The 144,179-nt window shown below is 42.4% G+C and overlaps 1 protein-coding gene and 1 long non-coding RNA gene across 3 annotated transcripts; one reads left to right on the top strand and one right to left on the bottom strand.

The window, feature by feature from the left end:
• The first annotated feature begins 31,892 nt into the window (after window positions 1-31,892).
• On the top strand, window positions 31,893-82,275 carry LOC125294655 (C-type lectin domain family 4 member G-like). 2 transcript variants are annotated; one of them, XM_048243551.1, is made up of 7 exons: window positions 31,893-32,056; window positions 45,770-45,922; window positions 51,867-51,983; window positions 52,927-53,184; window positions 72,676-72,839; window positions 73,393-73,526; window positions 81,730-82,275. In XM_048243551.1, the coding sequence occupies exons 2-7, from the start codon at window positions 45,835-45,837 to the stop codon at window positions 81,881-81,883; spliced, it is 915 nt and encodes a 304-aa protein (XP_048099508.1). In that variant the 5' UTR covers window positions 31,893-32,056; window positions 45,770-45,834; the 3' UTR covers window positions 81,884-82,275. The 2 variants fall into 2 exon arrangements, with proteins under 2 accessions (XP_048099508.1, XP_048099507.1); XM_048243550.1 differs by having other exon boundaries at window positions 31,893-32,106.
• On the bottom strand, window positions 42,745-43,483 carry LOC125294656. The gene is made up of 3 exons (XR_007193545.1): window positions 43,443-43,483; window positions 42,814-42,852; window positions 42,745-42,766 (listed from the first exon to the last, which is right to left on the bottom strand). It is a non-coding gene; the product is annotated as an uncharacterized LOC125294656 (long non-coding RNA).
• Window positions 82,276-144,179: the final 61,904 nt, after the last annotated feature.

Here is a 144,179-nt window from a genome sequence, read left to right as displayed (position 1 = left end):
CGAATTCAGCATAATTACCCCTGCTACACGAATTCAGCATAATTACCCCTGCTACACAAATTCAGCATAATTACCCTTATTAGCTACAGTCGAGAGTCATATGATGTAGATATAGGAGTCGAGAGTGATGATGTAGATATAGGAGTCGAGAGTGATATGATGTAGATATAGGAGTCGAGAGTGATGATGTAGATATAGGAGTCGAGAGTGATGATGTAGATATAGGAGTCGAGAGTGATATGATGTAGATATAGGAGCTCTAGAGTCGAGTGATATGATGTAGATATAGGAGCTCTAGAGTGATATGATGATGTAGATATAGGAGTCGAGTGATGATGTAGATATAGGAGTCGAGTGATATGATGTAGATATAGGAGTCGAGAGTCATATGATGTAGATATAGGAGTCGAGAGTGATGATGTAGATATAGGAGTCGAGAGTCATATGATGTAGATATAGGAGTCGAGAGTGATGATGTAGATATAGGAGTCGAGAGTGATATGATGTAGATATAGGAGTCGAGAGTGATATGATGTAGATATAGGAGTCGAGAGTCGAGAGTGATGATGTAGATATAGGATTAGAGTGATATGATGCAGATACAGAGCCCGAGAGTGATGATGATATATATAGAGTAAAGCGATGATGTAGATATAGTGAGTCATATGATGTAGATATAGGAGTCGAGAGTGATGATGTAGATATAGGAGTCGAGAGTGATGATGTAGATATAGGAGTCGAGAGTGATGATGTAGATATAGGAGTCGAGAGTGATATGATGATGTGTATGATGATAAATGCATAAGGAGCGTAGATATAGGAGTCGAGAGTGATATGATGTGTATGATGATACATGCAGAAACATGAGCAGTGGATAATAATCTCGTCGTGAATAAACCTGTTATCACAAGCACAAAAATTACAATTACGTTCACTGGTCACGTGGCCGCTCACCGGCACTGTCTTCTGCTCGCTCTCGCTTCGGAAGTTTCAGCACTCTCGTTGTAAAATTTCCAACCGGAAACACATCATGGACCAGTTTTGTCCACCAGATATCAGCATTCCAAACGTTACTTCAGTATGGAGCCAGAGCGAGAAAACGTGAGTTGAAAAATATTTTACTACATTAGTTCATGTTGATGTATGTTACACAAGGATGAATACATGACATTTGGTTCAGGTTCCAATGGCTAAAAGTATAGCTTCAATTTTAAGAGCCATTTTTCTAAATGAACGTTAATGTCAAGTTAATGCTAACGTCAGACAGAAACCAGCCATTTTAGCTAGTTTAACGAACCAACTATTTCAGTGTTTATTTGGGTGAACGGTGTAAAACATACCTTAAAACACTATGCGGGAAATTCTGATAACGGCTCAAAACTTAATCTGAGTTATTCAGAACTTCCGCTGGACTGGGAAATGAGGTTTGTTTTATTCATTGTGTTGAAATGATGTAGATGGGCTTGCCAAGCGTCAGCAGTTTCGGGCTGTGAGAATCATGCAATTTTCCATTAATGTTAGTTAAATTGTCAGGCTAGTATTTCATAGCCATGGTCTTCTGAGGAGATGAGTGACAATTGACCATACACCACGCCTACGCTTATCCCATAGAGCCTCGGGTCTGAGCGAAAAGAGAACATCAGGCTATTTTACGTTCTCTGAGGAGATGAGAGACACAGACCCGTGACTTTTTTTATCGATAAGGCTAGGCATAAAGTCACAGTCTGTGTCAAACGAATCGACCCAAAGAGAACTGTTACTTCTATACTCTTTGCTGTTAATCCTCAGTGTTCCCTTGTGCGGACGGTACATCCCCTCCCATAACATTCCTAAATCCAATTGGCGTACCATATTGCTGGTGTAACATGTAAGGATAATGCCCACGGCGAGGTGTCCATTATCAGAAATACTTACGAAATAAATAAATAAATATGAAATCAATTATTAATACTAAATGTGTATTAATACTAAATGAATTATATTACTATATGAATTGAACTATATAATACTAAATTAATTATAATATTAAATCAATTATTAACACTAAATGAGTTTGACTCTTAGGAATCCAAAAATGACAATTTTTTCATGTACAATCATATAGTGGTTTACATTCTCAGATTAATTTTACTATGTCTCAATTGAATTTGATTCAAAATATAGTATATTATTAGACAGACAATTAGAATGTCTTCTGTTGAAACTTGTCAGCCCTGTTGAATGTTAAGACAAAATATGCTATTCTATGCATATTCACGTGTATGTATTCTTGTTTGTATCATTTTGACAATACAGTGGACAGACTCAACCCATTGCACCCCAGCCCCCACGCCAGCCCTCTGTTCAACAAGAAATGATGAGGTTGTGTTCTGATGGATGAAATCTTGTCTTGTCAATTTTTATCATTCTTTATCTTACACTATATCAAGCAAATTTGTTGTTTTTATGTTTTTAGATCATTTCCAGGGGTGTTCCAAAAGGGCAGTAGAGGGAAGTCCAGGTTTCTGCCCATGAAGAGGAAGGCACCAAAAGAACTACTAATAACATTTTACCTCCGGTTGAAGCGGTTGCGTCAACAACAACCTGACTCATGCTGAAGTATGTGCTAGAAGCAGTTTAACACACACACACACACATATATTGGTACAGTATCACATTGTTGACATTGTTAACACCTTTTGTTCATAATCAGTTGTCCGAGATGCTGTGCCTTGAACACCCCAAATTAAGATGCCTGGACGGAGGTTGGCTCCTCTATAAAGCAATGGGTATTATTTTAAGAATTGTGGTTTAAAAGATTTATTTCTTCTACTTACTTTTATGTTTCTGTATTGATGACATTTTTGCGGTCTACTTTCATTCTCATTGATTTAAAGGATGTAACACCCAAAACACACCCATGACTGATTAAGAAACCTAAGAAAACCATTTTACACCCAGCATTTGATCACACAGTCACGCCATTATATTAGCGAATGAGGACTAGACACACCTTAAATGTCTTTTAACTTCTTGCCTCTGATCAGACGTTTCAGATCGCCAAGATATGTCTCTCATCAAACACACTGATCAATGAATGGCTGCCTTACACAGAATTGTATGTAAAAAATAAAATATCCATGTATCCTTGTAGGAGGAAGTGGACAGAGGCCCCTGCATGTCATCGCTCCTGATTCAGAGGGCTACAATGGGGCTTTGGTCCAAACGGCGAGCAGTGGTGGCAAATCCATTCTGTATTCTGAAAAGAAATGGGCTACAAAGATGGGGCTTTGGTGCAGCCCTGCAATGAGAAGATGCCCGGCTGCAGCTGAGAGAAGATGCTGGTGCTTTCGTAATGAGAAGATCCATTCTGTATATATGCAGCCAGTTCAGTGAGAAGAAGATAAGACTTCAGGAGAAGAAATAATGAGAAGATGCTCAATGCGCAGCCGCCATATGAGAAGATAAGATGTCTATATGCTGCAGCCGCTGCATGAGAAGATAAGACCTGTTAGCCGCTGAGAAGATTACGCAAAGGCAGTCACGGCAACGAAAAGAGAAAGCTACGCCGCAGCCCGCTGCAATGAGAAGATAAGATGCAAGGCTGCCGGCTGCAGCCTGCCGCAGCAGCCGCAGTGAAGAAGGCTAAGATGCCCAAGGCGTGCTGCAGCCGCTGCAATGAAAAGAGAAGATGCCCAAGGCTGCAGTGAGGAAAGATAAGATGCCCTGCAGCGCTGCAATGAAGATAACGAAAAAGAGAAAGATGCGCCGAGAAGGCGTGCTGCAGCGGAGAAGATTAAGATTGCCCCATGCCGCAGCCGCTGCAGTGAGAAGATAAGATGCCCAAGGCTGCAGCCGGGGCTGCAGCCGCTGATAAGATGCTGAGAAGATGAGTGCCGCAGCGCTGCAATGAAAAGAGAAGATGCACGCGCCGCACGCTGCAATGAGAAGGCTGGCTGCAGCCGCCGCTGCAATGAAAAGAGAAGATGCCCAAGGCGTGCTGCAGCCGCTGCAGTGAGAAGATAAGATGCCCAAGGCGTGCTGCAGCCGCTGCAATGAGAAGAGAAGATGCCCAAGGCGTGCTGCAGCCGCTGCAAGAGAAGATGCCCAAGGCGGGCTGCAGCCGCTGCAAGATGCCCAAGGCTGCTGCAGCAATAAGATGCCCAAGCTGTGCAGCCGCTGCGGTGGAGAAGATGCCCAAAGGCGTGCGTACGCTGCAATGAGAAGATGCTCCATGTTAAAGAATGTGAAAGTCCTGACACCGATGAAGACAGAACCACAGTAAGTCACTGTGTTTTAACAATTTCCATGTATTTGCATAAGGCCAGTGTCTTGTGGTTGCTCATATAATGCATTGATTGTTTTCAAATCAGTCAGTCAACATTGATTCCGATGTGGAACATGTAGATGAAGAGCCATCAAAAAGGGTAATTCTACAGTATAATCTATTTTCTCCCTGTAATTGATAGAATTTGTCATATGCCCAACTTAGGTTGCTTCATATGCATTTCCCATATTTGTAGACTGATTGTCCGATTTGCCAGGCACGATTCCTCCTCGATGCCCTAGAAGTGCATGCAAGCACACGTGGTGAAAGGTAAGAATGGAAACTGTTTCTCCTTCTGCAATTGTTATTGCTGAAAGAAATGTAAAGTGACATTATTTGAACGACATTCTGAACATGGTGAATTAATGTTTTTGTGTTGAATAAAAAAAAAAACGGAAGCTTTCCTGTGGTACAATTTATCTATGATATTGTATATTTGTCAGACCTGAAGAAAACAAACCTTTCGTTGGAGAAGCCAAACCTCAAAGGTCAGAACTGATTTTTGTAAATATACGTTTGAATTGTAAAATTAATAAATAAATGATTAACATTTCAGCCTAGATGACATCTTACAAACCATAGCCACACAGGTAGACGACTCGCGGACTTTCTCAGTGTGTGTGTCAAGGTCCAATTTCTTTCATCGAGCCATACAGCAATGGAAAAGACAAAAGAAGACCCTTAGAGTTTGTTTCGTGGGAGAGGCAGGTGTGGACACAGGAGCAATAAAAAATTATTTTTTTACTGGTAATTGTCAATTCACGCTTCTAGTACAGTACCGTTCACAGTTTCCATTCCACTCCATTTTAGACAGTGCACATAATGTAATCTGAAAACTGCTGCCCTGATTACAAAAAGCAATGAAATTGATGGTCAGCTGGTATTCTGTCTATAATCGTGTGGAATGAAAATTTCTAAGTGACCCCAAACTTGACCTGTAGTGTACATTTTTAGTAATAATTTTTGTTGGTACTTTTGTACTTGGGCTCTTTAACTCTAGTGCCCTTTTTTTTTTTGCAGACTTGATGTCAAGAAAACCAGCCATATTTCATTTAATTTAGCCCTCAAAAGTAGAATGGTGTTTTGTTTCATTATCATGGACAATCAGTTTAACAGCAAGAATTCTCCATTTCAACCAAATGTAGCCTACAAAGGGGCGATTAACAACAGGTGAACCAGAAGCATGCATTGTGTAACCGGTTAGATCAAGCTCATTATCCTTATCTCAAATATAGGCTACTACCCAGATAGCAAGCAGATATCGGACCACCGGTAGATAGGCTACTTGTCGGCAACCCGCGATGGTAATGTTAGACCACCACCAGTCCGCCGTATAAATGAATAAAGAAAATGTTGTCAAAGCTGCGGCTCGTTAGCCCAGCGGACCGCGGTAGAACCGATATGCAAAAACTCAGCGGTCCAGCGGTGGCAGCGAAACCGGTGGCTAGTTCTTATCTGACGAACGAGCAGATCTAGTGTGACAACGGCGTTCTTATGGAAATGTTGCTGTTGCGAGTTGTTGCACTGGTTTAAATTGACAGTTTACGTGTTGAATTACACAATAGAACATGTTTTGCAGTAAATTGCTGGTTTGTAAAATGTAGCAGCTCGCTCAGTCTTGTTGTGAGTCCTGGCTCTCTCTTGCTGACTGCCTCCCTCTTGCCGCCAGCAATTTTAAACTGCGTGACGTAATACAAAAAACATGGCTGAATTGGATGTGGGCTGGGCTTAATGTCAAGCCCCGCCTTCCCGCAGGCTGCAGTGAGATGCTCCTCGAAGCATAAAAGAAGGTCTCATGGGGGAAAGACTACAACCGTAAATAGACCCCCTTTCCATTTCCGGTAGCGCAGTGATATCAAGGAGCAATGAGTGATTTTACAAAATGGCAAATAAAACATGACAGAAACTGTATTTCGCTACGCTACTTGTTTTGGAACATCAACGAACACCACTAACCACTCGGTGAGTTGCAAAAAAAAAGCCTGTTAAAGTCCTGGCAGGAAGCGATTACATCAACGTTTTTTGGAATATCCAGTTTTTAATATTTTTTTTTCGAAGTGTTTACAACTTAGTGTTAACTAATAATTGTTGCAAACTGGTACTACGAACAAAATATTAGTGCATTCCTGGATCTACATCCTTATGCATGCTTCCTGCCAGGACTTTTACGGCCTTTTCCCAAATCACGGAAGTAACGTTGACGCAGTGGTATAGTAGCAGATAGTAGCATCCATCAGGCAAGTCTTATTTAAATAAACTCCTGGTGTATTTACAAACTTTTCAATGCCTCGTTTTATGATTAAACAACATACTGTAGAAGTTTCATACCATTCAGGGCATTATTAGTGGGGTAATTTACGAGATAAAAGTTGGTACCATTAGACTGCAGAAACTCATTCGTTTCTGACAGCACTACTCGACCAGTGTACAAAATGTTCTGCATTCCTCTGGGGGAGGGGTGTAGCTAGGTTGAGGTTAGATACCTCAAAACTGCTGTTTACTAAAAGCAAGAATCACACCTTCAAGTGGGGGGAGGGACACACATACACACTATCTGGGCCTCTAGAGTGGGGGAGGGACACACATACACACTATCTGGGCCTCTAGAGTGGGGGAGGGACACACATACATACTATCTGGGCCTCTAGAGATTGGAGTGAGATCAGTAGATTAAAGAGAGAAACATTTATGGCTGCAGATTTGAAATCACAATTCCTTTGCATTCACTATTATTATGGTAAGTGTCACTAATCTACACTGACTGTGGAATGTGTGATGCAAAACATGTCTTTATTAGGCTACTTGATCAAACTGGTTTTGTTGGGTCATGACTTATGCCATAATATTGCTTGTTGTTCATTGTTTTCTAGAGTGACCGTCCAGTGATAGCCTGACGAGCCAGACCCACATGTAGGGTCTGGGCACTCACCGTTCGCAGCGCTCAGTCCAAGGGGCGGGATAATCGGTTGTCTTTCAAATTCCCTCTGCACGCAATAGGAAAGCGCTATGAGTCCTATGCGTTTTCCCACCAGCGGAGCTAGTTGGCTAGTTCAAACTTTTGCCAACTTAATTAAAGCTTAACTCGTGTCACACTGTTCGCCAACAGCAATATTATCTTATTTGTTTTCAAGTAGCAGGGAATTCAAGCCAAACCGTTGCAACACTGCCATCAATCATTATGTTAAGCCCGCCTAACGACTCTATACACGATTTGATTGGCCTGATAGAAGTTTAATTTTTCGAGCTCACAAGCAAATGTAATTTGCTGCCGCTAGGGTGCGTCTAGATTTCTAGGCTAGTCCAGTGACATACTGCAGGTTGAATGTCAATGTGCCCATCCTACGCCTGTGGTTTATTGTGGAGTTGGAGACCACGGCTTGGGCAATGAATTGGAAGTCCTGATATACATGTATGTCTATTGGCTTGCCCATGGACTTTCCTACAGTGTGGTGTTGCGAATTTTCAGTGTGCCCAAATCCACCGTTCACAGGATCATACACAAGGTGGCACAGTTCATTTGGGACAATCTCCATAGAGCCATTGCCTTTCCGAAGCCCGCCGACCTGGATGCTGTGGCTGATGGATTTGCCCAGCTTTCTAAGACACCCGTCCTCAACAAAGCTGTTGGTGCTATTGATGGTTGTCACATACGAATAAAGCCCCCATCAATTAAAAAACAGTTCCTTTTATCTGGCCAGAAAGTATCCACCCAATGGATATTTCATCCTTGGAGATGGTGGATACTCTTGTTTGGAGACACCAATCTGCCTCATCACTCTGTATAGGGAACCTGTGAATGGTCGGGTGCAAAGAAAATTTAATCACCATCAGTCAAAGGCACGTTCCATTGTGGATATAGCTTTTGGCATTATGAAGACTCGTTGGAGGCCCACACTGTTCAGGGCTGTGGAGGTCAGTCCTACATTTGCACCCCAGGTCATAGCATCCTGTGCCTTCATGCACAATGTTTGTATTGACAGTGGAGATCACCTGGAACCAGACAATGATGTGACACGGGACGTGATGGGACCAGAACCTCCCCTACAAGAAGTTCCGGAGGCACACGAAACACCAGGGAATGCCACAAGGGACAGCCTTGCTGCCTTGATCGACGCACAAGCCCCTCGCAAATGTTCTTTTGTGCTGTTCTATTGTGGACATATGGTTAGTTTTTTATAATGTTATTTATATATCTATTAAAGGGACACCAGGCAACGTTTTCGTGTTAATTACTCATCTTCGTAAGTCGGTATATGGTTAAATGACCCATTACAGGGCAAATGAAGACTCTCTCGCCCGCCCCTACTGCCTGTAGGCAGAATATCCCGCTTGCAAGTTCAGTGTATAGTACCCGCCGACCGAAGCAGGATCAGTTTACGGCTAACGAAACGCTAGCGATTGTTGCAAACGTGTGTCTAATGGCAGAGCCGGCGAAGAAGCAGCTAAAAACCCTTGACGGAAGATGCAAAGAAAAGGAAAAGAGCTTCAGACCGAGCGAGGGGGAGTTTCGTAGAGAAAAAGCATCAGGCTTGCCTGGTGTCCCTTTAAACCTAATTCTATTTTGACAACATGTTGGTTATGGTTCCCTTTATAATGATCTAGATATGCAATTAGTGTATATGTTTGATGATTAGTCAAGAACCTTTAACACTCGCAGGGGTTGGTGTAGTGGGGGGGTGGGGCGAGTGGGGGTTGGTGTAGTGGGGGGGTGGGACGAGCAGGGGTTGGTGTAGTGGGGTGGGGCGAGCAGGGGTTGGTGTAGTGGGGGGGGTTGGTGTAGTGGGGGGGTGGGACGAGCAGGGGTTGGTGTAGTGGGGGGTGGGGACGAGCAGGGGTTGGTGTAGTGAGGGGGTGGGACGAGCAGGGGTTGGTGTAGTGGGGGGGTGGGAGGAAGAGTATCAGAGATGTCTTCCAAGGGGCGGTTCATGTTCAGGCGTGACAATCGCCTGGGGATAGAGGGGGGTATTGCACCAGTTATAGGCTATTTATGAAACTGTGTTAGTTCCTACTCCTATCAACGTACCATTAACAATGATGTAGGGTCCTCTGCCGGCTTGAAAGACGCCACAATCACGGGAGGATCTATTGCTGGCCCCCCCGGCCTCATAGTACCGCCAATTGGATGTCGTTGTTTCGCCACTGTCTGTACCTGAGCCCGTCTTTGGTTGCTTCAGGTCCTACAATAACAACCACACACACGCACGCCAGACATACAGAGACACGCACACACACGAGAGAGAGGGAGCAAAATTGAATCATGTAAAGATGTCGGTGATGAAGAAACAGATCTCTATCCAGAGACTTTGAACCTTCAAATTCTCCCACTTCTTAGCTGCCTTATTTCCTTCCAGGCCCAGTGAGTATCAGTGGGTACAGTGGGTATCAGTGAGTATCAGTGGGTACAGTGGGTATCAGTGAGTGGGTATCAGTGAGTGGGTACAGTGGGTATCAGTGGGCCCAGTGGGTATCAGTGGGTATCAGTGGGTACAGTGGGTATCAATGGGCCCAGTGGGTACAGTGGGTATCAGTGAGTGGGTATCAGTGGGTACAGTGGGTATCAGTGGGCCCAGTGGGTATCAGTGGGTATCAGTGGCTACAGTGGGCCCAGTGGGTATCAGTGGGGCCCAGTGGGTACCAGTGGGTACAGTGGGCCCAGTGGGTATCAGTGGGTATCAGGTCTTTCACTGCTTTCCTATAAACATACAAATACAGTGGGTATCAGTTAAGTTTGGACGGTTTCCTGCATGAATCGCGCACCATATTCTCGGCAGAAATGGCAGTATAAGTATAAGTATATATACGTTTTTGATCCTGTGAGGGAAATTTGGTCTCTGCATTTAACCCAATTGGTGAATTAGTGAAACACAAACAGCACACAGTGAACACACAGTGAGGTGAAGCACACACTAATCCCGGCGCAGTGAGCTGCCTGCTTTAACGGCGGCGCTCGGTTAGGTGCCTTGCTCAAGGGCACTTCAGCCGCGGCCCACTGGTCGGGGCTCGAACCGGCAACCCTCCGGTTACAAGTCCAGAGTGCTAACCAGTGGGCCACGGCTGCCCCCCACAAACTGCAGTTGACACAAACAACCACAAGGTGGCACTTGGGAGTTCCACCACTACTATTTTTGATGTGACTTGAATTGCTGCTTCCATGACGCAGTTTCCAAGTCAGTAGAACAATCAGAGACAGTTGAGCCATTACCAAACATATATGATAATACAATAGCGTGAGTTTATATATGTGACCAGGCATGGCAAAACCAGGCACGTGTCTCCCCAGAGACATTTTGAGTTATTCAGATTCTGAAAGTGTAGTTTCAAAGCTATCCAATGTCTCACTCATGGAGATCTGATAATATTTGAATAAGTTGTAGCCATTTTAAAGTATATACATCTCAAAGCTACAAGCTGAGAAATCAGGCTTTTCAATTTGACTACTTTCTCCCTCAATCCATGGGAGGGGAACACAATGGTCCTCATTTACATGACATTAAGATCAACCCTCCCCCCTGTCACGGTCACTGATCTGTCAGCCTGCAGTGCTAATGACCCATTGAAACTATCTGTAATGGGTTAGAGAACCAGCTAGTAGCAATGGATAAAGTAATCTAAAACAAACATGAGATCACTTTAGAAAAGTTGTAGAATACCAAGGCACTCATCTTCTTTGTAGTTAAAATGCCTTTATTTTAATGGGCACAACATAATTAAAACACTTCGACGCGTTTCGGCATGAAGCCTTCGTCAGGAAGTTGGAAGAAAGTTGGTGGCACTCCAACAGGACTTGATTCTCAAACATGAGATCACGTTTGCAAACCTTGTTATTTTGAATAAACACCCAGTGCAAGCACCAGGTTGGCAATGGATTTAGCAGGTTTAGCAACGGATAAAATAGTCTAAAAAGCGAACTATACAAACATGAGATCACGTTTGCAAACCCTGTTAATTTGAATGCACACACGATGCAAGGCACCCTGCCATCAGTCAAAACAAGACATTCTCGCATTATTCAAATTAATTGCCCACCGAAACTATCTGTACTGGGTTTTGGCTAGTAACACATGGTGCCAATAGCTAACGACAGTAGGCCTACGTTAGCTAGTAGCAATGGATAAAGTTTCTAACACACAAACTTTATCCTCGTCAAATGTAACTGTGGAAATAGCATCTGATATCTTACGATCTAGCTCCTCTGCTGCCAGACCGAGAGATTCTTCCTCGTTGTAATTATCTTCGGCTAAGGTCAGCTCTAGATTAGGGATGTTCTCCAATGTAATGAAGTCGCCTTCATCATCAGATTCAGGTCATCTGCAATCCACTGTGCTTTGTCCATCTCCATTCCAATTGTAAACAAACAGCATGCTGGTTCAGTAAGTAGCCATGAGGTTACTTCTAGCATACAGCTGATTGGCCGACAAAACAAAAGAGCACTAATAGTCACGCCCAATTCAAATGCTGGTTTACTTCCTGAAACGTAACCATTTTCAAAGACAAAATATACACTTTTAAAGCAACCAATGCTGTTATCTGAAACATGGAATTGCTTCTTTATGACTTCAACTTGTACATTCTGCAAAAAAACGAAAAATAATTAATTAAAAAAAAAAAAAAAAATTCAAAGTCGTTTTTCACGACTTGCATCTCTGCGACTTGAGCCTGGTTTTGCCATGCCTGGTCACATATCTTATAGCCTATTTGTCATGGTTACTTATAGGTTTGATAGTGTAACAATTAACCCCTTGCAGACACGTGACTTAAGTCACGTGACGGCTCCATGCTGGACGGCAAAAAGATAGGAGACGGACGGCAAATTACATTATGTCATAACGATTATGATGAACTGAACACCATTACTATAACATCTTTGTAGTTCAATGTATTGCTGTTTGGGGTCTGATAGTCAAGGAAAGATGCCAGTGGTGTTGTTAGATGAAATGGGTCATGATCGCAAATGTAAAGTTATTAAAACTGGTGGTAACAGCAAGTGGAGATAACGTTAGGTCTAACGTTAGGCTACTGTCATTAACATTATGGTAAATGAACACCCATAAGTATTTCTAGACTAAAATATTGCAAAGCGATTTGGTTACTTTATTTGTCTTGCTTTTATCAGTTGTAACATAGTCAAAACGTTAAGAATGTCATAACAGAACATGAAATAATAACTTAGCTGCCACACTTAGAAGCTAGCTATTCTAGCTAACGTTTATCGTAGCTCATAGTGCTAGGGCTAATGTAACTCGTCAGTTTGTACGTTGCCCAGTGAATAAACTTACTTCTTAGGCCTACATGTCTTAAGTTAAAGAATTGAAAGAAATAGGAAATAAAAAAACTTGAACGGTATTATCTGTTTACATTCAGATCTTGCCAAAGACTTTGCCTAAGTGCTATCTGCCGTCCTGTGCAGAGTCCTGTGCTGCTGTGCTTCATACACTGAGGAGATAAGCATGCAATTGTGGTTGAAATACTCCCGAAACACAAAGAAAACAAACCAAAATATATCTATGCAAGAACATGGGATGTTGTTGTATTCCAAACAATAAGCCAACAGTCGTGGAAGGGCATTACTACGGTTAAATCTCACTATAATCTCCTAGCTGTGCGATATGTCCCATTACAACCCATTGATTTGATTCGTGTTCTTGCCGTCCACTAGGCTATTTTGCTGTGGCGCGAACAAAACGTGACGTCACTTGCAAGGGGTCAATAGCGCATGAGACACTTGGAGACTGGACACCAGAGACGGATGCGTAAAGACATAGGCTACCCTATTTTCCGCTATAATCAATGGAACTGGTGCAGTGAAGATTCTGAAAAAAATGCCTTTTTATTTTGTTTAACCCAAGTCAGTAGAACAGTCAGAGACAGTTCAGCCCAGAGTTTCCGCTAGAAAAAAATGGTGACGGTTGTTTCGTTTTCCGGACATTTTGATGATATGCTGGTCAAATATCCTATTATCGCTTCTTAAGTAGTCAAGTTGAGGAAAACTGGAGACAGGCTATAGCTTAAAGAATGACATATTCAGGCCGTATAGAATGCAACATGTTCATTAGCCTAACTTAAACATGCTTAACTAGTGTCAATTTAAAAGATCTAGCCAGTCTCTATGCTGTTTTCATGGACAGCAAGAATCCGCTTCGGTCGTTGTTTTAAATAGACATTGTTTGTTACCTCCAGTGGTTCAACCCTTTCACTAGATTGCGCACACACATTGAATGAGCGGTTACACCACTACCACCTAATGGTATGCCTCTTTATTTGATAACACTAAATTAAGAAATATTTCCTATTCTGGAAAATATTTGGTTTATTTTTCTTTCGGTCCGCGGTTCAATGATACCATTCGATTGTGCCGCAAATTATCCGCGGACCAGCAATCTCCTTGTCGAGGAGGCCCTAACCGTGCAGATAATAGACAGAGAATGCATGCTCTGGGAAGAGAACACAGTTGCATGTCCATTGTAGCCATGGGTCTGTCTACACGGAAAATGACAAGTGTGCTGGTGCGACACCCCCACACCTCCTCTTCCAACGCCAATGATTCCGACAGATACGCCCGACACTTTGGCTTTTTCTCTGGTGGTGGTGGAGCTGACCGGACACCATCATCCATCACGTCTGGCCTCTGAAAAAAGCTTTTAAGGCTAGTTTGCCTGGGCCTGGCCATGTTTGAACCGTCTCACTCATTCGTTCGTTGTTTAACTGACGTTTAAGCTTGTGCTTCCTGTTTGAAATGCAGCATATGCGTGTTGTTTAATAACTTTAAAACGGTAGAGCTTGTTCCTTTAAAACAGTGGTCCCCAAACTACGGCCCACCAACTCATTTTGGGTGGCCCCCCAAAACATGTCCGTGGTATATAGCATCTGGCCCGCACGGGAGTACGACATCGTCAAACTATAACCTCCGTAATTTCCCCATTCATTCTCTATGGCGAGTCTTAACAGTACACATATAATACTCTTTTTGTCCACTGGTGGTTGTTTTGGCGCTGTTTCGCGTTTGCCATCGAAAACGGAATGAAATGTAGGCCTACCTGCAAACAATGTAAGAGGCCTATGCTGACTGCATCAGTGCTCAAAGTATTCTAAAAGTTTATCAATTATTTGTTAATAACTAACTAACTTCTATTCAAGTCATATTTCTGGGACTTTCTGGGATAATTATTTCTATTTTTTTATTCACACGTTCAAATGTTCATACAGAGTTCAAAGTTCCCATCAGGTGAGTGAAAGTTAGAATGGTGGTCATTTCAGATGTGTTTGCCAGCACTTCATAAAACTCTCATAGTTTGATAACTTTAAATTATTTGTAGGATATTGCTTGTTCACAACTTGAGCTATGTATGCAAAGAAACAGAGTCTTTTTATTAGTATTATTTCATTTGAGCTACATTTTACACTGATATGGCATGGTGGCCACATAAACACAGCTAGCAATGGTATTAAATTGCAGTAGCCTATGATTAAATGTAATGGAATATTCAACTAAGGTAGACTGCTGTTCACAGCACTAAGCTATGACCAGTGGGCCATGGCTGAAGTGCCCTTGAGCAAGGCACCTACCCCCTCACTGCTTTGTTCACATGGAGTTGACAGACTAATAAGAATGCACAGGACTGCGACGAAGGTGTGCAGGGTTCGATTCCTGATCGATGCATAATGGACGAAATTTGCCAGGGCAGATAAGCATAGTTGTAAAGGGCATGAATAAAAAAGGCAAAAAAAAACGTCCTTTGCCGAACCCAAATTTTAAATAATAATTTTATCTTAACGAAACCACTCTAAAATATCAGAGTGGGATAGGTTGGGATATTGTATAAATTTAACTTAAATTCCAACCGCAACATGCCTGCTTGCTGATGTTCAAACGACAATGAAAAAGTTATCAAAGCACTTTTTGCATTTGAATGTAGCACAAATTTGTTTTTAAACAGCTGGACAAATGATTTAGCTAATTGATTATAGCCTGTACACCAGCAATTGTTGAACATTTACCTGTACAAGGACATTGACAGTAGCCCAGCCTAACAAGCAGATGTTGCAAAAGACATCAAAAGACGAAATTAATCAGAAATAAGTAATGTAATCTGCAGCGCTTTATTTAACAAACTGCAAGCAACAGGAGGGTTGAGTCTGAATGACACTGAGTTTTTGAAGTTTTAGAAATATTTTCTTAATAAAAATTATCATTTAACCAATTAAGGCTGAAAACATGTAGGCTACATGCAACCCAGAAGAAGACTATTATATTGGCAAATCGTTAAACACCATGGTTGGTTTGTGTGTTTTCTTCCTACACCTCACGGTAAGCTATTTTGTTGCTCTGATTGGTTAGGTCTATCCAATTGAGTGCAGAGGCCCCCTGTATCGGTTGAAACACGCCCCATAATTACGTCCCAATGGAGCAGTATCAGACTCATATTCTGACTAGAATTTGAGTATGACAACGTCAGGCTAGAGAAAACGTGTTTATTGAAATAATGAACATTCTACATTGTACTGTCTACATTTAAAGCACGTTGAATCCCTGGGAAGATCTGTGTGTTGTGCGGAGGAATTCGTTGATCTTGTTGATGCAGTCCTTCATGTCACTCCTCCCCATAGCAGGACACTTTTTGTTGCCAGGGTTATCCAGGGTTTGTGCAAGTATCCTAAATATACAAATAAATTAAGGACATCCTTAACGTGAAAAAGCTTAACGTAGCCTAGCTTAATGACGTGAACGGTAATGTGTTTCTTTTTAATAAACTGCCTGTACACTTACAAAGTTCTCAATGCTTCAGTTTACATGTAAAGACCCTCATTATGCTTCTGTGTAAGTGTGGTGCTATTTTGAGCCTTGTTAGTGGTATAGAAATAGCGATTTCTTTTTACTGTACGTGTGCCCCGAAGGCTAGCGTTAAATGCTAATAAGCGGTTTGCAATAAAACTGGTCACATTCGACTAGCATGAAAACAAATCCCAGCTAACGGTCGAAGTCAGTACACATGTGTTATTAACCCCTAGGTTCATTTTGCGCCGGAATTGTCCTTTAAGGACATGTTTATGCATGCCCATAGCCAGCCAGTCAAAGGTGATTCAAAACGAGTCAGAAAGTCGAAACAGGACCCATTGTCAAAATTTCGGTGTCCACCACTCTAGTTCATCCAAAACAAAAGGGGCTCAAAGTGCTAAGTATCGGAATTATCCTTTAAAAGAGAGAGGGTTGATTGTCAAAATGATGGCTTCATCACGCATGGCTGCCTCATTGTGTTTTTTTTTTTTGTCAAGCACCTCCCCCTTCTTCATGTCTAGGGCCTGCAGCCTCTTATTTAGCCGAGCCTTCTTGGGCTGCTCTGTTGCACAGGGCATGACCTGGGGGCAGTTGTTGCATTTCTTGGGCTGCTCTGTTGCACAGGGCATGACCTGGGGGCAGTTGGGGCATTTCTTGGGCTGCTCTGTTGCACAGGGCATGACCTGGGGGCAGTTGGGGCATTTCTTGTTATTAGTCAAAGTCAAAGTCAGCTTTATTGTCAATTTCTTCACATGTTCCAGACATACAAAGAGATCGAAATTACGTTTCTCACTATCCCACGGTGAAGACAAGACATATTTTACCAATTTTAAGTCCACAGACAAACATAACATTCAAGTAAACAAAAAGTAAGTAAATAAGTAAATAAGAGGGCACATATAATAATGAAAAAATAAGAGCAGCAAAATTTGGTTGAAATTGTGCATAGACAGTCAATAAAATACTAGTGCAAAGTCAGGCCAATAAAAGGCTTGGGTAGTTCTGTTTGACCTAAGTAAGAAAGAAAGTGGCATAGTGGTGCAAGTTATGTAAGAGCAGCAGAAGTGTTGTGTTTTCAGGACAACAACAACAAGTTGTAAAGTGTACAAGTGTGCAAGTGGGTGATGCATGGTGACCATTGTGAGTCCAATGTCCAGGATGTTATGTAGCTGAGGGGGAGAGGAGGGAGAGAGTTCAGCATCCTTACAGCTTGGTGTATGAAGCTGTTGGTGAGTCTGGTAGTCGGGGGGCGCAGGCTTCTGTACCTCTTCCCAGAGGGCAGTAGATCAAACAGATTGTGAGCGGGGTGACTTGCATCACTCACAATTTTGGTAGCCTTGGGTGGTGTAAATGTCCTTCAGGGAGGGAGTGAAGCACCAATAATCCTTCCAGCTGTGTTCACTATGCTGCAGAGCTTTCCTGTTGTATTCAGTGCAGCTTCCGCCCCACACAGCGATACAGCTGGAGAGGATGCTCTCAATGGTGCCTCGGTAGAATGTGGTCATGATGGCTGGTGGAGCACTTGCTCGCCTGAGTTTCCTTGAGGAAGTACAGGCGGCGCTGAGCTCTCTTCGCCAGTGATGCAGTGTTGGTGGTCCAGGAGAGGTCTTCACTGATGTGCACCCCCAGGAATTTGGTGCTGCTCGCTCTCTCCACCACAGCACCGTCGATGGTCAGTGGCAGGTGCTGGGTGTGACCTCTCCGGAAGTCAACAACAATCTCTTTGGTCTTGCTGGCGTTCAGCAGGAGGTTGTTGTCCCTGCACCACGTGGTCAGATGGTCGACCTCCAACCTGTATTGAGTCTCGTAAGCCCTTGGTGATGAGACCCACCAGAAGTTGTGTCGTCAGCAAATTTCACTATGTGATTGTTGCTGTAGGTTGCAGTGCAGTCATGCGTCAGCAGGGTGAAGAGCAGCGGACTGAGCACGCAGCCTTGGGGGGCCCCTGTGCTCAGTGTGATGCTGCTTGAGGTATTGTTGCCAACCGCATTACTACTTGAGGCCTCTGACAGAGGAAGTCCAGTAGCCAGTTGCAGAGGTAGGTGCTGAGTCCCAGTTTGTCAAGTTTGCAGATGAGTTGTTGTGGTATTATGGTGTTGAATGCAGAACTGAAGTCTATAAACAGCAATCTCACATATGAGTCTCTTTTTTCCAGGTGGGTGAGGGCTGAGTGGAGGGCAGAGCAGATTGCATCCTCTGTAGACCGCTTGGCTCGGTATGCAAACTGGAAGGGGTCCAGGGTGGGGAGAATGGATTTGATATGTGACATGACAAGCCGCTCAAAGCACTTCATGATGATGGGTGTCAGTGCCACAGGGCGGTAGTCATTGAAGCAGGATGGAGCAGTTTTCTTCGGCACAGGTATGATGGTGGCAGCTTTGAAACATGATGGGACGATGGCTTGCTTCAGGGAAGTGTTAAAGATGTCTGTGAAGACATCCTTAAGCTCCCCTGCGCAGTCCTTCAGCGCACGACCTGGGATGTTGTCTGGACCTGTTGCCTTACGGGTGTTGATAGCAGCAAAGTGTCCTCTTCACGCTGTCGGCAGAGAGGCACAGGGGCTGCTCATGTAGGGGGATGGGTCTTCTGTGGGCAGGTGCTGTTTTGTGCTTCAAAGCGAGCAAAGAAGCGGTTCAGGTTGTTGAGCAGAGGGATGTTGCTCTCACAGCTCTGTGGGCGGGCTTGTAGTCCGTGAGGGCCTGAATGCCCTGCCATAGGCTTTGTGCGTTCCTGCTGTCTTTGAAGTGGGTGGTTATCTTGTGAGTGTATTCCTTTTTGCTTCCTTGATGCCACGGGACAGGTTGGCTCGCTGTTCTCATGCCAGCTTCATCCCCAGCTCTGTAGGCTTTGTCTCTGGCCCTCAGCAGCCTGAGGACATCCCCTGTCAGCCATGGCTTCCAGTTAGCCAGTGATGATGTCTTTTGTGTGGGTCACATCATCGATGCACTTGGTGATGTAAGAGGTTACAGTGTCTGTATACTCCTCTATGTCTGTCGGTTGTTGTAAGTGGCTGCCTGCTTAAACATTTCCCAGTCTGTTGTGTCAAAGCAGTCTTGAAGAGCATCGGAGGCTCCCTCAGGCCACACTTTTACCTGCTTACGAACCCGGTTTGTTCGCTTTTACCCTTTGTCTGTATCGCGGGCATTAGCATAACAGTGATATGGTCTGAAAGTCCAATGTGGGGAGGGGGTGGCTTTGTATGCTCCTTTGTGTGTAGTGTAGACCAGGTCCAGGATGTTATCTCCTCTTGTTGGAAAATCAACATGCTGGTGTAGCTTTGGAAGTACAGTTTTAAGATCAGCATGGTTAAAATCTCCAGTGAAGATGGTGAAACTGTCTGGGTGTGCCGTCTGTTGTTCACTGACAGCCTGGTACAGTTCACTAAGAGCCGCGTTCTTATCGCTGTTGTTGTTGGTAGGCGGGATGTATACTGCGACTAGCAGAATCGCAGTAATTTCCCTTGGCAGGTAAAAGGGCGGCACTTTATGATCATAAACTCTGCCAGTGGTGAGCAGTGTTTGCATACTACTACAGTGTCCCGGCACCATTCGTCACGGATGTAAACACAGATTCCTCCTCCTCGTGATTTACCTCCCTTTACAATGGCACTGTCTGCTCGATAGCATGCTAGCTGCTCCAGTTGTACAGCAGAGTCCGGAATGTTGTCATTTAACCAAGTCTCAGTGAAGACGAGCACACAGCAGTTACTTACTGTCCGGTTCGTTGATCTCAGCAGTCGTATGTAATCCATTTTGTTGTCCAGTGATCGTACATTTGCCAGGAGAATGGACGGTATGGCTGGGCGAGTTGGGCTGGCCGCTAGCCTGGCCCGGACGCCTCCGCGCTTGCCCCTCTTCTGCTTCCTCGCACACCGCTTCCGACGCTTTCTTTCCGGGGGAGGAGTAGCAGGCGAGTCCGGTGTTGTTGCAGGCCGGAGTAGTCCGAGTTCCTTTAGTTCCCACAGTTAGAACACAAATAGCTAGCCAAAATGGTCACCAAGCTTTTCCCTTGCTTCATTTTCAGTCTTACTTTGGAATGTTCTGGTAACACATAGTTTAGCATTAATGCATTTTAACTATGACTCCTTTGAACATGCCTCTGAAATGTATGGTAACGACTAGGCTAAGCAGGTAAGTAAATGCTGTTCTTGTTCATTCCTACAATCATAATATTATAAAATAATAAGTGACACATTAAAAAGAAGTCATTGTGTGAGCAAGGGTTCTATCATGATATTACACATAATGTTGTTCTGGCTTAATTGAAATTGATAAACGAACAGGAATAACATAATCAGAATACTTGTATAAACTTTGCCTGGCCAGACTTAAAACTGTTTAACTTCAGTACATGAACATACCGGATGGCAAATTTAGCTAAAGCCCATGCCTAGTTGTCCAGTTGGCAACCACTTCAAAAAGTTAATGTTGAGCCCTGACCAAGACATTTAGCTGGTGCAGAAATGAGGTGCAAACGTGTTACACACATATCATGTAACTTGTCACAAATATCTGCCAATGCCAAAAGTACGTCCAAATCAATATAATCCAGCACCAAGAGCTCAGAGTTAGCTAATCTAGCTAGCTGGCTAGCTACTTTGCATTTCATTTTGATGCAACAAACAGTTGTATTATGTAAACATGTCTTTCTAATACAGCTCTTACAGTGAGGTTCGAAATCAAATACCACAACATGTTTTTTTTTTTGGCCATAACTTCATCATTTTGGACATGTAAATGCTTATTAATTACTCTGGCTTATTTGACTGTTGCACTTATGGTGGAATCGCGCTGAGCAATGGTTTCTGAGATCGTCGCACATAGTGACGTGTTGCACAAAATTGCGCCAAAATATCATAATGGAAAAAGTACAGTTTTAATATTTTATATTCTTGCGGTTGCAGCTACTTTTAGTTGCAGTTACAAAACACAACTACACAAAAATATTATATAAGTTTGGACCAGACAGAATTCTAGGACAGACCCCCTAAAGTCTACAATTCTCTCTACTTCCCAGTTGCTCAAGAACGCTAACCTGACTCTCGCCAGATGAATTTCGTTCCGCCTAGCTCCACTCACATCCATCTGGGATCGCTTCCGTTGAGAGTGATTTCGGCACCAGATTTTATGGTAGAGCCAATGAGGACGCAGGGCGGGAGTTTCATAGATGTGACGTAGCGTAGAAGTGACTGTGAGACTGTTCTCAATGTCACGGGTTGGCTTCGATGTGAGTGGTTGAAGTAGCACGTCAATAGATGACGGACAAGTGGCGCTAGGCGGAACGAAATACATCTGGCGAGAGTCAGGTTACATGAACGCACCAAGAGTCCTGGTTTTGTTTACCCATAGCAACGGTTGCTATGCCTGGTTGGTTGAAATGAATGAGAATGTTAAGAGACACAGCCAAGTAAAAAAAGGCAAAATAGGCCATTGTAAATTGAAATACCATCGACAATTATAAAATATCCCACCTAAATGGTCCAATCTGGTCCACTCTAAAGTCAGATGTGGAAGAATGGGTAAAATCGATATGATAATTTGGTCATGGCTTGCAAACTAATTAAACAGGCAAAGCTTAATCACACCCATCCATGTATTTCGGGTGCAGGATCAAAAATGTTACAGTTCAATGAAAAGTGAAGATCCTCACACCAGAGTGCTCCCATTAAAGTTTTTTGCTTTCATACATCAGGTGCGATGTTGTCGGCAATGCCAATTAAACGATCCCATTAAGACAGTTCCAGGGGTCCTCCACCCAATAAAGGTAGGGTTTGCCTCGCTCTACAATTATCTAATACAGTTATTGCATATCCACAGGTGAAAGAGCCATGGGATGTGGTGGGCATGGACCTGATTGGTCCTCTCAGAGAGACTCCGAGAGAGCACCAGTACATTTGAACCGTCACTGATCTGTTCACGAAATGGGTCATTGCAGAGCCCCTAAAGAACGGTTCGGCCAGTGAGACATCAGCAGCCCTGATCTCTAAACTACATGTTTAGTATGGTCCTGATCTCTAAACTACATGTTTAGTCCGGAAAACAATTTCGGACAGAGGCAGGTAGTTTGTGAATGAGATCTTATGCAAAATTCCCAATATTATACAACAATTGGGTTCTATGGAACTATTTATTTGTTTCTGATTGGCCGAGAGACGTTCCATGAGTTGGAATATCCCTGGACATTTCAACTCAGACTTTGCACAGCTAATAATAAATCACTCCGCGATACAATGCGAAGATTTGACACAATGTTCTCATCCCAGCTCTCCACTATTTTAAGCAATGGGTTACTCCTTACTTACAACAATAAATAGATGCAGACCAAATTGGGGAATAGTTTTAAGTTTGGGTGGGACAATGCGGGACATGTTTTCAATGCTTATAACCTATGTTTTGGATTGGCAGCTAAACAAACATATCTTTGAGGCACTGAATATTCAACATGCAGTGTCCAGTGCCTACCATCCACAAACAAATGGACAAGTACGTACTGTGAGTGTGCTGGCACAAAATGCTAGTTCAATGATATTCAGTCCATGAATGTTTTGTTTGCTTAAGATGTGTATGTATGTAATAAAAGCATTTTGATGGTAAAGGATGAACGGACCAACCAAAATGTGAAGCGTGCCCTCAGACGCTATGTGAATGAGGCGCACAATGATTGGGACATTCATCTGCCAACCATTGTGTATGGAATCAACACAGCAAAACAGGTTGGTCTGATTTTACAGGGATGTTTTTGTTAGTGTTACTTTTGTTGTGGAAAGTATGTCCATGCATACTAAAATGCTTTTTTTAAATTAGAGATCGACACAGTACAGCCCATATTATCTACTCTTCCATCGTCACCCCCGTCTCCCAGAGGCTTTGAATACTTGTCCAATGGAGCTTGACAGTACCTTGGCCAAAGTCAAAGCTTTAAACGAGAAGGTTGGGTGTGATGTAACTTATGTACAAGATGATTGCCTGCCTTGAAGTATACTAAATTCTATTTACTGACCTTTTAGGTCATCAGCAACATCGAGAAGGCCCAGAACAGATACAAGAAAAGCCTTGAATCCAGAACAAAACGAGCGGGTGAGGCAGGTCTGTTTAGAGGCCGGAGATGAGGTCCTCATCGCAGAGAAACACCACCCCCCCTCACTCCAGACCCGACACCAGGGGCCATTTACCCTCACCTCGGTCACCTCAAAAGGTGTGGCAACTGTGAGGATGGAGGGTAAAGTGACGACGATGAATGTCTCACGTGTGCGGCCCTATTTCCGTTTGAAAGGTTGGATTTGGATGAGTTACGGATGTCTCACGTGTGCGGCCCTATTTCCGTTTGAAAGGTTGGATTTGGATGAGTTACGGATGTCTCACGTGTGCGGCCCTATTTCTGTTGGATTTGGATGAGTTACGGATGTTCGATATGCGGCCCTATTTCCGTTTGAAGGTTTGATTTGGATGAGTTACGGATGTCTCACGTGTGCGGCCCTATTTCCGTTTGACAGGTTGGATGAGTTACGGATGTCTCACGTGTGCGGCCCTATTTCCGTTTGACAGGTTGGATGAGTTACGGATGTCTCACGTGTGCGGCCCTATTTCCGTTGGATTTGGATGAGTTACGGATGTCTCACGTGTGCGGCCCTATTTCCGTTTGATTTGGATGAGTTACGGATGTCTCACGTGTGCGGCCCTATTTCCGTTTGATTTGGATGAGTTACGGATGTCTACATTTGTATTCTCTATGTATCTGTTGTATGTCAGAGTGACACCAACAACCAAGCAAGGGGACCATGTTTATGCAGCAGGTGGTTGGCTGGTGGATCACCAGTATGCAAGCCGTGGTCCACTGTGGTCCAATGACCTGGGGCCTCTCCAGGATGAACTGGTGAACTGGCCAATTACAAGAGTCTTCTTTCATGTTATACAGCACCTTTGTGAATCTGCCTAAGAGTTTCCGTAGGACCTTCTTAAGAACACAGTTCTTAGGAAGACACTGGTGAATGAGGCCCATTGACCTTGGCACCAATAATGGTCAAACATCGAAACGTTGACTGAGTAACGAAAATATGAACACCTTACAAGGGCTAATGGAAAACAGGGATAATGTCGTCGTCCCCCCCCCCATTCTTAGTAGAACTATGTGCTGGACAAAGCCCGTCCAGCAGCAGAACTTATTGTGCTGGACGGTCCCGCCTGCCTACGGAGGGAGGACTTCTGGAGCTTGGGGTTAGAGGAAAAGCTCGAGAGTAAGGAGATAATGCTCAGGAGATACTGTATTGCTCAGGAGATACTGTATTGCTCAGGGTTTGGATCATTTCAGTGGCTTTATTGGAGTTTTGTAATCCAATGCATTCTGTTTTCTTAGATTGGGAATGCTTGCTTTAAACTCATAGGAGAGGCAGCCAAAAGACATGTACAGTAAGTATTCATTTTTAGATTTTATATAATTTTGGTGCCGTTATTAAATACTGACTTAAAATAACCTACAGGGAATGGATGTCCATATAATGGATTTATATGTGGTTTCCACCCTGAAAACGGGTGAAGTACGATTGCCGGTGAGTTCATTGATGTCACATAGATGCCTTATTACAAATGTAAAGTAGTGTTAATTTCGTCAGACGAGACTAGAGATTGCATTATTGTTGACGAAAAAAGACGAGACTAAAATGTTTTGCATGAAATAAAAACTAAGATAAAATCTCTCTTCATTTTCGTCTACAAAATGAGAAGACAGAATAGCTGTTACGTTTTCAAAATATTCCGAATGAGTTCATGGTTCATGCGCAGCAGCTTTCCTGTAGGCTAGTCTACGTGCTGTTGCTGCAACTAGACATTCTCTGCTGCAACACTGTATGAAACTACATGGAACAAGAACACCGGAGATTTCTGCCGGAGTTAGCAAGCTAACTACCTAGGCTTTATGCCACAATGCTACATACCCAGAAGTTGAAGCTTCTCTCATACATATACAAATTAACATCCCCCAGAATGTCCATACGAAAATTTTCAGCAAGTAATGTCAACTATTTAACTAGTTACACTGATGATGCAAAGTTTGCTAGCAAGTAAGCTAATATGGAAAGTTTGCTAGTAAGTTAGCTAAGATAGAGAGTTTGTGTTGCGTTTGGGCGCATATCGCCATCTAGCGTGGCGGAGTAAACAATCATACTTGAGTCTAAGACAGAGTTTCTCAAACTTTTTCAGATGAAGGACCACTTAACTAATCAATAAAAAAGAAACGCACGGACTACCTAGCTAAAAAACAATTAAAAATAGTCAGAGGATTCATATGATTTAAACTGGCATATCTGATATAGACAGTGTTGTAGAACTGTTTGAATTTACATACAAGTTGGTTCAATATTGCAAACAACTCATCTATATTATATTTGACCACGTCTGCTCGTGGACCACTTGGGATAGCTTGCGGACCACCAGTGGTCCCCGGACCACACTTTGTGAAACACTGGTCTACGAAGATCATGACAGTGATCCAGTCAAATCTTTTACTGTCTATGGTCAAATCCTAGCCGAGCTATAACTGTAGCTCGACTTACCTGTGCACCTCTACAGAGCTGATGGACACTGCTCATATACTTCAGGTTTGAGTTAAAGCCTTGTTCTATGGCTTCAATCTTTAACAAAAAGGCTTGTTCTATGGATTCAGTGTTTATGTTTAACAGCTTGCATAATTTTTCTTTTCAGACAACTTGCAGGAACAGTGGCTGCTGGACCATGGGTGGAGCAGACCGGAAAAGACTTTGATGTAACTGTACTTACTATGTAATATCTTGGCTTTTTTTGCACAATGGACACAGTATACTGCAATGGTTGTCAACACCATATCTGAGTAACTGAGAATTACTTTCTAGCCATTTCCAGTTCAATCGGATGGACAGAGTTGTGGAATCTTCATGATTATGGTAAACTTGTACAATTTCCATACAATTTCTCCTGTTTGTCCTACATCTCTGAAATCATTATCTTTCTCTCTCTTTAACAGTACGCCCTCAGCATCTGCACTGATGCCCAATTTGACTTTGTGGATGTAAGTTGTAATTCATATTATATGTAAGCAAGAATGTTAAAAAATAAACAGCGCAAATCTCCAATATTATATGTGTATTACAGACGGACATACCATCCATTCGCAAGTGGTGGTGTCTGCAGATTCTGGAGAAATTTTCGATCACTAGGTAGGACTGACACATTTCAAGCAGTAAAACATTGGTCTGTTTTACAATTATGCTATATTAAAAGTACCATACTCTGACTTTTGAAAAGGCATGGGCAGGACTTTGGACAGCGCTTTGCCTTTTGGACCGAGGAGGCAAAACAGCTTATGGCAGGCACCCTACAACCTATATATAGGATTCTTCGGTCCCACAAAGTTAAGGTATGGCCAAACTAACCAGACAACCATTTGTTTTCATCCTATATGTTCTTTGTGCATGAAATTATATGATTTAGCAGATGCTGTTGTCCAAAGTAACTCACAAATGAAACCAAAAAAATGAATTAAAATGATTAACTATTTTTAAAATGTGGGTACGACTACTGTAAAGATAAACATGTAGTCTTAACTCAAGGTATTTTACTCTATCAAAGGAGGAGCAGGTAGAAATGGAGGACCTTCCCTTGATACTGAGGGACATGCATTCAGCTGCATATGTGCTGAGACCTTCCCTTCATACTGAGGGACATGCACTCAGCAGCATATGTGCTGAGGAGCAGCCCTGGGCTGTTCACGTTCACTGGGTGGGTGCATGAACCATCCTACATGTCGATGGATCACGAAGACCAAATGAATGCTTGGAGGGTGTCGCAGGACACAACTAAGTGGGATGCAAAGGAGCCATTCACATTCACATTTGAGACTTTCCAGGACATGGAAAAATTCCTCACTATCTGTAGAGACGCCCTCGAACTCAGAGTAAATGCTAGGTGTGTCTGAAGATGACAGATGTTTTTCTGAGTCTGACACCTGAGTCTGAGGATGTCCTAAAATGAACACCGTACCGGTGTGGAAGAGTGATGTTTGTCTTTGTGACATTAATGACATTATTTAATACTACTTTTATTCACTAATATGTCTCATGTCGTGACTTCAATCATGTTCACACAATGCATTCTTTCAAGTCATTTCCTTGGTCAGTTTTGTAGACTATCTTGTTCGATTCAGATTCATGTAGATATTTCTGCCAGCTGGACTATGTTCCTTATTATCTTCTTTAAACAAAGCTGGCGGCATTATTTTCCTCATTTAGGTTAGATATAGTCCTACTAATGCGAAAAGACAAAACCAGCGAGATTTAGAACCCACGTAGTTCGACTATAAGCACAATAAATTGAATTGAAATTGACTCTTTGACAACACAGCTGCTCTACTGCGACCTCAGATTAAAACAAGGTAAATTAGATAGGCCTAGGCCTAGTATCAATATAGCAATAAATCGCAATGGGGGGGTTGTAGCCTACAGAAGACTGAAGGTTTGCAGTGACAGCAAGACAACGACTCTATTCCACATGTAATCAAAATGTTGTATGTTCATGTACTCAACTCCTTCATTGTTTTGGATTTTGCACCAAGCAAACACCTCGTAATATTATAGCATGGCATAGCGTAAGCTAGGCCTACTTTTAAAAACATCACAACATTGCCACACTAGGCCTACATGTTACAAAAAAAAACACACACACAATGTCGCCAAGGTGTAGGATAGTGGCCTACACAGACGTCGATATGCGGTTTTGGATTGGTGCCAATATCATACTTAATTTAAATATCCTTAGAAAACAGATCGGTGAGCTGAATAATGCCTTGGGCTACATGAAATGAGAAAGAGCTGAGATGACAGGCCAGGCGTTCCCTTCCTCAGGCTCCAACGAGTCTCAATCAGGTGTGCAGCCAAGCACGCACGCACATACACACACATAGAGACACAACACCATCTGTCCCCTTGTGGCACACATACTTTAAGACACACACACACACACACATTGTTCACCCCTGCTGAGAGAGAACCGCTATGTTCTCAAGAGCAATCTGATGTGACTGAGTGTGCAGCTGCAAGGCAAGTTGTGGAATTAGACGTACTTGAGCTGGGCAGTGGCTGAGTTTAATGGAGTCGTGGAATTAGACAGAGTTGAGCTGGGCAGTGGCTGAGGTTGACATGGGGAGTAGAGTGGATTGGGAAAGAAGTGCTCATCGTGTGAGGGCTGCTCCTTCATTAGTGTGTGTGTGTAGTGTGTATAATGTGTGTAATCTTTGTGTGTGTGTGTGTAGTGCTCATCAAGTGTGTTCTGCTCCTTTAGTAGTGTCTGAGTTGTCGCTTTGGGGCAGCCGTGGCCTACTGGTTATGGTTACTGGTTTTAACTTGGACACGCTCTACACAATCAGTGAGCGAGCACAAGTCAGTCCTGCTCTATGGCTGCACAGTGAGGGAGCACAAGTCAGTCCTGCTCTATGGCTGCACAGTGAGGGAGGACAAAGGGCTGTGTGTGTGTGTGTCAGGATGTAAATACAGGGTGGGTGTGTGAGAGAGAAAGTGTGTGTGTGTGTGTGAGAGAGGGGTGTATGGGTGTGTCTGCATATGGCAGTGTGTGTGTGTGAGAGAGAAAGTGTGTGTGTGTGTGTGTGTGAGAGAGAAAGTGTGCGTGTGTGTGTGTGTTCAGTGTGTGTGTGTGTCTGCATGGTCCTGGTTGTCATCTTCACACACATCAGTTGACTTAAATGTTAATTGGCTGCCCTGAGTGGAGGCTCTCAATAGCAGCTTAGCTTTCAAGCATTCATCATTAACCCCACACACACTTCCTCTCTAGTCGCCCGCATTCATTATTAACCCCACACACACACTTCCTCTCTAGTCGCCCGTATTCATTATTAACCCCACACACACACTTCCTCTCTAGTCGCCCGCATTCATCATTAACCCCACACACACTTCCTCTCTAGTCGCCCGCATTCATCATTAACCCCACACACACTTCCTCTCTAGTCGCCCGTATTCATCATTAACCCCACACACACTTCCTCTCTAGTCGCCCGTATTCATTATGAACCCCACACACACACTTCCTCTCTAGTCGCCCGCATTCATCATTAACCCCACACACACTTCCTCTCTAGTCGCCCGCATTCATCATTAACCCCACACACACTTCCTCTCTAGTCGCCCGCATTCATCATTAACCCCACACACACTTCCTCTCTAGTCGCCCGTATTCATTATTAACCCCACACACACACACTTCCTCTCTAGTCGCCCGTATTCATTATTAACCCCACACACACTTCCCCCTCTTCATTGATTCATTATTAACCCCACACACACACTTCCTTTCTAGTCGCCCGTATTCATTATTAACCCCACACACACACTTCCTCTCTAGTCGCCCGCATTCATTATGAACATGACACACACACTTCCTCTCTAGTCGCCCGTATTCATTATGAACACGTCCTAGCAGGAAGCGATTTATAAATGTTTTTTGGTATATCCAGTTTTTAAGAGTTTACAACTTAGTGTTAACCAATAATTGTTACAAACTGGTACTACAAACAAAATATTAGTGCATTCCTGGATCTATATCCTTATGCATCGCTTCCTGCTAGGACTTTTTACGGGCTTTTCCCAAATCGATAGATAGATAGATAGATACTTTATTGATCCTCAAGGGGAAATTCAAGGAAATTTCGAAAATCACGAAAGTAATGTCCACGCAGCGGTAGATAGCAGCAGAGAGTAGAAGCATCAGGCAGAAAACTCCTGGTGTAGTATAGTAAGTATAAGTATATATAAGTATAGTATACTTACAAACTTCCCAATGCCTCGTACAGAACATATTTGTACTACTGTAGAAGTTTCATACCATTCAGGGCATTATTAGTGGGGTAATTTACGAGATACTCTATTGGTTCCATAAGCGCCTGCACAAGGTTTTGTTTCTGTATTCTTCTGATAGCGCTACTCGACCAATGTTCAAGGGAAAACAGCTTCTGGGAGGGTGTTTGGCTCGAGGTCATGGTGCAAAGGACCCTAGAGTGAAATTAATCACTTTAACCATCACTTTAAGTTCTTAAGGATAAAAATAAATACAGCTGATAAATGTGCAGAGATGAGGTCATACTAAACGTCCCTTATAAAAACAAAATGGTCGACTTGCAGCAAAATAAATTAGTTTGCCAAAAGTGTCAAATTCCTGCAGCATTCTGACGATAATGTCTGCCCATGTTTGACCACCACAGTTTGTATAAAAGTGATAGTTTGGGTATTTTCCAGCAGTAGGATGCATGTGTTATTGTATTCTAGTGACTGAAGGTGCTGATACAGAAGACCTGGGTAAATTGCAGTACTTGTATTGGCCAGTAGAGAGCAGACATGCTCAATAGGTTCACATTTTCACTCTGTATTAAAGGTGCACTTTCTCCAAACAACCAGCAGAGGGCAACTGTCAGCAGTGCAAATGCCCATGAAACAGCAAAGGAAATGCTCCTGCTGGCTGATTCCCTCACTGTCTGCACAGCACAAGAAGGCGAGTGCAAACTCACTTCAAACAACCATAGCTATTTAGCAGTCATTTACATACCGATTGTCTTGTCAGTTTTCTTTATGGGAAAATGTTAAAGTTGTCACTTCCCATCCACAAAAGGCTCGGGTAGATGACACGTCGGATAGATTGCGGCTGCCCCATAGAAATAGAACAGAATTCCCAATCAGTTGCATATCCACCGGCAATGCTAAAATGATCCATGACTCTGATATTTGCTGTAATTTAACATGATGAAAACCACTGTCTCAGTCATCAAGTGCCGCACCAGCAGTTATGTTCTCAGTACTGTCACACTCACACACACACACACATCTAGTGCCGCACCAGCAGTTATGTTCTCAGTACTGCCACACACACACACACAAACAAACACAAACACACACACACACATCAAGTATCGCACCAGCAGTTATGTTCTCAGCATTGTCACACACACACACACACACATCAAGTATAGCACCAGCACTTATGTCCTCAGCACTGTCACACACACACATAAAGTATCGCAACTGTTATGTTCTCAGCACTGTCACACACACATGTGAATGTGTGTGTTTATGAATGTGTGTGCGTGTGTGTGTGAGTAATCCATGCACTGAGGATGGGGTGATTTATTTGATTGCTCATGCTCTAAATAGAACCCCCCCCCCCACACACACACACACATACAAAGTATCGCAGCAGTTATGTTCTCAGCACCGTCACACACACACACACATCAAGTATCGCACCACTTATGTTCTCAGCACTGTCACACACACAAAGTATCGCAGCAGTTATGTTCTCTTCAGGTTGTATTTTCAGCATCTACTTTAGATGAACTGGTAATGGTGGTGTGTGTGTGAGAGAGAGTGTGTGTGTGTGTTTGTGAATGTGTTTATGAGTGTGTGTGTTTGTGAATGTGTGTGTGTGTTTGTGAGTGTGTTTATATATGTGTGAGTAATCCATGCACAGTGGATGGGGTGATTTATTTGATTGATCATGCTCTACATGGATCTAAAGGACAGATACCCCACACACACACACACATACACACAACATAAAATGTGTCTACAGTATCTGTGCCAATAAATGAAACAGTATATTAGAATCAGACGAAGTTACCTCTTTAACAGTTAATCTCTCAGTGATTTGACATGTCACTGTGTGATATGATGGTATTCCTCCCACACTGATCACGTGGGCTTGGGTACACTGTCTGAATCAACTGTCCTGTTTGAGCTGCTATCGATTGGGGAGCAAGGGGCATTTGTATCCATAGCGATTGGGGAGCAAGGGGCGTTTGTGTCCACACACTGACGGGAAGAAGTGTATACAACCAGAGGACTGGTCAGAACAGCTGGAGATTCTGGAACACTGGACTGGTCAGAACATCTGGGGGTTCTGGAACACTGGACTGGTCAGAGCATCTGCGGGTTCTGGAACACTGAACTGGTCAGAACATCTGGGGGTTCTGGAAACTCTGGGTTTTTCGAATACAACTGGTATTTACAGATATGCTATCACCTATTCTTCAATAATTACACACACACATACTACATACACACACATTACAACAACAAATGGCAAGCAGTATACTGAGTAAGTACTAACCCTAACCCCAGGCGAGTTCTAAAAAACTGGCAATTTTTCACATATTTCTTAAATAAACGGAATCTTTGTCGATTTAATTTGGCCTTTTTTACAATAATTTACAAACATCCCTTCTTAATGTCAAGGTGAAAGCAAACTTCTACAAAGTAATGTTAATAAATTAAAAACATTAGAAAATGTAATTTCGAGGAAATTACCAGTGCATGAAAATATAAACATACTGTATATTAACATAAAATAGTCATAGTTGATAACAACTGACAGTTGAAATGGCTGAACAGTTAAATAGTTGAGTAGTTTAAATAGTTAAATTATTTAATAGTGAATTATTGTAGTGTGGACATTTATTTTGAAACAGTTGTGGGAAGAGGAAATAGTAGTCTTAAGAGAACCAGATTGTATGCTTAAAGCATTTTATGTTAATATACAGTATGTTTATATTTTAATGCACTGGTAATTTCCTCGAAATTACATTTTCTAGTCTCATTATGAGTTAAATAGAGATCGCCTGAGTTCATTAGCAATCGGTGCTAATAGTCTCATAATGAGTTAAATAGAGATCGCCTGAGTTCAGTGAATCTGTATAGTATACTAATATAAAGGAATATATATAATGGAAAGTCCAGTCCCTGACCAATAATAATAAAAATATTAATAATACATTTTATTTAAAGTGTATTTCATGTTACCTAATGATACAATAAGTACAATAAGACAAACATTGACAACCAAAATAAAACAACAATAGATAGACAGGCAGTCATGAGTAGGAAGGAAAAGCAAGAGTGAAAAGGTGGACACGTTAAACGCCCTGTCACCCATGATGCAGTGGGGCATCAGTGGAGCATTAAACGCCCTGTCACCCATGGAACGGAGATGTGCAGTGGGAGTGGATAGTAGGTGGGCATCAGTGGAGCGTAAGGTGCGGGTTGGTTGGTAACTGGTCAGGAGGCTTGAAAAGATAGGAAGGTGCGAGATTATGTTGGGCTTTAAATTGAATATGGTATTGCACAGGGAGCCAGTGCAGTTGATGGAGGATGGGAGTGATATGTTGCCAAGGCCTGATATGAGTGAGAACTCTTGCAGCGGAATTTTGTATGTATTGTGGTCTGTTTAATCTCTTTGCTGAGACACCAAAGAGCAGGGCATTGCAGTGGTCAAGTCTGTAGGTTATGAAAGCATAAATGAGAGTCTCAGCAGTGGTGGGGTTAAGTGAGGGGAGGAGTTTGGAAATGCTTTTGAGGTGGAAGAACCCTGTTTAGAGATGTATTTAATATGTGTATGTAACGGAGGCGAACTGAGCTAGCATGCTAGTTGCGCGTGTAAATCCTCACACCCCTAACCTTAAGAACGCTTCTAACTGCTGAGTTGGGAGCCTGGGCTTTTAGCTCAGTGGTTAGAGCGTTCGACTCCAATGCCGGTGTGTGTCGAGGTGGCGGGTTCGAGGGCTGTGAGCGGTGGACGAATTACGACCTCTGTGACGTGTGTGTGTCTTGCCTGATGTTTTTGAGGTGGAAGAAGGCTGTTTTTGTGATGTGTGTGTGTCATCTAGGGGTGGGCGATATGGACAAAAAATAATATCTCGACATTTTTTGTGATTTTGACGATAATGATAATTAGTCAATATCCTTTAAAAAATTGTTTTTGTTAAAGTCTGAGTTACATTACAGCTCATTATTTATGAATAGCATCATTACAATAATAACCAATAACCTAACCTGTGACTTTTTAACCAAATCAACCAATGCATTGTCACTCTATGACACATTTCCAATTTTGCCCCCACTTGTGTGTGTGTGGCAATGACATGGTCTAGCCAGCTACATTAAAGAAGATGAATAGGCCTAACAGTTTCCTAAGAGAAAGTCTGAAGCTGAAGTTCCTTTCAAACCTTTACATAGGATTCACTATAAAACTAAGCAGACCACCAGAGTACATCTCAGTTATTACAGTGGATGAAAATGCACTGTACTGTTCTTCCTAGGCAACAACAACTTTTACTTCTTATTATTATTCCGCTTACCACTTTTTCCGTACGCAATTTCTCTTGAACAGTTTAACTAAGAAACTTTATTCAAACTTTGTAACGTAGGTCTTCAAACTGAGCAGGTTGCTATGTCTTTTCAACTTTGAAACTTTTATACTTTAAACTATTAAAGAAAAACTTTTTAAAATTCCCCATAGACTTAACATTGCCGATTATGACATCATAATACGGCCATTAAGCAATTAGAATCCTATGGCAGGTGTTCAGGCCATACAATCTGGGTCAATTAAGACTACACATCCTATTCAACTGTTTCCTCTGCCCAAAGCTGTTTCAAAATAAAAGTCCTCACTACAATAATCCACTGTTAAACAATGTAACCCATTAAACTACTGAACTTTTTACATTCAACTTTTAAACGGTCTACTTTTAAACTATCATTAAACTATCTATCTTATAAACTAGCTGTCTATCAACAACTTTTAAACTATATACATTCAACTTTTAAACAGTCTACTTTTAAACTATTATTAAACTATCTATTAAACTAGCTGTCTATCAACAACTTTTAACTTGTCATCAACTATGACTCCTACCCACTGTAACTAGTTAACATTGTTAACATTTTTAGCAAAACTGCTAGTTTTTGCATAGTTAGCATAACAAATAAAAATGATTAGCTAGGTTAGCTAAGTCACAAGGTTAGCATAGTTAGCATGTTAACATGCTAGTTAGCATTACTACTGAAAATGATTAGCTAGGTTAGCTAAGTCACATGGTTAGCATAACTACTAAAAATAATTAGCTACGTTAACTAAGTCACATGCTTAGCATAGTTAGCATAACTACTAAATATGAATAGCTAAGTCACATGGTTAGCATGTTAGCATTCTTAATTTATAGCAGTTGTGCTAAAATACTATTAGCTAAGTCACATAGTTAGCAGCATTAACATTATTAGCATTTTTTTAAAAACTGCTAGAAAACATTAGCTAAATTAACTAAGTAACTTGGTTAGCATTATTAACTTTGTTAACATAACTGCTAGCAAACATTAGAGCCATTCCAACTGTCAGTTATCGTCAACTATCTACCTAAATAATTGAACCATTTAAACTATCCACCTATTTAACTGTTCAGTCATTCCAACTATATTAAACCTCATCTACCTAGCAACCAATATAGTTTGTTTTTACTCTGTATGATATTTTACCTCATATTATTGCATTTTCATGCACTGTATTTCCTTCAGGAAATGCTTTTCTAGTTTCCTTTGATGTTTTGTTTAAGAGCAACCATGTAGGCTAGCATTCCAAGTTACAGAATCGAAACTAATGCGTTAGCTTATGGCTAATGTATATGAGAAACCCCATAAGTAATTTAAATACTCGATAATGTCAATTTGCACATCGTTAAAACAACAATCACGATATTATCGCAGACGATATATATCGCTCACCCCTATGTGTGTCTTGTCTTATGTTTTTGAGGTGGAAGAAGGCTGTTTTAGTGATGTATTTGATGTGAGAGATTAATGAGGGGGTAGAGTCCATTATGACACCAAGGTTTTTGACTTCAGAGGTAGTGGTGGTGAAATCAGTATTTCTGGCTATAATTCCACCATAGAGACAAAAAAACACTCCAAACAACTCAAAGAAAAGGTTTTTGACAAGCATAAGAGAGGGGATGGATGGAGTCCAGTGAAATCCATCATTAAGGAATGTAAGGAACATGGCAAATGTGAAAATCTGTCTAGAGCAGGCCATCACCACAAACTGAGTGACCGTTGAAGAAGGATAAGGTGGGGGAGGCCACCAAGGAAAGAAGGGCAAAACAAAGACTGAACTATTTGGCCACAATTAGAGGTGGATTTTGTCGTTCGTTTTCATGACACAGTTCGCGTAGTTCAATTCGCCAAGATGATTCGTTCTGAATCGTTCGTTCTTTCGTTCAGTCGCATTTCCGGTAGCCTACAACGTAGTTCAGCGGTGAATCATGGAATGCAGGTTCTCAGCTCCTCGTTTATGAAAACGGTCAACACAACACTGTAATTGTAGTGGCAAATATAGCTGCAACTTCATGATTATGTGTATGACAACAGCAGTAGCTAATGTGTTCATTCACCTTGACATTACATTGACATATTGAAGGTAAATAGAGTAGTTCTAGACTACAGCTAGATCAGCTAATTTCTTTTTAAAAAATGTGTTCATTCATAAAGGAACAAAGACCCAGTATGCTATGCTGACAAACATGTTTAAAGGCTTGGCAGAAAGATTATATTGATGAAAAGGTTTCAAGTCCCCATTTTGCCTAGGCTACAGAGCCATAATCACTCTGCTTCTTCTGCTTCTGCCAAGAATGAGTGACTGACTTAACGAGAACGACAGACCGAAGTGAAACAGGTGGGGGGTCTTGGCGTGAGAACGAACGAATAGCCCAGGCTACTGGCTCGCATGCCAGCAGCACTCTTGAGGCGTCGGGGAGTGAGGTTTACCAACGTTCCACAAGCACAGCTAAGCTAGCTGGCATCTGTTACACTAGCCACAGCAGTAATGTATTATTTAGCGTAAGGCATCACATTTTCACGGCATGATCTCTAATGTCAGTTCTAGATTAGAGGCTGAAGTAGCCTGCTAGCGAGAGACTTCTGTAATATCAATAAAAATTGACCTACATAACAAAGTGCTCAGTGCTGGCAAGTAAGTAAGCAATCAAGCACAACAAAGGCTGTCACTTGAATGGCGTTTGCTAACGTTAGCAATCAAACAATCTTAGATAGCTAAAACGTTTTTGAAACAGAAAAGTGAATTATTTTATGGATTTCAGTCGGATCCCTTGGCGTTATTGGGGTCATCCCTATGTTCCCCACTACCGGGGAACATAGGACCCTTTTTTGAAAAAAGGGTCCTATGTTCCCCGCTGCTTCCAAGTAGACTGCAGCCCAGACGGCAAGTTGGGTTGTTGTTGCTCCGTGCCCACACTTTGTGATGAGGGAAGGAGAGGGGGCGCCGCGAACTGAAGTTCTTTGCACAGAGGCGCAGTGCTAGCCTGGGCGTTCCCATGCTGCCTTGCGCGCGATTTGATTCACGCTGCTAGGGCAGCCTGGAGACCATGGAGCAAATTTTCGCCTGAGATAGGGAACCAATCACAGAACAGGGGGGAAAGCAAGACGATGATGAGCTATGCACAGACGCATTTGATAGACATCCGTGGCACCCAATAAACGGATCTGGGCATTTTTTTCAAATACGAGAAAATGAACGTTTGGTTCCCAGACCACGTCTCATTGAGAAGTGGTGGCGCTAGCCAGGCTAGCGCAGTGCGGAGCCCAGTGTGATATAGTCACGTTTAATTGATTTAATTGTAACAGTAGCTGCTTGAAATAGCTGCTTGACGTTTAATGCGCATCGATAATTTCAGAAGATGAAAAGAAGGTTCAACAGAAGCTAAGAGAGACGAGTTTAAGTTAATAATGCTAGGCTATGTTAGCATAAACTCAACTTAGGCTACCTATAAAGCATGCTTATGACATCAATAAATAAGGAAAATATTCACATATACACACACTACATATATCCGTTTTATTTAACCAGAAACACACAATCCCTTCAGTCAACACAGTTACAACAGACGTTCAGACCGGTGACAGCTTTTGGTGGAAAACACTTTGTGATGAGGGAAGGAGGGAAGGAAGAGGGGGCGCCACGAACTGAAGTTCTTTGCACAGAGGCGCAGTGCGGAGCCCAGTGTGATGTAGTCACGTTTAATTGATTTAATTGAGACACTTAAGTCTTGTATGTAACAGTAGCTGGTGTCAGTGGCAATCCGCCTAATGACACAGCCCCACCTGTTTTCCTATGATATTAGGATTGGCTCACTGTCTTGCTGCAACGGCCTGCTGTGTTTAAATCTAGCCGAGTCTGCATGGCTTCAGTCCAAGGCTTGTCATTGTTGATTCTTACTGTACAAGAGGTGAAGGAGGTGATCTAAAATAGCCTTTGGTTGAGCTGTCTGAAGAATGGGATTAATTTTAATGGAACAAAGAGATATCAAACTATACTGGGCTGTAGACCCAAAGGGACATTTTGGATTATTGACGGAGTCAGACCAAAGGGGCTTCGAACAGCGCAGTCCCCCCTGCAGCGTGCCAGCGAACGGAAAAATGAACAAAACAAACCAATTAAATATCAACTTAAAAAGGCATGTAGTTGTAGTGCGTTTCTTCTGTGAGAGGTGCAGTCTGTGTGTGTTGCTGTCCTCAATTTAGTGCTGAAGCGGACAATGCGAAGTTATCTAGAATGTTAGCTTTGAACTCGTTATATTCAGTAAAGAAGCACTACACAAGTAAAACCATTGTAGGCCTATGTTATAAAAAATGTTCTTCATCTATTCTTTTACTCCACTATACTCAACGTGGAAGTTAGGAAAATAAACCCCTCTGGCTTGTGTCAATATTGCACCGTCTTGGCGTATGTGTAGGTCTACCTGGTGTGCTACGGCAAGCAACATTGACAGAAAAATACACTTTGCTACCGTTTGTGCACGAAATGTGCACTCGCAAGCATATCCCATGCAATTTCCGTGGTCAGATACCATCAACTGTGAGACCTTATATAAAGAGATGTGTGCCTCTGCTAATAATATCCAGTGAATTCATTTAGGCACAGGTGGATTCCAATCAAGTTGTAGAAGCATCTCAAGGACCATTGATAGAAGTAGGATACGCTCAGTGGCAAGTGTCATATCAAAAGGTGTTAATACTTATTATGTAAATGGAATATTTCAGTCTTTATTTTTTTTATACAATTACAAAACACTCCAAACACTTCTGAGAGAACTTGAGTGGTTTTGCAAAGAAAATGGAGTAAAATTGCAGTATCAAGATGTGCAAGCCTAATCCAACCTGACCTATCCAGGCTCCACGCTTTCAGTGCAGCCAAAGGTGTACCTACTTATGCTGACTTGAAGGGGGTGAATATTTATACAATCATTTATTTTGCATTATATATTTAACTAATTAACATTACTTTGTATAAATCTGCTTTCACTTTGACAATATATATATTTGACAAATATTGTAAAAGGCCAAATGACATTGATCAAGATTCTATTTATGAAAGCGGAAATACCTGTTTATAGGTAAATAGAAATACCTGGGGGGATAAACACTGTTTATAGGTAAATACCTGGGGGATAAACACTGTTTATAGGTACTGTACCTGGGGGGATAAACACTGTTTATAGGTAAATACCTGGGGGGATAAACACTGTTTATAGGTAAATAGAAATACCTGGGGGATAAACACTGTTTATAGGTAAATACCTGGGGGGATAAACACTGTTTATAGGTACTGTACCTGTGGGGATAAACACTGTTTATAGGTAAATAGAAATACCTGGGGGGATAAACACTGTTTATAGGTACTGTACCTGGGGGGATAAACACTGTTTATAGGTAAATACCTGGGGGGATAAACACTGTTTATAGGTACTGTACCTGTGGAGATAAACACTGTTTATAGGTAAATACCTGGGGGGATAAACACTGTTTATAGGTAAATAGAAATACCTGTGGGGATAAACACTGTTTATAGGCACTGTACCTGGGGGGATAAACACTGTTTATAGGTACTGTACCTGTGGGGATAAACACTGTTTATAGGTAAATAGAAATACCTTGGGGGATAAACACTGTTTATAGGTAAATACCTGGGGGGATAAACACTGTTTATAGGTACTGTACCTGTGGGGATAAACACTGTTTATAGGTAAATACCTGGGGGGATAAACACTGTTTATAGGTAAATAGAAATACCTGGGGGGATAAACACTGTTTATAGGTACTGTACCTGGGGGGATAAACACTGTTTATAGGTACTGTACCTGTGGGGATAAACACTGTTTATATAAATGCCTGTGGGGATAAACACTGTTTATAGGTAAATACCTGGGGGGATAAACACTGTTTATAGGTACTGTACCTGGGGGGATAAACACTGTTTATAGGTACTGTACCTGTGGGGATAAACACTGTTTATATAAATACCTGTGGGGATAAACACTGTTTATAGGTACTGTACCTGGGGGGATAAACACTGTTTATAGGTAAATACCTGGGGGGATAAACACTGTTTATAGGTACTGTACCTGGGGGATAAACACTGTTTATAGGTAAATACCTGGGGGATAAACACTGTTTATAGGTACTGTACCTGGGGGGATAAACACTGTTTATAGGTACTGTACCTGTGGGGATAAACACTGTTTATATAAATACCTGTGGGGATAAACACTGTTTATAGGTAAATACCTGGGGGGATAAACACTGTTTATAGGTACTGTACCTGGGGGGATAAACACTGTTTATAGGTAAATACCTGGGGGGATAAACACTGTTTATAGGTACTGTACCTGGGGGGATAAACACTGTTTATAGGTACTGTACCTGGGGGATAAACACTGTTTATAGGTAAATACCTGGGGGGATAAACACTGTTTATAGGTAAATACCTGGGGGGATAAACACTGTTTATAGGTAAATAGAAATACCTGGGGGGATAATACCTGTGGGGATAAACACTGTTTATAGGTAAATACCTGGGGGATAAACACTGTTTATAGGTACTGTACCTGTGGGGATAAACACTGTTTATAGGTAAATACCTGGGGGGATAAACACTGTTTATAGGTAAATAGAAATACCTGTGGGGATAAACACTGTTTATAGGTAAATAGAAATACCTGGGGGGATAAACACTGTTTATAGGTAAATACCTGGGGGGATAAACACTGTTTATAGGTACTGTACCTGTGGGGATAAACACTGTTTATAGGTAAATACCTGGGGGATAAACACTGTTTATAGGTACTGTACCTGGGGATAAACACTGTTTTTATAGGTAAATACCTGGGGGGATAAACACTGTTTATAGGTACTGTACCTGGGGGGATAAACACTGTTTATAGGTAAATACCTGGGGGGATAAACACTGTTTATAGGTACTGTACCTGGGGGGATAAACACTGTTTATAGGTACTGTACCTGTGGGGATAAAAAACACTGTTTATATAAATAGAAAAACACTAGGTACTGTGGGGATAAACACTGTTTATAGGTAAATACCTGGGGGATAAACACTGTTTATAGGTACTGTACCTGGGGGATAAACACCTGGGGGGATAAACACTGTTTATAGGTAAATACCTGGGGGATAAACACTGTTTATAGGTACTGTACCTGGGGGATAAACACTGTTTATAGGTAAATAGAATACCTGGGGGGATAAACACTGTTTATGGGTACTGTACCTGTACCTGGGGATAAACACTGTTTATAGGTAACCTGTGGGGATAAACACTGAAATACCTTGGGGATAAAACACTGTTTATAGGTAAATACCTGGGGGATAAACACTGTTTATAGGTACTGTACCTGGGGGATAAACACTGTACCTTAAACACTGTTTATAGGTACTGTACCTGTGGGGATAAACACTGTGTTTATAGGTACTGTACCTGGGGGGATAAACACTGTTTATAGGTACTGTACCTGGGGGGATAAACACTGTTTATAGGTAAATACCTGGGGGGATAAACACTGTTTATAGGTACTGTACCTGGGGGGATAAACACTGTTTATAGGTAAATAGAAATACCTGGGGGGATAAACACTGTTTATAGGTGTACCTGGGGGATAAACACTGTTTATAGGTACTGTACCTGTGGGGATAAACACTGTTTATATAAATGCCTGTGGGGATAAACACTGTTTATAGGTAAATACCTGGGGGGATAAACACTGTTTATAGGTAAATACCTGGGGGGATAAACACTGTTTATAGGTACTGTACCTGTGGGGATAAACACTGTTTATATAAATACCTGTGGGGATAAACACTGTTTATAGGTACTGTACCTGGGGGGATAAACACTGTTTATAGGTAAATACCTGGGGGGATAAACACTGTTTATAGGTACTGTACCTGGGGGGATAAACACTGTTTATAGGTACTGTACCTGGGGGGATAAACACTGTTTATAGGTACCCGTGGGGGATGTACCTGGGGGATAAACACTGTTTATAGGTACTGTACCTGGGGGATAAACACTGTTTATAGGTTTATACCTGGGGGATAAACACTGTTTATAGGTAAATACCTGGGGGATAAACACTGTTTATAGGTACTGTACCTGGGGATAAAACTGTTTATAGGTAAATAGGGATAATGGGGGATAAACACTGTTTATAGGGTACTGTACCTGGGGGGATAAACACTGTTTATAGGTACTGTACCTGGGGGATAAACCTGGGTAAATGGGGATAAACACTGTTTATAGGTAACTGTACCTGGGGGATAAACACTGTTTATAAGGTAAATAGGTAAATACCTGGGGGGATAAACACTGTTTATAGGTACTGTACCTGGGGGGATAAACACTGTTTATAGGTAAATACCTGGGGGGATAAACACTGTTTATAGGTAACTGTACCTGGGGGGATAAACACTGTTTATAGGTAAATAGAAATACCTGGGGGATAAACACTGTTTATAGGTAAATACCTGGGGGATAAACACCACTGTACCTGTGGGGTTTTATAGGTAAATACCTGGGGGGATAAACACTGTTTATAGGTAAATAGAAATACCTGTGGGGATAAACACTGTTTATAGGTAAATAGAAATACCTGTGGGGATAAACACTGTTTATAGGCACTGTACCTGGGGGGATAAACACTGTTTATAGGTACTGTACCTGTGGGGATAAACACTGTTTATAGGTAAATAGAAATACCTTGGGGGATAAACACTGTTTATAGGTAAATACCTGGGGGGATAAACACTGTTTATAGGTACTGTACCTGTGGGGATAAACACTGTTTATAGGTAAATACCTGGGGGGATAAACACTGTTTATAGGTAAATAGAAATACCTGGGGGATAAACACTGTTTATAGGTACTGTACCTGGGGGGATAAACACTGTTTATAGGTACTGTACCTGTGGGGATAAACACTGTTTATATAAATGCCTGTGGGGATAAACACTGTTTATAGGTAAATACCTGGGGGGATAAACACTGTTTACCTGGGGGGTTTATAATACCTGGGGGATAAACACTGTTTATAGGTACTGTACCTGGGGGGATAAACACTGTTTATAGGTAAATACCTGGGGGGATAAACACTGTTTATAGGTACTGTACCTGGGGGGATAAACACTGTTTATAGGTAAATACCTGGGGGGATAAACACTGTTTATAGGTACTGTACCTGGGGGGATAAACACTGTTTATAGGTAAAACCTGTGGGGATAAACACTGTTTTATAAATACCTGTGGGGGGGGATAAACACTGTTTATAGGTACTGTACCTGGGGGATAAACACTGTTTATAGGTAAATACCTGAGGGGATAAACACTGTTTATAGGTACTGTACCTGGGGGGATAAACACTGTTTATAGGTAAATAGAAATACCTGGGGGGATAAACACTGTTTATAGGTAAATACCTGGGGGATAAACACTGTTTATAGGCAACTGAACCTACCTGGGGATAAACACTGTTTATAGGTAAATACCTGGGGGGATAAACACTGTTTATGTTTATGGGGGTAAAAATAGGAAATAAACCTGTTTATAGGTAAATAGAAATACCTGTGGGGATAAACACTGTTTATAGGTAAATAGAAATACCTGGGGGGATAAACACTGTTTATAGGTACTGTACCTGTGGGGATAAACACTGTTTATAGGTAAATAGAAATACCTTGGTGGATAAACACTGTTTATAGGTACTGTACCTGGGGGGATAAACACTGTTTATAGGTACTGTACCTGTGGGGATAAACACTGTTTATAGGTAAATACCTGGGGGGATAAACACTGTTTATAGGTAAATACCTGGGGGGATAAACACTGTTTATAGGTAAATAGAAATACCTGGGGGGATAAACACTGTTTATAGGTACTGTACCTGGGGGATAAACACTGTTTATAGTAACAGAACTGTACCTGTGGGGATAAACACTGTTTATAGGTAAAATACCTGGGGGGATAAACACTGTTTATAGGATAAAAATAGAAATACCTGGGGGGATAAACACTGTTTATAGGTACGGGGATAAACACTTATAGGTAAATAGAAATACCTGGGGGATAAACACTGTTTATAGGTACTGTACCTGGGGGGATAAACACTGTTTATAGGTACTGTACCTGTGGGGATAAACACTGTTTATAGGTAAATACCTGGGGGGATAAACACTGTTTATAGGTAAATAGAAATACCTGGGGGGATAAACACTGTTTATAGGTACTGTACCTGTGGGGATAAACACTGTTTATAGGTAAATACCTGGGGGGATAAACACTGTTTATAGGTACTGTACCTGTGGGGATAAACACTGTTTATAGGTTTATGGGGGGATAAACACTGTTTATAATAAATACCTGGGGGATAAACACTGTTTATATAAATACCTGGGGGGATAAACACTGTTTATAGGTACTGTACCTGTGGGGATAAACACTGTTTATAGGTACTGTACCTGGGGGGATAAACACTGTTTATAGGTAAATAGAAATACCTGGGGGGATAAACACTGTTTATAGGTACTGTACCTGTGGGGATAAACACTGTTTATAGGTAAATAGAAATACCTGTGGGGATAAACACTGTTTATAGGTACTGTACCTGTGGGGATAAACACTGTTTATAGGTAAATAGAAATACCTGGGGGGATAAACACTGTTTATAGGTACTGTACCTGTGGGGATAAACACAGTTTATAGGTAAATACCTGTGGGGATAAACACTGTTTATAGGTACTGTACCTGTGGGGATAAACACTGTTTATAGGTACTGTACTGTCGCTCCAGCGGAAATACCTGTGGGGATAAACACTGTTTATAGGTACTGTACTGTCGCTCCAGGTTAATGGCTGTATCTGTGGGACAAGTTAGCATAGCTCCAGGTTCAGTGATCTGTGTCAGTTGGCATAGCTCCAGGTTAATGGCTTCTCCGTTCAGTGATCTGTGTCAGTTGGCATAGCTCCAGGTTAATGGCTTCTCGGTTCAGTGATCTGTGTCAGTTGGCATAGCTTCAGGTTAATGGCTTCTCCGTTCAGTGATCTGCGTCAGTTGGCATAGCTCCAGGTTAATGGCTTCTCCGTTCAGTGATCTGCGTCAGTTGGCATAGCTTCAGGTTAATGGCTTCTCCGTTCTGTGATCTGCGTCAGTTGGCATAGCTCCAGGTTAATGGCTTCTCGGTTCAGTGATCTGCGTCAGTTGGCATAGTTTCAGGTTAATGGCTTCTCCGTTCAAGTGACCTGTGTCAATTGGCATAGCTCCAGGTTAATGTCCGTATACAATGAGGTGGCTTTGGCGGTCCATACAGTTTTTGTTCTAAAATTATAAGTCCAGTCCAAATAAAATGGCATAAGTTGTAATGTAGTTGTTTTTTGAACATCATGTAGAAACATATTTTCATTACTACTGCTGAGGAAATGATCCAATGATTCCTCTATGTCAGTTTGTTGTTTATGCTTATGGATATGTGACCACAGATGGGATGAGATCCTGAATTGAGACGAGAGACAGACAGACACACAGAGAGACAGACATTGTCCCAATGGTGAACACAGGACAGTCCCGCCTGGACAGCGACCAGTATGACGACTTCAATGCTGAACATGAAAGCATGGACAACCTGCAGAAAGGCAAGTATACGAAAGTCTGTAATATCCATATAACGATATAGTATATTGCAGCAACACATAAATAGCGATATGCTAATAAATAGGCCAATACATGGTAGAAAAGAAAATTAAGTATTTTAAAGGCAGCTATACTAAGAAGTACACTGAAGAAAGTCAAGCATGCCACCAGGACCAGACGTAGAGGCCATTCTGACCAGTGCACTGTGTAAAGAAAACATGCTAACAATATACAGTAGGCTAGGCTACACTATTCTCTTCTCATCCTAACAATGGATTATTCCTACCGCTGAAATCAAGAAGTAGCCTATGTAGTCACAAAGCTAGAACTGAGAGACTCAGGAGAAGTTTTAGCCTAGAAATCTAGACGCGCCCCTAGCGGTAGCAAATGCTTGCAATAGTAAGACCCTTCACCATACTTGCAGTACACTGCCCCCCCCCCTCCCCTACATACACAGCACATTATTTCATCAGGAAGCTTTTCCAACACACATCCCCAACATACTTACAGCACACTGCCCCCCCCCCCCCCCCCATCCCATACACATCACTTTGTCTCATGAGGAAGCTTCTCCAACACACATATTGCACACTGCCCTCTCCCCACATACACAGCACACTATCCCATCTCCCTTGTCATCCCCCCAACACACACACCAAGACCCCTGGCAGTTGGGTTAGCCCCTTGAGCCATGGATCTGCCCAAGGTTTCTTCTACAAGGGAGTTTTTCCTTGCCCCAGTTGCTCTTGGGTGCTCCTTGTTGGTGCCCCCCCCCAATCCTCCCCCACCTTTCTTAAACTTCCTTGTATCCTTGTACTACTCTGTCTAGTGTCCATTCTAATATGTTAACAAGTATACAGTAGGCTACATTATTCTGTCTAGCTTCCATTCTGATATGCTAACAAGTATGCATTCTTCTGGCTAGCTTCTGCTAACAAGTATATATTATTCTGGCTAGCTTCAATTAAACTTGCAGTTTAAAGGGATACCAGGCAAGCCTGATGCTTTTTCTCTACAAAACTCCCCCTAGCGTCTGTAGGTGTGCGAGCCCTCGCTCGGTCTGAAGCTCTTTTCCTTGTCTTTGCATCTTCCGTCAAGGGTTTTCGCTGCTTCTTCGCCGGCTCTGCCATTAGACACACATTTGCAACAATCGCTAGCGTTTCGTTAGCCTACCTCTGTGCTGTGGATGCAGGATGTAAACCGATCCTGCTTCTTGTGATGTCTGAGACTTTGTGAGACTGAAGGTCGGCGGGTACGATACACTGAACTTGCAAGCGGGATATTCTTCCTACAGGCAGTAGGGGCGGGCGAGAGAGTCTTCATTTGCCCTGTAATGAGTCATTTAACCATATACCGACTTATGAAGATGATTAATTAACACGAAAACGTTGCCTGGTGTCCCTTTAAGGGGGGAATTCTCCCATTCACACATAGATCGCACGTAAGCTTTTTTTTACGTGCTTCAGTTACTCACTTTTCAGTTATGCATATTCTCCCATCCCACTTCTGTCACACCCACAGCGGGCAAGTTCGAAATCAAGGCGGCCAAAGAGGCGTAATCTATTTAAAGGGACACCAGGCCAATCTTAGCGGTTTTAAAGGGACACCAGGCCAATCTTAGCGGTTTTAAAGGGACACCAGGCCAATCTTAGCGGTTTTAAAGGGACAGCAGGCCAATCTTAGCGGTTTTAAAGGGACACCAGGCAAGCCTGATGCTTTTTCTCTACGAAACTCCACCTCGCTCGGTCTGAAGCTTTTTTCCTTTTCTTTGCATCTTCCGTCAAGGGTTTTCGCTGCTTCTTCCCTGGCTCTGCCATTATACACATGTTTGCAACAATCGCTAGAGTTTCGTTAGCCTGCCTCTGTGCTGTATGCAGGATGTAAACTGATCCTGCTTCGGGATCATTTGGTAGGGTACACCCGAACTTGCAAGTGGGATATTCTTCTTACAGGCAGTAGGGACGGGCGAGAGAGTCTTCATTCGCCCTGTAATGAGTCATTTAACCATATACCAACTTACGAAGATGATTAATTAACACGAAAACGTTGCCTGGTGTCCCTTTAAAATTACATTACATTACATTTGGCTGACGCTTTTTTAACCAAAGCGACTAACAACATGGTAAACAGTAAGTTTTAGAACAATTCTCACAATTTTAGGACAGTTTAAAAAAACACATTAGAGTACAGTAAGAATAAGTGCGTCGGTGAGTGCTGTTCTCCAAAATAGAACCAGACTGACCCACCACCTTGTTAATTTAGGTTGATATGAAAATGTGGAACGTGGACGTTCTCAATGACCTTCTGGATGTCATTTAAATCCAAGAACACAAACCAGTCTTTGATTTTGAAAATGTGAACATGGTGAACGGCCTACAGTAAAATGGTGTCATCACATAGCCTAACAAAGAATTGACTTCACAAAATTTCACTTTTGCTTTGAGGTTTGTTTATAAAGAGTCAAGATGTGCTTGAGGTGTGTAGATTAATAATTTAGAGAAAGAACGTTGGGGCTACTGAAAGCAACTGAATCCATAAATTTCCACTGAATTATGTTTGGAATCTGATCCCTTATCATACATGTTCGTTCGTACTCGTCGCTCGACTTATCGTGACATGATGGCGTCGAATGGTAAAATTCCTTACGGTACTGTCTGTATAAACCGTCTTGTAAATGAACTACTTTTTCAAAGTTCTCCATGTCTCGTTTTAAATTTCAAGGCCCTCGGAAGTCTACCAATGAAGTATGGAGCTACTTTGAGCCTCGTAAATGGTGTAAAACAGTGATTTATTTGCATGGCTAGGCCGATGCCCGAGGCACCACAACGAAACACTGTTGGTAGCATTGGCTAACTAGCGCCAGATTTCTGAGTGCAGGGGACAAGCCGAGGTGAGCTATGAGACATACGTTCATACTCGCTATCATGTTTCAACACACTTTAGGTCAAAATCACACCGGAATTATCCTTTAAAACTGAAGATCGCAGTCGGAAAGCAGTCGGTAAACTCCAATATCCAAAGTGGGTGATTATAATGGGGTTATCCCTATCTAACAATGTAGCCCAATGCAGGGGTCCCCAACCTTTTATGTACCATGGACCGGTTTGATTGCTATTTTTTTTTTTTCACGGACCCGGTGGGGTTCGGGGTTCATGTTCCATATGTGTTGTGCATGCATTACTTGAAAAGAACTAGCTCCAGTTATGTATGAACAGTGAAGGTAACGATCTCTTGTGAAAAACGTGAACTTGAAGAAGTGAAAATTGAACAATATGAACTATGAATATTGAACAACTTGAAGCTACATCAATAAGTGTGAACATGCTTAACAAAATATGGGAACAAAACATGGAAACTAAACGTGCATTACGAATATAATCAGTGGGAGCCCTGTGCTTGTTTCCCTGCAACAAGAAGCTTCCATCTGGTGATGGAAGACAGTGACACCCTCAGTGTGTTTGAGATGTCCAGTCGATTGCGCAATTTGGTCTAGTTGCAGTCATTGCGAAAACCCGCCTCGCATAGATGCGTGGTGGGGAACGCGTTTACAAGCCTTTTTACGGCTATCTCGGGATAATCTGCTTTGGTTTTGATCCAAAACCCGCCAGAGAGGTTTCTTTATACACACTCTTAAGACCACCGTCATTTGCAATTTCGATCAACTGCTCTTCCTCCTGCGCTGACAAGTTAGGACTATTCGGGATTTTGACAAATGGGTTGCGGACCCACTCATTGGTTTGCCGTGGATCTTTGGAGGATGGGAAGTAGCAGCTCAAACTCATTTGAAAGTGCAACAAGGTGATCAAGCACCAGCTGCGAGAGAAAGGGCCCTGCCTCAGTCTCTCCCAAAACCCCACTACTGTTTGGAACATATCAAATACACCCGGTCCACTCGTCGTCCCCACAAATCAAGCTTGGCTTTAAATGCAGCGACTTTATCTGCCAGTTTAAAGACAGTCGTCATTCTCCCTGGAGTGACAGGTTGAGGTCATTAAGCAACCCGAAATATGTCACACAGGTAAGCGAAGTTTTGACACCCAGCCCTCATCACTAAAAAATATGCAGCTAACGGTGACTTTTTTTCTGTAAGAAATCTCTGCAGCGGCTCTCGCAACTCAAACACTCTGGCCAGTGACCTGCTAAAGATGCTTGTTTTTGTTGCTCATTCTAGCAGTTTAGCTAACTTCGTGTGACACTACTAGGGTTGCAAAGGGGCAGAAAATTTCCGGTAAATTTCCGGAAACTTACCATGGGAAGTTAAGTTGGGGAATTTTGGAAATATTCCAAATTGGAAACTTTCATGGTATTAAAGGAAATTATGGGAATTAATGGGAATTTACAGGAATTAACTGGGAATTTTGGGTAATTCATACAAACTGTTTCGTATACAAACATTAACATTTTGTTTCGTAATAAGCAATATGAATTGTATGTTGGTATTTTCGCTTAGCATACAAAGCTAGCTAGCATGCTAGCGGGAATCCCATTCTTTGCGTATGGTTTACTAGCGTGCTAGCAATACTGAACTGCCCAAGATACACCACACCACTCAACAACAAAATCCGATTGGTTGGAACATTTTTTCCCCATGCATATGAACGCACCATAGGTTTCCTTTATGTCTAGCAGCCTCTGCCCACGGGCCTCGAACCCGCCACCTTGACACACACACCGGCATGGGAGACGAACGCTCTAACCACTGAGCTAAAAGCCCAGGCTTCCAACTCAGCGGTTATAAGCGTTCTTAAGGTTAGGGCTGTGAGGATTTACACGGGCAACTAGCATGCTAGCTCAGTCTGCCTCCGTTACACTCACCTCCCTAAATCCTCACTCCCATCCGGGTCACGATACCAATGTCAGAAGGTCGGTTCGTTCGCCGCTCACGGGCCTCGAACCCGCCACCTTGACACACACACCGGCATGGGAGATGAATGCTCTAACCACTGAGCTAAAAGCCCAGGCTTCCAACTCAGCGGTTAGAAGCGTTCTTAAGGTTAGGGCTGTGAGGATTTACACGGGCAACTAGCATGCTAGCTCAGTCTGCCTCCATTACACGTGCACCTTCATTTAGTGAATGTCAGGAAATATGCCACTGTGTGACACTGTAATAGGGAAAAACATAAAGCCGTATCAGCATATTGTCGTGTGTTTACTTTTGTCTAATCGTTAAGTGTCCGCTGGATATACTAGTTAGCTGGCAGGCTAGCTCAGGACTCCCGTCTGACATCAATCAATTGATATATCGTACTCACAGTCTCCGAGGCAAGATTAATGACACAACATGAATCCCAAGGTAAAGTTGAGTTGTTTACTGAAGTATTTGGCATTACAACAGGGCTGCAAAAGTCACCTAGCTCCGACGAGGGAGAGTTATCTCGCCAGGGCCATATGGTGGGTAATATGCAGCTATCCAAGCTGAATCACTTACGTGTACACACACTATAAGAACATTACAGTCAGACCCTACCGGCCAGATAAGATACTGCACTAACATTGTCGTTAACTGAACTAAAAGCAGGCATACATTAAAATATTAAGCACCCAATTTGACACTGTAATGTTAATTTGTAACGTTCTGTGTAACCTACATGTATTTAGAACTAGGCCTACAGCCGACATCAAGCAATAGGCTGTTTCACCTTGTAGTGTCGCTCGACCATAATACAGCCTTTTTTTTTAGCTACTTTCTACAAATTCTCACGAGCATGAACTCGGCTGTTATGATGTTATGTTGTATTTATGCTCTGTTCTGATGTTGTGTTTTGTTATGTTTTGATGTTGTGTTGCTGTGTTTTTAGACACTGACTGTCAGTTGCTCTCCTCTGCAGTGTCTCTGTTTACAGTGCTGTGTTTTCAGACACGGACTGTCAGTTGCTCTCCTCTGCAGTGTCTCTGTTTACAGTGCTGTGTTTTTAGACACTGACTGTCAGTTGCTCTCCTCTGCAGTGTCTCTGTTTACAGTGCGAGGCTACGGATCCTCCAAGCGGTATCAGCTGGCTACAGGAGTTCTGGGTCTGATCAGTGCTGCTCTCCTAATGGCTGTGATCGGCATGGCTATACAGAGTGAGTATGATAGACATGGGTGTACTCAGTGCTGTACTCAGTGAGTATGATAGACATGTCTGTACTCAGTGAGTATGAGATGGATGTACTCAGTGAGTACGATATGGCTGTACTCAGTGAGTATGATATGACTTTACTCAGTGAGTATGATAGACATGTCTGTACTCAGTGAGTATGATAGACATGTCTGTACTCAGTGAGTATGACATGGCTGTACTCAGTGAGTATGATATGGCTGTCCTCAGAGCTGTACTCAGTGAGTATGACATGGCTGTACTCAGTGAGTATGATATGGCTGAAAGTCAGTAGAAATCTAAAACAGTTTTTTTTTTTTAAATAACACAACAATTTACAACTTAATCATCTTCTGACAATAAGCTACCAAGCTTTGCCGTTTACAAGGCAGATCTGTTGACATTCCGGTCATTACTGTGTGTCAGAACAGCATAGCCCACGTGATCACTTTTTAGGGATGAGTGTGATATGGTTGAGTTTTTGATTATGTTGTTATTTGATGTTTTGTTTTGCTGTTCTAGAAAGGATCACCAGTTACAAGTATCTAAATATTTTGATTGATGGAAAGCTTTGTTTTTTAAAAGCAGGTTAACCACTTTGTGACAAACTTTATAAGTAACAAAATGGTGTAAATGCTTAAATTCAGTGTTTCCCAAAGCCCAAGACAGTGGGTTCAAATGCCTTGTTTAGTCCACACCCTATTCAGTACATATCACTATTGAGGAGTTAGGAAAATATTAAAATGTAAGAAACTAGATCAGAATCATAAGCATCAATTCTTAAGAAAATTAAAACTCACCAATCAATTACTCAAATTGTTGATGATTAATTTAATACTTGACAACTAATTGATTGCTCATCAATTGTTTCAGATAAACAGTATTGCCAAATACAGTAATGCTGTCTTCAACTGTCTCTGTGTGTCCAGTCAAAGGCATGGGTGTGAGCCAGTCGTCCCTGAACTTCACAGCAGTGCGAAGCGAGCTGAAGCTGTTGAGAGACGATCGCGTCCGCCTGAAGGCTGTGATGGACTCCCTCCAGCATGACTATGACAAAGCCCGCAGTGACAGAAGCCTTCTGCAGGCGCAGTTGGACAGAGAGAGCGCCATGAGTGACCGTCTCCTGTCTCAAATCAAAACCCTGGAAGAGCAGAAAAAGCGAGAAGATGTCCGTGTTTTGCAACTTGGTAAGCTGTTTGTTTTTCAATTTGATGAATCTAGCCTGCTGGTGGAAAAATCAATACCAAACACGTGTATTAAAGCATACACAGGTCCATAATAAAAATGTAATGTTAATGTTGTCTACCTCCGCAAGACAAGCATGTAATGTTAAAGTTGTCTACCTCTGCAAGACTAGCCTGTAAGAATAGGTGCATTTGAATTCATGCTTCAGCTTACAGCACCCTATGGCACTTCATGCTGGGCTTCTACAGTGGACTTAGCCATTGCTTTAAGCCAGAGCTGTAAGCGGCAACCTGAAGATGAACGCACCCAATGTTAATGTCGTCTAGCTACGTAACACTATCTTGTAATGTTAATAGGCTTATTCGACTTGATGCAGTCTAGCTACGTAACACTATCTTGTAATGTTAACGCACCCAATGTTAATGTCGTCTAGCTACGTAACACCAGTGTTTCCCCTACAATGTATTCATCAGCGGCGCAGCGCCGCTCCTGGAATTCAAGCGCCACTGCAAAAAAAGTTGCCTAATTAAAAAAAAAAAATAGACGCAAGTGAACTTCAGGAACAGCTGCCGTTCGTTCAGGTTTCATGTCAACAAATAATAGTAGGCTAACGTTGAAGGCGCAGTCAGGGATTCCACAGGAGATCACGCTTGTTTGTGTTTATGTTTAAGTTTATTAGCAGACGCAATTTTGTGCAAAAAAAACGTAGCCTACATTATGTTAACCAAGGAACCAAATTACACACGCCAGCGAGATAGCTCGCCCCTACCTTCAGTAGCCTATTCCGAGATAAATCCACGCATTGTTTCGTTTTTGTTTGTGATACAGGCAATGCTTTCAAGCCCTGTGTTGCTAACATACCTAGGCTGTGAAACTAAGGTCTAGCTAGCCTATTGGTGAATTTGAGTAATAGGATACGCAAGCATTTACATCTGAGATAGTTTGTAATTCCTGTAGAGCTCATCAAAATTATAGATATGATACAAGACACTTATCTGCTATAATCCAAGGGAATTTTCTTCGAATTTTTGACCATTTATTTTACCAAATGACATGGGAAACATAATTAATTTCATCCACATATTCTTATGCACCATGCACAACAACGCTACTAAGTTAGTTTAAAACCGTGAGAATCAAGCCAGCGTCACGGGCCGTCATGGCATTAAAGTGACAGGCACTCAATTCGATTTGCACAGCACCAATACAGTGTAATGGCATGAAAGAGAAGTCTATATAGTTTATACAGTGCTGTGCAAAAGTTAATACACCCATGCTGAAATTGACTAAAGGGAGGAATAAAAACATATTTTGCCTTTTGTCTTAATGCCTTAATTAAAAAAAAATAGGACATCAATTATTTTTAATGCATCATGTATCGTAAATAAATACATTATATATAAATGTCTCCTGTGCTGTAGACTTACCCCACACTTTCCATCTGTCTCTTCTCCTGTGCTGTAGACTTACCCCACACTTTCCATCTGTCTCTTCTCCTGTGCTGTAGACTTACCCCACGCTTTCCAACTGGTACCAAGACCAAACTCTTTTCTTCTTTTCTGCTCCTGCCCAACAACATTGTACCACCTGCCTAAACTCGTCATGTTTTCCACAATAGACGGAATCACCAACAACATTGTACCACCTGCCTAAACTCGTCATGTTTTCCACAATAGACGGGATCACCATCAATATACAGCTCTTCTTGCACTAGTTTCCCTCTCCTAAAGGTAAACTATGCACTATTGGCAATGTCCTTACTGTTTTCTCGTTTTTTGCTTCTTTTTCGCTGGCTCTGTCATGACGAATGTCTGAGAAACTCCATCGCTACCTTTTTCTAGCCGGTGCCTGGCGTGTATGTGTATTTGAATACAGTAAAGCAATTCGTTACACTCGTTATACTTCCTGACAATGAGGCCGTCGGCCCGCCGGCCCACAGTTGCAAGGGTGTTTTTTCCGCTCACAGACGCTAGGGGGAAGCGAGACGGCCACAATTCAACCCGAAAAAAGTCATATAACCATTCCAATGACTCTGAAGCTGTTAAATGAAGGTAAATTAAGCTAAAAAACTTGCATATTAAGCTAAAGAACCTGCATAGTGTGCCTTTAATAGATACACCTCTACATTTGCTAGGCTATATCCTTGTTATCCGTTTTGTCATTCAACTTGGCCTATGGGTACATGGAGCCGACAGATACATGGCCAACGGGTACATTGAGCATGGTCATGTCACCCACATAGGCTCAGATGGGAGGTAACTGAGTGCCATCCTGCAGCCGTTTCCCTCTAACAAACCATTTGACAACCCATTATGATGCCCTCATAATTACCTCCATTGCCATGGTGAAAACCAATGGTAGTTGAAATAAATAAAAAGAAACCATAACATTACTGATTGACAAGAGCATGAACACGTAGCCAGTACAGAGCAGCCATGAAATAGAGCATCACAGTCCCGCCCCTCCTCCGAGAGAGCTTAGTTTGCGGAAGTAAATTTCCCATTCATTTCTCCCATTGACGTTTTGGAAAAATCTGTATCTAAAGAGTTTTAGAGCATGTCTTAATCAGCTACGGCGTAAGTCACAAAACATTTCGAGTGAAAAAACGAAGAGAAAGTCCAAAAAACGTCAAAGGTACAAGACTGTGTACATATTTTCATTTCCGGGTGAAGGAACTAATCCCATAAACCACCGCGCCTCACTGAATAATATATAAGCAATGCACAACTCACGCGTGAAATCATTTCCAACAGGTGACAGGACGCGAACCCTTTCCTCCAAACAGTGATTTTTATATAGTGAATGTGCAGTTAATAGCAGTTATTTCAGGAGTAATCGTGTAAATAATAGTTTTTTGGTATTGAATGTTACCATCGTGTATTTTATATCGTGTGTGTGTGTGTGTGAAAGCGGTTAACGTTAATTTTAGCAACATTGTGCAGTGCTTCGTATCTGACTGCCATCCTGATGCATGGACCGGTGCATGATCGGCTCTTGGACCACCATATTCAGTTTATTAACTTGCTGTGAATTATTACACAAAATGTTCATTAAATGTACGAAGAAGTATTTCTAGGTTAATGACTGATGATATACAGTATGAAGGCTACAGTAGCCTAGCTAATGTTAACTAGCATTACCAACCTCCCTGCAAAAATCACCACACAAATTTGTAGGTCTTTTCCCTCATGCTGGCCCTTACAAAACCCACAAGCTAACCCTCAGACACAACAGTCAATAATGTGACCCGATTTAAAGTGGTTTTCACCCCTTTGGACACTCTTGATTTCGTCCTTGAAACAGTGAAATATTCACGGGGGCATGGACGGTTTGCTAACCATTTTACTGCAGTGTCTAGCTGGTGGTAGCTATCAGCTAGCTAGCTAGTTCAAAACTTTAAGTACTTAATGAGGATATACAGGGCTTTTTGTGCCTTGACTAAGTTGATGTTTCCTATAAACAACAATTCATGTTCATAGAAACAACAAAGTCACTAAAACATATATTTCATACTTGTGTTGCAGCATGTAGGCTAATGTTAGCAGCATTATAATGACATTCTAATGTCTGAAAGGCTAATGATTACCCGACAAACACGGGACGTCCCCCGGACCTTATGCCGACATTCACAACGTCCCCGATTGGTCCTGAACGTCATGTTCTCTAGTGGACGTTCCGGTGACCTTATTGACGTCTGGAGCAAGTTATCGTTTGGTTATTGCGTGACGTCCGGTGCAGGACTTTCTGGGGACGTCACCGCCACGTCCCTCGGATGACATTTGCATTTGGTCATTTCAAATACCTCCTAAGGACCCGACAATAACGTTATACCGGGGACATGGGGGGGACGTTTGTTTATTCACACATGGCAGCGGAGTTGAGAGCGCTCTGGCTACTGTCTGCAGGACGAAGACATCACATCCATGCACGACTTCACGTTACACGTCTGGTGATGACTAAAGTATCTATCTATCTAGTCTCTAGCAGTAGCTGCATTAGCCTACCGTAGTCTAAGGCAACATATCATACAGTTTATGAAGTTGTGCGTCTATGAGCAAAGTAGAACCATATGTCTACTTTGCTCATAGACCAACTTCATACTGGAAAAAAAGGGTTGTTAACGTTAAACTCAAAATGTATGTGCTACATAATTCAGCATGTCTGCGAATTATGTAGCACATACATTTTGAGTTTAATGTTAATGTATAACGTTACAAACTAGGGAAGGGATTTTATCAAATTCATGTTCGCTGATGTGATGCTTGGTGTAACGTTAGCAAAGTCGCTGTTCTTAGCTTCTAGCTTAGCCTACAATGCGCATTTCTTCAGATAACTGTCATTACGTGATGCATGTAACATGCTCTAAATAGGCAGTGGTTTATTTAACGTAGTCACGTACTTATTATCTGTTTTATTTTCAGAAACACACACACGGCCGAATTGGGACTGAACCGACTTTTTGAGCTGAATACGATGCATTAACACTAGAGAAATGTTAAAAACAGACCACATAGCATTTGTTTAGGGTTGTCTAGCAACAGAAGTGACTACTTAATTTGTAAAGCAAAACAATCTAGCCCTACATTGCAGAAGAATTAAGGATACTGCTTCTTCATGACTTGTTTAAATGTCATTGTAATTTATTTGACGCATGCTCGCGTTTAAAAGTGTCACGCATAGCTGTCCCCGATGTTACAGCAGCTCCTTGTGGAAACAGCAAAGAGTGCACATATCCGATGAGATTTCTGACGAGGAGCAAGCTCTCTGCCTCACCAGAGCCTTACTGTTTATTAATAAAACAATGATATAGGATAGAAACATCTGGAATCTATTTATTTCATCTTAAAGTTGGCTACAAAGAGCATTCAGAGAAAACGATACATTTTTCTTTATCTGCAATGTTCCAGGAAGATAGGCTTACATTTATAGGCTGTCCCTGTTTGATCACAGGTCCAAGAAAACGAGTGGATATAATGTCAATGCATTCTAGTTATGTTTCATGTACTTTATTTCATGTTGAGTTTTGCTTCCCAGCATGCATTGCGATTCATTTAGTATTTTTGGCTATTATTAGTTTTTAATATTTTGAAACAATATGGTTTGAACAATTTATCTTAGGCTAGCCTAGGCCTACTCTGATGATGTTTTGAACAATATGCTACGGGATATGCCCATTAAAATGTCGTATTAGTTTATTAAGAAAATGACACCATAGATGTAAAAGCAGCACATCCTAGCCCGGTATAAATGTCCATGTCTACTCATCATTAGTGTAATGCATTCGGAGGACGTGATTTCATACATGCGTGAAAATATGAGGTGAGTGAAGTTGATTGTGTAGTTGTAGAAGTCGTTAATGCGTGTTCATGTTCCTTCTCTCCTAGCAACGCTGAGACTTACAGGATGTAATAGCCTACCATACTAAATCGCGCTTCATGTTTTTACCATCGCGGAAATATAAACGTTGCGCACATAACGTCGCGGTGACCATTACAGGACGTCCTCTCAAAGTCTCGTGGACGTCTTTTAGACCTCCCGAACAGAGGTCCGCGAGACGTAAAGGGAACCCTACACAATGTCGAGGAGGTGACGTTCGCCAGGGGACCTTTAGGGGACGTCGCCAGGACTTTATTTTGTTTACTGGGTAGCCTATCGGCTACCTGAAAAGTGTTTAAACTAGCATTTACAGTGTTCTATTTGATGGTGTATTGGCCCTGACTAAGTTTGTGTGATATATAAACCACAACCCTTGTTGATACAAGTACCAATGTTCGTCTAGAAAGTTTTTATTCACATTAAGATTTTCGCCATAAGCAGTAAAAGACTCTGCCATCTTTGTCAATAATTTTCGCTAAGACTATGATCATAACGGCCTTTCCAACAATCAGAGGCATCACTGTGGGATTGTTTAGGATTGTGGGTAATGAAGTACTTATCCAAGACATCGCGATTAAAAGACATTTATCTCAAAACAAGGTTAGTGTCCCTTGAATTTTCGCCCTTAATACGAGCATATACAATCGCTTAGTACAGCCGTAGCTGGTTTTAAGTCTACTATGTATGGATACGGGCGGGACTGTGATGCTCTATAGGCTAGGCTTGAAAAAAATATTATCTGGTGAGCACAAAGCGGTATCACATCAAGTTTTAACCCCTTTTAACAACACAAGATATTAGGTGAACCTAACTAGTAGAGGGAACAGGTAATCTTATATCAAGATCATTACCGCAACTCAGCTTCTCATTACCGTTATTACCCTTTAAAATGCGTGGTAATGAGAAATTGGAGTAACGGTAATGAGATGTTCTTGACTAAGTTGGTAAATAACACAAAATGCTAGCAGGCTATGCAACCTTAACCTTTACAAAATATGAAAGTCTTTTTCTTCATAATCATAAAATATAATTTCATATATTTTTAAAAACATTGAGTATCGCAGCATATCGGTAATGATAATCAACAGTGTGACAGAATAAAGATTCTCTGACATTTACACAAATATCCTGATGTGAGAGAAGAGAGAGCAACTGGACTTGATTCCATTTTAAACCTTTTGTCCCACAAATATCCTGATGTGAGAGAAGAGAGAGCAACTGGACTTGATTCCATTTTAAACCTTTTGTCCCAAGTGATGCATCATAGGTCTGCTTGTTGATTTAATGGAACAGTGTACTTTTTATAGGCAGGTAAAGTCGCATTACGGTAATGAGGAACATTTAGTGTTGACACAATCATTTTACAATAAATCTAATATTTCCTTTTGCAAATGCCACACATATAAATATTAACCATAAATATAGACATTTTTACACAACTTTGCATAATCTTCTTCAATTTATTTAAAAAGGATTTTTCATGAAATGAAAACAAACAATAGAATAATGGATCCGAACACATTTCAGTAATGAGAATTCACTGTGAATTTTTGTTAAATTGCTATGAAATAGTGTTATAATGATAATAAAAAACATCTGTCCCTATAGTATCCTTTACTGTCTTTGTAGAAAATATCATAGTTACTATTAATAAAATATTGTTAATCACCCTTGATTTGACGGAATCTTGGAATCCAATCAGAGAGATGCATTGAGGTTCTAGCTTGTGCAGTTTGTGGTGAGCAACTGCACAAACTGAGCTCAGGCAGAGACTTTCTAATGAGGAGACACAGCACTCAAAAAATACTCCATAGAAATGCATGGGGCTAGTTTGTCACGCCAATATGGCCGTTGTCTACACATATCCCACCCCTTCTTCGGCAAAACGTCAACATGTGAATACATTGAGCCAATCATATGGCGTGTTGTGAAGACATCGTGCCAATCATGTGTTGTGATCTCGCCGGCTGGAGCAAGATTGGTGTAGTGAGGCCCTTGCGCGACGCCGCAAGAAGTTCGACCCAAAGACTGTGCCCGATGAGTGCCCATAAAACGTTGGTATATGGCCGCCGAGTGGAGGGACTTGCCTAAAAGGACTTTGGCTCAGGTGCCTTGCTCCCGCGAGATCTTAAGGTCACGTGACATGGTGACATCATGGAGACTTCCTGTCCTGCCGGAGGAAGTCGGGCAGCATTTATAACCAGCCTGCATTGCGTTCAACCCAGCATGCATCACATCAAGTCAGATCTGTACAGCACTTCATCAAGTCGAATGAGCCTGTAATATAGGCCTTATGTGCTACATAACACTATTCTGTCATGCTAATGTCGTCTAGCAACATAACACTGTCCTGTCATGCTAATGTCGTCTAGCAACATAACACTATCCTGTCATGCTAATGTCTGTCAAATAAACTGTTGGCCGACACAGCTTATTGAACTCGACTTGTCTTCTTTATTCACAACTCGCATATATATGAACTTACATGTTTCAGATCTCGTATCCTACTCGCGAACTCTCGTGTTACTTCCTGTATATTGAGTGACTACGTAATGCACCATTTACATTACTGATACCATGACATCTCGCCCTCAAATTATTATACTTCTAAAACATGGGGTCGCAACATTAAGCTTGTTATTAGTAAACCTTATTTCTTGTTGGTCTAAACAACTTAAAAGAATTAACTGTTTTCTTTCTTGTCTTTTACATCTGTAAATATTAGATACCTCTCAGATTACTTCAAAATGTAAATCATAACTCAAACTTAACTTAAATTCTTAATAAAACTTAAATTCGCTGTTCTCTGAGTTGCTTAACTAAATGTCCATTCTTTTCACAGGTCTACTAACTCTACCAAACCTGGTCACTGTCAGTCCTTTGGGTGTTACTGTAGGACTCTTAACTTTGCTCTCACACAGTCCCTGGTCAGATCCTTGTTGGGGTGTTTCTTTCTCTGGCTCTGTGGCTGGTTGCCCAGTGTCTGTGTTCTCTTCTTCAGTCTGCGGCGGCACTTGCTGAAGATGTCGCCGATTTCTCCTCATCTCTCCTCCTCCTGGCGACTTCACCTGGTATGAGCGTGGCGTGCCACACTCCTGCAGCACCGATGCTCGACCTTTCCACGCCTTCTCCCCATCCAGCTTGGACAGGATGTGGTCCCGTTTGCAAGGGTGGTAAGTCCCTCGCTCCGTGTCTCCGGTTGTAGTAGAATGCTTGTTGTTGTTTGGCTTCTTCATCTCGGCGACGGATGAGGTCTCGGTTCGGCTGCTTTGGAATCAGGTTTTTCTTTAGGGACGGCAGTGTGGTGCGAATCTTACGCCCCATGAGCATTTCTGCCGGGCTCACTCCCGTGGATGTGGTGGCGCGGTAGCTCATTAAAGCCAATAGGGGGTCGTCTTGCTCGAGTATGCGCTTAGCAGTTTGCACCGCACACTCCGCATGCCCGTTGCCTTGTGGGTTGTGCGGGCTGGATGTGGAATGTTCGATGTCATACAGCCTGCAAAACTCTTTCCAAGCATCACTGGTGTACTGAGGCCCGTTATCGCTAACTATCAGCTCAGGGATACAACCTGGCGAATGTAGCCTTTATTGACCTCACTACCTGTTCTGTTGTAGGTAAGTGTAGTATTTCTAGATATCGAGAGTAATAGTCTGATATCACTAGGTATTGCTTTCCTTTGTATTCACAAATGTCTGTGGCTATCTTTTGCCAAGGTCTCTCAGGCAGGGGCGTTGACAGTAACTGTTCTCTGCGCTGTTTGTCTGACAAAAGTGGCAGTGTCAATTTTTCTTTTAATGTCCCCTGACATCTTAGGCCACCACACAGTCTCTTGTGCACGTTCCCTACACTTGGACAGGCTCTTATGTCCTTCATGTATGCGGTTTAGCACCTCCTGTCTCAAGGCCTGTGGAATTACAATGCGACAGCCCAGCGTGATCAGGCCCTCACACTCAGACAGTAAGTCTCTCATCATGTAGTAGTCTCTAACACTGTGTGAAGTGCTACTCACTCGTTTGGGCCATCCATCCCGGATCAGCTTTCTCACGCGCTGGAGCTGTGGGTCCTCCTGTGTGACTGTCCTGATCCTGTCCAGCTTGCTTTGTGAGACAGGCCAGCTGTGGGTCAATGCGTTCACGTGGCACGCAATGACTGCTTCCGTGGTGCTGTCTCTCTCCTTCAGCGGGCTGCGCGAAAGTGTATCAGCTATGACCAACGTTTTGCCTGGTGCATACTCTCTGCCTTTGCATTGAAGCGCATGAGCCGCATCAAGAGTCTTTGACACCTAACAGGCACTGCGTCTAGGTCTTTGCTGTTTATCAGCGGCACCAGCGGCTTGTGATCTGTTATGAGTCTGAATTTGTCCATGCCTACCAGGTACTTCTGGAACCTTTCACAGGCCCATACTCCCGCCAAACACTCCTCTATTTGCGCGTACCTGGTTTCCGCGTCTGATAGTCTCCTGGAGCAGTACGCTACTGGTTTCCAGCTCTCCCCGTGCAGCTGGAGCAGGACTCCTCCCATCCCGTAGCTACTCGAATCCGCTGACACTGCGGTCGGACTTTGTGGATCGTATTGGGGCAGTACAGGCGAGGTGACGAGGGCTTCTTTCAAGTGCTGAAACGCTCGCTGCTGTGGCTGGTCCCAGGTCCAGGCCATCTTCCCCTTTAGGAGATCATACAGTGGGCCTGCAACGGTTGCCATGTCTGGAATGTATTTGCTCATGTAGTTAATCATGCCTAGTGCACGTTTCAGTTCATGTTCATTGGTGGGCACATCTAACTCTCTGATGGCGCTTACCTTCTCTGGATCTGCTCTTACCCCTTTGGCGTCCACAATGTGGCCCAGGAAGCGTAGCTGTGGTTGTGCATAAACACATTTTTCTTCGTTTAGCTTAAGGCCTACTTGCTTCATCCTTTCGAGTGTGCATTGCAAGTGTCTGTCATGTGTGGCCTTGTCTTTTCCATGCACAATTACGTCATCCATGTAGCCTGCGACTCCTTCCAGGCCATCTAGCAGTTCATGCATCCGTGGGAGGTGAACACAGTGGAACCAACCAACTTGGCCAGCGTCTCATCTGTGGTAGGTAGCTGGTAAGTTTCTCTCTTCAGGTTTTCATTCAGCTTCTGGAGCCCTACACAGATTCTGACTGCGCCTGACGGCTTCAGGACTTTCACCATTGGCGCGCACCATTCTGTTGGTTGTGTCACTTTGATGATCACGCCATGTTCCTCCATGCGTTGCAGCTCAGCTTGTACTTTGGGTAGGAGTGGCAGTGGGACTCTCCTGGCTGTGTGTACGGCGTGTGGCACAGCATCGTCTTGTAGGTGTATCTTCACCGGGTCGGTCTTCATCGTGCCCAGGTGTACGGCTGCTGCCTTCACTTGCTGTACTCGCTTCACCAGCCCCATCTCCACTGCTGTGTCTCTGCCTAGTAAGTTATTGACTGTAGGCCTTCTAGCTACATATATATTTGTAATGTGCTAGCTGTAAATTGTCCCATAATGTCCAATGTTCCGCCTGGACTCTCTAATGGTCCATGGTGTGGCTCCAGCTTTCTTTTTAGTTTAAGTGCCTTGAATGTTTCCATGTTCATTACGGTGACGTCAGCCCCTGTATCTATTCTAAATCTCACTGGCGTGTACCCTATGTGGATCTGCTCTGTCCATTGCTCTGCGCTGCTTTGTTTTTGTTTACTCACTGCACCGAGGTAGAAGCTTTCATCCTCTTCGTTTCCTTGGTTAACTTAGTCTACTGTCTCATACTTTGAGAGACTCTCTGCACTGCTCTCCAAATTAAAAAATCATGGATTTGATCAACTGGTCTCTCAACGCAATTGACACCATCTTCTCGACGAGAAGTTTGGGTTCGGGGGAACCCGACTGCCCTGCCGGAACGTTCGCAGCTGGCTACTCGATGGACGCGTGGGAGAGGTGGCGGGTCGTGTGCCTGGCGGCTCTTTCTGTGGAGGACATTGAAGATATCTACCTATTCAGAACCATGATAACAGGTCTTATGCTGATTGGATTAGGCATTGCCCTGGTTTATCGAGGAAATCTAAAAACGGTGACAGCTGTTCAAAGCCCCGTAAGGCTGCCCATTATGATTGAAGCAGTGGGCAGAGCCGTCGTCACCCAGACTGGGACTATCAAGCATTTGATGGATACCAGGATGGATCAGATGGATGCTAGGTTGGATACTAAGTTGGATAACATCATGGAGAAACTCACTGCTTTACAAAGGCAATTGGACCAGAATGGACTAAGAGGGTAGATGTGCAAATTGGAATGCGGCTACCCGCCCCAAGACCAAACAACTACATTCTTATCTGCTTTTGGCGCCCCTTAACCAGCACTGGCCCTGGCCAAGGCCGCTGCTGGAAAACAACTCCCCCGGAAGAAGAGCACTGCAGCGAGACGCTCTTGCATCCCTTTCCCCACCCCCCACAGACACCTGCTGATTGTGGACTCTGACTGGGACATGACCAGGGCTGTCTCCATAGCAACTTGCTGTGTTATCGCTTTGACAATCCTGCGGACTGAGGCACTAAGACTTTGGCACCAGGCGGAGCGCTTCACCAGGCCTACAAATACATCTAACACAGATACAGACATGCAGTCACCACACCCACTACCCCCCCATCCCACGCCTTCGCCACTTGTACCCCCCAGTCTGTCAAGCAGGTCTGTGACCAGCGCCGCAAATGGCTGCAGGACCAGATGGCTGCCTGCCTGCACTGGTATCCCTCCATCCCCCCACTCCACCCCCCTTGTTGCAAGCCGTGTGTCTCTTATGTTGTGTAAAGAATTGTGTAAAGTGTATGTGCTAATGTTGCTGAGGTGCTTTTTTCCTGTTCCCACACTACTCCCCATGGTCAATTTCACTGGTACTTGTGACTATGTGACAATAAAGTTCTATCCTATCCTATCCTAACTTCCCTCACAGTCTTTGTGAAGCATTTTCTTTCCCAAATGGAAAGAAAATGGGCATTTGGCTGCATTTTTGTGTTTTTCTTTACCGCACCGACTGCACTTGCTCTCCCCTTGGTAGCCGTGCTGCTGTCCTGCACTTGCTCTCCCCTTGGTAGCCCGTGCTGCTGCTGTCCTGCCCTTGGTAGCCCTGTCCTGCCGTAGCCTGCTGCAGATCCTGCACTGCTCTCCCCTTGGTAGCCGTGCTGCTGTCCTGCACTTGCTCTCCCCTTGGTAGCCGTGCTGCTGTCCTGCACTTGCTCTCCCCTTGGTAGCCGTGCTGCTGTCCTGCACTTGGTAGCCGTGCTGCTGTCCTGCACTTGCTCTCCCCTTGGTAGCCGTGCTGCTCTTCTCCTTCGCTCCTCTCTCCCTGCGGTTTCCCTCCTTTCTTCACGAATCTCTTTTGTTTCACTGCTTGCACTGCCAGCGGAGCCTGCTGCTCTTGCTGTGTTATCTGTTGTGCTACCTCTTCAGCTTGCCTCACCATAAGCACCGCCATTTCGAGGGTTAAGTTGGAAGTTAACTGCAGTTTTCTGGACAATTCTTTATCCCTTATTCCTACGACCAACCTGTATCTTATGTGTTCGTTTTTCTTATCCCCAAACTCTCAGTTCGTGCAGGGCTCGGATAAACGTCTCTGCCATTTCCCCTGGTTTCTGTTGTCTTTGGTAAAAGCCATTTCATGAATTGTGTTTCGTTTTGGTATGAAATATTCATCAAAGTTCTCTAACACAGTCTCATAATCATTCTCATCCTCTTCCTCTGTGAAGGTTAAGGTCTTGAAAATATTTTCGGCTTCGTTGCCCATTGCATAGATTAGCGTGCTAACCTGGGCGTCTGCATCCTCGTAGCTTAGCTTGGAAGCTGACCTGAATCGCGTGAATCTCTGTCTCCACAAAGGCCATTCTCCCGGTTTCTCGAAGTTAAAGTTTTCCGGAGGCTTAAACTTTGCCATCGTCGTGTGTTCTCCTAGAGCACTTCTGACACCATGTCAAATAAACTGTTGGCCGACACAGCTTATTGAACTCGACTTGTCTTCTTTATTCACAACATGAGTTGGAATATCCCTGGACATTTCAACTCAGACTCAGCACAGACTGTATGATAATGAGCTTTATTGGCCGGCCCAACGCTAACAGAAAAACACTGCCTTAAAAGACTATTTTGAACACTTGAAAGTTTTAAATGTGCAAAAACAATAATTACAATAAAAGCGGGGCTGTTGAGCTCTAATATGCGCAAGATATATTTGGATGGCGACCCATCTTTAATGTTGTATATCTATATTTATCTATACAAACTGAATATTTTACAGTAGCTCTATAATTTTGACAATCTGTTTTAGAGCATAATAATCCCGACCTGTGAAAACAGTTGTGTTAATGGGGACTGATGTGGATATGTTGTCCATTTTCTTATATCTATTCAATCATGCCTGGTCTTATTATTAGGCCTACCTCCATTAATATTAGATATTTCTTTTGTAAAGAAATAGGCCTACATCTATCCCTCATGTTATGCCAACATATCTAATTCACCTGAATATAGGCTACAGTAGATAGAGGATTATTGACATCTGCTGTTGTCAGTGTGCAGGCTATCCCTTAAAGGCAGTTTAAAGGGATAACCAAAGTGCAGTTTCCTACCCGAAACTAGAAAGTTGCTAGGTCGGCAATCGTCTAGAGAAGGCCGCTCAGACAATGGCAGAAGTGCCGTTCGTCATGTTATATTTTTTACAGTCTATGGTTATGAGGTTATGTGCCATCAAAATGCTTTTGGAGACGTAATGTTAAGGTCGAAAAACTCACCCCTCGCTGCCGTTCGATGCTTTGCTGAACATTGTGTAGCCTACCTGTACCTTTTACCTGACCTTGAGAACTTTGAAAAAGCACTGGTAGTTTACTTACAAGACGATTTATACAGACAGTATCTTCACAAAGTTTAGCATTTGCAGCCATCTTGAATTTAGTCACGATAAGTCGAGCAACGAGTAAGAATGAACAGGTATGATAAGGGATCAGATTCCAAAAATAATTCAGTGGAAATGCAGCAACGGGAATCCTTTTTTTACGTGTTTATATTTACTCTTTTACCTTTTATTAATTTTTTGCACTTTTCCACTGCACTGATTACGTATGATGGCGTTACACTCAGAAACATCGGAAATGAATTGCCTTTTTTGTTTCGGGATGTTTTAATCGGCGAGTCTACCTGGCCGACTGAGATTCTCCGAGATGCATCAGGGAACCATGGAGACGCATCTCGGCGCAGAAGGAAAAAAACACAGAGGAAAACGAGCCGGGGCCCGTAACAGATTGAGGAGCTCATAGGCCTCCACTGCCTAGCATTCTCCTAGCCAATGTCCAGTCTCTTGTGAACAAGATGGATGAACTAAGAGCGAGGATACAGTTTCAAAGAGACATCAGGGACTGTGACATTCTATGCTTTACTGAGACATGGCTAACTGAACTTGTACCGGACTGTGCCATCACTCCGGTGGAGTTTTTCTCTGCTGCTCACTCTGAGGAATCTGGAAAATCGAAAGGTGACGTGTTTGCATCATGACAAACAGCAAGTGGTGTGATCCTAGAAATGTCACCGTTCTCTCAAAGTCCTGCTCGCCTCATCTAGAACATCTAGCGATCGTCTGTCGACCCTTCTACCTGCCCCGTGAGTTTACTTCGGTAATATTCAACGCTGTCTACATTCCTCCACAAGCCAACACAGATGCTGCGGTTTCAGAATTGCAAGAAGTGTTAAATAGACAACACACGCGCCCATTCACTCCTCAGCACTCATGACACCCCCCCCACACACACACACCTACATGACTTTTAGCACTTTTACATCCCTCTCCCTATGCTACAGACCTTTTATTTATTTTCTTATTTCATCACACGTCAAAACACACACACACACATATCTGACTTTCTCCAACTTTTGCACATCTTTATTATTTTTGATTTCTCCTCCATCTATCTACCCCCACCTTTCTGCCCCCCACCCCCAACACACACAAAAAAAACACACACACACTTACATCATCACTGTCATCACTTCACATACATACAGCACACTGCTTGCTACAGTAAGCCTCCTCTACATACTTGCTGCACACTGCCCCACCCCACATACACAGCACATTGTCTTCAGGATCTTCTCCAACACACATCCTCTACATACTTACAGCACACTGCCCCCACCTACCCACACACACACAGTCACTGCTGCACTCCCCTCCCACCCACACACACACCGTCACTGTCATCACTCACATACATCATACATACAGTACTCTGCTTGCAATAGTAAGTCCTCTCACCGTACTTGCAGTACACTGCCCCCCCCCCTCCCCTACATACACAGCACATTATTTCATCAGGAAGCTTCTCCAACACACATCCCCAACATACTTACAGCACACTGCCCCCAATACACAGCACATTGTCTCATGAGGAAGCTTCTCCAACACACATATTGCACACTGCCCTCTCCCCACATACACAGCACACTATCCCATCTCCCTTATCATCCCCCCAACACACACACCAAGACCCCTGGAAGTTGGGTTAGCCCCTTGAGCCATGGATCTGCCCAAGGTTTCTTCCTTGGTAAGGGAGTTTTTCCTTGCCCCTGTTGCTCTTGGGTGCTCCTTGTTGGTGAAATTCCGCCCGGACACATTTTTAGGTTTCAAAAAGAGGACATGTCCGGGTGAAAGAGAACGTCTGGTCACCCTATGTTAAAGTTATTTAAGATTAAATTATTTAGTGACCTGGGGTCACCCAGCACCCCATCAACGCCAAATGACTCCAAAATAGTTTTGAATTGTAGAAATGTGCGTGCACATTTGTGCATGCAAAATAAAAATGCATCGTTGTTTCTTAATATGTTATTAAGCATTATTTTGGTGAGTGACGTCACTCAACAGGGTCATCCCAATGTTCCCAGGGTCCTATGTTCCCCAGATTTACATGGTAGACAATGGGAACATGAAAAAGGGTCCTGTTAAGGGAAATTAAGCATTAAAAGGTTTTAAATGCAATTGTTTACTCAATTCTAAAGAAATACACGTCCATGCTGGACATTAATGTTAAAGGAGCATTTCACCGCTGAGAAGATGAATGTGTATTTAATGTGTAGATGAATGTGTATTTAATGTGTATTCGGGAACGTTGATGGAACGTTTTTTGAATCATGTTTAAATCTCGAGCAGAGAAAAATCGGTTCCGGGGATGGAACGTTCTTTCAACCATGTCTAAAACTTGGGCAGAGAAAAATCGAAGCGGGCACTGAGTATGATTTGACTTTGGAGATATCAGCTCACGATAGGACAGAGTTCAAGTGCACGTATCAAATGTGATAGTCATTCTTTGATTGTAATACATTCATCATGCTTTCTGCTTATATTCAGTAGTACTTACCTCATGCCTGCGACAGCGATATCTATATCCTCTATTTGTATGTATGTCTATGCAGCGATATCTATATCCTCTATATGTATGTATGTCTATGCAGCGATATCTATATCCTCTATATGTATGCATGTCTATGCAGCGATATCTATATCCTCTATATGTATGTATGTCTATGCAGCGATATCTATATCCTCTATATGTATGTATGTCTATGCAGCGATATCTATATCCTCTATATGTATGTATGTCTATGTAGCTATACCTAGTACTTTCACGTTTACGGTGTCTCATAATAAACAATAAACAAGCCCAACTAAACCATTTCCAATGGGCATATCCCGTGATATTATTATTCAAAACACCAGCAAGAGACAGCTAAAGTCTTTCTACCATATTGTTTAAAATCAAAACAATACTAAACATGACAATTAACTTTCAATTGAAATTCATTAATGCAAGCTGGGACTAACTAAAGTTGCAACCTCAACATGAAAGACGCTTTGCAAATCAGCACAGCTCAGGTACTCCGGTACATTAGAAAAAAACTACCTGGTTTCTACTGATACAAAGCTTAATGTTATTCGTTGAAGTGTCCCTTTAAAGACATTTAGCTATAGCCTTGCCTGTAATGTTAATGACGACTAGCTAGCCTTGCCTGTATTGTTAATGTTGACTAGCTAGCCTTGCTTGTAATTAGAGGGGATGCATCCCCTCTATTGAAATCCGGAGACTTCTTCTTCTTATTACAGTGCATGAAAATGCCCTGTTCTGTTATCCGAAGTCTTCTTCTTCTTCTTCTTCTTCTTATTCTTCCCACCAAATTTCTGCGTCTAATTCAGCTTCAACTGTTTAACGTAGAAACTTCGTTCAAACTTTGTAACGTAGGTCTTGAAAAGGACACTTGAGGAATGTATTTTTCACTTTTGTAAACTTTATACTTTTTGAGATAATAATAAAAAACAAGCTTATTTTCCCCCATAGACTTTGCATGGGGACTATGACATCACAATGGGCTAATTAACTTAATTTGCACCTGTATCAACTTCCAGCTTCTCAGGTCCCATCAAAAAGCCAGTTAAACTGATTGCACCTGTATCAACTGCTTTCTGCTCAATTAGGCCAACTCTCTCTGTGTATCACCATTATACAAGGATATAAGGCACATTCCATCCAACTTTCTATCCATTCATCCTCTTCAAACCATTTACTCATCCACCCATTAAACTATCCCATCAACATCCATTAAACAATCTGCCTATCAACATCCATTGAACTTTCTGTCTATCAACATCCATTACACTATCTACATTTAAACTATATACTCTGTTCAACTATTTCCTCTGCCCACAACTGTTTAAAAATAAATGTCCTCACTACAATAATTCACTATTAAATAATGATAACTATTTAAACTACTCAACTAACTGTTCAGCCATTTCAACTGTCAGTTATCAACTGACTCCTGCCAACTGTTTCCTCTGCCCACAACTGTTTCCAAATAAAATTTGTTTTGCATGTTATGTTAATATACAGTATGTTTATATTTTCATGCACTGGTAATTTCCTCGAAAGTACATTTCCTAGTTATTTTTCTTTTTACCTTTTAATGCACGCTATTCAGCCCAAACCGCTTAACGTACAAATTTGGTTCAAACACCATTCCATAGATCTTCCAAGGCTTTACCGTCCGATCCGTTTTTCATTTTTGAGAAGTTTATACTTTTTGAGATATTTGTAATTAAAAGTGAGTGTATTTTTCCCCCATAGACTTGAATGGGGGCTGTGATGTCATAATAGAGCCAGCTGCGCTCGCTTAAAGGTGTAGGTTTTTGAACGTTCTAAGTTCCGCAACAATTGAAGGTTCTAAAATTCTATGTTGAATTCAATGAACCCAGATATTCTTTAGAACGTTCATTTCTCAACATTCGTGACGGTACTCCTTTAAGAGTTAAGTAGTTCTCAGAGCAGTTCCCAGGCTAATCAGAACTCTGGCACAGGTGTCACCTGTGAGGAATTCAACTGTCTCAGCTTCTAAGCATACAATCTAGCTCTACCTGAACTACACATCCTGTTAAAGTGTTTCCTGTGTGTCAAAATAAAAGCCCCAGCCATATCTCATGCATTCAGCATTATATCTCCAGAACGGCTTGACGTACATGTTTCAAATTTGGTACGAGTGTTTTTATGGACTCAAAGATGAAGTGAGTTGAAGTTGGAGGTTGAAGGTCAAATGTCAAGGTCAAAAACACCTTGAGTATGATATCTCAAGAATGCCATGTCACACAAGATTCAAATTTGGTTACTCCAAAACCACCTTTGCAGGTATCACAATTACCCTACCAACCAGCTAGCAGCAAGCTCAACAGCCCCACCAACACCCTAACCAGCAGACTGCATCCCCTCATGTAATTCCTCGGAATTGCATTTCTAGTGTTGTTAATGTCATCTAGCTAGCCTTGCCTGTAATGTTAATGTCATCTAGCTAGCATTGTCTGTGTTGTTAATGTCATCTAGCTATAGCCTTGCCTGTAATGTTAATGTCATCTAACTAGCCTTGCCTGTGTTGTGAATGTCATCTAGCTAGCCTTGCCTGTGTTGTTAATGTAATTTAGCTAGCCTTGCCTGCGTTGTTAATGTCATCTAGCTAGCCTTGCCTGTGTTGTTAATGTTATCTAGCTAGCCTTACCTGTGTTGTTAATGTCATCTAGCTAGCCTTACCTGTGTTGTGGCCTGCAGTGCGCAGCTGTGGGAGATGTCCACCAGGGTGGGAAGTGATGAATGACACCTGCTACTATTTTCCCACTTCGAGTGGAATTCCACGCAAGGGCTGGGACGATGCCAAGGCAGACTGTATCAGACAAGGGGGCAACTTGGCCACCGTGGACACTCTGCTGAAGCAGGTAAACGCATAAGACAAGGGGACAGATTTGGACCCTGAACTGACTGACATGTACTCAAGGGGACAGATTTGGACCCTGAACTGACTGACATGTACTCAAGGACAGTTCACTTCAACTGGACAGAATGTCAATAACCTGAACGCTAAGTTTAGATGGTCTCAGGGCACTGTGTGAATACTGTAAAGCAACAGTGATAAGAGAAAAACTGATTTTTTATTTTTTTTGAGAAGAACCCAGTTTAGTGTGCCAACTGTCCCCACACAGACAATGTAAAGTGTGTATGAGTGTGTGTATGTGTGTGCGTGTGTGTATGTGCGTGCGCGTGTTTGTGTGTGTGTATGTGTTTGTTTTTGTGTGTGTGTGCGTGCGAATGTGTGTTTGTGTGTGTGTATGTGTTTGTGTGTGTGCGTGCGAATGCGTGTTTGTGTGTGTGTATGTGTTTGTGTGTGTGTGTGTGCGTGCGAATGCGTGTTTGTGTGTGTGCGTGTGTGTGTTGGAGGGAACACCCACATGTCATATCAGATTGAGCTCAAGCCCGTGTGTGTGTGTGCAGACATTTCTAGTAGGAGTGCTAAGGGTCCTGAACAGTGAAGGTTTCAGCTACAGATCTGGATTCTGGATTGGACTAAGACAGAAAGATACAGAGGGGGCGTGGCACTGGACAAATGGATCTTCACTTGGCACAGGGTAATCGGCATGACATACTATTAACTTGACTTCTATTGTTAAGGTTGCTATTGATAGTATAAGCACCTGTAAAATATGTTTAATTTTTAACATTTTCAACATTAATTTTTAACTGTTTAATTTTTGTTACTACAATGACCATAATGCTTTATGTTTTTGCAATATGTTGATATGGAATTCGGTACAGACCAATCAGAATTGTTTGTTCTCTGTGTTTTTATTTGAATTTTATATCGTCCAATGATAATTTATAAATGTTTAATGCCCGCGAAATGGTGAGCTCTCTGAACATTCGAACGCCTCAGGAGAGGAGCTGAGAGTTGAGTCCCAGTCAGAGTTCGGAGGAGCGAAGTCCTGTTTTTGATAGGCTACTCCATCAATGCCATTCTGGTGTGTAGTGCTATGCCCACTGCGATCTGTATCTGTATATCACGTTTTGTCGGAGGTCTCCGGATCACTGTTATTCTGTCCACTGCTGTGTTGCGGCAGTGTTGACATTTAGAAGCTCGCGTTTTTTTGGGCTGTTGGCAAGCTAAGGCAGACGGCTGCTAGGGGGCAGATAGCTGCTGCCGCCTTAGCTAATTCACCTCTAGGACTTGCCTGATACTTGTCGGGACTCGTTTTCTTCCTCCGGCACTGGGCCCATCGGAGGTCGACAACCATCACGGACATATCCTGCCGCTACACTGCTGACGTCGAGGATCCTTGTTTGAGGTCGCATCTCACTGCCGCTAGCCAACGCTGCAGGGGCGCATTCTGTTCTCTGGTGCTGGGCCCACCAGAGAGCCACCAATGGCTGCGACTGCTAACGGCTAGCTTTGAGGACGACTGAGCGGTAACCAACACCAGGGTCAGCTGCGAGCTGATTCGCCAGCTCGGGACGGTGGATCATGAGTAACTTGAACCCACACTTACACTGACACACACACACACACGTTCTCTCGTTCTCGTTTGGATCATTCGGCGAGTTTGGAGGGCAGTTCAGCGGTTGCTGTCCTGCCTGCAGCTCAGAGAGCTGCTACCTGTGCACCACCGGTCCCCAACTGCGCGCTTGTTTTGTTTGTGTGTTTTACCAATGTGTTTTTGTAATATTGATATATCCATACATCACATCGCTATGATGAAATGGTTTTGTTCCTCTTTGTAGCAGGTGTCTACTATTTTACATATCTCTTTGGTAACTGCATTCCTGTTGCTTTATGGAAAGCATGTCTAATTATCCATATTGCGACTCTTATATTGCTATATTAATAAATTCATTGTTATTAATATATTACTATATACATTGGGTGTTGACAGCTTACTCTGCATGGCAAACTGTGTTGTGAGGTAGCCTAGTTGGTGTATAGTAATTAATACACTGCAGACATTAGCTCTACATTAACCATTTTATAATACACTATTTAAATTCTGGGGAAATACATCCTGCACTAGCTGAAGGTAAGTGTAGTATTTTTACAGTGGAGGCACCGCGCTACTAAATTTGTATTTATAATTATTCATATTCATATTTACCATTTATAATCCTACTACACAGCTATACATTTATATTTATGGTATCAGGAATCTCAGCCAATTCACTATTCCACTGCTGAGAATTCAGGATCCTGTCGCGCCATTATTTAGTGTAACTAAGGGCCTGTCCACACGGAGACGCTTTTTAGGTTAAACGCAGAGTTTTTGCTTCGTCTTGGCCGAGCGTCCAAACGAATCCTGTAAACGCACTGCCCGAAACCGCACTTTCTTGAAACCTGGTCCCAGAGTGGAAAAATCTGAAACCGTAGCCCGTTTGAATTAGTTTAGACAGCGAAACCGCGACATCCTGCTTTGCGTGATCGATGATGTCATCGCCACACCTCAGCTGCCCTGAGTTGCACTTATAGTATTGCCTAACAATACTAGTTTTCATACATGACATTACCTCTGATTACACTCCGTAAGATAAATATCACAACTGGTGCTGAAGCCTTGGCACCGATAGTTTATGACTTGGTGGACTGAACACTGTTTTTCCGGTGTGTTTTTATGCATTCTAGCTACTGTCAGTGACGTGAGAGAACTTAAGTTATTTAGGAAAGTGCGGTGTAAGTTTAGGCTACATGAATTTGTGCGTAGTGCCAGTGTCATTCATTTATTTTACATGTCTTACAACATATATACATGCATTCACAGTCGAGTGAAATCAGATATAAGCATACAAAGACGCTTAGAACTTACGTTAAGCCGATGGTAGCACACTGAATGCAAATGCGCGATTTGATGCAGGCAAAAGTATTGACTGTTACTAACAAAGGTTTTATAGCAATATTATAAATGTGGAGACAGAATAGCCTAGAACTTGGGTAAGCCTTGCGTTTAGTAGCCTAATTGCGGTGATAGCCAAAACTAATGTGAATCACGGACTATCCTACAACCAAAGAAAGTAAAGGTGATTAGTAGGCCTACCTGCGTTAGCCAAATAAAGGACGGGACTGCACCCTTCACAAACCGGAAAAATAAAGTGTATTAGTTTTACAGTTGACAGTTCACCATCAGTCCACACAAACAATTCTGGTTTCCTTGCACTAGCCATTTCGTCGTTGCCTATTCTGTCTGTTTGTAAAGCGCAAGTTTTGGTCAATTTCTGTAAAGAAACAGTGCCACCTATAGGCCTGGGGTAACGTGTTGAGTCGTGTTGAGATGGATCCGTTTGGACGCAAATATTCTTTTTTTTTTTTTTATTTGCAAACATCATTGACATTACAGAAAATGCAACACTACGACATGCACATGAATACTACACACGACAAACAGACGTACATTACATAAACACATACTGTAACTGTAACAAGACAGTTCCACAAACATAACACAACATAACATTAATAACAGAAAGGCTAAGGATGATTTGCGTCCAGGATGATTACAGATATGATTATCAGGGATGAAATTGATGACCGGAATGAAAAGAAGGGGGATGGGGGTGGATGGTAGCTCTAAGAGTGTGAATGAGGTGGTGTTGGGATGGGGGTGGGGATGGGGGGTGAGGGGTAGTGAGTATGTATGTGTGTGTGTGTGCGCATATGTATAAGGCTGGTTTGCTGTTGGGCCAGGAGGAGAGAAGCTGGAACATAGAGAGGGAGAGAGGGAGGGTTTCAGAGGAGAGGAGTTGTAATTATTCTATTAATGATAAGTATAATAATAGGAATAACTGATTGCCTGGTTGATTGCCTGACTGATTGCCAACCTGGGCACCCATTAATGGCCACAGTTCCACCCAGCCCCTGCAGTTATACTGCGATGAGCTGACAGAGGGGAGGACCTGCGTGCCACCCATCGCCTCAGTTCCCCAGCATATGCACACATCCCCCACTACCACGACCAACCACACCTCGCCCCCAGACCTTCACCCAACACGCCACTCTTGACCTAAATATGTACAGTATGTGAATGGCTAGGTTGAGGGGTCTATCTAGAATGTAGCATTAAAGAAGTGGGCATGCATGGTGAATATCTGTCAGGATTCCCCATGCACACCACACTTACCCTGTGTAAGATGTATGCCTCAACAATGTGTGCATTAAAATAAGTGAGGCATGCAGATAGACACCTGATGAGGCATCTACCTGCACTCCACTCTTACCCTAGCCTGTTTTGTAGTTTTTGTTTATGTATGTCACCTAACATGTAGTGCGATTAAAAGAGAGTAAAGCGTGCTGTGTGCTTCCAGGACAAGGCGTGTGCATGAGCTGCATGAGGAGGGTGCACACCGGGGCCCAGGGCCAATAGATAACCCACAGGACCCAACCAATGCCAAAACCACACAGCGACCAGGACCGAGTCTCCCAAGCCATCCAATGGGGCCCCGCAGAATAACGATGGGAGAGGCAGAGAGAAAGAGTGAAATTAGTAAAGTTATCAGAGAATGTAAATAAAAGGGGAGGAAAAGAAGGGATGCTATTTATATTACTACTACTACTACTACTACTAATAATAATAATAATAATAATAATAACAATAATAGTTCCAGCTACCCTCCCTGCCTAGTGTTCGATGATATGTGTATCTGTTGATGAAGTGTGTTATGATCGTGTGGAGATGGAACTCAGGCAAGAGGGTCAGGACTGTAAGTAGGTGATAAAGGGGTACCAAGGAGAGGTTGTATCCTGAGTATTGATTAAGTTTGTAGTTGATAGGTTTTCTAATGATATATAGTCTGTTAACAAGTTTTTCCAATGAGTGATGTGAGCTTTTTCTTAGATTTCCAGTTCATGAGGATTGTTTTTTGGCGATAGTCAGCTACCAGCAGTGTTTTTATTGCGGAGTTGCTTAAATTGACTGTGGATGTATCACCAAGTATGCATAAGGAAGGGATGCTGGGATGTGACAGCCAAAGATGGAAGAGAGATTTTGTGACACTCACCCAGAAGTGGTTGATTGGAGTGCAATGCCAAACCGCATGAATGTATGTATCTGGGTTATTTTGTGTGCAGTGAGTGCAAAGATCCGAGCCAAACCCCATTTTGCCAATTTATGTGCAGTGAAGTGGAATCTGTGAAGAACCTTGTATTGTATTAGTTGTAGATTACTATTCTTTGTCATGAGGTAGATGTTTTGCACATTTTGGTCCAGAAGTCGGCACCGGGGAGTAATTGATAAGTCTGATTCCCATTTGTGATATGGCAGGCCAATTGTTTTTCTGAACAAGATATAATTTTGTAAATTTGGGAGAGTATTTTTTGGGAGAGGGAATATTAAGCAGCTCTGAGATTGGTGGGGAATGTCAAGGTTAGCTGTCTGGATGTTAATTTTTCCTAGGATAGATGATTTAATTTGCAGGTATTGTAAGAAGTGTTTACTCTCGATGCCGTGCTTCTGGACCAAACAGGAAAAATGAGGCCAGATTATTGTCTTGAAGAATGTGTTGAAGGTGAGTGATGCCCTTTCCCATCCATGTGTGAAAGTTAAGTGTTTTTATTGACGGTGAAATCTGGGTTATTCCAAATCGGGTCGAATTGATGGTGCTATAGGTGAATCAGTGATGTGGTAGAATCTCCACCAGGCTGTCAGAGTAGCTGAAATTGTTGGGGCTTTGAAGGATGGATGTTTTGACCGACTGACTGCAGAAAGGGAGATCTGAGATTTTAATTTCTTTACAGATTGTTTGTTCTAGGTCTAACCAGGTGTTGTCTGAGGGGGTGGGGTGTAGCCATTTGTGGATGAAGTGGAGCTGGTTGGCCAGGGCATAGTGCTGGAAGTGTGGGGCCTCTAGTCCTCCCATTGCTTTTGGTTTTTGGAGAGTGGCGAGTTTGATCCTTGGGGTCTTATCTTTCCAGTAGAATTTAGTGATTAATGAATCGAGAGACTTAAACCAGAGGGTGGTGGGCTGGGTTGGAATCATAGAGAATAGATAGTTTATTTTGGGCAGTATTGTCATTTTGATTACTGAGATTCTGCCCATGATGGATAATGGGAGGTTCTTCCAGCGTTGAAGGTCATCATCTATTGAAGTGAGTAGAGGGGAATAATTTGGGCTAAATAAGTCTGACAGCCTGGGGAGACTTTTATCCCTAAGTAAGTGATATAGTTAGTGCAGAGTGGGATAGGTGAAGAGTTGGCTGTCACATCCCAGCTGTTGGGATGTAATGGGAGAACTGCAGATTTATTCCAATTGATTGAGTATTCAGAAATGAGTATTCAGAAAACTCCCCGAAGCCAAACCTCCCTAATGTGGAAAACAGGAAATTCCAGTTCACCCTATCAAAAGCTTTTTCTGCGTCCAGAGTTGCTATGATGGTATTATCTTGAAAATTTGTAGAGTGATACATTATATTTAACAGTCTGCGGGTGTTGGTGGATGAAATTCTACCTTTAATGAAGCCTGTTTGGTCTGGGTGGATAATGGATGGGGTGACCTCTGCTAATCTGTGTGCTAGCATTTTTGCGATTATCTTATTGTCCACATTGAGGAGAGAAATTGGTCGGTAGCTGGATGGCAATGTTGGGTCCTTATTGGGCTTGAGGAGCAGTGAAATTGAGGCTGTGGTGGAACTAGTTGGAAGACGTCCTTTCTGTTTTGATTCATTAATCATTCTGATGAAAAGTGGAGCTAAGATGGTCCAAAATTGTTTGTAGAACTCAGCAGGAAAGCCATCCGGACCTGGTGCTTTATTATCGGGCATCTGTTTCAGAGCATCAAACAGTTCTTGTTGAGTTATAGGTGATTCTAGGTTTTTATTTCGGTCTCATTGAGTTGTGGTAATTCGATGCTGTTTAGGAAAGAGTCTATGAATTCCTGGTTGGGGTTTATTTCTGAAGAATATAGTTTATTGTAAAACTGGTAAAAAAACATGATTTATTTCTTCAGGTGAGCTGGTTAGCTTCCCTGCTGAGTTCTTTATGACTGGGATTGTTGATTTTTCTTTGTTACGTTGGATTTGATTTGCTAAGTATTTACCTGATTTATTGCTATGGTGGAAGTTTTCCTGCCTTAGACGGTGAATCATAAATTGAGTGTGTTTATTGAGTATTTCATTGAGTTTGAATTTATGTTTCCTAAGTTTTGCCTGTGTTTCTTCAGTTGGGTTGCTTGCATTGGTTTCTTCTAACTGTTTAATTTTATTGTTGAGTTCTACTTCCTGTTCTTTTTCCTTCTTTTTTTGTATACTGAATATGAGATGATTCTTCCTCTGAGTACTGCTTTTCCTGTTTCCCACAGAAGGGAAGGAGATGATTCAGGGGAGCCGTTCATTTCTAGAAAGAATGCCCACTCTCTCCCAACAAAACTGATGAAATTTGGGTCTTGTAAGAGGGATGTATTAAAAGCGCCATTTGCTAATTGGTCGCTGTTGGTTCGTTATGTTCCATTTAATTGTAACTGGGGCATGATCGCTAATGACTATGGGATGAATAGTTGAATCAGAGATATTTTTTCATTATAGAGTTGCTGGTTGAAAATAATCAATACGGGAATAGGAGTGGTGGACCGGAGAGAAAAAAAAGTAGCATTTGGAGTCTGGGTGCTGAAGCCGCCAACAATCGCCAAGGCCAGAATCGCTCATGAACTGTTTTATTGTTTTTTGTGGATTGCCAGATTCGTTTGCTTTTAGAGTGATCAGATCTGTCAAATGTGGGGTCTAACACTGTATTAAAGTCGCCTGCAATTATGATGGGACAGCCCGATAGAGTTGAGATGGAGGTGAAGAGGTTCTGAAAGAAAACTGGGTTGTCTGTATTAGGGCCATAAACATTAACAATTGTTACAGGGGTATTGTGAATTGAGATGTTTATGATGACAAAACGTCCTTCTGGGTCTGTGATAGTGGCGTTATGGATGAATGAGATTCTTTTGTTAATCAGAATGCAAACTCCCCTTTGTTTTGTATTGTAATGAGATGAGAACGCAAATATTCTTGATACGGTTCCAGGGAAGACGGAGGAAAAAAAGATCGGTTTGGTATGTGTGGACTAGGCCTAAGTTAAGCTTTACTGTGCCGAGTGACTAGCACTCACTAAAAAGGGGTTACAATAGCTTTACTAAAGACGGAAATGTTAAGGTTGCTATTGATAGCTTTACTAAAGACGGAAATGTTAAGTTTGAGGGATAAATATATGCCATAATGTGTGGAGATGCACCGATATACAGTATCAGCCTTGCATCGGCCGATAATGGCTTCACGGACTGGGATCGGCCTACCGATGGCAGCGGCTGATGTTTATGTTTCTTTGCACCAATTTAGCACTAGCTAGATGTTGTTTTATGCACAAATTGGCACATTCAGCAATAGTTCTATAAAGGACTGAAAGACTTCAGATCAGATATTCAGATATTTTTAAATATAATGAATATTATTGTTTCCCCGCCACTAAAGGGTAAGCTATAGAATTTTACAATCAGTACATCCCTAGAAAAATGGGCTTAATGTTCTCAAGCACTAAGCAAAAATGGACTGAGCATTTTTAAATACAGGACAAACATTTCTGATAACTTCAGGCACATAACATTTCCTTGCATTAAACCTTGATTCTGATCAGTTTTGACACCACCTCTACCTAATTGATCAGTTTTGACACCGCCACTACCTAATTGATCAGTTTTGACTCCGCCACTACCTAATTGATCAGTTTTGACTCTGCCTGTACCTAATTGATCAGTTTTGACTCCGCCACTACCTAATTGCTTTTGAAATTCTGTTTGTTTCTGCTCCTGGCTTGCTTGGCCCAGATACTGGATGGACGGCGAGCCCAATGATGACTATGGATACGAGGACTGTGCCGCCACCTACCCCACTGTGAACATACTGAAGAGCTGGAACGACGCCCCCTGTCGCCATCCTCTGAAGTGGATCTGTGAGAAAGAGGCAACAGCAACATCCTAGAGCAGGAGAGGATGGTTCAAACTGCCATGTGGCATAGTTTTTGTTTTTGTTAAAACATTCAAAGGCCAGACCTAGAATTAGTTAGAATGTCGCCCCCTGCTGGAGTGGATCTATGAGAAACCAGTCATAACTAGGCCGCAGATGAAAGCTTCTTATTCACCTTTCCTAGTAATATCTGATTTAAAGTGTTTTATTTCTCCCAATAGCAATACAGTAATGAAGAATATTGGTGGTTTTTCATATCAGTCTCAAAATATTTAAAAGGCAAAATATTGTAGTATACAGTTGCAACACCATATGGGGACAACTAATAGTTTTCATTTCATTGCTTGAGTCATTACATACAAAATTGGTGAACTAGTTATCAAATTCTGTCACAATGCTCTAGAATTGCAAAGAGCATATACAGTAAAACTGTGAAAAGTACATATTCAGTGTCTTGTACTCACTCACCTAACTAAAGCAATTTGTAACTTTACTGTAGTTTTCAAATGGCTGTACAAATACTGTATAGTGCTGTCTTGAGCATGTTCAGGTAGTGTCACCGAGTTCTGACCTTTTTTTGCATAGGAAAACACTGAGAATAAACTGCCATAATGAAAACATGACAAAGCCATTTGACTATCTTGTTCATAAACGATGGTGTCAAGACTTATCATTTTGATGACACTGGCAGTTTCATTGACATAAATACTTGCTTTTGAGGAATGGACTATCCATTTTTAGCAAGTGACGTGCTTTTCCAGGTTATCCACTAGGTTTTGCAGTTTGCACTAATTGTTTTGAGAAATGCACTAACTGCTGTGCAAATGTTAATAATGATGTGAGAAAAGCACCAAAGCAACTGAGAAAAACTGTAACTTCCAGAAAGAAGGAGGGGCCTACTGAGCATGTGCAGTAGGAGTGTCATGACTCTAGCTCAGGGATGTCAAAGTCAAATACATTAGAGGGCCAAAAAAACAAAGTTGCTACAAGCCGAGGGCCGGACTGGTTCAATGTTTATTAAAACATATTAAAGGAATTATCCGGAGTAAAATGCACTTTAGATCAATTTACGGATGATTGGGAGTACACACGTTGAGTTGACATCAAAATCATGTAATTCGGATGTGTTTTGAGAAAGTTCGATTTTACCGTTTTTAGTCAAAACTCGTTAGCGTGGAAGTGAGAAGGGCATATTATTTCGCCGCTACAAAACCCTATTTTTTTTTACCTCTTCTACAGTTCCAAACAACATTACACTTACGTGGTAGTGAGTAGAGGGTCCCTAAAGCCAAAACCGGCATATCGAGGTCTTTATGTGGTCGGATAGAGAGTCCAGAATGAATTTCATCAAGCCAGCACCTTTCCGGAAATGTTGCCATCTTTGCTGCCAGCTTTAGGGGAAAGTCCGTAGGAGTCGATTGCCAAGTATGGGAGTAACACGCTCTGGAAATTCACAATTTCGTCACCGTTTAAAAAAAAACAGTCCAGTATTTCTTTTGAAATTGAAATGAAGTTGTATGGACTGGACTATGTTTTTTTTTTTTTTTAAACGCCGACGAAATTGTGAATTTCACGCAATCGACTCCTACGGACTAACCAGGGTGCAACATTCAAAGAGTTAATTCATTTTGTCACCTTTGCTAAATTTACCTTTTGTTTACTTTTATTTTACTGTTATGTGTGTGTGCTTTAACATCAGTAAAGGCTTCATTCAGCATTTTGTTCTTCCACTGGAAATTACTCTTCTACATTTGCTGCCTGCAGCATCCTTTCTGTTTTTGTTGTTCCAGCCATGCAAAAAATAAATAGCCTAGTGCTGTGAACAGCAGTCTACCTTAGTTGAATATTCCATTACATTTAATCATAGGCTATTGCAATTTAATGTGTTTATATTACCATCATGCCATATCAGTGTAAAATGTAGCTCAAATTAAATAATAGGCCTACTAATAAAAATACTTTTGCATTCTCAAACGTCCCAAAAATAATTATCCCAAAAATAATTAAGATGGTTGCTTGGGTGTTCCTAGGGTACATATGGGGGCAAAATAACAAAGCAGTGGAATTGCTAACGCTTAGCCATTTTTCAATTTTTAGCCAAAAAACTCACTTATGTTGGTCCGATCAGTATGAAATCAGAATATGTTGAACAACGGGACATCACAAACAAGCCAGGCTCAGTTTGGAGTCGGTGGATTATTCCCGGAAGGAGATAAACGGTTCCAAATGTACAAGGTTTCCCTCTTCTGGCGCGGTAACGCTAGGTGCTAGAGGGATGGGACCAAGATGCACGGCACCGCCTTGAAGGCCTGACAACTGTTCCAAAGGTGGGATCTCTGAGACACCTACAAAAGAAAACTGTGAAGGAAAAACTTTTGTTGACCACTCCCACTTCAGAGGTGGAGTTGTGGGTGGTAGCATGGAGCTACAAGGCTGAAATTCAAGTCAAACCTTCTGCACATGACCCACATGGAGCGTGCAAAGTTTCATTCCTCTAGCTGTAACGCCACTGATAATGACTCTTCTACATTTTCTGCCTGCTGCATCTATTTTTGTTGTTTAGAAAACGTTTGAGGTCTTGAGTTAATGCATTAGGTAAACATTGTTTGCTGGCCACAAATAGCCTACAGATGTGTACATTCTCATTTTCTCTCCAAAATGTACCCGTTCTATAGGCTGGCCAAATGTGTAATTCTGCTGCTTAAAGTTGAACGAACAAATGTAATTATTGTACAGAAAAATGTTACTTTACTTCGTTACCCAATTAAGTAACAAAATTACGCGTTACCTCCAACACTGTAAATAAATATGCAAAACTTGCCTTTGCCTCTGACAGCCAGGTGTCGGTGAACCAATTTTGGAGGGCACGGTACTCTCTCCAGTTCTGGCTCTCAGTCAGGGCCTTTACTGCCTCTTCATACTGATCAGTGGTGCCAGCTCTGGCAATTGCCCTCATTTTGGCCAGAACATCCTCTTTCTGTACAACCTGATGGTCCTGCTTTCTCACCCACTCACCCCATGCTTTTTCCCTATGAAAATCGCACAACAGTGCCCTGGTCCCTGAACATAAGACAGAAATAAGACAAAAGACACCATAAAAGACATCACAGCTTAATTTAGTCTACAGTGCATTTCATAATTGAGGCAGTTCAATGTTCTTCACCAAAAACTAAATTTTAGGGATTTGGCCCCCTCTGAGTCACTCAACTGATCAGGGTGTGAGGGGCACTTGTCAGTAACTGTAACTGCGACTGTGAATCAGCCAAGTTGTGATTTAGTCATGAATGTGTGTAGAATGTCCTGCAAAGCATCAAAACCTGAGTATGGAAAAAGTATGGAATTTCGAAATAGAAGATGTGTACACCATACCTTCAAAAACAGACTCAACAGCCTTGATCTCTGGCAGACTGTAGTCCACCATAAAGTGGGCTGGTTTCCATCCCACATTCCATCCCTTAAAAACCTTCAGTCCCTCTCTGATGGCCTCTGTGGTTTCTTCTTGCACAACCATAACTCCCACAACCACATCACACACATTTGTCCGTACACACAAAACGAATATGGGAAGGGCATAGCGGGTAGTACGGTATGTTGCGTCGAATAGACAAATGTCGCTGCCATACATATTCAACAGCCTTTGCTGCCAGTCTGTCTGGTGGCAGAGGATAAAAGATGTTCCCTCTATATGTAGGCGCAAATGAAAAGAGTGCTCAGGTTTTTCAATACGCCATTTTTGAAACAAGTCCTGCAACAGAATCCATACGTTATTGTTATTATTACACCTCTACAATAACAGATCATCACAGCAAACGAGTATGACTGTGCCTCACCTCTAGGTTCACCTGATCTATTTTTGAGTACCTCGTCTGGTCTCTGGCCCTAGCCTTAATATTTCGTAGGTCCTTATCTGAAGAAAAATAGCGCCGTCTGGAGACAGGTGGTGGGCTGGCCCCCCTAAATAACTCAGCCTTAACAAACTGTGTGAGATGCCTTCTGAGCTCACTCACTTTCCTCACACCCTGCTTAGTGAGCTCTACTACCCGTAGCTCTACTCTCACGTCCACAGGCTCACGGATTGCTGTCTCCTTTAAAAGCATCACATTTATAGTTTTAGAATCAAAGTACCATGAATCACACACCATTGCGCTTTAAATAAAATTATCTAGGCTTGATAAGACTGCAAATTACCATGTCACCCGTTGCATGGCCAGCATGTTCATTTGGCTGTGTGACTGCATACCATGTCTGCCATACCATTGGCTCTCTCTCCAAAGCCCTTCGAAGCAGTTTGGAGGCTGCTTTTTTAGCCCGTTCCCTATTTTCAGTAACCTAGCATGCAGTGTAAAGGTGATCATGCTCAAAAATACATTGTGCATACATTCAAGTTACACATACATTGTGCTCACATAATCCTAGCGGAAAAGTTTGCAGCAGACCAACCTTGAATTTAGGGAATACTGCAATCTTACTGTAGTTATGGCGATGACAGCTGGACACCCCACCTTTTTGGTGTCTTGCCAGAGAGACCTCTGGCTGTTAAAGCTGTGGTCCACCATCTGTACAATGTAAGGGAAAATGTTAATGAATGCAATAAAGATAATTTTGTTAATTGATTATATAACAACTTCATATATACAGTAGATACTCCTACAAAAATTACTCCACTGCAAGTGAAAGTTGCCAAGTAAAATTTTTACTTAAGTAAAAGTATGCAAGTACTTGTTTTTAAAAATACTGAAGTATTCAAACTCTATGTTATATATTTTCTTATTGTGTTACTTTTGCATTTTATTTTATTATACACATAGACCTTAGGTCAAAAGGTCAGAGGTGCATAGGAAGCATAAACACAATGTTTCCCTGTCATGCAGAGGCATATCAAGCTTTTTAAAAGTGTGGGGGCTGTGGGATTGGGAAGTGAAACAATCCGGCCAAATTATAAATAACTCCCTACAGGGACGTTGTAGGTATTTTCTGACGGGTGCGGACTATATTGGCGGGTGTTCGAGAGTTTCTCCCCCGGATTTTTTTTTTAATTCTGATTGCTAAAAAATACACCATTTTAATGCAGTTTGGGAGGGACAGAACAAGCAGCGCCCCTCATCTGTGTGGCTCATGTGACACGTAGGCCTACCTGCTATCACTTCACTATTTGACACTACCCTACACGGAGACACATTTCATGTTGTAAATAAAGTAATCATTTCAGAAATGAAATTGCCTAACAGACAACAGCCTAATTTCGAGGTATCACTGGACTATTAATGGACTATTAATATGCCTAACTATAATACCTATTAAATAAATGTAAAGGACACAGAATAATGACAGAACTGTAAGCTCAAATTCAAAAACGTTTGAGTACTCAAACATAAGGGAATATAAATAAATTGTGTTGCATATAGCCAGCTTAATTAATGTCAATTTAAAGATTATTATTAGCAGTTTCTATGCTATTTCCAATGATAGTTACAGGAAGCCACGTTATTGTTTAAACTATTGTTGCTTCTAACCCACGTTACCTTTGCATGAGCGCTCATAAGCGTTCTACTACTGGAAATCTTAGTTCTCAGATGTAACTCAAATGTGTCTTGACACCGCCGTTTGTAAGATCAAATGAGACGTTCTAAATGGGACGCGATGTAATGAAGCAGTTTTTTTCCAAGCGTCTTGGAGACGTATGTGTGCTGACTGGGCTATGTCTATATAGTTGATGACACCAAATTAATAAGTAGGCTATTTCTGATTGGGGAAACTTTTAGCCTAGTTTATTTTTCTTTCAGTCCGCGGTTCCATAGGCTACCATTCAATCTTGCTGCAAATGATCAGACGTGTGAAGCACCGGGCATAACTAATTTCGCGTCTACGTGGACGAGTAGGTTCATTGTTGAGGAGGCCCATAGTTTGAGAAAAGCTGCAGATCATAGACAGAGAAAGCATAATGCTCTGAGAACAGTAGCCAAGTGCAGTGGAGGTAGTGCTAGTGCAGTGGAGGTAGCGCTAGTGCAATGGAGGTAGTGCTAGTGCAGTGGAGGTAGCGCTAGTGGAGGTAGTGCTAGTGCAGTGGAGGTAGTGCTAGCGCAGTGCAGGTAGTGCTAGGGCAGTGGAGCTAGTGCTGTGGAGGTAGTGCTAGTGCAGTGGAGGTAGCGCTAGTGCAGTGGAGGTAGTGCTAGTGCAGTGGAGGCAGTGCAATGGAGATAGTGCTAGTGCAGTGGAGGTAGTGCTAGTGCAGTGGAGGTAGCGCTAGTGGAGGTAGTGCAGTGGAGGTAGTGCTAGTGCAGTGGAGGTAGTGCTAGTGCAGTGGAGGCAGTGCTAGTGCAGTGGAGGTAGCGCTAGTGGAGGTAGTGCAGTGGAGGTAGTGCTAGTGCAGTGGAGGCAGTGCAGTGGAGGCAGTGCTAGTGCAGTGGAGGTAGCGCTAGTGGAGGTAGTGCAGTGGAGGTAGTGCTAGTGCAGTGGAGGTTGTGCAATGGAGATAGTGCTAGTGCAGTGGAGGTAGTGCTAGTGCAGTGGAGGTAGTGCAATGTAAATGTAAGATTGGAGTCTTTTAAAGAAGCCCTATGCAACAATTTTAGCAAAAATTATCTTAATTATGCAGGTTGAGAGTCATTCTGATGGTTCTACACTTTTTGGGTCGTTTGGTGGGTGCTTCGTCTCCCCCTAGTGCTTCACCGCGGAAAAGACGAATATGCAACTTTCTGGTCCCGGACCGAAGAAATCCGGATGTGACTCGGCGGAAGGCCTCGAAAATGTAGTCAGATTGTAGTTTCTAAGAAGACTGCAAAACGGTTTAGCGTAGCAGTCACTTGCTACCGAAGCTGCAGGGGGAGCTATGTTGTGAAAAATGCGAGCCCAAATCAGGCGAAAACCCAGAAACAGCGAAGGAATCACCAGACTTGCATAGGGCTTCTTTAACTAATGCCCATTCCAGCTTTACTCAAAAGGCTACAATTGAAAGAATCTTTCCCCAATCGTGTCAAAGTATTCTGGTGTAAGGATGGCTTTAATTGTACTCATCACAGTCATGTCATGCAGAGATCATAGAGACATTGGCCAAGCAAAATTCAAATGGGACCAGAAATTATTTATTTTCTCACCTTCACTTGCGTTAACGATTTTTCAACCTAGAGGTCCAGTGGGGTTAGCGGAAGGGGTGGGACTTGCCAGCTCTAAAGCGAAATGCATGACAAAAACACATCGAGTATCAGCTTAGTGCGGTGGTCGGTCATGTTTTCTGTGTGTGTGTGTGTTTGCAGGTACTGGAGGGATGGGGAGCCGAACGATTACGATTTATTTGCTGAGGACTGTGTTGCCACCTACCCAACTGACGACACCCTTAAGAGCTGGAACGATGTCCCCTGCATTCATCCGCTGGGGTGGATCTGTGAGAAGGAGGCCACAGAGATCTAGAGAACTACACCTACTCAGGGATGTTTAAACAGGCTATGTCACGCTTTTGTTTGTGAAATGTTTAATCTTTTAATCAAAGAACATAACTTTTCCACACCTTTTGTTCCACCGTTGAAATTCCACCTACGACACTGCCAACCAATACCATCGTTGGGCCAATGTGTGCTTGCTGTCTGGGTCTTATTAGCCAGTCCCTCCAGGAATTTGCGATGTTGCGATCGCAACAATTAACGCAAATTCAGCAAATCCAAACCGCAATTTTGTCCAAACACCGCAACTTTTTCGCAAATTTGACCAATCATCTAGCCTGGCTAACGTCAGACCTCATCTCATTGAGATGGGGTCGGGGAACTAGACATTCATTTTCTCGTATTTGAAACGTAGTTTACGAATGCCCAGAGCCGTTTATTGGGCGCTACGAATGTCTATCAAATGCGTCTGTACGTAGCTTCGGTGTGTCGTCATCGTCTTGCTGCCCTCCCTCCGTTCTGTGATTGGTCCACTAACTGAGTCGAAAATGTACTCCATGGAATCCAGGCCTAGCAGCGTGAATAAAATCGTGCGTAAGGCAGCATGGGAAAACCCAGGCTACCAATCATCATGGTTTCCCTGTGAAATTTCACCTACCTCAACAGTCCCTCGTGCAGAATATTGAGTCAGATGCCACACTCACTTCTGCGGACACCAGAGACCGCCCTATAAATTGTTCACTCCTCTGCAGTTTTGATGACAATAAATAGAAGGCTAACGTTAATGATCTCTCAACCTGGTGTTACTAACCTAGCTAGACTATGAAAGAAATTTAATTATAAAATATAATGCCTACTTGGTTTACCGACATTTGAGTAGACTACAGTATGCAACCCATTGGCAAACGTTTAGCCTACACCTGGAGATGTCCTTTTAGCTTGTGTCATGTTTGCTAGCTTGTGTAGTGATACCAAAATCATAGAAATTAATATGTGTAGTGATACCAAAATCATAGAAATTAATAAGATTTCAAGACATTTAGGCCTACCTCTTCTGTGATCCAAGAATGATTTCATTCGAGTTGTTTTTTTAACATTTATTTTAACTAATGACATAGACAACATCCCGAATTCCATCCACATATCGTAATGCACTATGCAAAAAGTTATTTCCACTTGTAGCCGAACAGTGAGATGCAAGCCTTCCAATCCACTTAGAAATGTAATTACACTACTCTCACGTCCTTAAAGTGGCAGACAGTCAATTAGACTTACACACTACCAATGTAATAACATTAAAGAAAAGTGTAGTCTAATAGTTTAAATCGATATGAAATTACTAGATACTTAGTTGGCTATTTGTAATTATGCAAGTCACAGAATATGAATTAATAAAAATATATGAACTTATTATGAATTACAACATATATGAATGTATTGAAACATATGACATGATGCCATCTCTTTAGGGGGCTGTCTTTTTTGTACAGTTCTACGGAAGGTTACTGCTTTGTGAATTACCCCAGCCAAAGTATTTACACAAATAAAGTAGGCCTACTTTGATTTTCTGTAACCCTTACTATTTACCTTTACTTACCCTTTTTAATAAGCATCAAGATGATCAGTGTGATTTTGGTCTTTCTAACCTTAATTGCCCTCAATTAAAAAAAAATAAAAAATCGCAACTATTTATGCAATTTCTTTGCAACAAACAGCTAAATACAAATATAATATATAATATAATAAAATAGCAACTTCCATCGCAATTTTTTTAAAAAGTTGTTGTGAAATCAGGCATTTTAGATTGCAACAATCTCAAAAAATCCTCGCGAAATCCTGGAGGGACTGATTAGCTCATTGTGTATAAACCGCAGGACAGTGTTTTATACAAGTTTAAAAAAAACGTGTGTGAATGACAAATAAAGTATCTGTCTCTCTGTCTGTCTGTCTATCTAACTCAGGGGTGTCAGCATAAGGGGCCAGATCAGACCGCCAGCAGGTTTCATACGGGCCCCCAGATATTTTGGGTGGGAAGGGGAAATTAGAAAAAAAAGATTCAGTGTAATAAGCAATAAACCTAGCACTACAAACCATCCTCCAGGAAGTAGCAGAAAAACTAACATGGAAGTAGGGCATTTCAAGAGAGAAAGAGCAGTAGGCTACAGTATGTGACAGCAGTACATTATTGTGTACTTGTTTTCTCATAAGTGATATCATCTAACAACACTCTGATACCCATGCAGAAAAATGATAATGACCATGACGGCCCCCCATGAGGTCTCATTCCAACAAATCCGGCCCACTACCTAATATTAGTATGACACCCCTGATCTAACTATTCATCTATCTATCGATCTACCGATCTATGCCTACATACATTCATGGAAATGATGGAAGAAACGGCTGACACTAACTTGTCTGAACACCCTTGGTCTTATTTGCGTGAACTTTTCGAATTAGTGGAAAAGAAGAACAACTCATTTTATTTTAAGTGTCTTTGAAATAATTGTTCTCTGCTGTTATTGTATAACCACGTGGTCTTACCTAACAGGAAATGATTGCTTTCAATGTGTTGTGCTTCTGATCTTTTTAATAGACAAATGTCAGACACTATTTAAAGATTGCTGTGCCAAGAGTGGCATTAGAATTTTTACCTAAATTAAGTTGATTGAGCAGGAATTTTGATATAAAAATGCTAAAAGAACATTAGAACCTTAATACATGAAGTACAAGTACAGTACATATGAAGGCAATTACTGTTATACTTCTACTCGAGTGGAAATTTAAAGTGAAAACGTCCACTTTTACTGGAGTAATATTTTACGCAACGTATCTCTACTTTCACTCAAGTACATAATTAGTGTACTTAGTCCATTACTGGTAAAGGCCAATCAAAGGGCTTGCCATAGAGGATATGACAAAAGGGCTTGCCATAGAAGGATATGACAAAAGGCCAATCAAAGGGCTTGCCATAGATGTCTGACATTTGCGAGTTTGAGGTCAGAGCAGCGTGTGTATTTCATTGGAGAAGCTGTAAGTGACCTCTCAGGCCATACACTCATCACACACACATACCACACGCAAGCACACACACACACAGAGCAGAGTGTTGTAAGTGACCTCTCAGTCTGAGCATTTAATTGAATTTTAAATGACTTCCTGAGACCCCAGCGCTGTGTCTGCTGTCTGCCTCAGGGAGGAGAAGCCATACACACACACACACACACACACACAAACACACATACACAAACACACATGCACACACACACACACACACATACACATCCACACACACACACACACATACACACACTCACAAACACACACAAACACACACACATACACACACAAACACACATACACAAACACACATGCACACACACACACATACACATCCACACACACACACACACATACATACATACACACACATACACACACACACGTACACACACTCACAAACACATACACACACACACACAAACACACACACATACACACACAAACACACATACACAAACACACACACATACACACACATACACACACAAACACACATCAAACACATACACATACAGTACCCTCCAGAATTATTGGCACCTCTGCTTAAGTTGACTAAAAAGAGGAATATAAAATCATCTTTTGGAAAATTTTCTTAATGCCTTAAGTAAAAAAATGAAGAAATATCTAACCTTTAAGGACCAGTGTTCTTAGTGAATGAATAATGTATCATAAATAAATAAATGTTCTTCCTTAAAATACAGGGGTCATAAGTATTGGCACCCCTATGTTAAATTCCCATAGAGGCAGGCAGATTTTTATTTTTAAAGGCCAGTTATTTCACGGATCCAGGATACTATGCATCCTGATAAAGTTCCCTTGGCCTTTGGAATTAAGATAGCCCCACATCATCACATACCCTTCACCATGCCTAGGATTAGCATGGTATGTTTTTCAGTTAGCCTATTAGCTGGTTTGATCTGCATTGAGCTTAATGAGCATAAAAATAGAACCATGCCAATCTAGGTATGGTGAAGGGTATGTGATGATGGGGGCTATTTTAATTCATCACAAATACACACTGTGTCTGGCTCAGGGAGGAGAAGCTATAGAGAAACACACACACACTGTCTGACCAAGGCCCTTTGTCCTGGATTACTAGGTTATGCTGAGTGGCCAGATCTAGGAAGACTGTTGGTTGTTCCAAACTTTTCCATTTGAGAATGATGGAGGCTACCGTGCTCTTGGGCACTTCCAATGCTGCACACATGTTCTTGTATCCTTCCCCAGATCTGTGTCTTCACACAACCCTGTCTCGCAGGCCTACGGACAATTCTCTCGACCCTTGTGGTTTTCACTCTGACATACACCACCAACTGTGAGAGCTTATGTAAAGAGATGTGTGCCTCTCCTACTAATGTCCAGTGGATTCATTAAGGCGCAGGTGGACTCCAATCAAGTTGTAGAAGCATCTCAAGGACCATTGATAGAAGTAGGACACACCAGGTGCACTGGCAAGTGTCATAACAAAGGGTGTGAATACTTACAGTATCTAAATGGAATATTTCAGATACTCAGACAAACACATGCAGGTACTCACACACAATACACACCCTCCCATGGAACAGAAATCACACACACACACACACCCTCCCATGGAACAGAAATCACACACACACACACACTCCCCCATGGAACAGAAATCACACACACACACACACACACATCCTCCCATGGAACAGAAATCACACACACACTCCCCCATGAAACAGAAATCACACACACACACATCCTCTCATGGAACAGAAATCACACACACACTCCCCCATGGAACAGAAATCACACACACACTCCCCCATGTAGGGCAAATGACATATGTCATCTCTCCCATGAGATCATCTATGAGCTCATTAAGGCCTTTGTTGGCACCACGTGGATGTGCATGAGAGGAAATTGTGTGTGTGTGCTTGTGTGTATGAATGTATGTGTGTGTTTCTGAGAGACACAAAGTGTGTGTGTGAGTGAGTAAATGAGTGTGTGTGAATGAGTGCGTGTGTGTGTAAATGAGTGTGTGTCTGTGTGTGTATACTCTCTGCTGTAGTTGTGTACTGGGTGTGTTTGGGCAGTGTGTGAGGTGTGTTTGGACAGTATACTGGGTGTGTGTGAGCAGTGTACTGGGTGTGTGTGGGCAGTATGCTGTGTGTGTGTGTGGGCAGTACGCTGTGTGTGTGTGTGGGCAGTATACTGGGTGTGTGGGCAGTGGACTGGGTGTGTGTGGGCAGTGTACTGGGTGTCTGTGGGCAGTATGCTGGGTGTGTTTGGGCAGTGTGTGAGGTGTGTGAGTCACACTGTGATACTCGTTTGCACTGCTGCACACTGTGATACTCGTTTGCACTGCTGCACACTGTGATACTTGTTTGCACTGCTGCAAGTTGAAAAGCCTCGGCTGCTGTGTGTGGGCAGTGTACTGGGTGTGTGTGGGCAGGTGTGTGAGGTGTGTGTGGGCAGTGTACTGGGTGTGTGTGGGCAGGTGTGTGAGGTGTGTGTGGGCAGTGTACTGGGTGTGTGTGGGCAGGTGTGTGTGGGCAGTGTACTGGGTGTGTGTGGGCAGGTGTGTGAGATGTGTTTGGGCAGGTGTGTGTGTGAGGTGTGTGTGGGCAGGTGTGTGTGGGCAGGTGTGTGAGGTTTGTTTGGGCAGGTGTGTGAGGTGTGTGGGGGCAGGTGTGTGAGGTGTGTGGGCAGGTGTGTGTGGGCAGGTGTGTGAGGTGTGTGTGGGCAGATGTGTGTGGGCAGGTGTGTGAGTCACACTGTTCTGCTGTTGCGAGTTGAAAAGCCACTGCTGCTGTTTTGCACATTCTTACATTCATAATTATGATGATAATGTTGGTGGTGTGTGTGAGTGTGCGTGTGTGTTTGTGACAGAGAGATATGAGTCATGTGTGCGTGTAGAACTCACTGAATTTCATAATTAGTCACTGAACATGCTAATTACACAGACTTGTCAACAGACATCCAGTCCTCAGTGTTTGTACAACCACTCACAGCTCCAACCATCTGGTGAAGTTTGCGGACGACACAACACTGGTGGGCCTCATCACTAAGGGCGATGAGGCTCACTACAGAGAAGAAGTAGACCTGCTGGCTAAATGGTGCAAAGACAACAACCTCCTGCTAAATGTCAGCAAGACCAAGGAGATTGTTGTCAACTTTCAGAGAGGCCACAAACAACTGCCACCACTGTCCATCGACGGAGATGCTGTGGAGAGAGTGAGCAGCACAAAATTTCTGGGGGTACACATCAGCGACGACCTCTCCTGGACCACCAACACAGCATCACTGGCGAAGAAAGCCCAGCAGCCTCTACTTCTTTGCTAGCAAATTGAAGAAGGCAAGTGCCACGCCTCCTGTCATGACTACATTCTACAGAGGGACCATCGAGCATCGTCTCCAGCAGCATCACAGTGTGGGGCGGAAGCTGCACAGATCAGAACAGGAAGACCCTCCAGCGCACTGTTAACACAGCTAAGAGGATCATTGGAGCACCACTCCCCTCCCTGCAGGACATTTACACCACCCGCCTCACCCATAAAGCACTAATGATTGTCAAGGATACAACCCACCCTGCACACAAACTGTTCAGCCTCCTGCCCTCTGGAAGCGGTACAGGAGCCTCCGGCTTCCCCCGCACCACCAGACTGGCAAGTAGCTTCATCCACCAAGCAATCAGGATGCTGAACACTCTACCCACTCTCCCATCACTGACAGCCCCCCCCCCCACCAGCCAGCCAGGAACCTAGGAAACTAAGATCCTGTCTACCCTAACCCCTCCCCCCCAACCGCCCTGTGGAACTGCACTGTGACTGGCAAGAGCCTAACGTGTTGCTGCTTCACATCAAGCCTGATATACTTGAAATTACTGCATACTGCATATCAATGTAAATATACAGGTCACACAAGCACAAGTTTAAACTTCATGTAACTGTTAAGACTATATAAATATACAACACAACTACCTCTATTTTTTTTTATATATATGTCCTATATTTCTATTTTGATACATACATGTTCTATATTTCAGTCTTGCACTTTAATTTAATGTTTATTGTCTATGGCTATGTCTATAGTATGTCTTTGTCTGTATTTAAAGCATGTCTATGTCTGCATGGGAAAGTAAGAAACGAAATTTCAATTCTTTGTATGACCAGTGCATGTAAAGAAATTGACAATAAAAGCCGACTTGACTTGACTTGACCTGTGTTTGTGTGTGTGTGTGTGCCTTGTGTGTATTACCAAAGACTGTTTTGACAACACAGACTGGTCTGTTTTTAAAGACTCATGTAATGACGATCTAGATGAATTTACTGAAGTGGTAAATGCCTATATTAACTTCTCTGAGAATGTATGTGTGCCCACTAAGACTGTTACTGTGTATAGCAATAGCAAACCATGATTTAGCAGAGAAATAAAAAACCTCTGGAAAAACAAAAGTATTGCTTTTAAGAGTGTGGACAGAGACCTATATAAAGTAGCGAAGTATGAATTTGAGAAAGCTGTCACTAAGGCTAAGGCGGACTACAGACGCAGGCTTGAGAACAAACTTAGTAGTAATGACAGCAGAGGAGTCTGGGAAGGCTTGAAGCGAATTACTAATTACACAAGCACAGCACCAGGGATCAGTGATGACGATCCTGAACTACCTGACAGCCTAAACGAGTTTTACTGTCGTTTTGATAAAAGTAATGACGGTCACCTTACACAGCCCAGAGGGGTCAACCCCCCCAGCCCCCCATTTGTCATTGAAGAGTACGAGGTTAGACTGCTACTTAAGAAACAAAACTGCAGGAAAGCTGCAGGCCCTGACCTGGTATCCTCTGCCACCATCAAGCACTGCGCAGCTGAGTTGGCTCCAGTGCTCACACATATTTGTAAGTGGTCACTAAGAGAATGTAGAGTCCCTGACTGTTATAAGTCTGCTGTCATAGTACCTGTGCCCAAAAAGACCAAAATTAGCTGCTAACGACTACCGACCAGTAGCCTTAACTCCGGTGGTGATGAAAATATTTGAACGCATTGTATGCACCTACCTGTCCAGGGTAGTGAACCTAGATCCCTTCCAGTTTGCATACAGGGCAAACAGGTCCGTGGAGGATGCTGTGCCCCTATGTGTCCACTCTGCTCTACAGCACCTGGAGTCCCCAGGTAACTATGCCAAGATCCTTTTTATTGATTATAGTTCTGCTTTTAACACAATTTTACCCACCAAACTGTTTAAACAACTTCAACAGATGAGTGTGCATGACTCTCTGTCATTGGATACTGGACTTTCTGCTGCATAGGAAACAAGTGGGTAGAGTAAACAGCAAAACCTCCAGGGTCAAATACATCAGCACTGGCGCCCCTCAGGGATGTGTCTTATCCCCCCTACTGTACTCACTTTACACAAATGAATGTGTATCACATACAGACTCTGTCAAGATGTATACATTTGCAGATGACACAACATTGGTAGGGCTTATCTCTGAGGACGATGACGTGGCTTACAGGAACGAGGTCCTCACACTAGTGGAATGGTGCTCCCACCACAATTTAGAATTAAATGTTTTAAAAACCAAAGAAATGTTAGTGGATTTTCGCCGCAAGGGGCTAGTGTCCAAGCCCCTGACCATCAATGGGGTAGAGGTGGAACGGGTGGGCAGCTTTAGGTTCTTAGGGACCATAGTCTCATCCTCTATGAAATGGGGAGACAAGCTGAGCTGTGTCATGAGCAAAGCCCACCAGAGGCTCTTTTTTCTCCGGCAGCTGAGGAAATGTGGGGTGGCCTGCAAGGGGATGCTGCAATTCTATCGCGCCACTATTGAGAGTACTCTCTCCTTCTCTATTACTGTCTGGTATGGAAATGCCACTGCTCAGAACAGGCTACAGCTAGACAGAATAGTTCACACGGCCGAGAAGATCATACTGTAGGTTGCAAACTCACCCCCTTAGCAGAAATCTACAAGGCCCACATGCAACGCAAGGGCATGAAAATCCTGCTGGATGCAACTCATCCTGCCAACCACCTCCTTAAGATCCTCCCATCAGGTAGAAGGCTGAGGGCTATTAACACAAAGACCTCCCGCTTTTTAAATAGCACATACTGCAGTGTAATCCGATTTTTAAATAACTCCATCCTTGCACCAATACCTTATGGAAGCAGATCAAGCCAGCATAGGTCTTGGATAGTGTGTTTTTGCTCTTTTTTTTAGCAATATGTTTTAAATTGTATTCATGCTATATGCCACAGTACTATACAGTATGTTTATTTTATTTATTGTCATCATCACCCTGTGACATTTGCACTTTTGGAAGTGAACTTAAATCCTGAACTTTGGGTAAACTTCCACTAAAATGTCTGCCACTAAACTGCCACTTTTGACTCTTGCATCTGTAGGGACGAGCCATGGATGAATGTACTATGTCTGATGTATATGTGTTTGGCTTCTTATCTTTGTTTGGTGTCGTCTTGTCTGTTGTACTGTAGAGCACACTGCAGCAAATTCCTAACAACTTCTGTTGTGTGGCAATATTGAGTCTGTATTGAACAGTATTGAATCTGAATTGAATTTACTGTAAATAATATGAAAAGGTCCTCTAAAGCTCCTAGACTAAATAGATGCTATTTTATAGTAATATTATCTATATTATGTGTGTGTGTGTGTGTGTGTGTGTGTGTGTGTGTGTGTAGTACCAGCCCAGCAGTGGAGAGCTTTCCAGCTTTGGCCTCGTCACTTATTTGTTGACTGAAGGCAGATAACGACCTAGACACACTAATGAAAGCTGACTTTAGGTTACTTGTGGCCCAGAGAGGCAGAGGAAGCGTCATAGCACGACCCAAAGGGCTTCAATTAACATTCTCACATCCGCTTGCACACTAATGTGCCTTTTAGAGGCTTTTAGACCCAGCCCAGTGTTCTCCAAACAGTGCCATTACCAAGAACTCAGGGTCAAACGTTTTTGCGCCCACTTCAGGCGTATTTGATTCGCAATGTGCACATAAAAACAAGACGAGGTATGTACAAACAGGCCACACTGAGGAAAAAGCACAGACTGCCTGTTGCGGGAGCTGCGAACGGCTATACGCTTTTCCATGTTATGCATATGTATTCATGTCATGCATATGTACAGTATGTATGCAGGTGTAATCTAAATTGCGGTTTAATGCGTCAATTAGAGAAACTTTTAGAGACAGCTGAATCAGTATTCAGAGCATCGGTTTTCTTCATTGTACTGTGTCAAAAGCAACCTTAACTTTTGTTTGCCTATCTAATATCATATTTTCACTTTCACGACATACACTTCCCAATCTTCTTGACTAGTTAAGTCATAGCCCTAGTGTACGTGCAGTAAATAGTTCAAGTATTTTTTAAGTAGATTAGTAGAACTACTAGGCCTACTCTGTATGTGTCTGCTCGTTGACATTTTATTATTATGTATGATCGCTAAAGTTTGATTCTTTTTAATGTTGCAATTGGTCAACTCTATTCAACTGGCTTGTGGTTCAGCTGTGGGCGTTGGGTGTGTGTGATATAGTAGAAAAATGCAAAACTGGTGCTCTAAATAGTGATTCTGTTGTCTTTGAAAGGTTTTCTTATTGATGCATTTAACCGCAATATGGATTAACACCTGCTTTTACAAGGCGGAAATATTTAGGCGCAGAATAGACGTGCGCTTTCACTAGCAGTTTTTGCACATACATCGGAATACATAATTACATGTAGGTGCTCTTTACGCTTCCTCTCCCATCTCTTTACGCTAAACTGGGCGGTGGTAGTGTAGTGGTTAAGGAGCTGGGCTAGCGTGCAGTAGCCTGTAGGGTGGTGGTAGTGTAGTGGTTAAGGAGCTGGGCTAGCGTGCAGTAGCCTGTAGGGTGGTGGTAGTGTAGTGGTTAAGGAGCTGGGCTAGCGTGCAGTAGCCTGAAAGTTGTCGGTTCAATTCCCGGCTTCCACCGCTGTGCCCTTGAGCAAGGCACTTAACCCCAAGTTGCTCCGGGGACAATGTGATCCCTTGTAATATAGCTGACATATGTAAGTCACTTCGGTCAAGAAGTGTCTGCTAAATGTAATGTAATGTAAAATGTAATGTAATGTAAACTCCCACTTTCCCATGGATGCATATGCATGACATGGAAAAGCACAATTTGCCATTTCCAGCTCCCGCCACAGGCAGTCTGCGCTGTTTGTACACACTTCACCATGATTGCGAAACAAATATGTGGGCGCAAAAGCTTTAGGTGTTCTACGAAACACCCTTCATGCCCTCGATTTCAGTCGGAACAGAGAAGCTTCTTAGTTTCTTTTTTTTTACTCAGAACCTTTTTTTGCTACTAAATTGCTGCAAAGTATTTGAATACCAAAAAGAAAGACAATATTACCAAAAAAGAGTTTATTTTTTTGTCATAGCACCACGATGGCAGCATTGGTATTGTCAATGTCATTTAATGCTAAGGGAGTAAATAGAACATGTGAAAGGGGTCGCTAGGTTCCTACCTACAACAACAATGGAACATAGTGCAATGCACCCTGGGTACGCCGTTGTGTTGTCATAGACCCCAAGAGAACATAGTGCAATGCACGCTGGGTACGCCGTTGGATTGTCAGAGACCCCAATGGAACATAGTGCAATGCACCCTGGGTACGCCGTTGTGTTGTCAGAGACCCCAATGGAACATAGTGCAATGCACCCTGGGTATGCCGTAAAGCCACTGAGTGCTGCTGGGTTTGAAGTGGGATTGAGACTCTTTGCCAGAGTGGGATTGAGGATCTTTGCCAGAGTGGGATTGAGACTCTTTGCCAGAGTGGGATTGAGGATCTTTGCCAGTCTCAGAGTGCCAGAGTCCCAGAGTCTCAGAGTGCCAGAGTCTGAGTCTCAGAGTGCCAGAGCCTCGTCTCATCCCCCACAGATTCCAAGCTGTCAGACGGAGCATCAACACCTCCAGACTGACAACGTGTCATAGTGGTTTAATGTATTTACACATCTCCCTCTGTCTCTCTCTTTCCCTCTCTCTCTCTCTCTCTCTCTCTCTCTCAAATCTGCCAGAGATGCAGTGTAGATTTATTTCACATTTAGTTGTAAATTTATGCTCAGATGATCTGATAAGATGGATAACAGAGGAAAGATCTCATCCTGGTGGGCCTCCAACACCGGTTCTGTTTTGGGCGGACTAGAGAAAAGATCTCCTCTTGGTGGGCCTCCAACACCGGTTCTGTTTTGGGCGGACTAGAGAAAGGATATCGTCCTGGTATGGCAGTGGAGATGGCAGATTGAGTGTGGTCGTCTAGCCACTGAAACTAGCTACAATAAGCCAGCCTCTCGGTAACACTTTACGGTAATTATGAATTATCATGAGTTCATGCAAGTATAGTATAGTATATATACTCTTTTGATCCCGTGAGGGAAATTTGGTCTCTGCATTTATCCCAATCCGTGAATTAGTGAAACACACTGCACACAGTGAACACACAGTGAGGTGAAGCACACACTAATCCCGGCACAGTGAGCTGCCTGCAACAACAGCGGCGCTCGGTGAGCAGTGAGGGGTTAGGTGCCTTGCTCAAGGGCACTTCAGCCGTGGCCTACTGGTCGGGGTTCGAACCAGCAATCCTCCGGTTCCAAGTCCGAAACGCTAACCAGTGGGCCACGGCATAAATTAATTTATGATTTACATACATTACTTCATTCCTTTATATCTTATGAATCATCAGGAATTGACATGAGTACATAGTCTCACTGTCATGACCTCATGTATGAACAACACATCAACTAAAGCATTAGGTATGGTGGGTACATCATTATGATTTATGATTTCTTAAAGCAACACCAAAAGAGTTTTTTGTACCCTAAAATAATGTTTCCAAAATCGTTTCAGTGGTTCATCAACTCGTAACAGGGTGAACGGCACTTCTGCATTCGCTTCGCGACCCTCTATCGGCTATTACCGCACTATGCAAGTTTGCCAGATCGGGTAGCGGACCTGTAGTTCGATGGAATGAGACATAAGAAACTACAAATTTGACTTGCTTTTGATGTCACAACACATGGGAGACAGAACAACGAGAGTTTGTCAAAATAAAAGTCCAAAGTCGCAAAGCAGCATTGCCGTTTTTGGTCCAAACCTCTTACATGATCACGTCACATCTACTCCAGTGCCAAAAAGACAGAACATGGTCAAGCAAATAATTTTTGTTTCATAAAAATGTATTTGTTTTATGATGTAACCTTTGCACATGATTTCTCATCTTTTGCTAGGCCTACTGGGAATGTCCAACCGTTCCATGTTACACAAATACGGGTCAGCTGAATGTATACTTGTATAGTAAAGTGACATTCGATGTAGACTTCATAAGATATTCATGAAATATTTACAGGCTGGAGAGATTAAATTAATGGTATCCAGGTTACACAAATACGATGTTGGACTTTTATTTTGACAAGTTGTTGTCGATCTGTCTTCCACATTCATGAAAGGTTTGGTATGAATGTTGAGTCATGTCTCATGAAACAGTCATGAATGCTTTATGTGCAGTTTATGACAGCTGCTATGAATGTGTTATGAACTCACCCGTCAAGTAAAGTGTTACCCAACACATCATACTTTCATAAAATCATGCAACATACTCTATCTTGTCTGTGGACATTGTTATTTCCAAAGCCGATGCTGGATAAACAAATAGCATGCATGCGACAGAGGAAAAGTGCTTTGGTGTTGCTTTAAGCATGATCATCGGGATTACATGAATTTAAGGTTAATTACTCATGGGTCCATCATGTGTGTGGATTCTCAACTAAAGTTCTGAATACTGGTATGTGTTTAGAGAACTGCACAAGTTGTGTTCAAAATTTGAGTATTGATGACCACATTTTTGGCAGAAAGACAAATTATTAATAAATTAATAAATCAATCAGGAATGTTTCATTGGTAATCTTTATCTGCCCTGTAGGTACCCGTACCAAAAAAAGTATACTCAAAGTTAGGTATACTCAAAGTTAATTTTATCAAGTAAACTTAAGTGAAGTATAACCCCATGTTTACTTTATGTGGTACGTTTATTAGTATAATTGTGCTTGTGGTGTACTTGTAAATGTACTATTTAATACTTCTTCGGATTAAATTAGCCCACTTTTCAGTTTATAATAGCACTTGTGGAGATACTAGTTATATAGACTGGCATGGTACTTTCCATAAGATCATCTCTCAATGCAAATCAAACCAGCTATTAGGCTAACTGAAATAAAACCATGTCAATCTCTAGGTATGGTGAAGTATGTGTATGTGATGAAGTGGGGATATTTTAATTCCAAAGGCCAAGGGAACTTTATCTGGATGCATAGTATCCTGGATCCATTAAATAACTGGCCTTTAACTGCTCTGGGGACAAAGGCCCATGTAATATAATTTAACATAAGTAAGTCGCTTTGGATAAAAGCGTCTGCTAAACGAAAAAATGTAAATGATACTCTATCAACGCTTTGCTGCAACAGCATCGCACTTAGCCACTTCTGGTTTGCCATCATGGGGATAGAGCAACCGCTAATATAACTAGGAGCGAGCGTTGATACAAATAGGATGGATCGCAGCCCTTCACTAATATAACTAGGAGCGAGCGTTGATACAAATAGGATGGATCGCAGCCCTTCACTGCTCTTGCTGCAGATCGCAGATAATGTGTCTGTTGCTCCTGGCACATGGCCGACAAGCGCTCTGTCTCTCTCTCTCTCTGTGTGTGTGTTTGTTTGTGACCTGTCTTAGTTTTCTTTTGTCAAGTAAGATCCAGATGTGTGTGTGTGTATGTGGGTGTGTGAGTGTGTGTGGGTGAGTGAGAGTGGGGTTGTTGTGTTTGAGGATTGCTTCTGTATTAAATAAAAGCTGTGCTGAGTCTGATTCACAGAAGCGTGTGTGGGTGTGTATGTGTGTGTATGTGTGTGTGTGTGTGTTGGGGGGGCGGGTTGGTGGTGTGTGAGTTTGTATGTGTGTGTGTCTGATTCACAGAGGCTCATGTCATCTTACAGGATGCGTCACCTCTACATCATTAGCACAGATGGGACTTCTTTTCGTGTGCGTGTGTGTGTGTGTGTGCCTGCCTGCAAATGTGTGTGTGTGCATGTGAGTGTGTGTGTGTGCGTGTGTGTCTGCCTGCCTGCAAATGTGTGTGTGTGTGTGTTTGTGAATGTTGCGTGTGTGTGTGTGTGTGTGTGTGTCTGCCTGCAAATGTTTGTGTGTGTGTGTGTCTGTGCCTGCGAGTGTGTCTGCATTCATGTGCTTTGTGTGTGTGTGTCGTCTGCATGCAGGTGCTTTGTGTGTGTGTGTGTGTGTGTGTGTGTGTGTTTGTGTGTCTGTAAATCTGTGCCAGTATGATTGACATACAACTGTTGTCATCGCTGTACACACTGCCATAGTGGCATCAGCCGAGCCAGTGACAACTTGCAGATCTTAGAACGCACACACACACACACAGTGATGACAAATCCCAGAACACACACACACAGTGATGACAGATCCCAGAACACACACACACACACACACACAGTGATGACAGATCTCAGAACACAAACACACACACACACAGTGATGACAGATCTCAGAACAGAGCAAGCCTGATGTGGAGGTCTAGACAGCTAGAGACGCTGCAGATGATTGGCCGAGTTCCATTAGAGACGCTGCTGATGATTGGAGCTCCACTAGAGACGCTGCTGATGATTGGCTGAGCTCCACTAGAGACGCTGCTGATGATTGGCCGAGCTCCACTAGAGACGCTGCTGATGATTGGCTTGATGTGGAGCGGCTCAAACTTGGGTGAATAGATTTAGGCAGAATTTAGCTGCATCAAGGGAAAATTGACCTGGACGGAAAAATCAATTGAATTAATTTCTGGCAATGAGAATGATGGGTAGAGGCCAGACCTATGCTGGTGTTTCTGCTGAATGCGACAATAATCATTTAATGACAAAGTCCCCAGTCAAATCTACCAGCTCACAGTCTCCATTCTTAACACCTACAGTAGGTACTTGTTAAGGTATTTGCTACAGTTGGGGCAGCCGTGGCCTACTGGTTAGCGCTTCGGACTTGTGACCGAGGGTTCCCGGTTCGAACCCCGACCAGTAGGAACAGCTGAAGTGCCCAGCAAGGCACCTAACCTCTCACTGCTCCCCGAGCGCCGCTGTTGTAGCAGGCAGCTCACTGTGCCGGGATTAGTGTGTGCTTCACCTCACTGTGTGTTCACTGTGTGCTGAGTGTTTCACTAGATAGATAGATAGATGCTATTAGTCCCAAAGGGAAATTCAAGCTAACTAATTCGCAGTTGGGATAAATGCAGACCAAATTTAAATGAGACCAAATTTCCCTCATGGGATCAAAGCAGTATATATACTTATACTGTATACTAACACCTGATATACAAGTACTAACACCTACAGTATACTATACTAATTAATACCTACCACAGTACACCTACAGCAGGCACCTAACTCTCACTGCTCCCGAGGCACTTGATGTTAGCAGGCAGCTCACTGTGCCGATTAGTGTGTGTGCTTCACCTCACTGTGTGTTCACTGTGTGCTGAGGTTTTCACTAGATAGATAGAATGATACTTTATTGATCCCCAAAGGGAAATTCAAGCTAACTAATTCACGGATTGGGATAAATGCAGACCAAATTTAAATGAGACCAAATTTCCCTCATGGGATCAAAGCAGTATATATACTTATACTGTATACTAACACCTACAGTATACAAGTACTAACACCTACAGTATACTATACTAATTAATACCTACAGTACACCTACAGCAAGGCACCTAACCTCTCACTGCTCCCCGAGCGCCGATGTTGTAGCAGGCAGCTCACTGTGCCGGGATTAGTGTGTGCTTCACCTCACTGTGTATTCACTGTGTGCTGAGTGTTTCACTAGATAGATAGATAGATACTTTATTGATCCCCAAAGGGAAATTCAAGCTAACTAATTCACGGATTGGGATAAATGCAGACCAAATTTAAATGAGACCAAATTTCCCTCATGGGATCAAAAGAGTATATATACTTATACTGTATACGAACACCTACAGTATACAAGTACTAACACCTACAGTATACTAACACCTACAGTACACCTACAGTATATTAACACCTACAGTATATTAACACCTACAGTACACCTACAGCATATTAACACCTACAGTATACTAACACCTACAGTACACCCACAATACACTAACACCTACAGTATATTAACACCTACAGTATACTAACACCTACAGTACACCTACAGTATACTAACACCTACAGTACACCTACAATATACTAACACCTACAGTACACCTACAGTATACTAACACCTACAGTATATTAACACCTACAGTATACTAACACCTACAGTACACCTACAGTATATTAACACCTACAGTATATTAACACCTACAGTATACTAACACCTACAGTACACCTACAGTATATTAACACCTACAGCATACTAACACCTACCGTATATCAACACCTACAGTATACTAACACCTACAGTACACCTACAGTATACTAACACCTACAGTACACCTACAATATACTAACACCTACAGCATACTAACATCTACAGTATATTCACACCTATAGTATACTAACACCTAAAGTACACCTACAGTATATTAACACCTACAGTATACTAACACCTACAGTATATTAACACCTACAGCATACTAACACCTACAGCATACTAACATCTACAGTATATTCACACCTATAGTATACTAACACCTAAAGTACACCTACAGTATATTACCACCAGTATATTAACACCTACAGTATATTAACACCTACAGTATACTAACACCTACAGCATACTAACATCTACAGTATATTCACACCTATAGTATACTAACACCTAAAGTACACCTACAGTATATTAACACCTACAGTATACTAACACCTACAGCATACTAACACCTACAGTACACCTACAGTATACTAACACCTACAGTACACCTAGAATATACTAACACCTACAGTATATTAACACCTACAGCATACTAACACCTACAGTATATCAACACCTACAGTATACTAACACCTACAGTACATTAACACCTACAGCATACTAACACCTACAGTATACTAACACCTACAGTATATTAACACCTACAGTACACCTACAGTACATTAACACCTACAGTATACTAACACCTACAGTATATTAACACCTACAGCATACTAACACCTACCGTACACCTACAGTATACTAACACGGTAACACTTTATTTTAATGTGTCGTTGTTACAGTGTACCTAGGTATTAGTGGTACAAACCCGTATAACAACATGTACTATCAGGTACTATCATTGTACTTGCATTATGTATTTGTGGGTACTCAGAAAGTTAAAATAAACACATTGAGGCTTTTGTTAGGGGTCCTTTGACATTTGTTTAATTATCAGAGAGCCGACCCGGAGACCTGGATGGGGTAAATCTGGTCATGATAGATTTGATATACAAAGACAACAAGGCCTTGACTGAGCTAAGAATGGTTTGTCTATCAAATCTATCATGACCAGATTTTACTCCCATCCAGCAGGTCTCAGGTCAGCTCTTTGCCTCTGATGAAAATTTAGCAAATTGGCAAAAGTTTTGTAAAGCACTCAGTATTACAATGTAACAACTATATGTAGGTACCCACAAATACATAATGCAAGTACAATGATAGTATCTGATAGTACATGTTGTTACACAGGTTGTACCACTGTACCTAATTAGGTAGGTACACTGTAACATGCACACATTAAAATAAAGTGTTACCACTAACACCTACAGTACACCTACAGTATATTAACACCTACAGTATACCAACACCTACAGCATACTAACATCTACAGTATATTCACACCTATAGTATACTAACACTAAAAGTAAACCTACAGTAATTAACACCTACAGTATATTAACACCTACAGTATATTAACACCTACAGCATACTAACACCTACAGTACACCTACAGTATATTAACACCTACAGTATATTAATACCTACACCACAGTATATTAACCCCTACAGTACACCTACAGTATATTAACACCTACAGCATACTAACACCCACCGATATCAACACCTACAGTACATTAACACCTACAGTATATTAACACCTACAGTACACCTACAGTATATTAACACCTACAGTATATTAACACCTACAGTACACCTACAGTACATTAACACCTACAGTATATTAACACCTACAGCATACTAACACCCACCGTATACTAACATCTAATGACTTTTATTTTATCAGTCATATTATTAGTACTTCATTTAATTTGGTATAGTGGTACAATCAGGCATCAACATGTATGTGGCTCATTGTATTAGGTGTCATATAGTTGTTACATTGTAATACTGAGTGCTTTTACAAAACTTTGCCAAATTTTGCCTAAATTTTCATCAGAGGCAAAGAGCTGACCTGAGACCTGCTGGATGGGGTAAATCTGTCATGATAGATTTGATATACAAAGACAATAAGGTCTTTGACTGGATAAGAATGGTTTTGTCTATCAAATCTATCATGACCAGATTTTACCCCATCCAGCAGGTCTCAGGTCAGCTCTTTGCCCCTGATGAAAATTTAGGCAAATTGGCAAAGTTTTGTAAAAGCACTCAGTATTACAATGTAACAACCATATGTAGGTACCCTACAAATACATATAATGCAAGTACAATGATAGTATCTGATAGTACATGTTGTTACACAGGTTGTACCCACTGTACTCCACTAGGTACACTGCAACAGCGACACATTAAAATCAACACCTACAGTATTACAGTATATCAACACCTACAGTATACTAACACCTACAGTACAACACCTACAGTATATTCACACCTAGTATACTAACACCCAAAGTAAATTAACAGTATATTACACCTACAGTATACTAACACCTACAGTATAATAACACCTACAGCATAATAACACCTAGGTACTAACACCCAGTTACCCACAGTATATAGATGTAAATTTGCTTAGAAGTTGTTAAGGGTATTAGTGGTTTAGTTTTTTTTTATAACTTTTAAACATCACCTAAATTTTCACTGGGTGCAAAAGAGTTGACCTGAGACCTTTGGATGGGTAAATCGTGCCTGGTCATGATAGATTTGATATACAAAGACACAAGGCCTTGACTGGAGCTAAGAATGGTTTGTCTATCAAATCTATCATGACCAGATTTACCCCATCCAGCAGGTCTCAGGTCAGCTCTTTGCCTCTGATGAAAATTTAGGCAAATTGGCAAAGTTTTGTAAAAGCACTCAGTATTACAATGTAACAACTATATGTAGGTACCCACAAATACATAATGCAAGTACAATGATAGTATCTGATAGTACATGTTGTTACACAGGTTGTACCACTGTACCTAATTAGGTAGGTACACTGTAACAGCGACACATTAAAATAAAGTGTTACCACTAACACCTACAGTACACCTACAGTATATTAACACCTACAGTATACTAACACCTACAGCATACTAACATCTACAGTATATTCACACCTATAGTATACTAACACCTAAAGTAAACCTACAGTATATTAACACCTACAGTATACTAACACCTACAGTATATTAACACCTACAGCATACTAACACCTACAGTACACCTACAGTATATTAACACCTACAGTATATTAATACCTACAGTATACTAACCCCTACAGTACACCTACAGTATATTAACACCTACAGCATACTAACACCTACCGTATATCAACACCTACAGTATACTAACACCTACAGTATATTAACACCTACAGTACACCTACAGTATATTAACACCTACAGTATATTAACACCTACAGTACACCTACAGTACATTAACACCTACAGTATATTAACACCTACAGCATACTAACACCTACCGTACACCTACAGTATACTAACACGGTAATATCTTTATTTATCAAAAACAGCAGCATAGTGTACCATTAATTAGTAATAGTGGCAATAGTTGGGTCAACATGTACTATCAGGGTATTGTATCAGATTATCTGCATTATATAGTACTATTATAGTTGTTATGATTAAAGATGAGCTTTTTCACTTTGAGGTTAAAGAGTTGACCTGAGACCCGCTGGATGGGGTAAACTGGTCATGATAGATTTGATATACAAAGACAACAAGGCCTTGACTGAGCCAAGAATGGCTTGTCTATCAAATCTATCATGACCAGATTTACCCCATCCAGCAGGTCTCAGGTCAGCTCTTTGCCTCTGATGAAAATTTAGGCAAATTGGCAAAGTTTTGTAAAAGCACTCAGTATTACAATGTAACAACTATATGTAGGTACCCACAAATACATAATGCAAGTACAATGATAGTATCTGATAGTACATGTTGTTACACAGGTTGTACCACTGTACCTAATTAGGTAGGTACACTGTAACAGCGACACATTAAAATAACACCTACAGTACACCTACAGTATATTAACACCTACAGTATACTAACACCTACAGCATACTAACATCTACAGTATATTCACACCTATAGTATACTAACACCTAAAGTAAACCTACAGTATATTAACACCTACAGTATACTAACACCTACAGTATATTAACACCTACAGCATACTAACACCTACAGTACACCTACAGTATATTAACACCTAAAGTATATTAACACCTACAGTATACTAACACCTACAGTACACCTACAGTATATTAACACCTACAGCATACTAACACCTACAGTATATTAACACCTACAGTATACTAACACCTACAGTATATTAACACCTACAGCATACTAACACCTACAGTACACCTACAGTATATTAACACCTACAGTATATTAATACCTACAGTATACTAACCCCTACAGTACACCTACAGTATATTAACACCTACAGCATACTAACACCTACCGTATATCAACACCTACAGTATACTAACACCTACAGTATATTAACACCTACAGTACACCTACAGTATATTAACACCTACAGTATATTAATACCTACAGTATACTAACACCTACAGTACACTTACAGTATATTAACACCTACAGCATACTAACATCTACAGTATATTAACACCTATAGTATACTAACACCTACAGTACACATACAGTATATTAATACTAACACCTACAGTATATTAACACCTACAGTATACTAACACCTACTGTACACCTAGAATATACTAACACCCACACACGCATCTTCACTGTCATCACTCACATACATTACATACAGTACTCTGCTTGCAATAGTAAGTCCCTGACCCCCCCAACACACACACTTACATCATCACTGTCATCACTTCACATACATACAGCACACTGCTTGCTACAGTAAGCCTCCTCTACATACTGCACACTGCACACCCCCCCCCACATACACAGCACATTGTCTTCAGGATCTTCTCCAACACACATCCTCTACATACTTACAGCACACTGCCCCCACCTACACACTACACACACACACACACACACACAGTCACTGCTCCACTCCCTCCCACACACACACACATCTTCACTGTCATCACTCACATACATTACATACAGTACTCTGCTTGCAATAGTAAGTCCCTGCCCCCTACATACACAGCACATTATTTCATCAGGAAGCTTCCAACACACATCCCCAACATACTTACAGCACACTGCCCCCAACAATACACAGCACATTGTCTCATGAGGAAGCTTCTCCAACACACATATTGCACACTGCCCTCTCCCCCACATACACAGCACACTATCCCATCTCCCCTGTCATCCCCCAACACACACACCAAGACCCTGGCAGTTGGGTTAGCCCCTTGAGCCGGATCTGCCCAAGGTTTCTTCCTTGGTAAGGGAGTTTTCCTTGCCCCTGTTGCTCTTGGGTGCCTTTGTTGGTGCCCCCACCCAATCCCAATCCTCCCCCACTTTTTTTTTATGCAGCCCTTGCCACTTAATCTACTAAACCCCTCTTCTACTGCACTTTTACCCCCATTAATGCACAAATAGGCTGACACCAGACATAATTTCACTGCATTTCTTACTTCCAGTAACTATATGCATGTGACAATAAACTTCCTTGTATCCTTGTATCCTTGTATACTAAGCATACTAACACCTACCGTATATCAACACCTACAGTATATTAACACCTACAGTATATTAATACCTACAGTATACTAACACCTACAGTATACTAACACCTACAGTATATTAACACCTGCAGTACACCTACAGTATATAAACACCTACAGTATACTAACACCTACATTATATTAACATCTACAGTATACTAACACCTACATCATACTAACATCTACAGTATACTAACACCTATAGTATACTAACACCTACAGTACACCTACAGTATATTAACACCTACAGTATATTAACACCTACAGTATACTAACACCTACAGTATATTAACACCTACAGTATACTAACATCTACAGTATACTAACACCTACAGTATATTAACACCTACAGTACACCTACAGTATATTAACACCTACATTATCTACATCATACTAATACCTACAGTATACTAACACCTACAGCATACTAACACCTACAGTATACTAACCAGGGCTTTGAACCGGTTCAAGGAACGAAAACGAAAACCGGGAACTTTTTGTATTTTACAGGGAACAGAAACGAAACCGGAAACGTTATTATTTTTTATGTTCTGGAACAGGAACACTTATTTAAAAATAATGGTAACCGTTAATACCGGTTTTATTTTCGTTCCTCAAAGTTTCCGCTTGCCTAAAAAAAAGTAATTATTTTCCCTGCGACGCTACCATGACGGCTGAGGTTCACTTCCTGTGTGACATCACATCAGACATTCGCTGACTGTATGGAGAAAGAGCCGTGGATTACAAAGTCTCCACTCCACATCTTAAATAAGGGCTAAATTAACATCCATCATTAATTAAAACGCCATTCCAAACACAATAACAATAGCTATATTTGTCTAACTCCACGCTAATGATGGACTAGCTTAACATTTGGCTAAATGGGCCAACACCTCTGTTTGCCTAATGCACAGATGGCTTGTTACGGTATGAGTAGGCCTACTGGATGGCCTTTCCCCGACAGTTGGAATTTGTTGTAAATTATATAATAATATAATTATTATTATTTAATAATGGTTGTAATATTATTACATTTGGTTTGCTGGATGAGAAAGATGTGACATAATTCTATAGCATTAAACAGCTGACAGGAAAGAAATTAACCGTCCCGGGAACAGTATTTTTTTGTTCTAACCGGTTCGGGAACGTCAATTTATTGGTGGAACACATAACCGGAAACGTTATAATTCCGTTTCTCTACGGAACGAACCGATTGGAAAAAAAATCGGTTCAAAGCCCTGATACTAACACCTACAGTATATTAACACCTACAGTACACCTACAGTATATTAACACCTACAGTATACTAACACCTACAGTACACCTACAGTATATTAAAACCTACAGTATACTAACACCTACAGTACACCTACAGTATATTAACACCTACAGTATACTAACACCTACAGTATATTAACACCTACAGTATACTAACAACTACAGTATATTAACACCTACAGTATATTAACACCTACAGCAAACTAACACCTACAGTATACTAACACCTACAGTATATTAACACCTACAGTACACCTACAGTATATTAACACCTACAGTATACTAACACCTACAGTATATTAACACCTACATTATCTACAGTATACTAACACCTACAGTATATTAACACCTACAGTATACTAACACCTACAGTACACCTACAGTATATTAACACCTACAGTATACTAACACCTACAGTACACCTACAGTATATTAACACCTACAGCAGACTAACACCTACAGCATACTAACACCTACAGCATACTAACACCTACAGTATACTAACACCTACAGTACACCTACAGTATATTAACACCTACAGTATATTAACACCTACAGTATACTAAAACCTACAGCATACTAACACCTACAGTATACTAACAGCCTCACTACACCTATACTGATTGTGTATATGTGGGGTTGAAAAGGTTACAAACAAACAGACAAACAGACATATTCCTAATACACGCATCTCAGCATGCACATGCCATACTCAGCCCACACACTCTGCATACTTTATGCACTGTCAGCACACACCCACACTACCAAAACACACACACACACACACACACACACACACAGTGCATATCCACACCCACTTTCTGGATGACACTAACACACACACACACACACACACACACTCTCACACACACACACACACACACACACACACTCTCACACACACACACACACACACACAGTGATGACACCATGGCTGACCATGCTGGCGTCTCTTAGCACAGACCCATCTGCTCTCTTTGGGATGGATGAGAAGAGAGGAAGCTCTCAGACACGCCCTGCATTTGCACACACACACACACACACACACACTACACACACACACACACACACACACACACATACATGCACAGACACACACACATACACACACACACACACACATACATGCACAGACACACACACATACACACACACATAGAGACATGCACACACACACACACACATACAGTACACATAGAGACATACACACACACACACACACACACACATAGAGACATGCACACACATGCACACATAATGTTTTCTATTTGCCCCATGTTGTCATACTGACGTACTCTATTTGCCCCATGTTGTCATACTGACGTACTCTATTTGCCCCATGTTGTCATACAGTACTGATGTACTTTATTTGCCCCATGTTGTCATACTGATGTATGTTCTCTATTTGCCCCATGTTGTCATACTGATGTACTTTATTTCCCCTGTGTTGTCATACTGATGTAGTTTTTTGCCCCATGTTGTCATACTGATGTAGTTTATTTGCCCCATGTTGTCTGGTGTAGTTTATGTGCCCCATGTTGTCTGATGTAGTTTATGTGCCCCATTTTGTCTGATAGATAGATAGTTAGATAGATAGATAGATAGATAGATACTTTATTGATCCTCAACGGGAAATTCAAGGGTCTCAGTAGCATACAGAAATAACACACAACATGCACTTACAGCAGAAATGGTAAACATAAGTATAAGTATAAACATATAACTAAACTCCACTGTACAATAAAGACATAAGAAGATAAGACAGATAAGAAAACTAACAAAACTAAATACTAAATACACTATATAAGTTAAATTAAGAAAGTCCAATGTGCTTGAGGGTGATCAAGCATAAGACGCTTGTAGTGACAGGGCCAGGACTGGTGAGGTGCTAAAGGGAGTGAGTGTCATGGTGAAGGTGCAAACAGTAGTCCAACCATAGTCCTTAGTTATGTGTGCCTGGCAAGGTGCTCAAGAGAGTGAGTGTCATGGTGGAGGTGCAAAAAGTAGTCCAACATTAGTCCAACAGTGCAACAGTGCAAGAGTAAGGTCTAGAGACCAGCATAAATAATATTGACAAATAGGAGAGTAAAGTGTAATGTAGACAAGGTAAAATAAAAAAAACAATTTCAGTGCAAGAACAGGTTGAGGTAATAGGGTTATAGCCATTCATTCATTCAGTATTGTATCAGAAGCCTGACCGCAGCCATTGATCATGTGTGCTAATATAGCATGAAAAACAGTGTAGCAGTAAAACAGTAGTGAAAACATTAGGCTGTGTACATTAGTAAAACAGTAGTAAAACAGTAGTAAAGCAGTAGTGGGCAGTCAGTACTCAAAAAACATGGACATGGAGAGGGTGATTTGAGGGTAGATTATGTGCCCCATGTTGTCAAACTGATGTACTCTATTTGCCCCATGTTGTCATACTGATGTAGTTTATTTGCCCCATGTTGTCATACTGATGTAGTTTATTTGCCCCATGTTGTCTGATGTAGTTTATGTGCCTGCCCCATGTTGTCACACTGATGTATGTTCTCTATTTGCCCCATGTTGTTGGATTGGGCTGTTTTCGGTTGTGTAGTAATGTGTTGTGTTCTTTCATTGTGTTGTATAATATATTATCACCTGGAGAGAAGAAATACTCTTTTGACAGGACACCTATGAAGTAGATCTGTGGGGTATACTACGAAGCATGTTAAACATATCTAGGCTATGTAGACATAGCGAGGCTTCACAAAGCCTTGACTCAGGGGTATACGTTAAGTGATGCTACGATAGCAGTTAAATCGATTGTCATCAGATGTTGTATGGTATGCACGTCCATAGTGGCATATTTGCACGCACAAGACTATTAAAGCACATACGAGATCCAAAATGTTTGTAGAGGCGGAGCTCCACCTGTAAGATATATGATAGAATCCTACACGTGAGATAACTTTGTTTTTCAAAACAATTGTTTGGTCAGTGGGCGGTAGATTACACAATTTCAGCTATATCTTAGCACATAACCTCCTCCCGACCAGGTTTAGTTGCGAGCATAAGATACCATGGTGATATAGCGACGCTAAAACAGATTCACTTTCGTGTCACAGCCTACCCTAGCGCAACATACCTCGCTAACCCACTAATCGAGATTCATAGTATACCCCACTGGTAAAAAAGTTTAATCACCGTTCCACATCAATGCTTATGAATGGTAACTACAGTGGGCATCGCTTTCAAATGACCACTTCATTCGCGCATTACGCGGCGTGAAGCTGCGTGAAGCTTTAGTACCACTTTCAGCCACTGTGCGTCGCTCTGCCACTGTACATCGCCTGCCTGTCGCCCCTTACATAATTGTTGCCAGAGTAATCCCAGCCTACGAATTCAATAACAAAATAAATCATGCATAATTAAACATTACCCCGATTTAGGGCTACTTGGGTATGGCTTAAGGTTTGACTACATTTAAAATCGAATCGAATTTGCTGTCTACATTATTGTCAGTGTTGAAGTTAACGAACTACGAAAAAAAAAAACAGTGGTGTGATAATTGAGCCAGTAGAGAAATAACTGTTCAGAATTAATCTGTAGCCTTGGGTAGGCTTCTGCAGAAAACAATGTTGTTGCCGATTTAATACTATCTGGCGACGTTTTTAACAGGCTGCTAATAGAGGCTTAGACAACTATGACCCACGCTTTGGTTTCAGAATTAATTTGCCCTACTTCTTGACTGCAATGTAGTCAATTGACTGCTTGACATGTCATTTTTATTTTCTGTACAATAAACAATTACATCTGCTTTATGCCGCAGAATTACATTCATATTTGACTGACTGCAGACGCGCCACTTCCCTCCCCATATTCCAAGATTAAGATAGTATGAAGTGCTTTTTGTATAGGCTACTATCATAAATGCGAGGACGATATGAGCCTGTTGCAGTTAGTTAGATGTCCGAAGTCACGCATAATGTTTGAAAACCACTGGCTCGTAATCACAATAATTTAACACACCGACAGTTGGATAACCTACTTCATCATGTCCCCATGCCTACATTTTTGTGAGTAGCATAGAGATCGTTAAAACAATAAAGTATGGCTCTCCGTTTGGGACATCGAAAACGATATTTTAATAGACTACCGTCGAAGATGCTGACTTGCAAAAGCCTCGATAACAACGTTATCTCCACTATCATCAGTCATGCCCCTTGATCAAAGTGGGGAATGAAATAAAATGTTGAGAACCACTGGCTTAACAAGTTACCTACAGTCCAGAACACAGAATCTGTTGCAATATTCTGATGATCATGATGATATCGCAAATGTTTGTTTTCCAAAGTAAGAATTTCACTTCACCATGCACCTTCGACAATACCTGGCCTACCTGGTATCATTACAAACATTATTCTGTGTCCTAAAACTGGCATATTTTATGGCATTGTGTCATGTAAGTTCGTTGCAAAAAAATCTAGAGAAATGTGTGAGGTGGTCAGGGGGACCATTGAGACACACATTGATTGTGTTATTACTTGAACATTCCACACTATCCACAGCTGTGGTAGGCCTATCAGGGGCAGGAGGATTACTGTCAGCGCAGGCTTTATATAAAATTCTTCAACAGAAGGCCTCGAATGTTGTCTTGTTTGTGGAGCTTTTTTTTCGCTTCTGTAATTTCGGCTTCATTGAAAATGAGGGCTTCCCTCAATGACCCTCCGAGAATAAATAAAGGTTGAATGAATGAATGAATGCAGGCTTGCCCAAAATAAAAGGCATGTGGTTTGGCGCAGCCTACAGTAAATAACAGACCCGCCAGAATGTGCGTTATGATGCTTTTACGAGCAAGATGTTTTGGTACCCTATGCACACTGCATGTTCTTAAATAACAATGATAATCAGTAATATTTAATTTAAAACCATTAATTTGGGTAAATGGGCAAGCGTGACCACCTTGATTGGCTGATGATTGTAACGCGGGCATGATTCCAAACACCTCCCTTACGATGATGAGTGACAGGTCTCAGAATGCGTGCGCTACACAAGGACGGAAGATGATGAATAACTGGGGCCGTAGGCTATTCACAAAGGCTTTTATCTTACTACTAGGAGTAGGCTACTCCTAAATCGCACTTAAAGATTTTAGATTGGAGTTTTCTCTTAAAAGTTATTCACAAAGCCTTTCAGACAACTCTAAACTGAGTCTTCGTGGCTATGGATGACGCCATTATTCATGCAACAGCTTGACTGAAGTGACCACCTTGATTGGCTGACGATTGTAACGCTGGGAATTCCAAACACCTCTTCCGATGATGACTGACAGGTGACAGGTCGGAGAATGCGTGCGCTACACAAGTAGTGTGAAGGACGGAAGATGATTAATAACTGAATAAAAAGGCCTAGCCTAAATGAATAAAGAGTAAGGCAAAACAAATAGCTTAGTAGCCTAATGAAACATAGGCCTATGGATTGATGCAGTAGCCTACCTTTGCAACATTATTAAATGAATCTGTCACCATATCCCTAGGCTACGTTTGCAAAGAGAACATTTTAATTTGATTCACAATGAAACGTTACATTTCATTTAAATGTTAACAATGAGTAGTTTTGGTTGTTGTTGGTGGCGTTATTGCATCCCTTTTATGAATGCAAAATTGTTCCCTTGCGATTGGAAGCTCCTGTTGCGCATAGGCTATTTCAAAACATCGCAACGTAAAATTCCACAAAAAAGCTGTTTATGAATAGGTCTTAGTGAGTTAGGAGTCCTCTCGACTTAAGTTGTCCCAGACTTAGGTGCTACTTTTAGGTCTAAAATGCTTCGTGAATTACTTTTTGTGAAAAAATTAGGAGTCCTAAAGTTAGGAGTGACACGCCCATTATTTTTTAGGAGTTGCTCCTAAATTAAGCCAGTTAGGAGCTACTTTTAGCCTTAAAATTCTTTGTGAATACGGCCCCTGAATAAAAAGGCCTAGCCTAAATGAATCAAGGCAAAACAAATAGCCTAGTAGCCCAATGAAACATACGGATTGATGTAGTATCTTTGTAACATTATTAAATTATTCTGTTACTATGCCTACGTTTGCAAAAGAGAACATTTTAATTTGATTCACACTAATGTTACATTTAATTTACATGTTGACAATGATTAGCCTAGTTTTGGTTGTTGTTGGCGGCGTTATTGCATGTTAGTTATGCCTACAATGCAAAATTGCTTCCTCGCGATAGGAAGCTCGTAGCTGCATAGGATTTGAAAACCGCAGGTTTGTGAATAGGTCTGTGAGTAAGGAGTCCTCTTGACTTCTTTTAAGCTGTCAGCGGTGGGAAGGTGTGATTTTTTGGGGATGGGCGGATTAACTGGGCACAATTGTCTGATGGCCCCCTTCCCCAGCCAACGTGAATGGGGGTGGTTAGTTAATAGGCCTATCGTGAAGATTTTTCCTGCCATCTAGGGCACGAAGCATCTGTGAGGCCAAGCCTCACCAAGTAGCTCGTTTGTTTACAACTAACATTCCATTTAATTAAACTGCTTTATAGGCTATGCCGAAATAGTTTTCAACATTTTGAATATTAGTGTCGGGTGAATTGAAATGTTCTCAAAGTAGCCTTATGGCTGAAAGCTGCTTGGGACCCCCCCGTCAAGCAATATAACCATACAAACGCGCTTCCTGCACTCATTGTTTCAAAAGGAGTAATTTTGGCTTTGTCAGAACTGAAGAGCTGTGGGACGGCCACGCACGGTATGCCCAATGCTTCTCTCACGGCAGTCACTGACAGTAACCTAGAATAAATGCATGGGGAAAAACACTTCCCCATGACAAAAACATCGTAAAACACTGAAAGTTAATATTTTGTCACTAGCAACATTCATCTGTCCTGTCAAATGTATTATGTTCCAAGTACCCTATGCGTAATTCTGCTTCATAAAGTTGAACAAATACATTTGCTTATTTCACAGAAAAATATAAATAGCCAGTCTACAGTGCAGAGTTGGTAAGTTATGATAGGCCAACCTGCAGTGAACATACAAACGGGAAATTATTTCTCTTGCAGCTGAGTAGCCTCAGGTGCGCACGTAGACATAAGGCCGAACATGCAAGCGCCAATGAATCGTGCTCTCCACGACAATCGCGCCGTTAAACTTAAATAGGTTAACATCACTCTAAGTTAAGCCTTCAAGCAAGAAAAAGCGATGATTTGAAGACATCTGTTTCGTTGGAAGGGCAAGGGTAGCAACAGGGCAACACAGAGACAGGCCCGATGGCAGGGCTGTTTTGAGAGTATTAAAATATGGGATATTCACGGAAAACATTAAAACGGCAAGACAGCGGGGAAAGTTAAAATACGTGATAAACACGGAAAAAAGTTGGCATGCATTGTTTCGGTCCCGTGCACAGGGATTATTTGTCATACTATTAATCACATATGATTATTTGTGAAATTGTGCAAACAGCGCAACACATTTGAAAAGGAAGGACTGGTAGCATGTAAGCTCGGGGGAAAGATTGATTTAAGAACGTTATCACAAAGTGTGTGGCTGTGGCGCTGGCGGAAGACAATTGGCAGGGGAGGGTCATGTCTTTTTTTAACAATTCCGGCCGGAGGGTCATTGAACAATTTCTAGCAGGCAAGAGAGGGTCATGCAACTTCCAACTGAAGCACTCAAAATTCCTCCCGTGGCCTTCAATAAATAACGATCAGTCCCTAGATTGCTGCTGGGCTATATGTCTTGGTTCTGTTAACAACTCATTGTCAAACGCATAGCCTATCTCGCGGTTGCATCCATTACAAACAAACATGCAATGTGAACGTCTGGGATTGGGGAGAGCACTAAATGCTCTACTGAATAAGCACGAAGTCAAACTTTTAAATGAAAAACACTCTTTAATAATCCAAAAAATAAACCGCTAATGAAGTAAACTTGTGACCATCAAAAATCGTTTATCGCTTGTAACTCCATTGATACCAGGACGTAACAGGAAGGCATTTGGCTGAGCAACGGAGGTTATTATGCTCCATGTTTTGTCCAAATGATGACTGTCTATCGTCGTTGCACTCGGAGAAAACCGAATGTTTCATTCGCCCCCGTTTCAATCGTCCCGGTTGTACCTACTCAAAAGCGAGATAGAACCTTATTATTCTAAGGTAGCGAAATAGCGTTCAGCATGATTCATGCCCAATTAATTCCCCCTGTTAAAGTGTTCGCCTTTGTAGTTTGGTTTCGTGATAGCCTATGATAAACGGCTTATGGCCAAATATGTGAAAACGTTAAAATACAGTAGGCGATAAACCTTTACCTTTAAAACTTTACATTTTCATCATTTAAACCAGTTTAGTATTGATATTTTTTCTGTAAAAGGCTAAAATTAATTTGTTGCCATATGGCAACATCATGCGAATATTGAAGTTAATTCTGTCCATTCATCCTAATGGGCTCCCATTGACTTACATAGCACTGGCCTACTCTGACACTATGTTTTCTATTACTAATAACATTTCAAAAGGAAAACATATTCAATTTAGTTATATTATGCTGTTCCAGCATTTTTTTAAAATTAATATATTATTTGAGTTATGGAAAATATATGAACTGCTCGCTAAATAAATTAGTTTTTGCTAATGGAAGGTTATGTATTAGAAATGTTTTAGACATATTTTTTCAATGGCCATAGATTTCAATATTGTAGTGTAGTCAGTGTATTCAGCTTATATTGTACCTCCAGTCAGCTTGAATCTGTTGATTTTCATCCTTAGAACATGCAAGCCAGCATATTCTATGGTAGGAAAGGTAAAAGGGCAGACTTAGCTCTGCCAAGAGAGGAAAGTGAGGATGAGCTAGTGACCAGCGATGAGGAGAACGATATCGACGTCAACCTTGATGAGGGCAGTGAAAGGTCAGAGTCTGATTCAGGCACAGATACAGAATCAGAGGCAGACACTGAACCAGAGGCAGACTCAGAGGCAGACACTGAACCAGAGGCAGAAACAGAGGAAGCAGGTAAAGGTGTTAGATAGTTACTTAGTCAAGGGTGTGTGTGTGTGTGTGTGTGTGTGTGTGTGTGTGTGTGTGGGAGAGAGAGAGAGAGAGAGAGAGAGAGAGAGAACGCAGATGTGGGAGAGTTTTGAGTAGCTTTCCAGTTACTTACTTCAATTATGGTTACTTACCTGCTCTTATTTGAAAAATCCCCAGGTGAGCCAGTGATGAATGATTTTGAAGATTTCCAGAAAGCAAAAAACCTCCACTGGCACTCAAATCGCACAATTCCCCCAGTGCCATCCTGGAAAGGCTCTCTCCCAGTATCAGAGGAAATATTAGAGCCAGTGGATTACTTTCGCTCCCTCTTCCATAGGGAAATAATTGAAGACATTGTAAGGCAAAGCAATCTTTATGCTTTACAGAGCGACATAACCAAACCCCTTAACTTGAGCATGGATGAAATGGCAGTTCATTGGGGTGTGCTTCTACATGTCTATCCATGGCCTCCCAAAAAACCAGGCTGTACTGGAGCCCTCAAACAAGGGTAGAAGCAGTAGCTAGCACCATGACGGTAAATCGCTGGGAAAGCATCAAGCGGAATCTCCACTTTGCTAACAATGACAACCAGGTGCCAGGGGAAGACAAGCTTTTCAAAGTCAGGCCTCTCCTAAACTACCTGAGAGAGCGCTTCAGTACCATTCCCATGGATGAACTACTCTGCGTGGACGAGCAGATGGTGCCCTTCAAGGGAAAGAGTTCATTAAAACACTACTTACGCATGAAGCCAAAGCGCTGGGGCTACAAACTGTTCATTCTTGCTGACCAACATGGCATTGTGTACAATTTTGATGTCCACTCCGGCCCAATCCTAGCACAACAAGGATTCCCAAACATTGGTGCCAGTGGGAACATTGTTTTGCAACTTGCCTCCCAACATTGTGGGGGTTTACAATAAGAGCATGGGGGGAGTTGATCTTTTGGACTCCCTAATAGCCCTCTACCGAATCAAGATAAGGTCCAAAAAGTGGTACCATCGCATCTTTTTTCATTCGCTGGATCTGACCTTGGTGCAGGCATGGCTGCTTTATCGCCGTGACGTCCAATCTCTGATGCCAGGAAGTGAGGAACTTCCACTGTTGGAGTTCAAGATACAGGTAGCCTCCTGCCTGTGCCTGGAAAGGAAAAAGGTCTACAAGAGAAAGGGGAGACCTGCCCAAGCTGTGGTCTTGGAAAAGAAGCGAGGGCGCAACAGCTTTGTGCCCCCAGATCCTGTCAGAAGGGACAGCACAGACCACTGGCCCTTGCATGCAGCTGACAAAGGAAGGTGCAAGATGCCAGGATGCAAAGGCATAGTGAGAAACAAGTGCTCAAAATGGGATGTTTTTCTCTGCATCACCCAGGAGCGCAACTGCTTCATTGCCTTTCATCAGGGATGAAATCAATCTGAAATGTGGATTTTTAAAAATGTGGTTACTGATGACCAAATAAGATTTTTTTGTACCAAATGATATTTTTTGTACCAAATGAGATGAATGACATGAATGAATATCAAATATTTTAGGATTTAGTAATGTTAAACTGGAGTTGAAGTGTTTTTCAATCGAATAAATTGTCTATGTGTGTGTTGTTTCAGGGGTATATAAATGCCTTATTACAGTGTTATTATTAATATTCTTTGTAAACTACAATGAAAACTAAATACATTTGATTGTAAAACAAGTTATTCTATACATTTTAACAAAAGTAAGTTGAAATTGTTCAGTATTTTCTTTAATAAAAGCATGTTTTTAAAGAAATAATGGATTTTAAGGCACTTTCCACGAATGCGCATTGTTGTCATATGGCAACAAATTACCAACTACCCCTTATAATTTTTTTTTTTTTTTTTTTTTTTTTTTTAGATTTGCATTATTTGAGCAATCTGAAGTCATAAAAACACATCAACACATTTTTATCATGTTAAAAAAATAATTCATGCAATAGAGGGTTAAATAAATAACGAACAGTCCCTAATGAAGTAAACTTGTGACCATCAAAAATCGTTTATCGCCTGTAACTCCGTGATAACAGGACGTAACAGGAAGGCATTTGGCTGAGCAACGGAGGTTAATACTCTATATTTTGTCCAAATGATGTCTGTCTATCATCGTTGCACTCGAGAAAACCAGAATGTTTAATTTGTTCTATGCGTCTCAACGGCTGCAAACGGATTCACTCGCAGTTAACCAAATATTTCTTTATTAGGGCAGGGCAGGCATATTTCTGGCTATTACATTATTTCTAAACCAGTCTGCTAAAGTCTGTAGTGAAGTCTGTGTAGGGTTTTCCAGGCTCCATTTCTTTTTTTGAGACACCCTGCTCACTTGAGCCATCTACCGGTTGTTTGGGTTGTTGCAGCCGCCTCACTGGAAAAATACAAATTAAAGTCGCGTGATACCGCGTGATCCCACGCGCGGACCGCGAGTGAAGCTGGCCAAGTCGAAGCACTGCCCACTGTATAACAACCATAATAGAACGACGGTTAAGCCTGGAAGCAGACTTCCCAACAAATGGAATCAACTGTAAACAAGCTAACTGTCCATGCTATCGCTGTTAGGGCCAAAGAAAGTTGTACAAAGTTGTGCGTTGGGGAGTTCTTTGCCTTCCGTATAACGGGACACCTCGGCGGCCGTTATCCATTACTTAGTGCACTATGTTGTGTGTTGTGTATGTGTGTGTGTGATGTGTGTGTGTGATGTATGTGTGATTGTGAGTGTGTGTGTTTGATATTTGTGTGTGTGTGTGCCTGTGATGTGTGTGTGTGTGTGCGTTTGTTTGTGTGTATGTGTGTGTGTCTGTGTTTGTTTGTGTGTGTGCGTGTGTTAGTTTGCGTCTCGGCCAGTCGTCCTCTCCTCTCACAGTTGGTAGTGTTTACCAATGGATTGCGTCTGATGGAAGTGCTGAAGCCTCAAGCCCTCCCCAAATGGGCTGCTCACTGGCATTGCTTCCATCTGCTCCAGGGCAACGAGCCGCCATCACAGATTACACGTCCTCTGTGCAGTAACACTAACGGCCACTTTCGGTTGAACCCGTGGCCCTCTCAAAATGTACACTTCCTGTTTCTGCATGTGACATAAATATTCTGACCCAGTCGTGTGTTCTGATGGAAATCTGGCCCCAAATTGGTTCTTTAGTGGGAGGGATTATCTACAGAGAGAAAGAGACACAGTTCATACTTCATACTTCTTCTTGAATGCAGTACATGCTTTGGATACAGCATGGAGAACCCTGTGGTGGGCAGGGAGAACCCTGTGGTGTATATACAGCATGGAGAACCCTGTGGTGCATATACAGCATGGAGAACCCTGTGGTGCATATACAGCATGGAGAACCTGTGGTGGATATACAGCATGGAGAACCCTGTGGCGCATATACAGCATGGAGAACCCTGTGGTCCATATACAGTACAGCATGGAGAACCCTATGGTGCATATTCAGTACAGCATGGAGAACCCTGTGGTGGGCATGGAGAACCCTGTGATGGATATACAGCATGGAGAACCCTGTGATGGATATACAGCATGGAGAACCCTATGGTGCATATACAGTACAGGCCAAAAGTTTGGACACACCTTCTCATTTCAATGTGTTTTCTTTATTTTCATGACTATTTACATTGTAGATTCTCACTGAAGGCATCAAAACTATGAATGAATGCAAAGTTATTTGGCCCACAGATGAATAGTTGTCAAGTTTTGGCTTGCTGAATATGATATTAAATGAAAAAAATAGCAACTTTGAAGAATATAAGACATGTTTTCAGTATTCACACTTTTTTGTTAAGTACATAATTCCACATGTGTTCATTAATAGTTTTGATGAATCTACAATGTAAATAGTCATGACAATAAAGGAAACGCATTGAATGAGAAGGTGTGTCCAAACTTTTGGCCTGTACTGTACAGCATGGAGAACTCTGTGGAGGACATTAGGGCTCACTCTGAGGTTTCTGAGGATGTGTGTGTGTGTGTGTGTGTGTATTTGGTGGCATTGTGTGTGTGTGTTTGGTGGCTTTGTGTGTGATGAGCATGTGTGTGTGAGTGTGTTTGGTGGCATTGTGTGTGATGGGCCTGTGTGCTTGTGAAGGATACTTTTAAAGCACCTGGACTTTCTCTCTATTAGTGCTGCACCATTTCAGCCTAAAATACTCATCTTCACCCTCCTGTGCGTGCACACACACACACACAAGCACACACACAAGCACACACACACACACACGCACACACACACACACACACACACACACACACTGAGAGAGAGATGAAAATAGACATATATTTTTCCATTTCATATGTATACGCTCATACTCACCCACAGATCCATTTTATATGCACGCCGTCCGACACACACACACACTCCTACTCTCCGTCATGTTTTATTATGGATGAAAGAAGTGCATTATCAGAGGGAACAATGACAGCTCCATCTATAATGCAACACCCTGGAGTGGCCTTCTCACTCCTGAGAATGAGGACAAGCTCACACAGCCTCACACACACACACACACACACACAGACACACACACACAGACACACACACAAACACACATAGCCTTTCTCACACACACACGCGAACACACACATAGCCTCTCGCGCACACAGACACACATAGCCTCTCTCTTACACACACACACATACACACACACACACACATAGCCTCTAGCACACACACACATAGCCTCTCACACACACACACACACACACTGGGTCCGGTCCGATTCTCAACATTTAAACACACGCTTGCTCAAACCTATGCGGCTCATGATGTTGTGAATAAATGAACAATTAAGACAACAACATTTCCTTTGTTCCATGTAAATAGAGTGATGAGGAGGTGTTGTGTTGGTCTGAGTGATGAGGAGGAGTTGGTCTGAGTGATGAGGAGGTGTTGTGTTGGTCTGAGTGATGAGGAGGTGTTGGTCTGACTCCTTTGGCCCTCCTCATGGCCACTAGTTAGGATATGATGCGTTTCCTCATGGTCATGATGCAGACGCTGGTTAGGGTATGATGCGTTTCCTCATGGTCATGATGCAGGCGCTGGTTAGCTCCCCAGGCTTCCTTCTGGGGTAAGACTGAGGAGGAAGACCAGGAGGAGGAGGAGGAGTGTTGGTGAAAAGTCCAGCGCTGTGCTCTTCCTGCCAAGAAGGTGTCAGTGGTTAGCTCCTGTGGGAGCGTGTTAAACTGCTTTTTATATCCAAACGCCTTCCTGGGCTCACACACACACACACACGCACACAAACAAACACTGCACACACACACACACACACACACACAAACAAACACCGCACACACACACACACAACACACACACACAAACACACACACACAGACAGACGCACACACACAGACACACTCACACCGCACACACACACTGCACACACACACCCCACTAACCACGGCGGCTCACTAGGCAAGTGGAGACACCAACATATCAGAGAGGAAAGAGAAGGGAAGAGGAGAGACAAAGGGAAGCACAATCACTCAGCTTCCTGTAGCGCTCCACACAGACAGTCAGCTTCCTGTAGCGCTCCACACAGACAGAGTCAGCTTCCTGTAGCGCTCCACACAGACACAGCTTCCTGTAGCGCTCCACACAGACAGAGTCAGCTTCCTGTAGCGCTCCACACATACAGAGTCAGCTTCCTGTAGGCCAACACAGACAGAGTCAGCTTCCTGTAAAGGGGCCCAGACAGAGTCAGCTTTTGTATGCCCACACAGACAGAGTCAGCTTCCTGTAGCGCTCCACACAGACACAGTCAGCTTCCTGTAGCGCTCCACACAGACAGAGTCAGCTTCCTGTAGCGCTCCAGACAGACAGTCAGCTTCCTGTAGCGCTCCACACAGACAGAGTCAGCTTCCTGTAGCACTCCAGACAGACAGTCAGCTTCCTGTAGCGCTCCACACAGACAGAGTCAGCTTCCTGTAGCGCTCCAGACAGACAGACTGAGAGACAGAGAGTGGGGGGGAGAAAGGGAGAGAAACACGAAAGACAGAGGAGGAGAGAGAGGGAGAGAGAGAGAGAAGCAAGAGAGAGAGGGAGAGAGAAGAAAGGAGAGAGTCAGAGTCTGCCTTGAGATCTCAGAGGATACTTTCAGAGCTTCCAGGATTTACAGGCTTGTCCTTTTGTACTGTGATGCTTCCGACAGGCAGTCTGCTCTGTCTGCCTGTGTCTATGTGTGTGTGTGTGTGTGTATGTGTGTGTTTTAGACGACGGATCGTTATTTAGAGGTGAGGAACTCAGCAGCAGCTCTGCCCGATTGCCAAACAGAGAGAGTTTTCCCGCCACCCCACAGATGAGGGGGATCCCAACTCGACTTCGCCGCCTGAGCAGAGATCAAAGCGCTAACGAATGAGTCAGCGGAAAGGTTGAACTCCGCCAGCCTGAGCTGCGAGACACTCCCATTCTGCTCCCCCTCTCTCCCCACAGCCCTGACTGAGTGGCAAAACTGCACTGCTTTAATAGAGCCAGAACTCAGCCAGAACTCAGCCACTGTGCAGATGTGACACAGATGTTTACCCGCTCTACAGGGACTGCATCTTCCCCCCGATAGTAATGGCCAGTGCTGGGCTGGTTTTCAGCCCAATGTTGGGCAGGTATGTAAGTATAAGTATAAGTATAAGTATATATACTCTTTTGATCCCGTGAGGGAAATTTGGTCTCTGCATTTATCCCAATCCGTGAATTAGTGAAACACACTCAGCACACACCACACTCAGTGAGGTGAAGCACACACTAATCCCGGGCACAGTGAGCTGCCTGCAACAACAGCGGGAGCAGTGTGAGCAGTGAGGGGATTAGGTGCCTTGCTCAAGGGCACTTCAGCCTGGCCTACTGGTCGGGGTTTGAACCGCAACCCTCCGTTACAAGTCCGGCCGCTTAACCAGTAGGCCGCGGCTGCCCCATCTCTGATGTTGACCTCCCTGGCTCCTCTACTGTGCAGTCTGAAGTCTCCTGCTTCAGTCCCATGATCCTCTTCAACCCTGACCCTTTCCATATAAGCACCGGTGAGGACACATCACTTCAGCATCCTCCTCATCATCTTGTGTCTCCTCCTCCTCCTCCTCATCATATGTGTCTCCTCCTCCTCCTCCTCATCATATTCGTCTCCTCCTCCTCCTCTTTCATCATATGTGTTCTTCCTCCTCATCATATGTGTCTCCTTCCTTCCTTCCTCATCATATAGGTCTCCTCCTCCTCATCATCATCATATGTGTCTCCTCCTCCTCCTCCTCATCATCATCATCATGTGTCTCCTCCTTCTCCTCCTCCTCATCATCATTCATATGTTTTCCTTTTCTCATTTCGCCTCCCTCCTTCCTTCATCATCATCATATGTGTCTCCTCCTCCTCATATTCGTCTCCTCCTCCTCATATTCGTCTCCTCCTCCTCATCATATGTGTCTCCTCCTCCTCATATTCGTCTCCTCCTCCTCATCATATTCGTCTCCTCCTCATCATCATCATCATCTGTGTCTCCTCCTCCTCATCATATGTGTCTCCTCCTCCTCATCATCATATGCGTCTCCTCCTCCTCATCTTCATCATCATATGCGTCTCCTCCTCCTCCTCATCATCATATGCGCCTCCTCCTCCTCATCATATGTGTCTCCTCCTCCTCATCATATGCGCCTCCTCCTCCTCATCATATGCGTCTCCTCATCATCATCATATGTGTCTCCTCATCATCATCATATGCGCCTCCTCCTCCTCCTCCTCATCATATGTGCCTCCTCCTCCTCATCATATGTGTCTCCTCCTCCTCATCATATGTGTCTCCTCCTCCTCCTCCTCATCATATGCGTCTCCTCCTCCTCCTCCTCATCATATGCGCCTCCTCCTCCTCATCATATGTGTCTCCTCCTCCTCCTCCTCATCATATGTGTCTCCTCCTCCTCCTCATCATATGTGTCTCCTCCTCATCATATGTGTCTCCTCCTCCTCCTCCTCCTCATCATATGTGTCTCCTCCTCATCATATGTGTCTCCTCCTCCTCCTCATCATCATCATCATATGTGTCTCCTCATCTTCATCATCATATGTGTCTCCTCATCTTCATCATCATATGTGTCTCCTCCTCCTCATCATCATCATCATATCCCTGTGCAGTTCTTCAACAAGAAGCTGCAGAGTTTATAATTGTGTAATTCTGCAATTACAGACGACCCATTTGAACTCAGTGATGTCATAGTTATGAGTAAATACCCGTCTCACAGATTTCAGAGTATTTCATCACTGCATTTCATAAATGATGAATCACTAGATTACATATTCATTAGTGGAGGGCTCATTAATGAGGAATCACTAGATTACATATTTATTAGTGGAGGGCTCATTTCCTTGAAACCTAGCCGTGGGCATCCTTACTGTGTTCTGGATTGCTGTTCTGCTCTGAAGTTTCCTGTTAGAAGTGTTCACACCTTGTGTTATGGTGAAGGTGTGAGCCTCAGGGAGTGTGTGTGTGTGTGTTTCAAGTACTGTATGTGTATGTGTGTGTGTGTGTGTGTGTGTGTGTGAACTACTGTACAGTATGTGTGTGTGTGTCTTTTATTTTCTGTAAGTGGAGTATATATAGTTGAATGAAAAGAATAAAGATATCCCGACATTTATATTAGATTCTGATCATGATTGTGATCATTTGGTCACTTCCTCCTCCTCGTGTTTCAGTGCTGTCCAGATTGCGTACGCAGTCTTTACCCGTTGTGCAGGTCTGTCCTCCGAACTCCGCCTGCTCGTGCCCACTGATTGGCACTCTATGTTGCCACGGCGCTGGGCACAAGTCCCAGAAGCTGCCCTTTCACGATCACACACACACACACACACAGGCCTTCCTTCTGGCAACACGCCTGTGTGTGTGTGTGTGTGCTTTATCTTTATCTATTTGTGTGTCTCCAGTGTGTGTGTGTGTGTGTGTGTGTGTGTGTGTGTGTGTGTGTGCGTGCGTGAGCCTGGCTGAGAATGTGTGTTAGCCCAGTGTGGGTTCTGTGGCAGATGGTCTCCTCAGTGAGATCCACTCCTTGGCCACTGGTGGTATACAGGTTGGCAGGTTGGCTGCACACACACACACACACACACACACACACACTGGTGGTGAACTGGTAGGCTGCCACTGGATGCTGTGCTACAGGACTCCATGCGTGTGTGTGTTTCCTGTGAACTCGCTGACACACACGCCGAGCCGGTGTGGCTATCTCAGCGGCACCCAGGACTACAAGCCAACACACACACTCTCTCACACACACACACATACATCTCAGTCCAAACAAATACCGCAGGAACAGACACACCCTGCCCAGAGCAGCTAGAGGCAGAGTCTGGGACGGCTCCGGGCTGAGGGTGGGCAGAGTCTGGAACGGCTCTGGGCCGAGGGTGGGCAGAGTCTATATAGCACAGGCTAGCTCTGGTATAGTCTTTCTGTGATATACTAGTATCTATATAGCAAAGGCTAGCTCTGGTATAGCACAGGCTAGCTCTAGTAGAATCTTTCTGTGATATAACAGTGTCTATATAGCACAAGCTAGCTCTAGTGTAGTCTCTCTGTGATATAACAGAGTCTATATAGCACAGGCTAGCTCTGGTATAGCACAGGCTAGCTCTAGTGTAGTCTCTCTGTGATGTGATATAACAGTGTCTATATAGCACAGGCTAGCTCTGGTATAGCACAGGCTAGATCTAGTGTAGTCTATTTTGAGGAGCAGAATTAAGAGCTAGCCTGTGCTATATAGACACTGTTATATCACAGAGAGACTAAACTAGAGCTAGCCTGTGCTATACCAGAGCTAGCCTGTGCTATATAGACACTGTTATATCACAGAGAGACTACACTAGAGCTAGCCTGTGCTATACCAGCGCTAGCTAATATGGCACCCTCCTATAAGGGCTAGTGTGGGCAAATATGGCACCGTCCTATAAGGGCTAGTATAAGTATATATACTCTTTTGATCCCGTGAGGGAAATTTGGTCTCTGCATTTATCCCAATCCAATGAACAAACAGTGAGGTGAAGCACACACTAATCCCGGCGCAGTGAGCTGCCTGCTACAATGGCGGTGCTCAGGGAGCAGTGAGGGGTTAGGTGCCTTGCTCAAGGGCACTTCAGCTGGGCCTGTGGCAAATATGGCACCCTTGTATAAGGGCTAGTGTGGGCTAATGTAGCAGCCTCCTATAAGTAAGGGCTAATATGGCACCCTCCTGTAAGAGCTAATATGGCACCCTCCTGTAAGGGCTAATATGGCACTCTCCTGTAAGGGCTAATTTGAACTAATATGGCACCCTCCTGTAAGGGCTAAGTTGAACTAATATGGCACCCTCCTGTAAGGGCTAATTTGAACTAATATGGCACCCTCCTATAAGGGCTAGTGTGGTTCTCACTCTGATTATTTCAGCTAGTGTGTGTGAGTGTGCAGTGAGTGAGTGAGTGAATGGGTCTGTATGTGTGCGTGGTGTATGGGCATGAGAGTGTGGGCGTGTGTATCAGTGTGTGTGTGTGTGTGTGTGTGTGAGTGAGTGAGTGGATGGGTGTGTACGTGTATGGGCATAAGAGTGAGCATGTGTGTGCACGTGTGTATGTGTGTGCATGTGTATGTGTGTGTGTGCACGTGTATGTATATGTGTGTGTGTGAGTGTATGTGTGTGTGTGTTTGAAAGGCTGGCTGGAGGCTGACCTTTCTGCAGTAATACTCCACAGCCTACCAAACACCATGTGATTGGCTGTCAGTGGCTCTTCAGAGCACACACACATACCACACACACATCCACACACTCACAAACAAATACACACACACACATACAAACACACACACACACACATGCTCACAGAAATGCACACACACGCACACACAGACAAACACATATATGCACACACAAACGCACACACACACACACATGCACACGCACACACACACAATGACCTGGCTGGCAGCTGGCGTTGATGGATGACTGCTAAGCCTTTTCATCTGACTGAAAATGCTGCGGTAAGTTTTTCTTAAATGGCCGCATTAAATCAGCATACCAACGCAAAGCTGAGAACTATGCCTGCACTGACACACACACACACACAGCACTGACACACACACACACACACACACACACACAGCACTGACACACACACACAGCACTGACACACACACAACACTGACACACACACACACACAGCACTGACACACACAACACTGTCAACATGTCAAACACATGGAGGGCTTCCAGCAGCCAGCCCATCTCAGAGACAGAGCGTGTGTGTGTGTGTGTCTGCGTGCGTCCTCATCCTTGTCACATTGGTGGGGTGGAGATGACAAATGCAGGCACACATACACACAAGCACTCACAACAGAAAGATATATAATACAGACATGGATGTGTGCGCTCACACACACACACACGCAATTGTTGCCTTGACCATGTTGGCTTTCTGAGGAACAGGCTCCACACAGTTCTGAGGAAGGCTGAAAACATGCCTTGGAGCGTCTAATAAAAAACACACACACACACACAGTTTTGAGGAAGGCTGAAAACATGCCTTGGAGTGTCTAATAAACACACACACACTAACAAACCGTCCTGAGGAAGGCTGAAAACATGCCTTGGAGCGTCTAATTAAAACAAAAAACACACACACACACAGTTTTGAGGAATGCTGAAAATATGCCTGGGAGCATCTAATAAAAAAACACTCACACACACACACACACACACACTCACACTCACACACAGTTTTGAGGAAGACTGAAAACATGCCTTGGAGCGTCAAATAAAACACACACACACACACACACAGTTTTGAGGAAGGCTGAAAACATGCCTTGGAGCGTCTAATTAAAACACACACACACACACACACACAGTTTTGAGGAAGGCTGAAAACATGCCTTGGAGCGTCTAATTAAAACACACACACACACACACACACACAGTTTTGAGAAAGGCTGAAAACATGCCTTGGAGCGTCTAATTAAAACACACACACACACACACACACACACTCACTCACACACGCACACACACACACACACACACACACAGAGTTTTAAAGAAGGCTAAAAACATGCCTTGGAGTGTCTAATAAAAAGTTCTTTGGATTTACGTCTCTCTCAGCTTAATGTAATAAAAGTGTTGAGTCTTCAGCCTGATCGTATTTAATGAGTGAAATAGACTCTCGTAAAAAAAAGTCTTAATTCCAATTCAAATTTGTTGGAAAACTGTTTTTTAAAAATCATCCCATTTCTGTGGGTGACAGTGTTACACCATTTTACAAACCAAATTACAAAGAGGCCTGAATCATCTGCCAAAATCTTTGCTAATCCTGCCAGACATTTACTGTGGAGACATCAACTTTGTTCATAGCTTTCCTCTATTAAAGTGTCAAGAAGGATATGATGAACCTTCTGATCGGTCATTTGCCGCTCTGCAAGGGCCTGACAGATCTGTGGGAGTGTGTGATGTTGCATGTAGTGTGTGTGTGTGTGTGTGTGTGCTCTGCAAGGGAGTGTGTGATGTTGCATGTAGTGTGTGTGTGTGTATGTGTGCTCTGCAAGGGAGTGTGTGATGTTACATGTAGTGTGTGTGTGTGCTCTGCAAGGGAGTGTGTGATGTTGCATGTAGTATGTGTGTGCTCTGCAAGGGAGTGTTTGATGTTGCATGTAGTGTGTGTGTGTGTGTGTTCTGCAAGGGAGTGTGTGATGTTGCATGTAGTGTGTGTGTGTGTGCTCTGCAAGGGAGTGTGTGATGTTGCATGTAGTGTGTGTGTGTTCTGCAAGGGAGTGTGTGATGTTGCATGTAGTGTGTGTGTGTGTGTGTGTGTGTTCTGCAAGGGAGTGTGTGATGTTGCATGTAGTGTGTGTGTGTTCTGCAAGGGAGTGTGTGATGTTGCATGTAGTGTGTGTGTGCTCTGCAAGGGCCTGACAGATCTGTGCATTATTACACAGCGATCTGTCTCCTATTGCCTGAAAGCCACCATCTTGATCACACCATCTTAGCAGAGAGACCTTTGTGTCAGATGCCTTGATGTGTGTGTGTGTTGACAGGTTTATCTCTCTGCATCGTCACAGGGATTATGAGGAGGGCTCCAGGGATGTGTGACCTCACACTGACTGTGTCACTCCTGTCTGTACTGTAAAGGCTGTGGCCGTTCCTCAGACGTTCACACGTTCCTGTCTAACGATTGCATTAGCTCTCTGATGTGGTTGCACTCTCCCTGACTATTGCTTTACTGTAGCTCTCTGATGTGGTTGCAATCTCCCTGACTATTGCTTTAGCTCTCTGATGTGGTTGCACTCTCCCTGACACCTAACTATTGCATTAGCTCTCTGATGTGGTTGCACTCTTCCTGACACCTGACTATTGCATTAGCTCTCTGATGTGGTTGCAATCTCCCTGACTATTGCTTTAGCTCTCTGATGTGGTTGCACTCTCCCTGACTATTGCATTAGCTCTCTGATGTGGTTGCACTCTCCCTGACACCTAACTATTGCATTAGCTCTCTGATGTGGTTGCACTCTTCCTGACACCTGACTATTGCATTAGCTCTCTGATGTGGTTGCAATCTCCCTGACTATTGCTTTAGCTCTCTGATGTGGTTGCACTCTCCCTGACTATTGCATTAGCTCTCTGATGTGGTTGCAATCTCCCTGACTATTGCTTTACAGTAGCTCTCTGATGTGGTTGCAATCTCCCTGACTATTGCTTTAGCTCTCTGATGTGGTTGCACTCTCCCTGACACCTAACTATTGCATTAGCTCTCTGATGTGGTTGCACTCTTCCTGACACCTAACTATTGCATTAGCTCTCTGATGTGGTTGCACTCTCCCTGACTATTGCATTAGCTCTCTGATGTGGTTGCACTCTTCCTGACACCTAACTATTGCATTAGCTCTCTGATGTTATTGTGTGACCGGTAGGGGGGCGCTGTTTGCCCCAGTTATTTTCTACCCCAAAGAGCAACCACACCAATGTGGTTGAAACCACACCAGCAACCACACCAACGCCAATGAAACCCGAGCAGAGGCCAGCGTTTAGTAGAAAAGTATACAATTTTATTTTTAAAAGTAAACTCACTGGTGCGGGAACCCTTGTGAGGGCCAAAAGCACTGTCTCGGTCCCGGGAGTCTCTGGCCACACTGCCCAACTCAGCGCCCACACCGCCCCGGACTCTAGTTGAGAAGACAAAAGGGACAATTAGGCAGGGTCAACCACGTGGCAGCCGGTCTTGCAATATTCCAGGCCAGCCTACCTCTAGTTGGAGCGTGCGTTGTCGTCTTGCTGCCACTTCACCAAAGGGGGCCTTGATCACAGCCTGCAGGTTAGCTAGCACTCCAAGGGGACAGTGTTAAATTAAATCCAGAGGGATAGTTCAACTAAGCCGGCGGGTGTCACACGTACAATTCACTCAAGCTGGGTAACAGCACGATACAGGGGCTGACGAGCCGTTGGCTACAACACAGGCAAGGCAATAGTAGTAGGCATCCAGTATGAAAGTCGCTAGCACAGTACAGGGGGCTGACGAGTCATTGGCTACAACACAGGCAAGGCAGTAGTAGTGCACGTTCACTCTGAGGCTCGTTTGAGCGATAAGGCTTAGTAGCTATGTTCGTGGGGTTAAACACAGATGGTCTGACTGTACTGGACGTACACTAATTGTCACAACACTGGGATCACAGTAAACGAGGGGGGGAGAGGAGAGACGGGCAAACGCTGACGGTATTTCTCAAGTGTTCTACAACTCGACCAGTCACATGAAGTGGGAGAGTTTACTTAGCTTGACATAGCCCCAAGTGACCTCCAGTCTCGTCCGTTGTGGTCGTCCACAGCCCAAGGCAATCGGTTCCCAATTCACTCAATGTCGTTGTGAACTCCTTGTTACGAACTCCCACGTTGCGTCTCTGAGGTATTCAAACAGCACTCCTCTTCACTCGGTAATCCGGAGCGTACCACGAATCCACGTCTCACCCCCACAAGGTCCCCCCTCCCCATTTGCTTTCTGTCGGCAACCTAGGCCATATAAAGGGCTTCCGTCCATCATAAGCACCAATCGCCAGCCTAGCTTCCTGCCGCTAAAAACCTGAAGCTTGTTAGCCTAATGGATTGTTAAGTGGCGCTACTGTTTACATTTCAACACAGGGGGCAACCATTTTAACCCTGGGTGTTTAATTAAAACACTCCCCCTGGAAACTCATTCCCTAGCATGTAGGTTCCTCCCCCACTGAATATAGTCACCCGTGACAATTGCACTCTCCCTGACTATTGCATTAGCTCTCTGATGTGGTTGCACTCTCCCTGACTATTGCATTAGCTCTCTGATGTGGCTGCACTCTCCCTGAATCCTGCCCTGACTAAATGATGGATTTGTTATGCAGAAGCTATAATGATCCTTGTTATTGTGGCAAAATGAACTGTCTGCACTCAAGACAAAATGTGCTTCCTGGGCCTCCATACCAGACTTCTGTATTCAAAACATTATGGTGATGTGTTGTGAAGACAGGACTTTTATATTTTCTTTTTCACATCACTTCACTAAAACTGTCCAGCAATTTTCTCTATCTGACACTGCACAGTACACAGTCTTATTAGAACCACCAGACCAGAATAGAAGGAATGGGTTTCTCAGATGAGATTTGAAATCTGCCCATGCATAGAAAACACCAGTAAAACACAGTTACTGCTGCCGTATGACAGATACATTCATTTGATATATTGTATATAAATGTTTCTCTCCGTTTCTGCACAACAAAAGACAACAACAGAGCCGCTCGCACCACACACGTCTCATGTCATCGCACCCATGGGCGCAACTACCCATTTTTGAGGGGTATGCAACAACAATATTGCCCCCCCCCAAAAAAAACCACACAAACCAAAGCAAAACAAAAGACCAATAATTTACACTATTACTGTGTATTAGTGTCTATTGAATATGTTTTTAAAGAAATGCTGCCAATTTGATGTTTAATTTGATGTTATACTTGATAAGAATTGATAAATGGTGCATTGCCACTTTAAGAGACCTTTTGCCAGCTAATGCTCACAATGGATAAGGCTGATAGGAACTCTAGCCTTGTTTGTTTGCACCACATTGACAACACAATATTAAGTTATTACAAGGAGCCTTCATTGTTAGGATATGGAAAAATGTAATGAGTTACTGCTAGCATGACATTTCTGTTTGCAGTTGGCCATTAAAAGTGCAGTATGAGCATGGTAGCCACCTAGCTATCTGAATGGAATAGGCTATGTTTCAATCGGCATTATGCTTAACAAACGCTAATTAGTCTGTTAACATTCATATTTGCAAGCCTCCAAGTAAAGACGTCATCACTTTAAATTCTACCTGTTGCCTTTCACCGTCCACTTATTTAACTGCTGTTGCATCCCTTGACATGCCATCTCCTTTTCCCTCTTTCTTTTTCTATTTTTAGTCGTCAACGGCTTTTTTTTGCTGTATCCATCTTTTTCCATAGACGGCAACTCTATTTTTCCATAGACGGCCTATCTGCTCGCCCAGCGCTCACGGCGCCCCACTCCCTCTTCTATGTCAAACTTCTATGGACCCTATGGAGTTCCATTATTAGCATCATAGTTGGCCCCACAAGACTTACTTTTTAACATTCCATATGTTATCTTAATGCAGAGGAAGTAGATTGGGGCCCAAATAGAACGTTCAAGCATTGTTTTTGTTTTTATTGTTGAAAGGGTCTATAATGCAATCTTTAGGGCGCCTACTCCAGCCTGTTAGTCCTCTAAAATGTTATAGAACATTGAGAAAAAGTTGAAATGATTTAGAAACGGACAGCAGTAGCTACGTATAGAAAATACCAATTTTTTTTTTACCATTTTTTTATGCCCTATGCGCCTATGAGATATAGCGCATACCCACTTTTTGCGCCACTGATCGCACCAGACATCTTATCTCACCACACATCTAATCGCACCACGCATCTCATCTCACCACACATCTCATCTCACCACACATCTCATCTCATCGCACCACACATCTCATCTCATCGCACCACACATCTCATCTCACATCTCATCTCACCACATCTCATCTCATCGCACCACACATCTCATCTCACCACACATCTCATCTCACCACACGTCTCATATCATCGCTCCACACATCTCATCTCATCACACCACACATCTCATCTCATCTCACCACACATCTCATCTCATCTCACCACACATCTCATCTCATCTCACCACACATCTCATCTCACCACACGTCTCATATCATCGCTCCACACATCTCATCTCATCACACCACACATCTCATCTCATCTCACCACACATCTCATCTCACATCTCATCTCATCTCACCACACATCTCATCTCACATCTCATCTCATCTCACCACACATCTCATCTCATCGCACCACACATCTCATCTCACCACACATCTCATCTCACATCTCATCTTATCGCACCACACATCTCATCACACATCTCATCTCACCACACGTCTCATCTCATCGCTCCACACATCTCATCTCATCGCACCACACATCTCATCTCATCTCACCACACATCTCATGTCACATCTCATCTCATCTCATCGCACCACACATCTCATCTCACCACACGTCTCATCTCATCGCACCACACATCTCATCTCATCTCACCACACATCTCATCTCATCGCACCACACATCTCATCTCATCTCACCACACATCTCATCTCATCGCTCCACACATCTCATCACATCGCACCACACATCTCATCTCACCACACATCTCGTATTTCCCCTTGGGGATCAATAAAGTATCTATCTATCTATCTCATCTCATCGCTTCACACATCTCATCTCATCTCATCGCTCCACACATCTCATCTCATCTCACCACACATCTCATCTCACATCTCATCTGAGTCTGGTCCGGAGCCGGCCTTTATCTGGGCCACACGTGTCGGAGAAGAACGCTTCTCTGTGCTCTCAGCAGGGCACTTTGAAACATCTCAGTGTAGCACACACACACACACACACACACACCAGCAAGCCTGGAGTGGTGACTGTGAGGTGTATGTGATGGTAGAAGCAGGCACACAACAGCATGTGTGTAAAGTGTATGTGAGCGCCGCTCCATGAAGAATTGCATTGGATAAGACATGATGTGAGCTCTGATATCTCTGGTATATTAACACAGGATGTAAGCTCTAATATCTCTGAAATATTAACACATGATGTGAGCTCTGGTATATTGGTATATTAACACATGATGTGAGCTCTGATATCTCTGGTATATTAACACATGATGTGAGCTCTGGTATATTGGTATATATGATGGATAACACATGATGTGAGCTCTGGTATATTGGTATATTAACACATGATGTGAGCTCTGGTTTATTGGTATAATAACACATGATGTGAGCTATGGTATATTGGTATATTAACAAATGATGTGAGCTCTGGTATATTGGTATATTAACACATGATGTGAGCTCTGGTATATTGGTATATTAACAAATGATGTGAGCTCTGATATCTCTGGTATATTAACACATGATGTGAGCTCTGGTATATTGGTATATATGATGGATAACACATGATGTGAGCTATGGTATATTGGTATATTAACAAATGATGTGAGCTCTGGTATATTGGTATATTAACACATGATGTGAGCTCTGGTATATTGGTATATTAACAAATGATGTGAGCTCTGATATCTCTGGTATATTAACACATGATGTGAGCTCGGATATATTGGTATATATGATGGATAACATATGATGTGAGCTCTGATATCTCTGGTATATTACATGATGTGAGCTCTGATATATTGGTATGTATGATGGATAACACATGATGTGAGCTCTGATATATTGGTATATCAACACATGATGTGAGCTCTGATATATTGGTATATATGATGGATAACACATGATGTGAGCTCTGATATATTGGTATATCAACACATGATGTGAGCTCTGATATATTGATATATATGATGGATAACACATGATGTGAGCTCTGATATATTGGTATATGATGGATAACACATGATGTGAGCTCTGATATATTGGTATATTAACACATGATGTGAGCTCTGATATATTGGTATATATGATGGATAACACATAGACTATATAGAACTGGACAGTGTGCCGTCTGTTAAGAGTGATGCAAGCGTTAGTCCAGAGCCCCCTGGTGGCTGGCTGCAGTACAATGTGTAACTCCGCCCATCCCCATGTATTTCAATGGCCAAGTAGCCAACTTTCCGTGTCACTTTTCTCACCTAAAACTATTTTTGTATCAACAACTTTTTATTCGAAAAAATAGTTTTCAAGATGCTTCAATACACACAATTTTTCTTTTCTCGCTGAAATTATTTTTATTAATGTTATATTAACAAATCTAAAAAGGGCGTGTTTACACCTATGATTGACAGCTGGCTGGCTGCAGACACGACGCTTTGTCCATTATGTTTTACCGTCTAGGCTGCAGACACTACCACTTCATCGCTCACTTATTTTAACGACACCTGATTTCGACACATAATCTAACCTAAATAAGTGTTGCTGTTATTATCATTAGGCTATATCTTATCACAGTATGACTAAATACATATTGATAGTCATACATTTTGTAGTTGTTTGTAAGAGACATCGTTGTTAGTTGTGACAGATTCTTTGTGAAAAAAGATATGTGCTGTTCTTTCGTAGATGCTAAGTATATTAGCTCATAGCATGCTAAATCATGCTAGCATTAGCCAGTTGATAGGTAAAGTAAAAGGGCTCTGCTATATTAATCCGAAGTGACATTAGCCATATTCACCATCATTTACAGTCCTATCGTAACACCCCCAATTATCACCACTTTTGTTCAGAAATTCTAAAACAACAATGTTTTTTAACACTTCAAAATAACATTTGCTAAATTAACCTTATATTTTTCAGTAGCCATAGGTGTGTAGATTTGAACAAAATCTGGTTTGGTTCTTAACGGGAGCATTTACTGCCTGAAATATCGATTTTGTTTACCATTTCGGAGTTATAGTGCTGGCCTGATGGGTCGCCTATTTACACCGTTTCAACGGCACATGAACGGTTAGACCGAGAATTCTCGTCATGAAATTAAAATTCCACTGGAGCTCCAAGCGGTTGTGTACACGCAGCCTTACAACACTGTTTACAGCTCTTTGAGTCACGGTAAAATGTAATTTTTGGTACATAGCTAATTTAGATACACCTATGGTGTGGGTGGTTGCGTTTCTGTAGGAGTCCGCTGTCTTGGTTTGTATAGAAATGGATATTAAGTGACACATACAAGCAAGACGGTGGAAATACGGGACCGACGGTAATAGGGGGAGTTCCGATACTTGTTTCAAATGGTTTAACGTAACCAGTGATTGCCGCCATCATCGTTGCAACTTCATTTGAATACACTTAAGTCACTGGAGAAGGCGATGTTAAGTTTCATTAACGTTAACTCTTGCTTAGTTTTGCGAAAGGCAATAAACGCCACCTAGCCTGATAGGACGACAACCTCGGTATGTCCATTTATGAATCAGCCCGACAAATCACGTTACTTGTGTTTTAGTGAACACATTATTGGACCATAGCTTAACGTGAGGAGGGATTCAAAGTTACAAATGGCCAATTTGCTTAGTATGCTCAGAACAGCGGTATCTGAAAATGGGTTAAGGTATCGTTGTTACCTGCGATTGCACTGCTGGAGAAGCATTTTGCATTGGTTTGATCAGGTCTTGCCGTAGACGTAGGCCTACATCATTTCAAAATAATACGTCTAAATTGAAAACTGTGACAACTCATTGATAGGCTCTCTCAATATGTCTGTAATCGTATGCCTCTACCACAGGCTTGCTAGTCTTTCACCAGAGAGGGTGCTCCATTATAAATCAAAAACGTAATATTGCAGCCTTCATGTTGTAAAAATATGAGAACATGGACCTACTACATCAGGATACTCTGTAAACATTTTACACATAATTAGGAAGCTACTTTGCTGTTTAGTGTGTGATGTGTTTAAAGTGGTACTACGTTTAAAGAAACATTTTTATTCTTTGTTTAAAGTGCATAAGAAAGATAACACATTATGATGATGGTGGTTATGGTTACCCTTAACAAATACAAAACAATATAATACTTAAAACAGGGATCAATCAATAGCCTAATGAAATAAACAATGAAAATGAGGGGGGAAAGCACTAATAAATAATAATGCCCATTCAATCAATAATATAATAACAATAACATGGTAAGACTACATTAAGGAGAATATCAACAATAAACAATGTCAAATTAATCAACAGCCTATAATGAAAATAAAACAGTACTACTGCATACAAACCATAATGTATAAGTGCTTAAAAGACCAAAAACTATCACAAGAACGAAGAGCACTGGGCAACTCATTCCACCAACATGGAACCACTGAGGAAAAGAGTCTTGAATTTGACCTAGCGTTTAAGACTGGTCGACACAACAGACGCTCATCAGAAGACCGCAGTGGGCGGTTGGGGATGTATATCTTGATCATTGAATGAAAATAACAAAGAGCAGATCCAGTCAGT

Source organism: Alosa alosa, chromosome 5 (genome assembly GCF_017589495.1).
Source record: "Alosa alosa isolate M-15738 ecotype Scorff River chromosome 5, AALO_Geno_1.1, whole genome shotgun sequence".
NCBI classification, from domain to species: domain Eukaryota; kingdom Metazoa; phylum Chordata; class Actinopteri; order Clupeiformes; family Clupeidae; genus Alosa; species Alosa alosa.
This window is presented reverse-complemented; position numbering and strand designations above follow the sequence as displayed.

Bases quoted from the DNA above. Each gene is read 5' to 3' on its own strand.
- LOC125294655 (XM_048243551.1), top strand. From the start codon at position 45,835: ATGGTGAACACAGGACAGTCCCGCCTGGACAGCGACCAGTATGACGAC. The intron at 72,840-73,392 runs GTAAACGCATAA...GTGTGTGTGCAG, and splicing joins TGGACACTCTGCTGAAGCAG to ACATTTCTAGTAGGAGTGCT. The intron at 73,527-81,729 runs GTAATCGGCATG...TGCTTGGCCCAG, and splicing joins GGATCTTCACTTGGCACAGG to ATACTGGATGGACGGCGAGC.